This window comes from Patagioenas fasciata, chromosome 29 (genome assembly GCF_037038585.1).
Source record: "Patagioenas fasciata isolate bPatFas1 chromosome 29, bPatFas1.hap1, whole genome shotgun sequence".
Lineage (NCBI taxonomy): Eukaryota > Metazoa > Chordata > Aves > Columbiformes > Columbidae > Patagioenas > Patagioenas fasciata.
This window is the reverse complement of record NC_092548.1, coordinates 2,616,100-2,757,841: the sequence shown is the minus strand read 5'-3', so window position 1 is coordinate 2,757,841 and position 141,742 is coordinate 2,616,100. Positions and strand designations below refer to the sequence as shown.

The 141,742-nt window shown below is 51.0% G+C and overlaps 4 protein-coding genes, 1 non-coding gene and 1 pseudogene across 5 annotated transcripts in view; 4 read left to right on the top strand and 2 right to left on the bottom strand.

Moving 5' to 3' along the window:
* LOC139825875 (procollagen galactosyltransferase 2-like) overlaps nt 1–2,754 on the top strand; it is a 13,511-nt gene extending 10,757 nt beyond the window's left edge. The window contains 3 exon segments of the mRNA XM_071800276.1: nt 1–94; nt 574–780; nt 1,386–2,754. The exon segment at nt 1–94 is cut by the window's left edge and continues 16 nt beyond it. Coding sequence (XP_071656377.1) covers nt 1–94; nt 574–780; nt 1,386–1,980 — 896 coding nt within the window. The 3' untranslated portion in view covers nt 1,981–2,754.
* Nucleotides 2,755–5,876: 3,122 nt separating this feature from the next.
* On the bottom strand, nt 5,877–7,389 carry LOC139825808 (ral guanine nucleotide dissociation stimulator-like 1). Its single transcript, XM_071800106.1, has 2 exons — nt 7,192–7,389; nt 5,877–6,512 (listed from the first exon to the last, which is right to left on the bottom strand). The coding sequence occupies exons 1-2, from the start codon at nt 7,387–7,389 to the stop codon at nt 6,330–6,332; spliced, it is 381 nt and encodes a 126-aa protein (XP_071656207.1). The 3' UTR covers nt 5,877–6,329.
* Nucleotides 7,390–17,425: 10,036 nt separating this feature from the next.
* On the bottom strand, nt 17,426–17,510 carry LOC136113901 (small nucleolar RNA SNORD45). Its single transcript, XR_010653050.1, has one exon. It is a non-coding gene; the product is annotated as a small nucleolar RNA SNORD45 (small nucleolar RNA).
* Nucleotides 17,511–47,044: 29,534 nt separating this feature from the next.
* LOC136113844 (dynein axonemal heavy chain 9-like) lies at nt 47,045–67,239 on the top strand. Its single transcript, XM_071800105.1, has 8 exons — nt 47,045–47,784; nt 57,641–57,799; nt 59,282–59,412; nt 61,045–61,256; nt 61,450–61,683; nt 64,192–64,359; nt 66,240–66,356; nt 67,081–67,239. The coding sequence occupies exons 2-8, from the start codon at nt 57,642–57,644 to the stop codon at nt 67,237–67,239; spliced, it is 1,179 nt and encodes a 392-aa protein (XP_071656206.1). The 5' UTR covers nt 47,045–47,784; nt 57,641.
* A 579-nt stretch (nt 67,240–67,818) lies between these two features.
* LOC139825807 (dynein axonemal heavy chain 9-like) lies at nt 67,819–71,290 on the top strand (the record flags this gene model as incomplete). The annotated part of the gene is made up of 3 exons (XM_071800104.1): nt 67,819–68,324; nt 70,151–70,219; nt 71,167–71,290. Coding segments are annotated over exons 1-3 (384 nt in total), but the record flags the coding sequence as incomplete, so codon positions are not given.
* Nucleotides 71,291–72,749: 1,459 nt separating this feature from the next.
* On the top strand, nt 72,750–120,397 carry LOC136113862 (dynein axonemal heavy chain 9-like; annotated as a pseudogene).
* Nucleotides 120,398–141,742: the final 21,345 nt, after the last annotated feature.

Genomic DNA, 141,742 nt, shown 5'->3' with positions numbered 1-141,742 from the left:
TGGAGAAGACGCTTGTTATTGAGGACGAGTTCAAGAGGAAGCTCATGAAGCTGATGGATGTCATTGAACAAGCCCAGCTAGACTGGGAGCTGATGTAAGTCACTGGCCCTCGTGAAGCTCTGGGCACACAGGGGACATGAGCAGCAGAGATGGAGGGTGATGCTGGAGTGCAGGGAAAGGTGGCAGAGGCTTCTTGATGGCTCTTCCCATCAGGATAACTCTGCTTCTGGGCCAGGCTGGTGCTGGGGTGCCCCGGCTGTGTTGGGTACCACTGGTGCGCTTTGTGGGCAGTGTTGGTCGTCTGGGGACACTGCTGTGACAGAGGAACTGCCACAGCTCAGCGCTGAGGCTTGGACCGTGTCATCTCAGCTGCCTTATCAAGTCTTTCGCATCTGTACCACCCGCTGGGGTAAGATTTGAATGTCTGAGAGTGGTACAGGATAGAAATGTGTCAGGGATTGCTTCTTAGATCCACCCTTTGTCCTTCCCCGCTTGACATGGACAGTTGTGTGGTCCTAACTGCTGCAGATTCACATTTAGGTTCCGATTTCTGTGGTCTTTTCCCCCTTTAAGCTACATTGGCCGGAAAAGGATGCAGGTGCAGGAGCCTGAGAAAGCGGTTCCCAACGTCATGAACCTGGTGGAAGCCGATTACTCGTACTGGACCCTGGGCTACGCGATCTCCTTCCAGGGGGTTCAGAAGCTCATCGGAGCGGAGCCTTTCGGCAAGATGTTGCCGGTGGATGAATTTCTGCCAGTCATGTACAACAAGCACCCGGTGTGAGTAGGTCGGATGTCTTCGTTACTTGGGTTCACGTGAGCTTGGTCTTGCTGAATGATTAAGATCTGGTTGGTAGATTTGTGTAGTGTATATCATATGTGTTAATATCTATATATGCTTATGTATACCCTTGTTTATGTGTGCACACTTAGTGTGGTACATATAAATGATTAATTTTGGAGCTTGGAGTCCAAATTATTCACGTTACAGTTTTCAGCAGGTTGATGACTTGAGTGCTCTGTGGGGCACTTCAGAAAATGGAGCTCACTTCGTGCTCTTCAGCTTCATCTGCAAAAATGTTGATTTATCAACCAGTACTGAGACCTAAACCAACAAAAGATCAGGTTAATAATCATTCGGTTCTTTAGTGTTTTAATGCTGTTTGACTCAAGCTACGCAAAACCTCGCGGCGCTTAGTATGCAGCGTGTGATGTTGTGATGCTCACGTTTTATTTTTCTAAAGCTGAATGCAGTGGGTAGAAGGTCAGACCCCACCACAGCAACTACCTGTGCTGCTTGGGACACATTCACTCAGTGGATGGGCTTGTATCTCGCAGTTATAAGCATTTCACTCTGTCCCTGATGATTTTTCTCTCCTCTTTAGAGCAAAGTACATGGAGTACTACAAGTCCAGAGACTTGAAAGCCTTTTCAGCAGAACCCCTGCTCGTCTACCCCACGCACTACACAGGGCAGCCCGGCTACCTTAGCGACACAGAGACCTCCACCACCTGGGACAACGAGACCGTGTCGACGGACTGGGGCAGAACGCACTCCTGGAAATCCGGCAGCAGGGCACGATCCGCAGCGACGCCCAGAACAAGGACGCTCTGCCCTCGCAGTCGTCTCCGGACGCGCCGTCCTCCAGGGACGAGCTGTGACCGCCCGCGGCCCCGCGGCTCTGTCGGCGCTGAACCTGCCTCGCGCTCCAGCTTTTCACCCTTGGCAGTGGCGGAGCCGCTCTTCGTGTGGTCTCCATCCCGCTGCTTCGAGTGGCAGAGCACAGAGCCTGGACCTGATGTGACAGCTGACCGAGACGCGCAGGGCGAGGCGGGAGATGGAGGAGGAAAAAGAACGAGTGATGCAGACTGGCAGGGAAAAAAGCAGAGATCTGAACAAAAGCCCTCGCAAGCTTTTGTAAAAGAAAAACCAAAATGGTTTCCAAAACCATCCAGCTCCCTGGAGCAGCGCTCCATGTAGGGTCATCTCCTTCATCGCACGCTGATAGAAAAGGATCGCTGGCTTCCCCTCTGCAAATCACAAAACTTGCCGGATCTGAACGGGCCTCCCAGTCCGGAGCTGCCATCTTGGCGTGGCTAAAATCCTGGGAGCTGGCAGCAGAAGTGGAGGTTGCAAAAGGGAAGAGTTGGTCCATGCCATGTCCTGCTTCACCCCCTGTGCCTCCACTTATTCCTTCAGGAAAACGAAGCTTCACAGCCTGTTTGCAGGCCTGTTTAATTAGGCCATAAAACCAAGTGTTAGGACTTTCAGGAACTTTAAAATGTTTGGTTACGAACTGCTTGACATTATCCTTATCAAACCAAAGCAACTTACCAAGATGTTGGTGGTGTCATCCGTACTGTTCTCGACAGCCCCGACAGAATTATTGTGCGTTACAGGACGGAAAGGCAGCTTGGCTGGATATTTTTTCACGTGAGGAGCAAACTGGTCTCTTTTTTTGGATGGGTTCTGATGTACTTGCTGCAGAGTATGGTGATTATTTTTAAAAACAAACGATTCTCAGAGGGCAGGTGATACCGGCCTGCACTGCTTGGGTTGGCTGGGATGTTCTCCTGCGCTTCCCACCGAGAAACTCACCTGCTGGAGATCTGTACGGTTGGGTATGTGTGCCTGGGCTTTCATTTGTGTTTGTTTTTTAATAACTCCTGACGGATGTTGTGCTTTCTGCTCAAGAAGATGTGTTCTTACCTGTCAGCCGGTTTGATAATGCATAAAACCTGGTGCAAAATGGCAGCTGTGTGTGCTGTTTCATGGGGTGGGAGCAGGCCTGGCAGGGAAGGCCAGCGCAGGTCGTTCAGCTCTGTCGCTCTACCACGGAGTCCCTGCCCGTGGAAATGCGCCTGTTGTGCCGGGAAGCCGAGTTCCTTCTGCTCCGCAGGCTGGAGCAGCGTCCATGTTGCGTGGTGAGCGTGCGGAGCGGCTGCGCCGCGGGGGCGTCGCTCTCTGACAGCTCCTCTCCTTTCCTCCTCAGCTCTGGCTTCACGAGCGGCAGCCCGGCTCTGTGTGAAGCACGGTGCAGCACGGCGATGCTCCAGACGGCGGCAGACGCTTGGCGCGGCCCTCAGCAGCAGGACGTCTGCGAAGCGGAGCATCCAGCGCGGTGCCGCTGTCGGTGCGGGTAGGAGCAGCACGTGTGTCAGCACAGCTCTGGGTTCCCAGCCGTTCCTCTTCTGACCCGTTGTGATCCCACGGGAGCAGTTTCTCCATGAAACGGCCCTGGTGTTCCTCACAGTTCTCCCCGCTGGGGGCTGGAGACGGAAGGGACAGACACACTGCAGAGTTCTGTTTAACTTTGATTTCCCTAAGCAGAGCAGTAGCAATTTATTAAAAACTACTTGACACTGCAGCTGGGGTTTTTGCTTTTTTTATTTGTTTGTTTGTTTTGAGGTGCGTGGGTTTTTTTTTTTTAGTTGATTTAGGAAGCGAGTTATTAATAGTACAAGAGGTTTGAAGGTTTCACGGACGGGAGAGAAATAATTAAGGATCTAAATGTAATGAATTAGATGAATGTGTCCCTTTCATGGCCTCAGTGGAGCCGACTGTTCTTTCACCCGTACGTGTGCGTGTAGGTGCACTTTTCTATTTATTTCCATCTGCAAGACCCGGTGGCTGCCCAGCGGTTCCACAGCTCCGACAGGCGCTGGTTCTCTGCCTGTGCTTTCAGCTCCTGGGCTGGTGCTGTCCGGGCTTTCCCTGCTCAGCACTGACTGTGTTTTGGGAAGGCAGGAGCCAGTGCAAACCCTTCTCCGCTGTTCTGCTCTTTTTCTGCTCTTTTTCCCCTTTGCTGTGAAGCTCAGCTGCTCCATGAGTTATTGTGTTCTCCTGTGAGCGTGGGGTTTGTCCTCTGCTGTGGAGCACGAGAGCGAAGCCCCCGGAGCCCCGGCTGGTGCAGACCCCGCAGCGAGGGTGACAGACCCGGAGCCAGGAGCAGTTTCCCCAGGGTGAGGAGCAAGTGGAGCTGCTCACACCAAGGGCACAGGCAGGGTTGGTGCACGTCACCGGTTCTAAGGCTGTCACCAGAACCTGACAACCTGACAACAGTGTGCTGGCTCCCCGGGCAGTTGAAGTACAACCAGAACGCAAGAGGCAGCTTAAATTCGGGGTCGTCTTTTTGCCAGGAGCAACAAATGCCGTGATGGAGACAACGGGGAAAAGGTGGAAACTCTCAGACCGCGGTGCAGTCTCAGAGAGGAAAAGAGATGAACGAGACACTGATGAGCGGGAAGAGTTGACGTATTTATCATAGAAACATTAAAGGTTATAGAGAGATGGAATGTTACACGAGATCAAATATTTAAATACATTCGCTCCAGACACAAAATAGTGTTAAAAAGTTCATCTATTTATTATAGATACATTAAATATTATACAAAGCTCAAACATGATCTAAAGATCAAACATTAAAATCTACTAACTCCAGACAACGTTTGCATATTTATTATATAAGTATTAAATATTAACTAAAGATTAAATAGAATACAAAATCAAACATTAAAATATATTAACTCCAGACACAAATTAGTGGTCAAAAGTTAATCTATTTATTATAGAAACATTCAATATTATATGAAGATTAAATATCATATAAAGATCAAATATTATCTAGAGATCAAACACTAAAATCTACTAACTCCAGACGAGAATTGGTGGAATAAAGTTCAAGTATTTATTATATAAATATTAAATAAAGATTATGTGTTATATAAAGCTTAAATATTAATCCTAGTAACTCCAGATCAAAAAATACTGGAAAAATGTTTACGTATTTTTATAGAAACATTAAATAATATAGAGAGATTAAATATGATCTAAAGATCAAATATTAAACTATATTAACTCCAACAAAAATTAGTTGAAAAAAGTTACGTATTGATGATAGAAATGTTACATATCTATAAAAACTAAATACTACATAAGGATCAAATATTAAAATATTTTAACGCCAGACAAGAATTGGTGGGGGAAAAAAGTTCACAGTTTCTTATGTAAATAAAGATTATGTATTAAATAAAGATTATGCATGATATAAAAGCTCAAATCTTAATATATATTAACTCAAGAGAAGAATTAGTGGAAAAAAAGTGACGTATTTATGATAGAGATGTTACATCCATGTAAAGATTGAATATGACATAGGGATCAAATATTAGAATATTTTAATGCCAGACAAGAATTGGTGGAAAAAAGTTCAAGTATTTATTCTATAAATATTAAATAAAGATGATGTGTTCTATCAAGCTCAGTTATTAGTATCTATTAACTCCAGAAAAAAAGGGTGGAAAAAAGTTTCTCTATTTATTTTATATGCATCTCTAGATATGTGATATAAAGCTCAAACACTATCTACAGAAGAAACATTAAAATACATTAACTCCAGACAAAAATGGGTTGAAAAAAGTTGATATACTTATCATATCAATATTAAATATTATACAAGGATCAAATATTGTATAAAGATTTAATAATAAAATATATCAACTCCAGAAAATAATTATTGGGGAAGGTCTATGTACATAGTAAATAAATATTAAATATTAGTACATTAAATAAACATATTAAATAAATATTAAACATTAGTAATTAAATAAAAATATCACATAAATATTAAATATCAGTATGTTAAATAAAAAATATTAAATAAAGCTCAAATACTATATACAGCTAAACCATTTCAATATATTAACTCCAAGGAGAAATTAGTGGAAAAAGTTTACGTACTTATTCTATGAATACTAAATATTATACAAGCTAAAATATTCTATAAAGCTAAGCTATTTAAATATAGGAACTCCAAGCAGACATCAGTAGAAAAAAGATGATATAATATTGAAGGTTTCTGTAGAAGTATGGAAAGATTAAATATGATAAACACATCGAGTATTAAAATACATTAACTGCAGAGAAAAACTGGAAAAAAGTTAATATACTCGTTATAGAAATATTAAATATGATACAAAGCTCAAACATTATATACAGGTCACATATTAAAATACATGAACTCCAGACTAAAACTGGGGGGAAAAAAGTTTACATACTTATAATATAAACAGTAAATCCTATCCAGAGCTCAGCCATTACAACCCATGAAGTGCGGGCTCCTCCTGTGCTGCAGCTTTTCTTCTCAGGATGCAGTCGAAGTTGCCCTGGGTGCTCGTGGCGTAGAACACGTTCGCCTTGGGTGGGATCGCCAGCTCCGCAAGAGAGGGAGCAGAGCGAGCGTTCATGGGCGCCCCACTCAGCGCTGGGGGTTTATTCTCACCGGCAGCTGGGACAACGTGGCGATGGCGTTTCTGACGTCGCTCCGCATGTTACTCTGGCCGGCAAAATGCAGCAGAGCTCTTCAAGCAGCAGCAGCAGCAGAGTTCTGCTTCCCCACCTTTGTCCTCGGAGATGATCTGGACCAGCTCGTAATCCTCGGCCGAGCCAGACTGCAGGTTGTGCTTCTCCATGGCTCGCTGGGTGACAGCAGGAGCCTTCTCTTGGTTACTCAGCTGCAAAGAGGGAGTTGCAAGGAGTCGCTTGGTAACCAAGTCGCAGATTCTGCCAGACGCTAAAACACGCTCTTTGCGACACCTGGGGGTGGAGTTAGTTCAAGACAACAGACACTGCTCTAGAAATGCAGCAGGAAATCACAGCCTCTGCTCTCCTGAGCAACCGCTCGGAGAGGTGAGACCTTGTTCTCAGCAGCCATCGAATCCGCAGCAAAAGCTGCCCCAGCTGCTGTTTGCAGACATCCATTAATCCACAGTCTCCCCTGCTAAACACTTTCTGCGATGTCCTGCAAAGATTCTGGGCCTTGGAGCTGGGTTTGCTGGGGAAGGGGCACCTTGTGTCACAGCTCACACACCCCAGTGCTGAGCTGGACACACAACAGCCGGCGCTGGCAGAAGAGCAGGGGCAGCAAAGCCGGCACTGGCTCAGAGTGCTTCCCTTGGCATTGTTGATCAAATACAAGCTTCAATTTCAAGGCCAGAAACCTTGAGAGATGCTCTTTGCAAACCTCTCATTCATCCCCTGCTCCGCATGTTTTGATTTGTAACATCGGTCACGTTCCCTGTCAAGGAGGTCTGATCGGGGAATAGGTGTTTCCGAAACTAAAAGCACCATTCAAGTCACCTGGGGTGAAAACACCACCCACAGTAACAGCGCTTTGCTGTTCCCACCGCTCACCAGGATGCTCCTGTAGATGTTGCCGCTTCTGTCCTCTTCTACGCTGGTGCGGATGACGCAGCTCTCTCCGCTCTGCTGGCTGTAGACTGGCAGGACTGGCGGCACTTCTTTTGATGGAACGGGAGTCACGGGGCCGGGGCACTTCTTGGAGCACTTGTCATCAGATGGCAGCAAGGGGGGAGACGAGATCAAACACATTCATTACCATTGAATTTCAAAGATCCAAAAGCTAAAGATGACACTCTTCAGCACAACAGCCTTAACAAGGGCTTCGGCAACCCAGTTAAGGCAGCTTAGGTCAAGAGAGCAGAGTCTGCAGGACAAAGCTCCCTGGGAACGGAACCCAGCCCAGCCCAGGCTTGGTCTGGGCAGTTCCTGGCAGGTCAAACCACAGGGCTGGTGAGCTCTGACCTCACCTGCTTCTCACTTGCTCAGCTGCTCTGCCTGCCCCAGAATTAGGCTGGGCTGATGTACATGAGCCCTCCCCCCAAAATCGCCTTTCCCAGAGCTCAGGTCCCTCCATTCCACTGCCAGCAACGCTCCAGTCAAGATCCACAGGCTTGGGCAAGCGCCTGGGGCCGCCGGCAGCGTCAGCAGCCTCGCACAGGCTGTTTGTGCTGAACACAGGGCCCGGGCCCTACCTTGTGCTGAGGCTCCTCAGCAGTGTCGGTGGGAGGGACGATGGTGACGGTGCTGTCCCCAGAGCTCCCACCTGGAGCAGGTTTGGGCTGCGCGTTGACGGGGGTGCTGTGGGCGGTCACCCCCAAGCCCAGGAACGGCCTAGGGGAGAAAAGAAAGCACAACAGAGCTGGGATGAGGACAGCTGTCACTTCAACAATCTGACCTGCTGTTGTGTTTTCCTATCTCGAGTGGCCTATTGTTTGTGTGTGTATAGCAAATTAGACTCTATCCTTATTTGCTCTGTTTTGCTGCTGCAAATTTGAATTGAATTTATAATCCAGCACTAAAACTGTTCCTTTGTCTGACACCTTGGAGTTATTTCTGAAGTCTTTAGTCGATAACCCTCCTGGCTACTTACACCAATAGAAAGAGACAACAGCAATACGTATTTCTAGCTGGCGGTGTCTCCTCGCAGCACTGCAGTGCTCTGGATCCCCAGCCAGGTTTGTCAGCTGGTGTTTGATTTATTCCAGTTCATATTCACACACCAAACCCCCTCCCCGTTGTACTCACAGGCTGAATCTCTTCACCACGCTCTTCTGAGCTCTGCCCGCTGCGGTGCTCTGGTCAGGAGCTGCTCCTTCGATTTCACGTGACAGACGGAAACTGCAGAACAGGCAATACCGTTAGTTAAATATCTCAAAGTGGCCATATTTGAGAAGCCCTGGGTCACTCCCACGTCCCAGAGGGTTCATCCCCACGAGGAGGAGCGCAGCTCTGTGCGTGTGTATTTCCACTCTCCGGGAGCAGCTCCTGGCAGCGCAGAGCTCAAGGCTGAGAGAACCTGAACCTGCCTGCGGGGGAAGAAAAGCTGCTTCGCCAGCTGGGCTGAGACCCTACCTCTCCTCATCACTTCAATGCCGCTGCCTCCTAAACCACTGCACGAATTTCTCATCTCCTGTCATGCAATAGCTGTTACATGAGGACTGCAACAGCTTAATTTGTGCCATTACTTCAAACTCCTAAGAAAACAAATAATAAAATAGGAATTCTAATTAGAAAAATAAAGCCAGTCTCGTTAATACACTAAACATGCGCAGCAACAGATCCAGGACAAACTGCCCTCGGACAGAGGAAACCCCGGCACCTTCGCTCCTACTGATCTCTGACCAACAAGGCTCAGGCTGGAAGGCAACGCTCAGCCTTGATTTCTCGGTCCCAGGTACCCGCTTCGCTCTCTGCACCTTTGACCCACAACTATTTACTGCAGCACAAGGAAGATGGTCACAGACTGCATCTTGTGGCCAGCAAAGGTCTCACGCCAGCAGGTCTGATGCGCTCCCAGCACACAGAACACGCTCGTGTAACGTGTTCCCGTGAACACCAAACGGGGGGAACGTGCCCCAGACGTCACTCCCGCGGCAGCGAGTGCCCTGCGGCTCCTCTTCCCCTGCTGCCCGCATCTAAAAGGAATTTCTCTTCCCGCGCCGCCCCGCACAGCCCGGCAGAGGTTCACAGCGTGCCGGGGACTGTTCCTTCCTCACCCTCTGAGTAACGTGAGCGGCTGTTGGATACGCCCAGCAAAGACAACAGGCCTCGCCAAGAGAACGCTCTAGCAGAGAGCGTCAGGCACTAACGATCACAGAACAGTCACCGTTCCACTTACCCTTCGCCGCTTCTCAAAATTGATCAGGCCGCCCTGTTGGAAGGACAGAGAAGGGATCAGAGGAGAAGAGCACAGGCTCGGCTGGAGTTGATCACAAACAGGATGAACAGGATGAAGTAGCGACACCAAGGGACAGGCCAGAGCTGCCCTGACCAAAGGCCTCTACAAAGACCCGTTTCCAGCTCTAGGATAAGCCACAGCACTCGTGTACCTGAGTCTATTTGTTAAATACATTCCTCTCTTTTTAAGAACTGCACTAGCACCCAGTGGAAGATGCAGGAGCAGACACAGTGTCTGCAAGGGAGGGAGGAGATTTAGGATTCCAAAAATTGCCCCAAATTACCTCGAGATAGTCCTGAAGGGCTGTGTCCAGCATGACGAGGTCAGTGAGGAAGGTACCCAGGTAAGGTACCATGCCTTGTGTGACTCCCTGCAAACAGTCAGAGCAATGGTGGATTAACTGACTGAGAAGTAATAATTATACTAATTAGAATACTCCTGTGGAAGCAAACAAAACAGAACTAGTCTGCTTCACCAAACAGCGCTCTTGTAAATGGTGCTTTCACGACATCATCCTTGGTATCTCAGTCAGCGGTTCATGTCTGCACAGAGCGGTATATAAGCCAAAGTGCTCATGCGTAACTCCTCTGCGTCAAATCTCGCTGTGCGGCACCTCTCGCCCCAGCAGAAAAGCCGGGATTTACAGACCCGTCTTCCCCAAAGCACCGCATACGGGAGCTCATTGGTCAGGAACAGGGCTGAGCTCGGCTTTGGGTGAGATCACAACCTGGCAACTCAAGCTCATTCCCACCTTCAGCAGCAGCTCCCTGCTCGTCGCAAAGTTGTCACAGTCGGAGAAGATTTCGCAAAGCTCTTCGAACATCAGCATTGTGTCCCTGTACAGGAAAAGATTCAATGATTTAAGTTGTTTGTAAGCACTCTGAATCAGATCAGGGGACAATTTTTTTCTCAAGAATTGTTAACAGTTGGGCACAGAAAAGATAAAAGCACCAAAACACATCCAGTGACACACTGCACAGCCTTACTTTGGAACGCAGGCCCAGGTCTTCTTCAGGCGATAAACCGAGGTGGACTGCAAGGCGGAAATGATGGCCTTCAGAGACGAAAAGTTGTTCAGGATCCTACATTGCTGTGAAAGGAGCGGTTAGAAACACAGGAGCGTTAAACGTCAGCATCACCAATAGTCAGTGCTCTTCTGTCTGCCCCGTGTCCTGCTTGCTGCACATTCTCCCTGCTAAGCGGGCAGCTCTACAAATACTGAGCATCAAAAATATCACTCCCCCCTACAACCCCCCTGTCCCCTCCCAGCTCCACGGCACCCGCACAAGGAACGTTAAACAGTCGCGAATAAACGCTTTACACGTCCGATACGGATCCACTTCTCCAAGATCTTCGCTCTTGGCTGTGTCTTTAATTCTTTGCTCTCCAGGATGGTGCTGAGCACGCAGTTGGTGACGGCGTTGAACTGCGAGATGGTGGCTCTGATGCTCTGTGCCAGCTGTTTGTTCTCTTTCTTGTCCCTTCGGGACCAGATGCAGCCCAGGCAGTGGTGGGGCACAACGTTCTGGAAGAGTGTCTAGAGGGAAACAGAGGTGTCCAACTCAGCCTGGAGCGCTACTGCCCACAGCAAGAAATGCACGGTTACAGTACAAACTGCAGCTGAATCAGAGGCCTCGCTGCTCACAGGGGGGACAGCAGGCAGTGACAGGCCCGGGGATGACAGGCCCCCCCTCCCCTAGGGGGCGCTCGGCTGGGCCAAAGGACGTTTCCTTGCTTTATATTTTCTACCACATTCATCTTGAGACGAGGAGGAAAGCCATCAGACAGTACCCCTGTTCAAAAACAGGTACAGGCCTGGACTAAGATGTTTACAAAAGGTGTTTTTCCACTAATTGTTGTTAAAAACACACTAAACTCATGTGATGTTTGTCTCCCTTGTTTTTCCACTCGTTCACAGACCAGGCCCAAGGACGTTCACACATGCCATGCACTTGGGGGCGGTTATCCGGCCCGAGATACCATTCTCACGAGTCTGGGCTATAACTTTTTACAGTTATGAGAAACATAGTTCAAAGTAATCTGTCCAAGGCCCTTTATATATTATTATGTTAGTATTATGTCTTTGACCGTCCAGATGGTCACGTTAGTATTGATCTTCCTTTATCATCCAGGTGGCTGGAACCGCACATCTTGCTTTTCCACATTTACTTTCCAACATGAGTCCTCAAGACATTACCTTAGAATCTCTCCCATATGGCCAGTTGAACAGCTTGTCAGAGGAAACAAGGTGAAGTGGGTGCACTCTGATGAAAAGAAGGTTTCATACAAGTTAATCATTGTTTTACTTATCTAGTAATACTATATAACAGATTTAAAGCAGTGCAGAGAATGCCACGTTGTACACCTCGTGTTGCAAACATCGGCACTGAGCGTATTTCTGATATGAAATACAGGTGGATGCCTCTTGCAAAATTTTTGTTTCCTTATAGAATGTTTTTCCATTTTGTTTTCCATTGTCTGGACTGCTTTTCCTATTTCTCTTTTTTTTTTTCCATCCTAGGATGTGAATGTAACTTCCTACGATCGGCTCTTTGGGAAAGAGAGTGAAATGCAGGTGTTCACTTTGCTCTAGTTGGGAGGGGAGCAAACACAGCAGTTTTGACTATTGATGTGATTCAGAGCAGCACATCAGGCACATGCGCTGGGTGCAGCTTTTTAGTGCAATACTTGCAGAATCATGAGGGTAAAAACCTCCTCTGCTGAGGCCACGACATGAGGGGCAACGTGTCGGGCAGAGTGACAGAGAGGACCCAGGTGTCCGGGCACCGGCACAGCAGTGGGAGCATGGACACGGACACACATCCACACGCAGGCGTAGCTTTGCTGAAGGGATTTACTGATCATGAGAGGGAAATGGCCCAGGGCTCCCAGGGGATCAGACGGGGTCATCCAGGGATGATCATCTCCTCATGTCACTGGAGGGGGACAGGACACGGCTGTCACCATCAGTTTCAGTTCTGAAATCAGAGCCCAAAATGAGACCTCCAGTGTCAGCTGGGACATGAGGGGAGGCTTCTCCCCACCGTCTCTCTGCAGAGACCCAGGGAAGGAGAGAAGAGTTGGAGCCCTCAATCAGCCCAGGACAAGACTTGGTTCTCCTGAGATCCACGTGGCACCCAGAGCTCCTTGGCCAGTGTGTCATTAGCCCCGGATGCCCCTACATCTCCCAGAACCCTGCCCAGCCCTCAGGGTGATCCTTGGGGTCTGTAAGGCCCCAGAGCCCCAGCCTGGCCTGCACGGTGACCCTCTGGGTCCGTAGAGCCCCGCTGGGTGCAACAAAAGTCATGGGGGCAGCTCTGTCCAGCGTGGCCTGGGACACAGGGCATGGACAGTCTCCTCTGTTTGCTTCTAGATCCACGTTCTGCCCACCCAGGACCCTTTGTGGGGCTGGAGATGCCCTGATGCTGCTCACCAGCAATGGAGGAGATGGGTGCACTAGCACTTCAGCATCTGGAAGATCTGGAACCTGGTGTTTCTGCTGCAAAACATCATCCACCCTGACAGACAGAGGGAGCTGGGGAGAAAGGTTGGGTGAGGGACACACTTGGGTGCACTGGGAGACAGGGGAAAGCGATGGGGTCCTTGGGGAAGGTGACTCCAGGGAAAATGGGGTGCGTGAGCTTGTGTGGTGGGGCACAGAAAGCAGTGGAGGTCCTGGGGAAGGGGCTGTGTCCTGGGGTATCGTGGGGTGCACTGGGCTGTAGTGGGTTGTGATGGGATGGAAGGGAATGCAATGGGAGCCCTGGGCAATGGGGCATCCCTGGGAAAACACTGGGGAGCAGGGATGTTCTGTGGGGCTGCAGGGGGTGCATGGGAGTGTACTGGGGCACACTGGCATGTTCTGGGGCACACCGGGATGCCCTGGAGTTTCGTGGCCGTGGGAGGGAGGGTGTGGGGCAGCAGAACTTGTGACACCTACCGCAGCCCTCTTCACTCGCCCCAGTTTGAGTCCCTGCTGTAGAGAGACCATGAGACCTCACTGGTCACTGGGATGTCCCAGCCCCAGCAAGGGAGGGGAGGACCAAGGTGCCCTCCAGTTCCCAGACTGGATGTCCTCCAAGTCCGCCCCACTACTCACATGCAGGAGAGACCCTCCACTTGCTTCCAGCAATGTTCCTGGAAATGCCTATGAAAGAAGAGAAAGGGGTTGGAGACAAATGGGGCTGTGGGTGGGGCACAGGTGTCCCCAGCCCCACCAAGGCCCCTGGATTCTCCCTCATCTGAGCGTGAAAATCCCTTCTGCTCCCCCCAACCTCATTCCTCCAAGTTTCACCTGGGATACCTGTTCATGGCGGACCAGGGCTTGGGTTGGAGAAAAGGATAACATGGGAATTTGGGGCCTCCAAGGAGGACGGTGGCTGGGGGGGACCCAGAGGCAGGGCACTGTTGTGAACTCGCAGAACCCAAGGGACCGGGCTGGGGGTGCTGGAGGGACAGGACTGCATGGGATGCAAGTGAGGGGTAAAGAATTCAAGGGGAGGGGACACGGGGAATTCAAGTGAGGTTGTTGGTGGGGGCAGGAGGAAGAGGACAGCAGAGGAACAAAACGCGGGGATCGGGAAAGTGTTTGGGAGGGGGTGTTCAAGGAGGGGGATCTGGGGGCACTACCGCAGGGGACAGGGTGAAAGGCAAAGGGCGGAGTGGAAAGATGGAAAGAAAGGCGTTGGCATCCATCAAAGGGAGAGCATTTGGGGACCCTCTATAGGACACAGAGGAGATCCTGAGGAGGAGATACCTGAGGGGTCTTAAAGGATGGAATGGGGAGGCCCAAAGAAGAGGGGTGTGGGGGCACCAAGACAAGACACCGGTGGGGGCCCTCACTGGAGCCTCACCTGCGCATCCTCTGGGGTGCACAGCAGGATGGTGAAGAGCAGGGCCACGCTGAGCACTGCGACCTTCATCTTCCTCTGCGGTGCAGCGAGTCCTGGGTGATGCCAGAAAAGGTGAGGGCACCTTTATCCCTCCCAGGAGGACTCCCTGCCCCTCCCCATGCCTCCAGCCCCCAGGGCAAAGCTTGGCAGAGACACCCGCCCTGGCAACCCAGCCTTGGCACAGAGTCACTCCCGCCTTGAGCACTGATCCAGCTGCCTTCCCTGGCATCAGTGCCGCTTCCTGCATGGGGCAGCTGCACGGGGAAGGGCCCAGGCATCCACAGTGGTGAGGGGGGACAGCAGTGTGTCCCTGACAGCCAGACACCCTATGGTGATGACCCACTGCTCCAACTCAAAACCATCCTGCAACAACCCCAAAAGCCTGAACCCCCCACCTGCCAGTGCCCCCCACCTCCCAGCACCACCATCTCCCAGTGCCCCTCAACTCCCAGGCCAGTCTTTCCCTATGGAACCCCCCCTAGAGATGACACCAGCCTCAAATCTGGGGTCTCTAAGCACAATTATCTCTGAGCCCTTTCCAGCCCCTTAAATAAATGAGGGGCTGGGAGTCACTGCTCTTCTTGGGGCACCAGGGACGCCAGGATTAGGGAACTCTGGGAGGTGGGAGGACAGCTGGGGCAATGTGGACAGCTGGTGACTGGGATCCTCAGTCACTGGTGGCGCTGCCCATGGGGAGCACTGGTGAATCCTGGGCTCTGGGAGAGGAGGGCTGGGCTTGGGGGAAGTGCTGGGGTGGTGTCAGTGCCCAGCTCCAGCCCACCCCATTTCCCTTGCACCGCCAGCCCCCAACTGGTCCAGTCTGCAGCCACAGCTGAGAACAGAGCAGAGGGAACATCCCCTGCCCTGGCTCTCACCTGTCCCTGTCCGGGGTCATTGTGCCCTCCCAGACAACCTGGGTCCCACCCTGTAGAGCTGATCCCACATGGTGGGTCCCAGTGTCCCTGTCCCCAACAAGGCTCTGGCTCTAGCCCTGTCCCTTCCTGGGACTTGGCCACAGCTCACCAAAGGCCCTTGTCCCCACCGAGTGTCCCTTCAATGCCCCCATCCTCGGCCCAGGCCAGCGCTGTCCCTGAGCAGGACGTGGCCATCCAGAGGGACGTGATGAAGCGGGCGCTTGTTCCCAGGCAGCCGCTCGGAGCTCATTGCAGGACAGAGCTCCCCTGGCACGAGGAGGGATGTTTGCTCCCACAGCGGCTCTGATAAGCTCTGTTTGCCCGGGGCCCATGGCACAAGAAGCCCGTTCACCAAGATCAGTGCCTCACAGAGTGACCGATCAGGGGATCCAGGGCAGTTAAAGCAGCCTGGAAGCCTGGGCTCCCCCAGCCCTGGCAGCGGGCAGAGCCCACAGAGAAGGGCAGTGCTGGGGCAGCGGGGAGGAGCAGGTCCTGGGGCACCCGCACGCCTGGGGCTCCGTGGCTGCCCTGGGCACAGGCTGGAGCCCAGAGGCCGGGGGGTCCCAGGGGAGCAGCTGGACAGCCGGGAGGCCGCTCTGCTTCGGGACAGCCTGGGGAGTCCTGCCGGAGTGGGGCTCAGAGCAGCTGGGGGATGGAGCTGTGTCCCCAGGGGCACGGCCTCCCCTGCCCTCTCCCCCGCCCGCCTTGCAGCTCTCCCTGGCTTTTTGCGGGGCGCGGGGTTCCCTTCACTGCACCCCTGGCCCAAACATCCCCATCCTGGGGGCCCTGGTCAGCATCCTCTGGGCACTGTGGGGCAGTGTGACAGTGGGGGAATCAATGGGTTTATAACTCCAGTCTCAGTGGCTGCTGCCCGGGCGACCTGGATGTTGAGTGGTTTCCAGCACCAGTCTGTGCTCACTGACTGGAGCAGAAGAGGGATCTCAGATTCCCAAGACCCGATTTCTGTCCCTGCAGAGCTGGCAGCCCTTCAGGGACATACCTGTGTTTGCTTTGATATTCTTCAGTGGCTGACTCTGGGCTGTGTGAGCATCTCCATGATGTACTTTTACAACCATGTTCTCCGTACAGACAGCAACACCTTGCCACAGTTCAACAGCCTCTTGGAAAGTAAATGTGGAAAAGCAAGATGTGCAGTTCCAGCCACCTGGATGATAAAGGAAGATCAATACTAACATGACCATCTGGACAGTCAAAGACATAATACTAACATAATAACATAGAAAGGGCCTTGGACAGAGTACTTTGAAGTACGTTTCTCATAACTGTAAAAAGTTATAGCCCAGACTCGTGAGAATGGTATCTCGGGCCGGATAACCGCCCCCAAGTGCATGGGATGTGTGAATGTCCTTGGGCCTGGTCTGTGAACGAGTAGGAACGTAACTGAAATAAACATCACATGAGTTTAGTGTGTTTTTAATAACAATTACTGGAAAAACATCTTATGTACCATCTTAGTCCAGGCCCATATCTGTCCCCAAGGAATGTATTTTGGTGTTGGGGCAGGGGAGGAGCACAGACAGGCAGCCCGGACCCCTGGGTCCTCTGCCCTGCTCGGGGAGGGGAGGTCGTTCCCTGTATGATGGGCTCAGCACTCCTGGGCTCACAGGAGATGTCACCCCCTCCAGAAGCCATCTGCTGTTCACAAGGCCACCAGTGCAGCAAGTCAACATTCATTTGATGCAACCAGTCTGTTAGAGCCAGTAATCCTGTGTAAAATCGATGCAAAATTACCACTGTGCTTAACTACAATGTGCCATGGAACAACCAGGCACTGACAAATCTCTCTGTTTTCCCTGGGAAATCACATTGTGGCACTTTCACCCCCAAATCTCAGCAGCAGCGTCTGTTAACACCGGTTAACAGCTTTGGGTACCCAGAGCTGCCTTCAGCTCACGTGAAAACGTCTCCTCACGCTCAGTGTGAGCCCAAGAACGACGCCTCCCCAATGCCCAAACTGAGGAACCTCAAGCAGTGCCCCCTTCTCCAAGGGCTGCGTTACAATCTGTGACAGAAAGGGGCTTCCACAGCCTGGAAAAGCTCCACAAGGAACTGGAGATTCCTGGGTCTCAGAGTAATTCTAGAGCTCAAGTGGTGACAGCCATCAGCTCCAGCTCAGACAATACAGGCCAACGCCCATCACTGACCCAGGAAGGCAGCTCTTCCTGTCCTGCCCAACGCCTTCAAATCCAACACACTTTGTCCCTCCAACAGGAGGCAGCTGATTGATTTCTAACACCACTCTTCTCTGTCTACTTCGAGATGAACCAGACATACGTTATACAAGCAACCAAGTCCCCGCCTGGAAGCAGCGGAGCCTTTTGCCTTCTCCTTCCCACCCCACTTTGCAGGAGAAGGAAAACAAACGGCAGAAGAGACGCTGAGAAATTCAACCACCAAATGGAGAGGAAACCTTTGAGAGCGGGAAAACTTATCCGTACAATGGAGAGAGCCACGCTGAATGAATAACACTGAAAAGGAACCCTTCTTGCAGGGTAAAGTGCACAGCAATTCAAGACCTGCTGAACAGACCCCTGCCATTCTCAGCAATAAACAACCCCCAAGGCTCAACCAGCCAGCCAGGGTCACTGCTCTAAATCCAAGCGCAGCTGCACCGACCTGAGCCAACACGGACACAGCCGCCTCCCTTGGCCCACACGAAGCTGCACAGGCCACGCGCTGCTCCAACAGGAACGTGCTGGGGACACCCGGGTTTCCCATGGCGGCCTCTGCGCTGTCACCTGCACAAAGCACCAAGAGACCGGCAGCTGTGGGCTCAGCTCCGGGGGTTCCCGGGACCGGGGTCTCCAAGGGCCCGTTCGCACACGGATCCTTGTGCGCGCGCCCCGACCGCGGGCGCCTCTCCCGCCCCCATCCCGACCCGCCGCTCGCCCCCCCGGACCCGCCGCTCGCCCCCCCGGACCCGCCGCTCGCCCCCCCGGACCCGCCGCTCTCTCCCCCGGACCCGCCGCTCGCCCCCCCGGACCCGCCGCTCGCTCCCCCGGACCCGCTCAGCAGCCTCCGCTCGCCCCAGCCCTGTAGCCGGAAATTGCGTCACCGGGAGGGGCGAGCCGAGCGGCGCTGCCGGCAGGACCCCGACAGAGCTGTCCGATTATTCGCCTGACCCGCCAAATTTTTATACGAAATGTGAATGAGTTGAACAGTTATTAAAATAACAAAGTCTCTGGCAGCCGTGCCGTCATGGTGGCTCAGTGCAGTGGGAAACCCCCTGAACTGCAGGTCAGCCTCAGCTCTCAGATGAGCTCCTCCCCGCCCTCCGCACCGCTGACCCCGCAGCACAAAGCGCGACCGGCGCGTCCCGCGGGCGGACTCGGTGTCCGCGCTCGTTCGTCGCCTCCTCGCTGGCTGCAGCGGGACTGAGGGGCTGTGGGTTCCAAACCTGCGGTTTGCTGCCCTTGCACAGAGGAGAAGGCTCGGCTGCTGAGAACAGGTTCCGTGTTAAACTCGGCTGAAGAGAAGTTTCTCCTCCTGGGATCTCAGAACAGCAGCAGCTCCAAGGAACTGACAGAGCATGGGCCGCGGGCATTTCTCAGTGTCTGTGCTGAGAGGTTTGATCTGGGCGTTGTTAATGCCAGAAAGAGGTGGAAAGATAGAGAGATAAAGATGAGGGGTCGTGCTGCACAGAGTTACAGCATTTTTGCAAATGAGGAACTGAAATACGTAGCTTACGCTTTTTCTATGGATAAACAACGTTTAATCCAATTCCTTAACTGTATTCCTTGAACACGTGTTCGTTAGAGCACAAGCCAAACAGCGCTGGGTGCGCGGGCGATTCACTCTTAGTACTGGACATTCACATTAACAGTGCTGATAGTGGTTACATCACCAATCCCGTGTCCATTTCCATTTCAATTTCAATTCCCCTGGTCCTTGGGTTACTCCCCAGGTTCTTTCTCCCGTCCGTGGTCCTTTAACTCGAGAGCCGTGTGTCCACCCTTTCTCTGCAGTCCGAACGGCTGGTTCTGTAGTTAATAAGGCAAGAAAAGGTCCTTCCCATTGTGGGGTCAGAGTTTCCTCTTCCAGGTTTTAATTAGTACTTTATCCCCAGGTTGTATTTTATGAATCGGAAACCCTAAAGGCAGAGTCTGATTTAAAATCTCTTTCTCCCTTCATTTAGTTCCTGCGACTATAAACTTTATATGCAATTTCAATTAGCTGAGCAATAGTTACATCCCTCAGCTCCTCCCTTTTGTAGTTTCTTACACTAATTTCAGACCCAGATCAGTCTGTGCGCAGAACAACACTGACTGCAACACAGCTAACCCAGAATTTCACATTCACATCACTTCCCCCTCTCATTTACTCTCATGTGTACAGATGCATCTGAACGGGGAGCGCGGTGGCACTTTAATAATGGAACCGGTTCTCATTTTGTAATTATCTCCCCAAACAAAATTCTTTTGGTACCAAATATAAACGTGCGAAGTAAAAGGCTGAGCTCAGACACGCAAACCGCACGCCAAGCTCAAATATACAAACAGATCACAATTACATTCATTGAAGACAATATCTCGATTTTAGCCTTGCGCCTTTGGGCCGCTCGCTGCTCAGCCGGGTGGAGGCACCGCTGGGGCTCCTGACAAACAGGGCAGTGCGGCTGGAGCCCCATCGGCACCCGCCCCGCTGCTCCAGCGAGCTGGGCTGGGCAAGGCTTTGATTGGTGTCCATCTGGGTGATACAACTGTTATCCCAAAACCAGGGGTCTGTACTCGCTGTGCATACGGAAGAAAAGCCATATTTAGCACACCGAGATGAGACACAGCCGATCGCAGAGTTGCGCAAGTCTGGATGCTGGAATAAAGCTGGCGTGCTAGAAAGAAAAGTAACGGCTGTCACACACAAAACCTCATCGCCACATTCGCACAGTTAAGAGCTGAACTGCTCATCGTCACACAATGTACGTTTTGGGTCAATCTGTGATCTTACTGTACCGTTTAAACAGATACCTACAAGGAAAAGAAGTTAGTACTAAAAAGCATCTTGCAGGCTGTTCTGCAAGTCTCCTGTGATTCATTTGTTGTCAGTGATTCTCCCTCTGCTTGCTGAAGTTCAAACCATTACTCCTTCACTGCAGCTACTCAGATGTTTACCTTTACTCTTTGTTTCTCCTTGTCCCTATACCATACTATAGGATCGATAGCTTCTTCGTCCTCTTGCGTCAGAGTATATAATCTGACTTGCAAGGTATTCCCTTAACATGGTAGATATCTGAACACAGCACTTGAGCTTCCACGACTAAACGCTGTTCTAAAGGCTTTTTGGTTATTTCTTTGTCAGAGGGCTAATTTGCACTCTGAAGTGTCCGGACTGTCACTGTTGTTTCCTAGAAACTCAAGTACTGTGGATGGTACCCATTTGTAATACTTGGGATGTACGGATTGGCTAAAGGTGCCTTCCTGTTTTGGTGGCTGACTGTGTAAGAACACAAACCTGGAGTGCAGATTTCATGTTTCTGATGCTTAAGCAGCAGAGACAAAATATCTGATGAGTTCCTCTGGCACGGTTGTGTTCTAGATCTGTAACTCTGAATTTGTGACAAAGTAGGAATGTGATTTTGGCTTGGGGTTTTTTTAGTTGCCCTGAACGTACCGAGAGAGAACAGTTTATACAAATAAATTGCCACCTTCCCTAGCCTGTCAGAATATAAGGTTTTGATGTCCAGGCTTTACAATCTGTTTTCACTGCTTCATGTTGGGTTTTACTTGAAGTTCTGATCACCTTTATGTTTTCTTCTAGAAGTCGAAAGGAGCCAGTGAGTGGAACATCAAAAGCAGCACGAAAAACACACGTTCCCACTGTTTTCCCTCCACACTACACTGAATTCTAAACAATGTAGCCTTGTATTAACTTTCCAAACATTAACATAATGTGTTTTCCAGTAAGACATAGGCTGTGTTGTAAATCCAAAGTGAGCAATGCCGTGGTTTGCACAGTTCTGATGTGAATATTGGTGTTTGTGCCCAGCAACACATTGTATTTCATTGTGAATGTGCCGGAATATTTCCGGTCTGACTTTGTGTTGTACAGATAATGTCAGATTGGTTTTAGATCGTGTGGGTTCAAGGTTTGCACAGCTTAACGTGCTGCCGTGGTCTGCGTCTGTCTGTCCAGAGCCGGTAACGTGTGTGTTTGTACAGCTTGTGTGTGATTTCTGTTTCTTGCAATAACAATTGTTTGGAGTGTGGTTTTTGCCATTTTCACATTGTATCACTCAGCTCTTGTTTTTCAATGCTTTTTTTTTTGCCTAATGGTTTTTGGAAAAGTTCTCAAAAACCACTGAGAAACCGTTATTGCTAAACTTGGTGCTGTTTCTTTCTTGTGACTTGGGGCTTCAAAGAAATACCCAAACCAATACATTCCATACATTTGGAAGACAGTTCTGTGCAGCTAAATGATTCCTTTTCTTGTCCTTAAATACTTGGGCATTTGTGCTAGAACTGTGTAACAGGAGTGATATTGTTGGGGCACCTCTGAGTGCAAGTTTGTCTTGGATAGATTGCCATGAATGTAGACACTGCTGCTCCACAAAGTGATGTTCTGAAGTTCTGCATTTGATCTTTTCACTTCATCTGATGAAGCAGTGGAGTTTAATCGTTTGTCTGCAAATGAAACTCCCTAAAAGGCAGTGTACAGGGAACCTGCGTCAGGGAGCTCCTGATTCCCACCTGACTCCTCCAAAGGCCTCTCTTAAAAGTGAACAAAAGCCAACAAAAGCTGCGGCCCCTCCCTCCTGGGCCACTGCGGTGGGCGCCTCCCCTGAGACCACAGGAAGGTCCAGGCTCCTTGTCCTGAGTGGTCAGGGCATCGCTGGCAGGTGGCACCTGCTCGCCTGCTCAGGGCCACTCTTGGGTGCCTTCATGGCCCAAAATCCCCGGGGATGCCACAGGGCCACCCACTTTTTCCTCGCAGAGGGCACCAGTGCCCAGGAGGCCTGGACACAGAGGTGGGCAGGGAAATGGAGATAGGCTGGTGTCGAGGGTTAAGATTGCGGGGTGACAATCAAACCCTGGCAGATGTGTTGTCAACCTCCTCTCCCCCCCACTTCCCCCTTTTGCCCCTCCCTCTCCCCCCTTCCCACTCAGCACAGGTGATTGAGAGGGAAAGAAGGACAGAGAGAAGAGAGTTGGAAAAGTTAAAGATGTTTTACTAATGCTACTGATAAGAATAGAGAAAATAACACAAATATACAAAACCAATCTTGAAAGTCTCAGCAACTGCAGAGCCAGCACCCAAAGTCCTGGATCGGACTCTGTAGCCAACCGGAGCTGGATTCAGTCTCTCACTGGCCTCAGTTCGCAGGGACGACCAGCAAGGTCCTCTCCTAATGTCGGCCATAAGCAGAAGGGAAGGAAAAAGGCAAAAGGGAAGGAAAAGGGACGAGATCCTCGTGATCTCCCGCTTTTATATGAAGTATTCACGTGAATGGAATGTTATACACAGTTGGTCATCAGTTTCTCGTTGCCCCTCTCGTGAGATGTCCATCCGTGCTTATCAATAAGTTTTCATTCCATTGCTACGTTTATGTCCTGGTTTTGTTAAAAACAAGTTTCTCTTTTAGTGAATTTGCCTGTCAGCTAAAGCCTTCATGTCAACTGCATTTTCCTGGAGAACCCAACACATGTTTTGGTTAAACCCAGCAAGGGAATGGAAACTTATTGATAAGCACGGATGGACATCTCGCGAGGGGGGCAATGAGAAAACTGATGACTGAGCGACTGACCAATGGTGAATAACATTCTGTTCACGTGAATACTTCATATAAAAGTGGGAGATCACGAGGATCTCGCCCCTTTTCCCTTTTCCCTTTCTTTCCTCATGGCCTTTTTCTTGTTTTGTTAACTACAGAACCAGCTGTTTGGAGGGCAGAGAAAAGATGGACACACGTCTCTCAAGCTAAAGGACCCCTGACGGAAGAAAGAACCTTGAAAGTATCTCAACAACCGGGCAAACTGAAATTGAAGTTGACTCGGGGTTGTAAATGGACTGTGGTATAAGCATATCCACAAAGGGAACTTACCAACAGGATTGTATAAGAAATGTCTAAGAATAGAAGATCAGGAAACCAGAGCTCGGTTGAGGATTCCAGTTGCCACTGGAAGAATAGAAAAAAAATAGCCAAGAATGGTGGGAGGTATTTACTGAAGGGGTGAATGGGAATTCAGAGAGTCCACCAGTGATGAAAAGAATAGAGTGCAGACAGAGAAATCAAATTCCGTGTTGCTCCTGTTGTTCCTAGGAAGTGAAGGCCAAGAGTTGGGAAACGATAATCGCCACGCTAACGACAAAAACAGGAAAGGCGGGGACACGGCCCTCGCTGCCGAGAAGACGACGAACTCGGCTGCCGGCTGCAACCTGCTCGGCCAGAGAGCGTGGAAACCTGGACCTGATCCTCTTGCCAGGAGCGGTGACTTATTCTTCCCAACTTAGCCTGGCTAATCCCTGTACCAAGTGCTACGAGCGTGTGAGAATAGGAAGACTAACCCAGTATGTTCTACATTATCACACTCGTATTAATTCTGGATGTTATGATAGAACAAAATTGGAGAAGTGTGAAATCCAAGGGCAGAAATTATGGGTAGCAACTAACCTAGAGAAAGGTGGACTCGCTGTAGGCTCTGCCTCCTGCCCTAGGGGAGAACAGAGGATCTGTTTTACACAAGCTGGTAGGAGGGGCTATTCAGATGGAGGGGGAGTGCAAGACAAAACTTGAAACAGAGAGGAGTTTAATAAATGCCCCATAGGAGGAATGCAAACTTGGAAAGATGGTGAATGGCCTGCACAAAGAATATCTGAATACTATGATCCAGCCACATGGGCCCAAGATGGAAACTGGGGATCCCGTACCCCTATATATATGCTAAACCAAATTATTCGGTTGCAAGCAGTGGTTGAAATAATAAGCAACCAGACGGCTGAGGCACCGAATCTCATAGCGAGACAATTGTCTCAGACCAGAGCTGCAGTGTACCAAAATCAGGGAGCGTGAGATTGGCTTTTAGCTGAAGAGAGGGGGGCGTCTGTGGGAAACTGAATACTTCGGAGTGTTGTTTGGAAAGAGATAACGATGGGGAAGCCATAATGAAAATAGCAGAGGAGATAAAACGCGTTGCACATGTACCAGTACAGAAATGGAATTCTATACTTACTAGCCATTGGTGGGGTAACTTATTTGGGGGAGCCTGGTGGAAGAAAATAGGCTTCATGATAGTATGTGCATTTCTGGGTTTACTGTTTGTGCCACGTATGACCCCGTGCTTTGTTCGGTTAATACATTCAGTAGTCCAAGCCATGCAAATCTCAGGCACGCCTACAGATCCTGAAATGGCAGCAAAAGGAACGGGGTATAAACTAATGATTTTAAAAGATAACACCAAACTGGACCTGGCCATCGCACTGGGAAGAAGAAACCCAAAAGGAAAGCGCTAGGAACTGCAGTGAGCGGGGTCACCACGCCAAAGAGCGCGAGCTCCCGCTGCAGCCCAACAGATGCCATTGCTGCCGGGGCACCAGCCACCCGGTCATCAGCTGCCCCAGAAGAGCAACACGAATGTTTTGTTCAACATGAGAATTTGTTTGTTCTTTGAGGGAGAAAGATAAGTCTTCTCCTGTCGAAGCAGCCTTCTTACTTGTGGTCCGAGAAAAGGTTAAATAGGGAATCATCACGTTAGTACAAGAATTTACTAACCTTCCCGAAAAGGGGGGAACTGACAGAGGGAACTAACTAACTAACTAACCCATTATGTTAAGAAAAAACAGAACCTCGTCGAATGCCAAGGTAAGAGGTTTTACAGCACCTAGATGTAAACTTGAGAAGACGAGATAACGAAGATTTACAGCAAAAGGGGGGAACCAGTCTGATTTCAATCGACTTGGCAGCTTGGGTTCCAGTCCACTCAACATAATGAGCCAAAGGTAAAGAGGTCACTGTGACGAGGCTGAAGGAGCCTTCATCCAAAGACCCTCCTCAAGACCACCAGATGGCACTGCGCAGGTGCAAAAGGGAGGGGTCAAGGAGGAGACTACGGAAATGATCACCTGGGACTCATTTTAAGAAGAAGCGGGAAAGGTTATGGATATGTAGAGGCGTTCCTGGGGTCATTATGAATACGTAACACCTTACTGTATTAAACACACCTCATTCAGCTTCTTTGGGGAACTGAGAACTTGCTGAGCTGACACCAAGTCCGGCTGTGTCCCTGTCACCCGCAGAGTGCCCGCATCCTCCCCACGGTAGCGGGCATTGTGACAAAGGTTCTATGTCAGCTGGGTGTGGCAGCCGAGCGCCCCCTAGGGGAGGGGGAGCCTGTCAGCCCCGGGCCTGTCACTGCCTGCTGTCCCCCCTGTCAGCAGCGAGGCCTCGGAAAAGTTTCCAAAACATCCGCAGACTTGGGTCCAGCGTGGCCAAAAGTCTCCAAGAGACAAGTCGGAAAGAAGGATATGGAACAAAGGGAGAAAGCGAAGGGAGCAAGCCAAAGGGAGGGAAGAGGAAAATCTAGTGCCGGGCTGCAGGACTGAAATGGAGGAATGGAAAGACAAAAGCCAGGAAGCAGGAGAGTTTGAGAAAAGGAAAGAGGAAAGAAGAGACATGCAGCCAGATGAGGGGTCAGTGAGAGAGGCTGGGACAGAGAACAGGATGAGAAGGAAATAAGGCAAGGCAAAATACGCCAAAGGACGTTTCCTTGCTTTATATTTTCTACCACATTCATCTCGAGACGAGGAGGAAAGCCATCAGATCTGATGGATTAGGCCCAAGCAAAAACCCCGGCTACTTGAGACACTTAGACTAAGCCTAAAATGCAAAGATCTCTCCATAAGGATGGGTTTTATACTCTACTTCCACAATCTGCTGGCAGTACAAAAGAATAAGCGGCAGATCTACTTAGGCTGAGTCACGGTGGTTTTGTGCAGAAGGATATGGAACAAAGGGAGAAAGCAAAGGGAGCAGGACAAAGGGAGGGAAGAGGAAAAACCAGTGCTGAGCTGCAGGACTGAAATGGAGGAGGTTTTGCATTTTCTTATGATACAGTTGTATAGGTGGCTTCAAGCCTAGACAACACGATTTCACGTTTTTCTTCTGGAGTTATGCATTTGCTGTTCTTTCTTTCTTCTTGTTCTTTTAGCAGGATCATTTTATCTGAGCATGGCAGTGGCCCTAAAGGCACTTGCTTTGATAGAGCTGTCCAATAAGGTGTTGAACAAGTCCTCGCAGACACGCAATGATGTAGCATGCTATAGAAATCAGTGCTTCTGTTACTGAGATTAAAGAAGTAATTTCTCTCAATATTCCAAACCAAGATTCTAACAATCCCATGAGTGGACTATCTACACCTGAATTCTCAGCCAATTCTTCTGCTGAAGCTGTGGTTAGACATATATCACCTTTTTCTGCCAACATCCTATCTGGGACCATGTTATTTTCCCATGCCATTCTACTAGTAGCATCTAATTGCTTGGTGATTCATTTAACTGCTTGTCTAGTATAACTTATAAATAAATGTTATTTATCCCGTCTACATTCTTGTTTGTAGTTACCTACCAAAACAAAAAGGACTCAGAACCCACAGCTAACTTGACTTCTTGCTTTGTGTTCCTTGGGGACTCCTCTGGGGACCCCAATCTAATTGAAATAAACCCTGTCATCAGAGGAAAGCCCTCAACTCCTTTTTCTGTTGCCCTGATGGATCACAGTGTTCAAATGCCAGGGTAAAAGGAATTTCCAATTGTACGACGTCACAGGTACCTTCCCAGTGGGGGATAAAATGGAATGAAGTGTCATCTTCCCACAGTACCACCAAAGATCCACTCAAGAAGCATCTGAGGACATATGAGGACCAACTTCCCGTGTCTCTGCACACCTACTCATGTTCCTAGGAACTTGGTATCATTCCTGCCGCGTCGTGAGAGACAGGCAGTATGATTTCCAATTATTCCTGAAAATGCCAGGGGAATTTTGATATTTTTCCCTGCAAAGCTGGAAACAGTAGGGAGAGAGTATGACACGACTTATTTCTCCATGCCGTAGAGTCTTGGCATAAGGCTAAGACGCACTCCATCCCCTGTCAATCTTCGCTCCACCCCAGAGGGAAGGGTACCACTTGGGCCACAGGCCTTCCTGCCGCACAGGCATAGCAATTGCTCGTTTAGGCTTTGCACCATATATTTGATCCATTCTACCCAGGCATTTGTACCTCCATATATGTTGAACCTTCCCAGGGCATCTTTTCTACTAATGTCTATTTGTGATCCATAAACCCCACTTACTGAATCATCTGCTCTCTGCCTTGCAATTAGCAAAGGGTTGCACTGCAGAGACTCACATCCTGGGAGAGACTGTCCTTTAGATAGGGTCATTTTTCTTTTCAACTCTATAACCGTTCATTGCTCACTGTCCATCCCCTAAACTCTGTGCTCCAAATAACACTGTACCAGGAGGGGCAATGAGAGACAGTAACAAAAACTGTGCACTTATTTAAATCATCCTTAGACTCAGGCCCCTTGGACACGTTTCTTTTCATAACTCCATTCTCTTTAGCTCTGTACATCCCCACAGTTAAGGATGTGGCAATCATCTACTCAAATTGTTAGGGAACCTTCAGTTTCAGTGACGTTTGTTAAGTAACCCATTTGTAAATTCTACATACACAGGATTAACAATCCCCAAAGGTTTCATTTCATTTTCATCTCTGTATCTTTAGTCGAAGGGGGTCATCAGTTGTCAATACTTGCCACTCGTCATTGTCCTTTGGAGGTTCCATTGGCTCTTTAATCCGTGTCTAATGAGTCCACCCTTTCTCAGCTGGTCGTACCACTGTCTTGGTGAGCAGCAGAACTTGAAATGCTCCTTCCCAACCTGGCTGAAGCTTCCGTTTCTTTCCAGGATTTGACCAGGACCCAGTTTTCAGGCTGAAACTTGTGAGCTGCAAACTCTAAAGGCAGAGTTTGTGCCAGAAGGCCTTGTGCCTGAGAGAAGATAGGTAAGACAACCCGAGTATACAGTTTTTGAGAAATAAATCCTTAGTTTCAAACTGTGGAGGTCCACCTGTTCTTAAACTTTTGCTACCACTGCTGCTGCGGCAGTGCTCAGGAGGAAAGCTTCTCCCCAGCTGGCAAGGTGATCAACCAACACTAGTATGTATTTAATTCCACCAGCTACAGGCAAATCACCTTGAATATTTTGAGAGAGTTGTAAACTTGGACCCTGCCCTCCTGCAGGCTGCTTTTTAAGTGCCTTTTTATTTCTTCTTTTACAAACCACCCATCTTTCACAAATTTGCTTGGCTATAGTATAAATTCCCGTATTACGTCACACATTGCTTGTGTTCCCCAATAACTCTCCTGATGTAGAATCGCTGATACCTCCCTCATGATTTGCTTATTTAACATTTCTCTACCATCTGGGAGTACCCATTTCCCACTCTGTTCCCTGGCTCCTAATTCTTGGAGGACTTCTTCTTATTTTTCATCAAAAACTGGAATTTCCTGTGAGGCCAGGACCTCAAGCGTGAGATAACTTACAGTTATCACTTCAGGTTTTAAGGCTGCTTCTCAGGCCATTTCATCTGATAACCAATTTCCCCTGACACAAAAGGAGTTTCCCCTCTGATGTCCCAATGGACATCATGTACTACAGCCACTTCTATTGGTGACATCAGATTATGTAACACTTGTCCAACTGGTTCTTCACAAACCAATTCTTTCCCTTTGCTATTAATTAGACCCCATTCTTCCCAGATTTTCCCAAAGGTGTGCACTACTCCAAATGCATATCTAGAACCGTTACAGATGGTACCTTCTTTTCCATCTAACATTTGCAGTGCCTGATTGACAGCGTATAGCTGGCATGTTTGAGCTGACCAGTTCTTAGGTAACCTGCCCGTTTCTTATTTCACCACTCACACCTTCAACGATGGCACACCCATTGTGTCTTTTCCCCTGAATTATCCCTGAAGTCCCATCTATGAGGAGGTGCAGCCCATTGTCATCTCTCCTCAGGAAAGCAGCAGGGTTTAATTGCCTGCTTTCTTTCACCAGAAGAGCGGTGACTGCTGCAGTTTGCACACACTCAAGACACTGGCTCTAAGAGCTTAGATAAGTGTGCCACTGGCTGTCGCTTCCCCCCAGCCCACTTGCTGGTGGAGCAGTGTGGGAGGCAGAGCAGGCCACCCTGTGCAAGCATTGCTCAACAGTACCAAAAACATCTCTGTATTATCAACACTGGTTTTAGCACGAATCAAAAAACATAGTCCCATACTAGGTACCACAAAGAACATTAACTCCACCCTGGCCAAAACCAACACAAACTTCCAGGTAATAGAATAGCTCTCAAATTTTCTCCTTATCACCCCCCCAGGCAGTAACTGTGCTTCCACACCCAGAGCCTGTAAAACGTTTGTCTCTAATAAATAAGCTGGGGAATCTTCCACTAATATATTCCTTCCCCACACACTTTTAATTCTTATTATCACAGATAGGAATTTATTCATAATTGTCTCTCCTTCCTCCCTGCTACCCCATTTATTACAACTCTTTCTTCAGTTTTAGATCTTTTTAGGGTAGAATTTAGAAGGGATAGGGTAGCTTCTGTTTTTACTAAAAACTAGACCTCATTACCTCCTACTTTACCAATTACATGCCCCTTTGCGATTTAAACAAGTTGCCCCACAAAAAAGAAACACCACAAATATTTTCAGCCCCTCTGATTTTCCAAAGTGTATTGAGTTTTCCTCCTTTAGTCATTTCTAACAGTTGCCGTCCTCGGGGTAAATATCCCACATTTCCACAATAATAGCATTCCATTTTCTCTCACTCTCTCACTGTACCAAATGCTACGAGCGTGTGAGAATAGGAAGACTAACCCAGTATGTTCTACATTATCACACTCGTATTAATTCTGGATGTTATGATAGAACAAAATTGGAGAAGTGTGAAATCCAAGGGCAGAAATTATGGGTAGCAACTAACCTAGAGAAAGGTGGACTCGCTGTAGGCTCTGCCTCCTGCCCTAGGGGACAACAGAGCATCTGTTTTACACAAGCTGGTAGGAGGGGCTATTCAGATGGAGGGGGAGTGCAAGACAAAACTTGAAACAGAGAGGAGTTTAATAAATGCCCCATAGGAGGAATGCAAACTTGGAAAGATGGTGAATGGCCTGCACAAAGAATATTTGAATACTATGATCCAGCCACATGGGCCCAAGATGGAAACTGGGGATCCCGTACCCCTATACATATATGCTAAACCAAATTATTCGGTTGCAAGCAGTGGTTGAAATAATAAGCAGCCAGACGGCTGAGGCACCGAATCTCATAGCGAGACAATTGTCTCAGACCAGAGCTGCAGTGTACCAAAATCAGGGAGCGTGAGATTGGCTTTTAGCTGAAGAGAGGGGGGCGTCTGTGGGAAACTGAATACTTCGGAGTGTTGTTTGGAAAGAGATAACGATGGGGAAGCCATAATGAAAATAGCAGAGGAGATAAAACGCGTTGCACATGTACCAGTACAGAAATGGAATTCTATACTTACTAGCCATTGGTGGGGTAACTTATTTGGGGGAGCCTGGTAGAAGAAAATAGGCTTCATGATAGTATGTGCATTTCTGGGTTTACTGTTTCTGCCACGTATGACCCCGTGCTTTGTTCAGTTAATACATTCAGTAGTCCAAGCCATGCAAATCTCAGGCATGCCTATAGATCCTGAAATGGCAGCAAAAGGAACGGGGTATAAACTAATGATTTTAAAAGATAACACCAAACTGGACCTGGCCATCGCACTGGGAAGAAGAAACCCAAAAGGAAAGCGCTAGGAACTGCAGTGAGCGGGGTCACCACGCCAAAGAGCACGAGCTCCCGCTGCAGCCCAACAGATGCCATTGCTGCCGGGGCACCAGCCACCCGGTCATCAGCTGCCCCAGAAGAGCAACACGAATGTTTTGTTCAACATGAGAATTTGTTTGTTCTTTGAGGGAGAAAGATAAGTCTTCTCCTGTCGAAGCAGCCTTCTTACTTGTGGTCTGAGAAAAGGTTAAATAGGGAATCATCACGTTAGTACAAGAATTTACTAACCTTCCCGAAAAGGGGGGAACTGACAGAGGGAACTAACTAACTAACTAACCCATTATGTTAAGAAAAAACAGAACCTCGTCGAATGCCAAGGTAAGAGGTTTTACAGCACCTAGATGTAAACTTGAGAAGACGAGATAACGAAGATTTACAGCAAAAGGGGGGAACCAGTCTGATTTCAATCGACTTGGCAGCTTGGGTTCCAGTCCACTCAACATAATGAGCCAAAGGTAAAGAGGTCACTGTGACGAGGCTGAAGGAGCCTTCATCCAAAGACCCTCCTCAAGACCACCAGATGGCACTGCGCAGGTGCAACAGGGAGGGGTCAAGGAGGAGACTATGGAAATGATCACCTGGGACTCATTTTAAGAAGCGGGAAAGGTTATGAATATGTAGAGGCGTTCCTGGGGTCATTATGAATACGTAACACCTTACTGTATTAAACACACCTCATTCAGCTTCTTTGGGGAACTGAGAACTTGCTGAGCTGACACCAAGTCCTGCTGTGTCCCTGTCACCCGCAGAGTGCCCGCATCCTCCCCACGGTAGCGGGCATTGTGACAAAGGTTCTATGTCAGCTGGGTGTGGCAGCCGAGCGCCCCCTAGGGGAGGGGGAGCCTGTCAGCCCCGGGCCTGTCACTGCCTGCTGTCCCCCCTGTCAGCAGCGCGGCCTCGGAAAAGTTTCCAAAACATCCCCAGACTTGGGTCCAGCGTGGCCAAAAGTCTCCAAGAGACAAGTCGGAAAGAAGGATATGGAACAAAGGGAGAAAGCGAAGGGAGCAAGCCAAAGGGAGGGAAGAGGAAAATCTAGTGCCGGGCTGCAGGACTGAAATGGAGGAATGGAAAGACAAAAGCCAGGAAGCAGGAGAGTTTGAGAAAAGGAGAGAGGAAAGAAGAGACATGCAGCCAGATGAGGGGTCAGTGAGAGAGGCTGGGACAGAGAACAGGATGAGAAGGAAATAAGGCAAGGCTGGGCCAAAGGACGTTTCCTTGCTTTGTATTTTTTACCACATACATCTGGAGACGAGCAGGGAAGCCATCAGACCTGATGGATTAGGCCCAATCAAAAACCCCGGCTACTTGAGACACTTAGACTAAGCCTAAAATGCAAAGATCTCTCCATAAGGATGGGTTTTATACTCTACTTCCACAATCTGCTGGCACTACAAAAGAATAAGCGGCAGATCTACTTAGGCTGAGTCACGGTGGTTTTGTGCAGAAGGATATGGAACAAAGGGAGAAAGCAAAGGGAGCAGGACAAAGGGAGGGAAGAGGAAAAACTAGTGCTGAGCTGCAGGACTGAAATGGAGGAGGTTTTGCATTTTCTTATGATACAGTTGTATAGGTGGCTTCAAGCCTAGACAACACGATTTCACGTTTTTCTTCTGGAGTTATGCATTTGCTGTTCTTTCTTTCTTCTTGTTCTTTTAGCAGGATCATTTTATCTGAGCATGGCAGTGGCCCTAAAGGCACTTGCTTTGATAGAGCTGTCCAATAAGGTGTTGAACAAGTCCTCGCAGACACGCAATGATGTAGCATGCTATAGAAATCAGTGCTTCTGTTACTTCGATTAAAGAAGTAATTTCTCTCAATATTCCAAACCAAGATTCTAACAATCCCATGAGTGGACTATCTACGCCTGAATTCTCAGCCAATTCTTCTGCTGAAGCTGTGGTTAGACATATATCACCTTTTTCTGCCAACATCCTATCTGGGACCATGTTATTTTCCCATGCCATTCTACTAGTAGCATCTAATTGCTTGGTGATTCATTTAACTGCTTGTCTAGTATAACTTATAAATAAATGTTATTTATCCCGTCTACATTCTTGTTTGTAGTTACCTACCAAAACAAAAAGGACTCAGAACCCGCAGCTAACTTGACTTCTTGCTTTGTGTTCCTTGGGGACTCCTCTGGGGACCCCAATCTAATTGAAATAAACCCTGTCATCAGAGGAAAGCCCTCAACTCCTTTTTCTGTTGCCCTGATGGATCACAGTGTTCAAATGCCAGGGTAAAAGGAATTTCCAATTGTACGACGTCACAGGTACCTTCCCAGTGGGGGATAAAATGGAATGAAGTGTCATCTTCCCACAGTACCACCAAAGATCCACTCAAGAAGCATTTGAGGACATATGAGGACCAACTTCCCGTGTCTCTGCACACCTACTCATGTTCCTAGGAACTTGGTATCATTCCTGCCGCGTCGTGAGAGACAGGCAGTATGATTTCCAATTATTCCTGAAAATGCCAGGGGGATTTTGATATTTTCCCCTGCAAAGCTGGAAACAGTAGGGAGAGAGTATGACACGACTTATTTCTCCATGCCGTAGAGTCTTGGCATAAGGCTAAGACGCACTCCATCCCCTGTCAATCTTCGCTCCACCCCAGAGGGAAGGGTACCACTTGGGCCACAGGCCTTCCTGCCGCACAGGCATAGCAATTGCTCGTTTAGGCTTTGCACCATATATTTGATCCATTCTACCCAGGCATTTGTACCTCCATATATGTTGAACCTTCCCAGGGCATCTTTTCTACTAATGTCTATTTGTGATCCATAAACCCCACTTACTGAATCATCTGCTCTCTGCCTTGCAATTAGCAAAGGGTTGCACTGCAGAGACTCACATCCTGGGAGAGACTGTCCTTTAGATAGGGTCATTTTTCTTTTCAACTCTATAACCGTTCATTGCTCACTGTCCATCCCCTAAACTCTGTGCTCCAAATAACACTGTACCAGGAGGGGCAATGAGAGACAGTAACAAAAACTGTGCACTTATTTAAATCATCCTTAGACTCAGGCCCCTTGGACACGTTTCTTTTCATAACTCCATTCTCTTTAGCTCTGTACATCCCCACAGTTAAGGATGTGGCAATCATCTACTCAAATTGTTAGGGAACCTTCAGTTTCAGTGACGTTTGTTAAGTAACCCATTTGTAAATTCTACATACACAGGATTAACAATCCCCAAAGGTTTCATTTCATTTTCATCTCTGTATCTTTAGTCGAAGGGGGTCATCAGTTGTCAATACTTGCCACTCGTCATTGTCCTTTGGAGGTTCCATTGGCTCTTTAATCCGTGTCTAATGAGTCCACCCTTTCTCAGCTGGTCGTACCACTGTCTCGGTGAGCAGCAGAACTTGAAATGCTCCTTCCCAACCTGGCTGAAGCTTCCGTTTCTTTCCAGGATTTGACCAGGACCCAGTTTTCAGGCTGAAACTTGTGAGCTGCAAACTCTAAAGGCAGAGTTTGTGCCAGAAGGCCTTGTGCCTGAGAGAAGATAGGTAAGACAACCCGAGTATACAGTTTTTGAGAAATAAATCCTTAGTTTCAAACTGTGGAGGTCCACCTGTTATTAAACTTTTGCTACCACTGCTGCTGCGGCAGTGCTCAGGAGGAAAGCTTCTCCCCAGCTGGCAAGGTGATCAACCAACACTAGTATGTATTTAATTCCACCAGCTACAGGCAAATCACCTTGAATATTTTGAGAGAGTTGTAAACTTGGACCCTGCCCTCCTGCAGGCTGCTTTTTAAGTGCCTTTTTATTTCTTCTTTTACAAACCACCCATCTTTCACAAATTTGCTTGGCTATAGTATAAATTCCCGTATTACGTCACACATTGCTTGTGTTCCCCAATAACTCTCCTGATGTAGAATCGCTGATACCTCCCTCATGATTTGCTTATTTAACATTTCTCTACCATCTGGGAGTACCCATTTCCCACTCTGTTCCCTGGCTCCTAATTCTTGGAGGACTTCTTCTTATTTTTCATCAAAAACTGGAATTTCCTGTGAGGCCAGGACCTCAAGCGTGAGATAACTTACAGTTATCACTTCAGGTTTTAAGGCTGCTTCTCAGGCCATTTCATCTGATAACCAATTTCCCCTGACACAAAAGGAGTTTCCCCTCTGATGTCCCAATGGACATCATGCACTACAGCCACTTCTATTGGTGACATCAGATTATGTAACACTTGTCCAACTGGTTCTTCACAAACCAATTCTTTCCCTTTGCTATTAATTAGACCCCATTCTTCCCAGATTTTCCCAAATGCATATCTAGAACCGTTACAGATGGTACCTTCTTTTCCATCTAACATTTGCAGTGCCTGATTGACAGCGTATAGCTGGCATGTTTGAGCTGACCAGTTCTTAGGTAACCTGCCCGTTTCTTATTTCACCACTCACACCTTCAACGATGGCACACCCATTGTGTCTTTTCCCCTGAATTATCCCTGAAGTCCCATCTATGAGGAGGTGCAGCCCATTGTCATCTCTCCTCAGGAAAGCAGCAGGGTTTAATTGCCTGCTTTCTTTCACCAGAAGAGCGGTGACTGCTGCAGTTTGCACACACTCAAGACACTGGCTCTAAGAGCTTAGATAAGTGTGCCACTGGCTGTCGCTTCCCCCCAGCCCACTTGCTGGTGGAGCAGTGTGGGAGGCAGAGCAGGCCACCCTGTGCAAGCATTGCTCAACAGTACCAAAAACATCTCTGTATTATCAACACTGGTTTTAGCACGAATCAAAAAACATAGTCCCATACTAGGTACCACAAAGAACATTAACTCCACCCTGGCCAAAACCAACACAAACTTCCAGGTAATAGAATAGCTCTCAAATTTTCTCCTTATCACCCCCCCAGGCAGTAACTGTGCTTCCACACCCAGAGCCTGTAAAACGTTTGTCTCTAATAAATAAGCTGGGGAATCTTCCACTAATATATTCCTTCCCCACACACTTTTAATTCTTATTATCACAGATAGGAATTTATTCATAATTGTCTCTCCTTCCTCCCTGCTACCCCATTTATTACAACTCTTTCTTCAGTTTTAGATCTTTTTAGGGTAGAATTTAGAAGGGATAGGGTAGCTTCTGTTTTTACTAAAAACTAGACCTCATTACCTCCTACTTTACCAATTACATGCCCCTTTGCGATTTAAACAAGTTGCCCCACAAAAAAGAAACACCACAAATATTTTCAGCCCCTCTGATTTTCCAAAGTGTATTGAGTTTTCCTCCTTTAGTCATTTCTAACAGTTGCCGTCCTCGGGGTAAATATCCCACATTTCCACAATAATAGCATTCCATTTTCTCTCACTCTCTCACTGTACCAAATGCTACGAGCGTGTGAGAATAGGAAGACTAACCCAGTATGTTCTACATTATCACACTCGTATTAATTCTGGATGTTATGATAGAACAAAATTGGAGAAGTGTGAAATCCAAGGGCAGAAATTATGGGTAGCAACTAACCTAGAGAAAGGTGGACTCGCTGTAGGCTCTGCCTCCTGCCCTAGGGGAGAACAGAGCATCTGTTTTACACAAGGTGGTGAGTGGGGCTATTCAGATGGAGGGGGAGTGCAAGACAAAACTTGAAACAGAGAGGAGTTTAATAAATGCCCCATAGGAGGAATGCAAACTTGGAAAGATGGTGAATGGCCTGCACAAAGAATATCTGAATACTATGATCCAGCCACATGGGCCCAAGATGGAAACTGGGGATCCCGTACCCCTATATATATGCTAAACCAAATGATTCGGTTGCAAGCAGTGGTTGAAATAATAAGCAGCCAGACGGCTGAGGCACCGAATCTCATAGCGAGACAATTGTCTCAGACCAGAGCTGCAGTGTACCAAAATCAGGGAGCGTGAGATTGGCTTTTAGCTGAAGAGAGGGGGGCGTCTGTGGGAAACTGAATACTTCGGAGTGTTGTTTGGAAAGAGATAACGATGGGGAAGCCATAATGAAAATAGCAGAGGAGATAAAACGCGTTGCACATGTACCAGTACAGAAATGGAATTCTATACTTACTAGCCATTGGTGGGGTAACTTATTTGGGGGAGCCTGGTAGAAGAAAATAGGCTTCATGATAGTATGTGCATTTCTGGGTTTACTGTTTCTGCCACGTATGACCCCGTGCTTTGTTCAGTTAATACATTCAGTAGTCCAAGCCATGCAAATCTCAGGCATGCCTATAGATCCTGAAATGGCAGCAAAAGGAACGGGGTATAAACTAATGATTTTAAAAGATAACACCAAACTGGACCTGGCCATCGCACTGGGAAGAAGAAACCCAAAAGGAAAGCGCTAGGAACTGCAGTGAGCGGGGTCACCACGCCAAAGAGCGCGAGCTCCCGCTGCAGCCCAACAGATGCCATTGCTGCCGGGGCACCAGCCACCCGGTCATCAGCTGCCCCAGAAGAGCAACACGAATGTTTTGTTCAACATGAGAATTTGTTTGTTCTTTGAGGGAGAAAGATAAGTCTTCTCCTGTCGAAGCAGCCTTCTTACTTGTGGTCTGAGAAAAGGTTAAATAGGGAATCATCACATTAGCACAAGAATTTACTAACCTTCCCGAAAAGGGGGGAACTGACAGAGGGAACTAACTAACTAACTAACCCATTATGTTAAGAAGAAACAGAACCTCGTCGAATGCCAAGGTAAGAGGTTTTACAGCACCTAGATGTAAACTTGAGAAGACGAGATAACGAAGATTTACAGCAAAAGGGGGAACCAGTCTGATTTCAATCGACTTGGCAGCTTGGGTTCCAGTCCACTCAACATAATGAGCCAAAGGTAAAGAGGTCACTGTGACGAGGCTGAAGGAGCCTTCATCCAAAGACCCTCCTCAAGACCACCAGATGGCACTGCGCAGGTGCAACAGGGAGGGGTCAAGGGGGAGACTACGGAAATGATCACCTGGGACTCATTTCAAGAAGAAGCGGGAAAGGTTATGAATATGTAGAGGCGTTCCTGGGGTCATTATGAATACGTAACACCTTCCTGTATTTAAACACACCTCATATTGTTACAAGTTGCGCATGAACGGTGGAACAATCCCCCTTGCGCCCAACGTCGAAATGAACATACCTGCTTTATAACCTTGTGAGTTGGGAAGTTTTAGGACTTTACAGGTTGTAAAGGTGTTTCCGCTCACCATCACGGCCAGAGAGTCCTGCAGCCCCGGCGCAGCTCTGAAGCGAGAAACAACAGATGTACAAGGCAACCCCAGCTCCTGCAGCATCCTTTTCTTACTCCTGCAGTATCCTTTTCTTACTCCTGCAGTGATTACCGCCCCTTAAGGGGTGGGGAGGAGGAGGAGATCCCTTCGGTACCTGCAGTCTGCTGGTTCACTGCTGGGGCGCAGTGCTAGGGGCGGGAAATATGAAAATAAACCGGAGCAGCAGCGCTCCTGGGGCGGGGGGTGTTCCCTGCAGAGCATCCCCCCGGGAGCCGGGCCTCGGCTCAGCCCGACCCAAACCCGCCCCACGCCCACCCGGCGGAACCTCAGGAACCAGGGGACAAGTGACCCCACGATGGGGGGGGCCGGGCAGAGAACGGGTTCCCTCTGGCTGGGAAAGGGGGGGTTGAGCTGAGGGGGAACGGGAGGTTTGGAAAAGGGAAGGGGGTTCCCTGGCAGGCAGCGAGGCTGCAGGGGGGGTCCCGTCCCCTCACCCAACCACCCGAGCTCCGCCAGGGGCTGGAGCGCCGCTCCCCGCGGCCGCCGTCCTGTCCGCGCCAGAGACCGCCCCGCCGCCATCTCTAGTGAGGGCACAGCGGCCGCGCTCTCCCCGCCCCGCCACAGACACCTCATCAGCCACCGCCCGAACGGCGCCGGTACCCGAGGAGGAGGACTCGAAGGACGTTAACTCCCCCTCCTCGGCGGGGTGCGCCGCCCGCTTCCCAAGAGCGGCTCCCAGAGCGACCAGCTCCCCTCCTCCCCGGCGGCACGGGGCACGGCCTCAGTGCGGCGGCTTCACTGCCCGCGCCCAAGATGGCGGCGCGACGGGAGCGGGAAAGCGTGAGGCGCTGCAGGCGTCAGGCCCGGCCCGGGAGCCCCCAGCCGCTCCTGCTCCCACGCACCCCCCCCGTTTGCTTTACATTTGTGTATCGTATATAAATGCAGGGACAAGGAGCAGCGGCACGGAGCAGGCTGCTGGGTACGAGGTGTTCCCTCAGCACACACACCCACACCCCCCCGTCCCGGGCCGGGCCGCTCCGCGCGAAAGGGAAGGTGAGGGAAAAACAAAAACTAAAGGCACAGAGGCGTCCTGGCTGAAGCCGAGCTGTGCTCATCTACCCTTTGAATGACAATTCCAAAGGCACATCCCCACTCACGAAAGCTGGCGGCTCCGCAGGGTCCCCAGCAGACACAACCACCGGCCGGCGGGGCGGGGGGCGCTCTGCCCGGGGAGCTCCCGCAGGGTCCGCAGTCTGAGGACAACGCTCCGCCCGCAGCCCCGCACCGAAACCGCCGGAAGGCCCCACAGCCTCCTTGTCAAGCCCAAGGGAATCCGAGCTGGGCCCGTATACGGTCAGTGCTCCAGAAGCTTCCCTGCTCCCAGGCGTTTCACTAAACGAGGTCGCCGTCTGTCAGCCGAGGGCTGTGGGCGTGACCAGAGCGCCCATCAACCGGAAGTGCCGGGCGCTTTCCTGCGGCTGCAAAGTGCTGCGACACGGGGCTGTGGGCTCCCCGGGGCGGGGCGCGGAGCTGCTGCGTCCCCCCAGTTCTGGGTCCCCCGACCCAGAGCAAAGCGCTCCCCTCCTCCGGCTGCCGACAGTCAGCCCGGCTTCTTGCACAGCCCCCTGGTTACCCCCTCACCCCCTCCCCCCAGTTAGTCCCAGGGGGTGTTTCTGAAGCCCATGGACACCTCAGCCCCACCCGGGGTGCAGGATGGGCCTTTGCTGGCTCTGCCCTGGTGCCCACCGGTTTGCTGCCAGTGCTCCCTCTGGGGGGCCCTGGGTACCACCGGATCCACCTGGGCACCCCCAAAGTGCCTTTTTAGCGCTTATTTTTCTCCTGAAAAGCAAACACAGCGGGGCTTTCTGCCATCCTGCCCCAGGGACCCCCACTCAGACCACACCGGCTCTTGGTTGCCCATCGCCATTTATTGCAGCCGCTGCATCCCCCTCCCCACCTCCGTCATCCCTACCTTGTTGGGGCTGCGGGCGCCGGATGGGGACGGCCGTGGGGTGCTGGGCGGTGGGGCTGGAAGCGCGGGGGCGTGAGGGTGTGTGGGCCCCCGCAGCTCCGCGGAACAGTGGGGTACCTGCACTCGCCCGTCCGCTCCCTGTGGGAGAGGACACGGGGTGCTCAGTGCCCGGCAGGTGGCACCCCATGTGTCACTCGACGCCAGGGAGGGGTCGGGGGCAGTTACTCACGGTCCAGGCGCCAGCGTGTGGAGGGGCCGGTCGCAGGACAGGCAGCAGCTGCCTGGAGAGGGGAGAAAAGGGCTGGGGAGCTCCTGGGGGGCACAGCCCCACCTGCACACCGTCCCCTGCCACAAAAAGCCTCTGCACCCACCCCCCAAGATTGGTTCGGGAGGGCTCCTCCCACACGTGCCCCCTCATTGTGCCCCCTCCATCGCTGGGAAGCTGCAGCTGGCAGGAGCACAAGGCACAGCCACTTGCTCAGCATCCCCAGGGGCGCTGCCCACTCGGCTCCCACGCCAGGGTACCACAGCGGCACGAGCTGGGACAGCCAGCAGGAACAGGGCCGGCACTGCGGGTTACAGCCACCCACCTTGATGTCCTTCTGCTCCTGCCGGCCATCCTGCTGGAGGTTTGCAAGGGCCGAGCTGAACTTCTCATAGTCCTTTTGGAGCTGCATGATGCTGGCCTGGAGGCACTTGAGCTGCTCGTCCTGCTGCAGGGACTCAGAGGACAAGGCGGTGCTGAGCCAGGGGGTGGCTGCCCCGCGGGGACAGACCCAGGGTATTTTGGCTGGTGCCCGCGGGCTCTCAGTGCAAGCAGGACATTTGCTCCAAGGCTTTAACTCCCTTCCACGCTGCTGACTCCAACGAGCCAATTAGGGGGGCAGCGAGGGGCTCCCCCACGTTACAGCAAAGCAGAAATGTTGCTTTTTCCATGCGAGCCACGGAACCTGACACACCAATGGGATGTTCACAGAGTTCGCTTTATTGTCGGACCGGGCTAGCTTTATAGCAAGGCTGCCCTGTCCACGCGCCTTACAACAACGTGATTGGTTGTAACTCGTGCTATACAATAACATGCTAGGCTGCATGTACTGGCCAGCACTCTGCACGCATGTGTTCAGCGATTGCTCACTCATTATTACCTTCTAATGGTGCTCCTTCAGTTTCTTTTGCCTCTGGCTTCACCTCTCAGCCAGGCTGGGGACAACCCCATCCCCCCGGGGCAGGGGGGGGCTCTGCCACTACAAATGTCTGTTGGAAGCTTGGCTCCTGGATGATTTCTGCACCTCTGACCTTTGCAGAGAGATGTCTCAGGCTGTGTCACAGCAGGGTGGTTGAAGTGGAACAGAAACAAGATCCTTTGGAGTTCTCTGGTATTGCAAGAGTACAGAGCAGCGAGACATCCAGCCCTTCCATTTCTGGCTCTTGACCTAATGTTTCTCTTTTGGGCCAGGCTGAGAAATCTTTGGAAAGGCAAGAAACTGCCTCCCCAGGTTAATCTCCTTTAATGCTCGAAGCCCTGAAATCTTGATATATTTGTTCACTGATAGCAGCCTTCTGTTCTCAGACTTTCCTGGAGGATGCATTAGCCGAATCCACTGCTCTGGGCTCAGGACAGGAAAAACCACTGGAGAGAAGGGAGCAAGTATGTGATCAATGGTCTCTTTGATGCACAAACCTGTAAGCTTATGTCATTGGGTCTTTGGTGCATTCAAATGTCCTCCCTAACAGACTCTGAGCCCAGCCTGAACTCCACAGTGGGACTCCAGAGCCATTTTTAGGCCTCTTGTTTTGCATTCGTCATGTCAGCCCTCGCCATGAACAGCCAAATGCTCGGTGCAACCGCCCTGGCTGGTTCATCCTTCACCTCTATCCATTCTCCACACCTTCCCAACATCTTGAGGGGGAAGGTGAGTTTTAGTACGCAGCACATGGCTGTGCAGCAAAACCCACATCTGTAGATGTGCTGGGTGGGGTGGTGGAAAATCTCTGAAGCTCTTCCAAAGCACCGGCCCCCCTGCTGTGACGTCCCTCTTCAACATCTCAGAGCTCAGTCTGGCTGGAAGGTCCCAATGTGAACACCAGTACTAATCCTTATTTGAAGCTCCACTCCTGTCCCGGCCTGCTCTCCCTATTTTGCCTGCTTTGCTGGGACACCGTCTCCTGCAACCAGAATCCCACCTGCCAGAAAAGGCACCCCACGGCCCCTGGGGTGAAGATGCTCTGATGCTTCCAACCCTCCCAGGAAACGGAGGGACACTTCAAAATCTTTGGTTATTTTAATAGTATGAAAGGGACTCAACAACTGGGCAGGACAAAACAGCTAGAAAGGTTCTGAAACTTCACTGACGTAACACAACATCCCTAGGGCTCTCTGTCCTCCTCTTGCCCTTAATGCTCGCGCTTAGCTGCTCGCCGGTGGCTCTCCATGCCCTTCCGTTTCACCTCCGTAACGATGCCTTTGAGGTCCGGGATAGACTGCTGAATCTAAGGTAGGGAAGAGAGATGGTAGAGGTCACAGCAGGGCTGGGAACAGGAGGCAGAGAGGAGCCCATTGGCCCTTCTGGAGTGCAAATTTCACCAAGCAAAGTGAGCAGGAGGATGAAGGCAATTGCCCTGCTGGATCTGCACCAGCACAATGGGCTTTTACAGGTGACTCAGAGGGGTGAATGAAGCCAGACTATAGCCATGGGTGTGTATGGGGATATAGGGGAAGATTTGGGGAGGAGGTTAGTTAAATGTAAATACGCTCAAGTGACTTGCACCTGTCTGTAGAAAAAGCACACACATCACACTAATTGTCTGACTGACCTTGTGTGCTGGATGAGTAGAAGCTCTGTGTTAGATAACACAGGCCTGGGAGAAACTCTGGGCACCTTATCACTGTGTCTGAGATTCCTGCTTTGTTGTGAGAAAGAGCGGGAGGCTGCGCCTGCCTGAAGCCTTGAAATACAGGCGAGCTCAGCAGGCCCAGCGATCTTCCAGCAGGGCTGAACTGACCAGCGCCTGCGTCCCCGTTTGTGTCACCTCTGCCTGGGAGCTCAGGTGTGGCTTCGGAGATCCCCCAGTAGAGAGGGAACTAAAATAAAACTTGCTCTTTGCAAATGCATCCGTGGCCTCTGGCTCTTCTTGTGATGTGCCTGCGTATGTGCACACATTTGGCGTAGTCGGCAGTCGCTAGAACCAGCCATGCTGTGGTTTGCAAAAAAAACGGGGACAGGGGAGGCCTCGAGGGTGACTCCCCAAATTCCGGGATGGCCCAGTACGGAGCGCTGGGCTCCCGTGGCTGCTCTCCTGTCTGAATTCACTCCACCGGAGTCATGGCCTCGGTTTGATGATGGGGCGGTGATTACCCCCCAGGTAATTCAAGCAGCTATGCTTAAGCTTCCATGGAGGGCAGCATCAACTTCTTCTCGCAAATTAGCGGGAAGATTGGGATGGTTATTTGTTACCGGTCTTAATGCTCTTGATCGTGATGTTGTTGCGTTGAAGAGTAAAATAAGAGAATTGGAAAAGGAGGTTGAGATTTTGCAGGATGCAAAGGCGATCGCACAAGAAGTAATTACTGTTCAAGCAGAGCGGTGCTATGAGCTGCAAGATAATGTAGACCGGTTGCTAGCATGTATTGCTAAGGAACAAAAGGAAAAACATGCCAAAAGTGAGTTTTTGTGTTCTCAGGTTTGTACTCTTACCACAAAACACTCTTGGAATCCCAAGGAATGGGATGGAAATATTTGGAGTGAATCCTCAGACTCCAATATTGAGTCTGAATTTGACCCTGACTTAAATGGCAGGGAAGCGGTGGGAGCACAACCCCCCATACAAATGGTGCTGCAGCAGGAACAAGCAGATGAGGGGGGGCAGGTAGCACATACTCACTCTCCGAAGGAGTTAACGGCATTTTCAGAGATCTCTCAGCAAACGAGTGGGGAAGGAATTCCGGCACAGATTTTGCCAGCTTGGGATAGTGGAGCTGTGTCTATCCATTTATTAGCAGATGAACAAGTTTTCTTAAGCCCTATAGCCTATGATGATCAGATACAACAACAATATGCTCAGCTGCAAACTGTCGGAGGTCCGGACAGGCAAGATATTATTGCACCTGTGCTGTATCAATGTTTGTGTGCAGCAGTTTTAACGGCATATGCTGAACCTGTTGAATCTGTGTTGTCCCGTGGAAATTGGTGCACATTGGAGGAAAGTATTGATTTAGTGCAGCAGATGGGGGTGGTGTATGCATTGATTATGGGATCCGATTCGGACAGGGTAGCAGTGACAAGTGCTATAGGTAATGCAGGCACTCCAACAAATGCCTTGAGCGGAATTGGGGCTGTAATTTCAGGACCCTCTGTTTGGGTGGTGGATAATGGAAATATGGCAAAACTGAGAAGAGTTACAGCACAGGTGATGAGAACACTAATGTGGAATGATTTAGTACAAGCTGGTATCCCACAATCAGAAATAAGCGGGATCATGCCATCACAAATTTTTTGCTGCTTGCAAAAGTTAATGCTTATGCAGAAAAGCCAACCAGCCCCAGCCCCCCCGCCCACACTGCACCCACCCTGCACCCCAACTGCCACCTCAGGGCGAGACCAGTTTGCCTTTACCTGGCAACAAAAGCAATATACTTGCCGAGTATTGTCTCAGAGATACAAACACAGTCCCTCCGTCTGCCACCAAATCATAGTAGCTGATAGAGCACTATGGTCGGGTACTGTTACTGGTTGCCATGATATTGATAATCTGTTGATCATGGCAGTGTCACAACAAGAAACTGAAGCAGCTGCTGAATTTTTGAAGGCGCATTTGCAGGACCAGGGCTGGGCAATTACTCTGATGAAAATACAGGGCCCTTGTGCTACTGTACTATTTTTAGAAATAGTTTGGCATAGGCAGCTTAGAGAAACACCAGTTAAAGTACAGCACACAGTCCAGCAGTTTTCTGTACCAGCTGCAGTAAAACAATTACATGCCTTTTTAGGATTTTTAGGGCCTTGGAGAATTTCCATCCCTACATCTTCTGTGGAGGAGGGTTCCCCTTGTAAAGAGTTAATAGCAGAGCACAATAAAGTTGATTCATTTGAGTCTCAAAACAGTAAGAAAGCAGATAATATGATCTCTGCTGAGCTGCATGCTCAAGCTCTAAATGTGCATATAGCTTGTGGACATGGATCAGCTTATGCTGCACACACATGGGACATTGGTCACAATCAAACCCCTTTGCTGTTATATACTTGTAAAACATGCTCACATCATTGTGCTGCTTGTACACAGCTACATTTAAGAGCACAGGGAAAGGTAAAACGGGGTCAGTGGGCCTCAAATACCTGTCAGGTTGATTATATTGGCCCCGTATCCCCATCTAGGGGGTGGCAATATGTATACACTGCTGTGGATATAGTGTCACCACTAACTACAGGGGAAATGAAATTATTCACACCAACGGATTGTGAAGTGGGACTGCAGCCTATTGATCGAGATGTGAAAATTTATATGACTCCAGAGAATGCTGTATGGTTTTGTACCCTGACTTCTCCTCTTATGTTACATCCTTTACTAATATCAGATTCTCGAGTTCTTGTATTTCAGGTATCTTCAGTGAACACCTGTGTTTTATCTAGAGGAGACAGCACTGGAACAATGTTATTGGTGTCACAGACTCAACATCCAACTGAATTCCAATCTGAAAAAGTGCAGGCCACGACTTTCCAGTGTGTGTAAGCAATTAGCCCACAACAGGTTGTTAAACCCAGTGATACCAGCTGAAGGAGCTGGAGCAGCAGCGTATGTATTACTGGAAGGTGACAACCCCCATAGCTGTGTTACAGAATTGTGCTATGCTAAGCGATTTTAACACTAATCTTTCTTACTGTTGTTTCTCTGAGTAGGCAGTAGCTGCAAATGCTGCTTTGATTTTGAAGTCATGTGTTCTTTCAACACAGATGATGAACTAGCCAGCATGGAAGACAACATCTTGCATCTTTGGAACTAAGGCCTGGCTGAATGACTCGTTTAATTCCCTGACAAGATGAATGGGACACCTGATTATTGTAGAAATATGCTTTTTCCTTTTTCTGTATGTGTTTATTGTGTGCCCCTGTAAATTGCTCTGTGCTACACCTCACAAGCCCAAATGAACAATTCTGGCTTCTTTGACCCCAGGAGAAGCAAGTCACGTGAGCGAGGGGGTGGAATGTATGGGGATATAGGGGAAGATGTGGCGAGGAGGTTAGTTAAATGTAAATACGCTCAAGTGACTTGCACCTGTCTGTAGAAAAAGCACACACATCACACTAATTGTCTGACTGACCTTGTGTGCTGGATGAGTAGAAGCTCTGTGTTAGATAACACAGGCCTGGGAGAAACTCTGGGCACCTTATCACTGTGTCTGAGATTCCTGCTTTGTTGTGAGAAAGAGCGGGAGGCTGCGCCTGCCTGAAGCCTTGAAATACAGGCGAGCTCAGCAGGCCCAGCGATCTTCCAGCAGGGCTGAACTGACCAGCGCCTGCGTCCCCGTTTGTGTCACCTCTGCCTGGGAGCTCAGGTGTGGCTTCGGAGATCCCCCAGTAGAGAGGGAACTAAAATAAAACTTGCTCTTTGCAAATGCATCCGTGGCCTCTGGCTCTTCTTGCGATGTGCCTGCGTATGTGCACACAGCAACCAAGCGCCGGTGCGGTCTGAGTGGGGGTCCCTGGGGCAGGATGGCAGAAAGCCCCGCTGTGTTTGCTTTTCAGGAGAAAAATAAGCGCTAAAAAGGCACTTTGGGGGTGCCCAGGTGGATCCGGTGGTACCCAGGGCCCCCCCAGAGGGAGCACTGGCAGCAAACCGGTGGGCACCAGGGCAGAGCCAGCAAAGGCCCATCCTGCACCCCGGGTGGGGCTGAGGTGTCCATGGGCTTCAGAAACACCCCCTGGGACTAACTGGGGGGACGGGGTGAGGGGGTAACCAGGGGGCTGTGCAAGAAGCCGGGCTGACTGTCGGCAGCCGGAGGAGGGGAGCGCTTTGCTCTGGGTCGGGGGACCCAGAACTGGGGGGACGCAGCAGCTCCGCGCCCCGCCCCGGGGGGCCCACAGCCCCATGTCGCAGCACTTTGCAGCCGCAGGAAAGCGCCCGGCACTTCCGTTTGATGGGCGCTCTGGTCACGCCCACAGCCCTCGGCTGACAGACGGGGCCCTCGTTTAGTGAAACGCCTGGGAGCAGGGAAGCTTCTGGAGCACTGACCGTATACGGGCCCAGCTCGGATTCCCTTGGGCTTGACAAGGAGGCTGTGGGGCCTTCCGGCGGTTTCGGTGCGGGGCTGCGGGCGGAGCGTTGTCCTCAGACTGCGGACCCTGCAGAGCCCCCCCCGCCCCGCCGGCTGGTGGTTGTGTCTGCTGGGGACCCTGTGGAGCCGCCAGCTTTCGTAAGTGGGGATGTGCCTTTGGAATTGTCATTCAAAGGGTAGATGAGCACAGCTCGGCTTCAGCCAGGACGCCTCTGTGCCTTTAGTTTTTGTTTTTCCCTCACCTTCCCTTTCGTGCGGAGCGGCCCGGCCCGGGACGGGGGGGGTGTGGGTGTGTGTGCTGAGGGAACACCTCGTACCCAGCAGCCTGCTCCGTGCCGCTGCTCCTTGTTTCTCCATTTATATACGATACACAAATGTAAAGCAAACGGGGGGGGTGCGTGGGAGCAGGAGCGGCTGGGGGCTCCCGGGCCGGGCCTGCCGCCTGCAGCGCCTCACGCTTTCCCGCTCCCGTCGCGCCGCCATCTTCGGCGCGGGCAGTGAAGCCGCCGCACTGAGGCCGTGCCCCGTGCCGCCGGGGAGGAGGGGAGCTGGTCGCTCTGGGAGCCGCTCTTGGGAAGCGGGCGGCGCACCCCGCCGAGGAGGGGGAGTTAACGTCCTTCGAGTCCTCCTCCTCGGGTACCGGCGCCGTTCGGGCGGTGGCTGATGAGGTGTCTGTGGCGGGGCGGGGAGAGCGCGGCCGCTGTGCCCTCACTAGAGATGGCGGCGGGGCGGTCTCTCGCGCGGACAGGACGGCGGCCGCGGGGAGCGGCGCCGCAGCCCTATCTGTGATAATAAGAATTAAAAGTGTGTGGGGAAGGAATATATTAGTGGAAGATTCCCCAGCTTATTTATTAGAGACAAACGTTTTACAGGCTCTGGGTGTGGAAGCACAGTTACTGCCTGGGGGGGTGATAAGGAGAAAATTTGAGAGCTATTCTATTACCTGGAAGTTTGTGTTGGTTTTGGCCAGGGTGGAGTTAATGTTCTTTGTGGTACCTAGTATGGGACTATGTTTTTTGATTCGTGCTAAAAGCAGTGTTGATAATACAGAGATGTTTTTGGTACTGTTGAGCAATGCTTGCACAGGGTGGCCTGTTCTGCCTCCCACACTGCTCCACCAGCAAGTGGGCTGGGGGGAAGCGACAGCCAGTGGCACACTTATCTAAGCTCTTAGAGCCAGTGTCTTGAGTGTGTGCAAACTGCAGCAGTCACCGCTCTTCTGGTGAAAGAAAGCAGGAAATTAAACCCTGCTGCTTTCCTGAGGAGAGATGACAATGGGCTGCACCTCCTCATAGATGGGACTTCAGGGATAATTCAGGGGAAAAGACACAATGGGTGTGCCATCGTTGAAGGTGTGAGTGGTGAAATAAGAAACGGGCAGGTTACCTAAGAACTGGTCAGCTCAAACATGCCAGCTATACGCTGTCAATCAGGCACTGCAAATGTTAGATGGAAAAGAAGGTACCATCTGTAACGGTTCTAGATATGCATTTGGAGTAGTGCACACCTTTGGGAAAATCTGGGAAGAATGGGGTCTAATTAATAGCAAAGGGAAAGAATTGGTTTGTGAAGAACCAGTTGGACAAGTGTTACATAATCTGATGTCACCAATAGAAGTGGCTGTAGTACATGATGTCCATTGGGACATCAGAGGGGAAACTCCTTTTGTGTCAGGGGAAATTGGTTATCAGATGAAATGGCCTGAGAAGCAGCCTTAAAACCTGAAGTGATAACTGTAAGTTATCTCACGCTTGAGGTCCTGGCCTCACAGGAAATTCCAGTTTTTGATGAAAAATAAGAAGTAGTCCTCCAAGAATTAGGAGCCAGGGAACAGAGTGGGAAATGGGTACTCCCAGATGGTGGAGAAATGTTAAATAAGCAAATCATGAGGGAGGTATTAGCGATTCTACATCAGGAGAGTTATTGGGGAACACCAGCAATGTGTGACGTAATACGGGAATTTATACTATAGCCAAGCAAATTTGTGAAAGATGGGTGGTTTGTAAAAGACTAAATAAAAAGGCACTTAAAAAGCAGCCTGCAGGAGGGCAGGGTCCAAGTTTACAACTCTCTCAAAATATTCAAGGTGATTTGCCTGTAGCTGGTCGAATTAAATACATACTAGTGTTGGTTGATCACCTTGCCAGCTGGGGAGAAGCTTTCCTCCTGAGCACTGCCGCAGCAGCAGTGGTAGCAAAAGTTTAATAACAGGTGGACCTCCACAGTTTGAAACTAAGGATTTATTTCTCAAAAACTGTATACTCGGGTTGTCTTGCCTATCTTCTCTCAGGCACAAGGCCTTCTGGCACAAACTCTGCCTTTAGAGTTTGCAGCTCACAAGTTTCAGCCTGAAAACTGGGTCCTGGTCAAATCCTGGAGAGAAACGGAAGCTTCAGCCAGATTGGGAAGGAGCATTTCAAGTTCTGCTGCTCACCGAGACAGTGGTACGACCAGCTGAGAAAGGGTGGACTCATTAGACACGGATTAAAGAGCCAATGGAACCTCCAAAGGACAATGACGAGTGGCAAGTATTGACAACTGATGACCCCCTTCGACTAAAGATACAGAGATGAAAATGAAATGAAACCTTTGGGGATTGTTAGTCCTGTGTATGTAGAATTTACAAATGGGTTACTTAACAAACGTCACTGAAACTGAAGGTTCCCTAACAATTTGAGTAGATGATTGCCACATCCTTAACTGTGGGGATGTACAGAGCTAAAGAGAATGGAGTTATGAAAAGAAACGTGTCCAAGGGGACTGAGTCTAAGGATGATTTAAATAAGTGCACAGTTTTTGTTACTGTCTCTCATTGCCCCTCCTGGTACAGTGTTATTTGGAGCACAGAGTTTAGGGGATGGACAGTGAGCAATGAACGGTTATAGAGTCTCCCCCTTGACCCCTCCCTGTTGCACCTGCGCAGTGCCATCTGGTGGTCTTGAGGAGGGTCTTTGGATGAAGGCTCCTTCAGCCTCGTCACAGTGACCTCTTTACCTTTGGCTCATTATGTTGAGTGGACTGGAACCCAAGCTGCCAAGTCGATTGAAATCAGACTGGTTCCCCCTTTTGCTGTAAATCTTCGTTATCTCGTCTTCTCAAGTTTTCATCTAGGTGCTGTAAAACCTCTTACCTTGGCATTCGACGAGGTTCTGTTTTTTCTTAACATAATGGGTTAGTTAGTTAGTTAGTTCCCTCTGTCAGTTCCCCCCTTTTCGGGAAGGTTAGTAAATTCTTGTACTAACATGATGATTCCCTATTTAACCTTTTCTCAGACCACAAGTAAGAAGGCTGCTTCGACAGGAGAAGACTTATCTTTCTCCCTCAAAGAACAAACAAATTCTCATGTTGAACAAAACATTCGTGTTGCTCTTCTGGGGCAGCTGATGACCGGGTGGCTGGTGCCCCGGCAGCAATGGCATCTGTTGGGCTGCAGCGGGAGCTCGCGCTCTTTGGCGTGGTGACCCCGCTCACTGCAGTTCCTAGCGCTTTCCTTTTGGGTTTCTTCTTCCCAGTGCGATGGCCAGGTCCAGTTTGGTGTTATCTTTTAAAATCATTAGTTTATACCCCGTTCCTTTTGCTGCCATTTCAGGATCTATAGGCGTGCCTGAGATTTGCATGGCTTGGACTACTGAATGTATTAACCGAACAAAGCAGGGGGTCATACGTGGCTCAAACAGTAAACCCAGAAATGCACATACTATCATGAAGCCTATTTTCTTCCACCAGGCTCCCCCAAATAAGTTACCCCACCAATGGCTAGTAAGTATAGAATTCCATTTCTGTACTGGTACATGTGCAACGCGTTTTATCTCCTCTGCTATTTTCATTATGGCTTCCCCATCGTTATCTCTTTCCAAACAACACTCCGAAGTATTCAGTTTCCCACAGACGCCCCCCTCTCTTCAGCTAAAAGCCAATCTCACGCTCCCTGATTTTGGTACACTGCAGCTCTGGTCTGAGACAATTGTCTCGCTATGAGATTCGGTGCCTCAGCCGTCTGGTTGCTTATTATTTCAACCACTGCTTGCAACCGAATAATTTGGTTTAGCATATATATAGGGCTACGGGATCCCCAGTTTCCATCTTGGGCCCATGTGGCTGGATCATAGTATTCAAATATTCTTTGTGCAGGCCATTCACCATCTTTCCAAGTTTGCATTCCTCCTATGGGGCATTTATTAAACTCCTCTCTGTTTCAAGTTTTGTCTTGCACTCCCCCTCCATCTGAATAGCCCCTCCTACCAGCTTGTGTAAAACAGATGCTCTGTTCTCCCCTAGGGCAGGAGGCAGAGCCTACAGCGAGTCCACCTTTCTCTAGGTGAGTTGCTACCCATAATTTCTGCCCTTGGATTTCACGCTTCTCCAATTTTGTTCTATCATAACATCCAGAATTAATACGAGTGTGATAATGTAGAACATACTGGGTTAGTCTTCCTATTCTCACACGCTCGTAGCACTTGGTACAGGGATTAGCCAGGCTAAGTTGGGAAGAATAAGTCACCGCTCCTGGCAAGAGGATCAGGTCCAGGTTTCCACGCTCTCTGGCCGAGCAGGTTGCAGCCGGCAGCCGAGTTCGTCGTCTTCTCGGCAGCGAGGGCCGTGTCCCCGCCTTTCCTGTTTTTGTCGTTAGCGTGGCGATTATCGTTTCCCAGCTCTTGGCCTTCACTTCCTAGGAACAACAGGAGCAACACGGAATTTGATTTCTCTGTCTGCACTCTATTCTTTTCATCACTGGTGGACTCTCTGAATTCCCATTCACCCCTTCAGTAAATACCTCCCACCATTCTTGGCTATTTTTTTTCTATTCTTCCAGTGGCAACTGGAATCCTCAACCGAGCTCTGGTTTCCTGATCTTCTATTCTTAGACATTTCTTACACAATCCTGTTGGTAAGTTCCCTTTGTGGATATGCTTATACCACAGTCCATTTACAACCCCGAGTCAACTTCAATTTCAGTTCGCCCGGTTCTTGAGATACTTTCAAGGTTCTTTCTTCCGTCAGGGGTCCTTTAGCTTGAGAGACGTGTGTCCATCTTTTCTCTGCTTCCAAACAGCTGGTTCTGTAGTTAACAAAACAAGAAAAAGGCCCCTCCCGTCATGGGGTTGAAGTTTCTTCTGTCCAGGTTTTCATTAGTGTTGCCCCCATATCTACCAGAAATTCTACTTGTTTGTTCTTTTGGGTTTCTTCTTCCCAATGCGGGAAGCACCACCCAGGCTGGTCCCCCAGAAGGACCAAAAGGTGACTGTGAAAAACAGAGTTTTCCAGGTTGCGCCCGGGTTACCCTCCGTGGTGTTTCGCAGGCTTTCTTCACTCTAGAATGGCGAATCCAGGCATTCTGTTCTCTGATATTGGTAGCAGTCAGGGGGTCTTGAAATGGACCTTCCTGTTATGGTTTCAAAGTTTTCTGCAAAAGACTTCACATACTCGTCAGTAAAATGTGGCCCTCAATCAGAGGATCTAACAGCTGGGCCTCCAAGCCTTGGTATTATTTTGTGTATCAGTGTTGTAGTCACCTCCTAAGCTTTTGCTGTCCTGGTAGGGAACGCTTCTGGCCAACCTGAAAAAACATCAGTTAATACCAACAAATATCGGTACCCCCCTTTTCCTGGGAGTTCTGAACAATCAGTTTGCCGTTGTGGTCCAGGACCATTCCCGTTCCCCATTTGACCCATTTCTAGCTTGGGCATATTTTTGGGATTAGTCTGGAGGCAAAGATCACACCGCTGTCACCTCTTCCACAGTGACAGACAAATCTCTAGCTCCTGTCTCCCTAATCAAATGTTTGCGTAGTGGTTCTAGTCTCCAAGGCCCCTTCTTCTGCTCTTCCCTTCCTAAAGGCCAAACCAGGTTGGAGAAAGCCCCACTGTGTTTGCTTTTTCAGGAGAAAAATAAGTGCTAAAAAGCCACTTTGGGGGTGCCCAGGTGGATCCAGTGGTATCCAGACCCCCCGCAGAGGGAGCATCCCCCAGCACCCCCAAGTCCTTCGCAGGGCTGCTCTCAGGCCCTCCATCCCCAGCTTGTGTTGATAGCCGTGGTTGCCCGGGGCAGCTGCGTCTCCCAGGCGAGCTGGGTCCCGCCCCGGCCCGCCCCCGGCTCCTCGCAGTGTCCCTTCCCCCGGGCAACGCGGCTCTTCCCCGCAAACGCCCGCCGGTGCCGGCCGGATGGAGCAGGCGGTGGAGCCGGTGCCCGGCGCCGAGCGGCTGTGCCGGTGCGCGGCGCGGGGGCTGGGGGTGCCGGCGGAGCGCTGGGAGCGCTGGGCAGGCGGGGAGGCGGCGGGGCCGCTGCTGCGGAGCTTCCTGGCGGGGACGGCGGGGCCGGCGCTGCTGCTCTGGCGGGGCCCGGCCGGGGAGCTGGAGCTGGGGCCGCCCCCGCCGCCCCCCGCCGCCCGCCGCAAGGGGCTGTTCTTCCTGCGGGCCCCCGGCGCCGGCCCCGGGGAGCTGCTCTGCGGGGACCTGCCCGCCGATGCCCTGCGGCACTTTGCCGCCCTCGTGGAGGAGGTGAGGATGAGGGGCCACGGGGGCAGGCTCAACATGAGGAGAAATTTGTTTGCTGGGAGATGGCAGAGCCTGGCCCAGGCTGCCCAGGGCGGGTGTGGAGTCTCCTTCTCTGAGACATTGAAACCCGCCTGGACCCACCTGTGTGATCTGCTCTGTGACCCTGCGTGAGCAGGGCTTGGACTGGGGGATCTGCAGAGATCCCTTCAACCTAACCAGGCTGGGATCCTGTGAGGCCTGGGCAGCCCCGGAGGTGCAGAGGGAGCCCTGGCACCCATGAGTACCGGGTGCCCCTCGCACATGGCAGCGGGGAAGGTGTCCCCTCCTACAGACAGGCTCCTTGGCCTCCCTCCCTTCTCTGCTGATGCACTTGTACCCTTAACTCTGCCCTTTGCAGTACCATGGACGGCTTTAGAACTCATATAAACCACCTGAATGCTGATCCACATCAGCTCTGTCTATCAGTGGGGTCCTTGTGGGACTGATGTACCCACAGGTGCTGGAGGGGACATCTGCAGGTCACCTACTCCAAACCCCTGCTCAAGCAGGGCCATCCAGAGCCAGTTGCCCAGGGCCATGTCCAGGTAGCTCTTCATTATCTCTAAGGATGGAGACTTCACAACCTCTTTGAGCAACCTGGGCCAGTGCTCGATTACTCTCATAGTGAAAAAGTGTTTTGTGATGTTCAGGAGCCTCCTGTAGCTCAGTGTCGGGTTATCTCAGGTGGGCTGATGTTTTCTTAAAGAGATCGTCAAGAGGTTCGAGTGCTTTTGCTTTGCTGTGTTATTAGCCTGAACTAGACAATGTTGTTTCGGTTTATTCCTGATGGCTCCTCACCTGGAGAAGTCTCAGGAATGAGGCTGTAATGGGAAAGCAGAGGAGCTGCTGGATTTGAGAAGCTCTGATCATGATGTTTGGTATATTAAGATGGTGACTGATAGATTGGATTCCCAAGAGCAGGCTGCCAGACTGGTTATCCTGGTTTTGTGAGAAAACACATGATTTATACGGGGAGCTTTTGTTTTGATGAGCCCCGTGGTCTTGCGAAGTCTGCACAAACAGTGGTTTTGCATCACGGCTGGCCAATAGCATTGCAAGCACCGTCTGCTATGGGTAGATGGTGGGGTAGGAACACTTTGGCAGATCCTGTTAAATCCTGTTTTCTGAATGCCTTTGGGAGCCGGGATTGTGCGTCCCAGCTGCGTGTTTGCAGGCTTTGCTCTCCCCTGTGCAGACATGCAGTATTTCTGCAGGGAGCAGATTGTGCCTGGTTTTCATCCTATTTTCCTCTCAAGCTTCACTTGAAGGCAAAAGCAGCGGTGGTGCTGGGTCAGGCAGATGGGGTGGGTCTGCGTGAAGGTGAAAAAGGTCTTGAATTTCCTGGGGTTGGGGTCGTGTGTTCCTCTGCCCACACTTTGTCTTTATTCGGTGAGGGGTCACAGCTGGTGACCTTGTCCACTTGTTGCTTCACTCCTGCGGTGCCGAAGGGAACACACCTGCTCTGTGGGCTGGGGCTTCGTCCTGAGTCCAGTTATCATTTTAACAGTCAGAAAGAAAATGAACGGCTATCATTTGCCTGGTTACAACATCACTGGCATTAGCAGTCCACATGCTTTAAGTAATAGAGACACATCTTGCTAATAATGCAGCTAAAACTGCTGAAGGTGAACTCGTCAGCACCTGCCCGTGTGTTCCCTGGGGTTGTGCTCCCCCTTCCCACGGCTCCCTGGGCACGAAGGTGGCTGGTCGGGTCTTCTTCGGGTCTACAGAGCCAGCCACAGTTCCAAAGAGTCTTCAGCATCCTGGGACAGCACCATGGAGGTGCTGAGCTGCTTTATTCCGTTTCAATTTTATGTCCATTTGCAGCTATTTTTATGCCTTTAGTCACCTCCCCCCCCTCCCCTACCCCCACCCTGAGTCCAGTAACACAAAGGGCTGTTGTTTGTCACTAGGGACAACCTGGCTTTGTTAGGCTGTTGCCACAGGCTGGTCCCAGTGCAGAGCCAGCCAGGATAGGTGACAGACACGGTGTTGCTGTCACAGCTCAAACAAGCCAAAAGCAGCTCAAATCTGGGCAAACCCCGACCAGCCCCACAACCCCATGCTGCCGGGTCAGTAAAAGTGCTGATAAAGGCAAAGCTCCTGTTTGGTGGGCTGCAGCTGGGACCTGGGGGACCCTCACCACCAGTGTATCCCAGGGGGTACCAGCAGACCTTCCCTTGCAGCACACTGAGCTCAGCCCAGCCCTGGCAGGCTCAAAGGGCAGCCTGACGGCTGTGCCCATGGGCAGGGACATGGGGACCAAGCACCGGGGACAGTTGTGAGGGCAAGGGACAGCAGCCCATGGGGCCATCTCCAGTTGCGGGCTTGAAAGGCTGGGAGAGCCTGGGGATGGGGCTGCTCACTTTGCCTACTGGCTTCCACCCTCCTTGGCTGCTTGGATTTGGGGAAAAGGGTGTTCTGCTGTATAAAGTGGGCCTGTAGAGATGCCCATTCATCATCAGCTGCCTCTATTTCACATGGGAACTGCTTGAGACAGCAATGAATATGGGTCTCCAGGCTTGGCCAAGCACAGACCTCAGAGCCTGGTGGCCCGTCCGTCTCCTGCTGCACTTTTTTCTCCATTGGTCTTCCGTGACTCCCGCTGTAGGTGATCGTGCCCATCCTAACGAATAAGAAGAACCATCAGGGCTGGCCACAAGTGGTGTCACAAGACATCGTGCGTCATGTCCACAACCTCAAAAGTACCATTTTCACAGTTGTTGGCCAAGTAGACGGCAAGACCTTGCTGCCTCTCCCAGCTGGCTCAGAGGGAATTGAGGACATTGATCTGGAAAATGAGAAATCGTGAGTACCACCCCAAAATAACAGGTTCTGGAAGGTCCAGAGAAGCAGATGCGTTTGTACATCAAGTTGTCATCGTGTCTGGGCTGCGTGCGTGCCCCTGTGGAACCCCAGGAGATGTGTGGGTGCAGTGGAATGAATCACTCCTCAGACAGGACGTGGTGCGGGTGGGATTTTGTGAGAAGTTACTGCTTCCAAGGCAGTGGGGTGACCTGTCCTCAGCTTCCCAGCCCACTTGGTGGTGTTTCTTGCTGAATTAAGTGAGTTAATGACTGCAGGGATGTAGAATATTTTGAGGGAGAATGGTATGGGGAGAGAGAATCTTGCTGGATGTGTGAGTCTCCAGGTCAGATCCTGAACCTGAATGGATCTGATGTGACAATGACTGGCTGTGCAGAGAGGTGGCGACTGGCTCTTCATTTCCACCATTCACTTTATGAACAGTGTTGTTGCCCACACTGCTGCAGACATTCAGCCGTTTTCTCCAGAGAGTAATTCCTATATTAAACCAGTGACAAAATCTTATGGGGTTTGATTGTTTTGTGGTTTTGAAATGTGAAACCCTGTAAAATCCAGCTGCCCACACGGCCATTGGAAGTAGATCCAACTGAGCAATGCACATCAACAAAGTTAATCACGTACTCTGTTTACTACAGCATGGAACGGATAGATAAATCTCTGGTGTATGCCATGGAGTCGGCCATCGTAGACTGGAGCCACCAGATCCAGGAGGCACTGAAGAAAGAGTCTTCAGAGCCTCTCCTGCAAGGCAGCAATCCGAACCCGAAGGTGGAGCTGGAGTTCTGGAAGAACAGGTACCCAGAGCAGCCTGGCCAGTGCATGGTGCCCTGTGGTGCTGGTTTTGTGTAGAGGGAGAGTGCTGGTGGTGGAGCTGCTAATTCCATGAGTTGAGAAGAACAGGCCACTTGGGGTTCATGTAGGCTTCAACTAAGGAAAATTGCTCCCGCACAGAAAATCATCATGATCTGCAAAGTGCCTGGGAGGTCACTGGGCAGCTGGCTGTGTTTTAACTTAGCCCCACCACAGGGGCTACACCTCAAGGGACTTTTTTCAGAAATGCCCTTTACAGAATCCCAGGCTGGTTGGGCTGAAGGGACCTCTGCAGATCCCCCAGTCCAAGCCCTGCTCACGCAGGGTCACAGAGCAGATCACACAGGTGGGTCCAGGCGGGTTCGAATGTCTCAGAGAAGGAGACTCCACACCCGCTCTGGGCACTCTTTGGTCACTGTTCACTAGGAGCCATCCACAGGAGTAATTGCTGATGGACACCTGCTGGGGGCTGTCTGGAAATGGTGCATCTCAGCTGGCTGCTGTTCATCTGTCAGGGCCAGAGGGGCTTTAGATGCTCAGGAGCCTGGGAGTGGTATTTCCTCCTGCCCTTTGAAAACCTTTGTGCTGTACTGGTTCAGGCTGACTCGGGGCAAAGCCCTGCTGGCTGGAGAGCTGTTGCTAATGCCTGCAGAAACACGATGGCTTTTTTTCAGCGATGTTCTGTCAGTAGCAGAGCTGCTGTCATGCTGAACTCAGCACTTTCTGTCCTGTAGGGTTTGTCTGTGCCTCATGCAGCTTTCTCCCATTTCCACAGTCCATGTGTAGCTGGAGGAAGCCCTGAATCAGGCCCAGGGGAAACAGATGATGTTGGGGGACAGCTGATGGCCCAGTGTAGGTGGGTAACATGGCCACCAGCATCCTGGTGTGCATCAAGAACAGTGTGGCCAGCAGGCCCAGGGCAATGACTGTCCCACTGTACTCAGCGCTGGGGAAGCCAAACCTCAAATCAGTTTTGGGCCCCTCAGGCCAAGAAAGACCTTGAGGTAGTGGAGTGAGTTGAGAGAAGGGAATAGAGCTGGTGAGGGGCTGGAGCACAAGTGTGATGGGAGTGGCTGAGGGACCTGGGGGGTTCAGCTGGAGAACAGGAGCTGAGGGGAGACCTTCTGATCTCTGCACTGCCTGAAAGGAGCTTGGAGCCAGGGGGGGTCGGGCTCTGCTCCCCAGGAACAAGCGCCAGGAGCAGAGGAAACGGCCTCAAGTTGCGCCAGGGGAGGCTGAGGTTGGATATTAGGAAACATTTCTTCCCAGAAGGGGTTGTGAAGCATTGGAACAGGCTGCCCAGGGCAGTGGTGGAGTCACCATTCCTGGAGGGGTTGAACAGTCACAGAGATGACACTCTCAGGGACACGGGGCAGTGCCAGGGGTTAGGTTATGGTTGGACTCGATGATCTTGAGGGTCTCTTCCAACCAACTGATTCTGTGATTCTGTGTCTCGGTTGCTGTAGGTGTGATGACCTGGAATGCATTTACAACCAGCTGACAACGAGGAAGGTCAGGAACATGATGGAGCTGCTGGAGAGAGTTGAGAGCAGCTACATCCCAGCCTTCAAAACCATGCTAATGGATGTTGAGGCAGGTGAGATGCTGGGGCAACTTTACCACAGTGCTGGCTTCTGGCCTTTCTTCATGGCCTGGTGTGACTGATTTCAAGCCAAATCTTTCTAGTTTGTGAATTGAGACTGGGCTGCTTGTGCTTGAGTCTAGGCTTTTGTTTCCAGGCTGGGACAAGCTCCATCGCTGGTCTGTTGAGCCAGACTCTTGCCAAAGTTCAGGGTGAATGGGTTTGGGAATTTATTCTGCTGTAATAAAGTGTTTGCATTACTCTAACAGGACTCACCTCAACTTCCACCAGCTCCTCTGGTGTTATTATGCAGGAATGGGAGTTCAGACTAAGAGGACAGATCTTGTACCTAAGACTGCTTTGTTAGAGCGCTGCTTCTCAGGCTTTGGCCACTGCAGCCCGAATTTCCTTGCTTTGCTTTGCTTAGGGGAGTTGAGCGCAGCCCAAGGAAATGTTGCAAATCCCTGTCTGTAGTGAAAAACAGTGTAGTCCTGCTGGTCTGTCCCTGCAGACCAACACAGCTGGACATCCATGTCCAACCCAGCTGCTCTCTGGCACAATGAAACCATCCAGACTGTGTTAGCTGTGCACGTGCTGGCAGAAAACACTGTTCTTCACCACTTCACGTGCAAACATTGAATCTCTTAAGGATCTGTGTCACACTCTGCATTGTGCAGTTTAAATGGGCTGGAGAAACACCCCTTATATAAGGAGCCAAGGGTTCATTGTTGAACTAATTAATACTTTAAGGGTTTAATCAAAATACAACAAATATTTGGTTTTAATCCGGCTACAGCGATACTAACCCTAACTGGATAATTTGGACTATAATTGTTAATTTCCATTACAGCGCAGTTCAGATTTGTGTGCACCTGCTTTTAAGTCTCTGCCCCTTTCCCTGGCATTGTACTGGTGTGGCTGCTGTTGGTGGATTTGCTGGGAGGGTGATGCTGATAGTGGGAGTCTCTTCTTCCTTGGTCTTGGGCCTTAGGGGTTATTTTTGCATGCATTCAAGCACTTCTGTCACTTCTTGTTGGTCCACAGGTTTAATTGCACAACGATCTGGTTTTATTAATGCTTGCGCTCTGGGGTAATTCTTCAGGGTAAAACCACACAGCTGTACAGAGCTAAGCTAAAGCTTTCGACGAGTCAGACATCAGTTGCTTTACTGTTGACAGGTTTTCTATTACAGTCAGGACTAGTGGGGCCGTCGTCATCTGCCCACTGGACAAGGAGTTGCTTGAGCCAAAACTGAGCTAAAAAGGGCTCAGGCCAAGGCTGTACAGCCTGTCGTGCTGTACAGCAAGGCCATGGCTCACAGCCATGGCAGCACTGTATTTTTGGTGCTGTTGGGCAAATTCCGTGTGACTTTTTAGCAGTTGTGGACTCAGGCTCTCCACGAAGCCCTGTCCCAGCTCCCTGTCCCCTGCCATCACATCAGCTTATTTCTGTTCTGGTTACTGCCGCAGGTGAGTGATGTTCACGAGTGAGTGACCTGCAGCACACAGGTGGCTGAGGGTGCTCAGTGCTTGTCAGGACAGTTTCTTTTCCCAGGCACTTTTCCATGTGGTGAGGCCAGCACCTAGCTGGGAACCCAGCACACCGCAGCTGGGTGGTTCTTACCGCTTCTCACGTCTCTCAACACAGCTTTGACTGAAGCTCAGGACGTTCACCTGCACCTGACACCCCTCAAGCGCCGCTTGGAAGACGTAGAGAGGGTTGAGTTCAGCGAGGTGAAGCCTTTCCTGCTCCCCCTGCTCCACGTGGTGTGTTTGATCTGGGTCACCTCCAAGCACTACAACATGCCCGTGCGGATAGTGGTGCTGCTCCAGGAGATCTGCAACCTTCTCATTGAGCAGGTCTGTGGCTGTGATGCCTGTGTTTGCAGTCCCCTGTGTCCCCTCTCCCCTTCGTCCTATTGTCCTTCCCTGGAAAAGTGATTCTTTAGGCAACATTTAACTTAATAAACAGGTTCAAATGTGTTCAACACAAGAAGTCCTTGTTTTCCATGATGGCAGAAGTGACCTCTCAGGTGTGATTTTGCTCTTCCAGGCCCTGGTGTACCTGTCTCCAGAAGACCTTCTGAAAGGGGACATGGAGGAGAGCCTGGGCAAGGTGCGAATGGTGCTCGGTATCCTGAACATGTTCAAAGAGGCATTTGAGGAGAGAAGGGAAAAACTGCACATGTATTATGAACCAGGCCAAGAAGTGAGGGAGTGGGACTTCAGCTCCACGATGGTGTTTGCGAGGCTGGACACCTTCCTGAAGAGACTGGAGATGGTGGAGGTGAGACTCTGGTCTTGAAAAACATTGCAAACCGTCAGGAGAACTCTGTAGCCAGGAGATCACTTGCTGGCATCTTTCCTTTCTATAGCTTCACCTGATACCAGGGAATGGGGCCACTCTTTTGCTGTTAGGTCTCCTGTTACAGCGAGTCTAAGACTGTGTTTTACTATGTCCTGCTCAGTGCATATGTAAGCTGGTCAGGTTGATAGGTGTGTTTTTTGCTCTCAGGAGTCCCGTTGGACTCCTTGCTCCTGTTGGGGCAAGAAAAGGAGGATTACTGGAGGTGTGGTTTGCACAGCTGTAAATAAAGCAATGTAATCTCCCAGGTCTCCTGGTGCCATCAGAGACAGATTTAGGTTATGGTTGGACTCAATGATCTTAAGGGTCTCTTCCAACTGAAATGGTTCTATGATTCTATGACACCCTAGAGCTGGGTCCTGCCTGTCTTGGAGAGGCCAGATGGCAGGATCCCCTTGGCTGTGCCACGTGGGCCTGGGGAGGAGCAGGGACACGTTCCTCACCAGGTTGTCCCTTCGCATCCTCATAGTCCATCAAACTGGGGTGCTGTGGCTCAGGGGTGTCCCTGTTTGCCAGATCTGTCACCTGAGGCAGGGACATTGGGGTGTCATCCCTGAGCTCCCAGTGTGGCCAAGGGCTCCTTGAGCCACAGGAGATGTTCTGCAGAGAGCAGGTCTGAGTGTGAATGTGGGAGCTCCCTATGCTCTCCTTACCACATGGCTGTGTCTGGAGACCACAGACATACAGACACCATATGTACCTGTTATACAGACACTGTATATACCTCTCATACAGATACTGTATGTACCTCTTGTACAGACCTTGCATGTACCTGTTCTCTCTCACGTGGCTAACCACACACATTCATCTGCTCTCCACACACATCCCAAATGAATTTCTTTGTTGATTGTTGCTGCGTTCTCAGTGTGTAGGGTTGGATGGCCAGTGTACAGGTTGCTGGTGTTTGCAGTTTTACTGCTTTAAATGTGCCATATACTTTCATGTGTTCCTTAATTAACTATGTTGAAAACTGTCATGACTGGTGCCTATTTTAAAAGTATTCATAATGATGGTTTCCAGTAGGGTTTGATGTGAAATAAACCAAATTATGCTGGTCAGTGTAGAGAGGAATATAAATAGACACAGGAATAACTGCAGGTTATCATGAGGACAGTGTTGGTGACAGGTTTACTGGGACCCTGTAAAGGCTCTGGGGCACTGACTGCTGGGATTCCATGGATGCCGTGGGCACACTGTGGATATGGGCTGCAGACAAAAGCCAGTGGGGAGGTTTTGAGCTGGGGCACTGTGCGTTTTGACCAGTGTCTGTTTCCTCCTTCCGTGGCTGTCCCACACTCCAGGGACAGTAGAAGCTGCAGTATCTGGAGTCAGAGGGAGAGCCTGCGGAGTGAGCTGTAAAACAATAATTAAAAGCATAGTGCACACCAGCCTGTTAATGAGGAAAACTGCTGCATCTCTCTCCGTCTCAATTTCCCCTCATCACTTCATTTCAAGCAACCTTGCAAGACAAAGCAAGGGACAACTGGTATTTCCACATTATTTTTTTGCCTTACTAGGTATTTGTTCAAGCGGATGTGCTGGTGTGTCGAAGTGAATATGAATGCATATGTGCATTTGTTTTCGAATTTTCATAAAAGCTGCAGTTACACTGGTGCATGGGTAGCCCATGAGCACGTGAAGAGGGAAGGATCCCTTTCCTTTGGTTCGTTGCACTGTTTCATATTACGTGTCTGTGGTAAAACCTGCTGCCCTGCTCGGGTGGCCCCAGGACAAGCGCAAGCAGAGAGTGCCCACCAGTACATTCCTGTGCACATTTCTCCTGGTCCTCTGAGACAATGGACGTTCAACCAGCCCTTACTTGGCCCTACCTAGGGAGACAGATGAGGTGGGATGGCAGCAGAGCTGCCCAGTGCTGCCACCACCACTGGGGGAGCGGGACATTTTCCCAAGAGGTGACACTGCCAGGCTGCAGAGGATGGGAAGGGAAGGGAAGGACCCGTGTGCCACCTCAGCAGAGAGGGCCAGCGGGGCAGGTGCTGCAACACCCACTTGGACACGTGGAGGTTTGACTGCGCAGGAGCTTTGGACAGTTTGGGTACCTGTAAATATTAGAAATCTGTCCTTGGTTAATACCTATAAAATTGGGATTCTTAGCTATGCTGGATGACATATAAGAGTCTCGTATCCTGCTTTGGATCTGTCCTTTAAATACACTTAAAAGCGATTTTACAGTTGTCATGGTATTTCTAGTGGCTGCAGCAGGTCTCACTGGGCAGGGACGTGTTATGAGCAGCCACTGATGCTCAGGACAGGCAGATCAGGCTCCCCCCTTCCCATCCCTGCCACCCAGCCTGAGCACCAGCGCTGTGCTTGGGAAGGTCCCTCAGCAAGTGCAACTCTGTCGTGACAACTGTTGTCATCTTCTTTTGTCAACATCATGACCTGTGTCTCCCTCCGTTGACTTTGAAGGATCTCCTGGCAACTTCCTTGGACTTGATGAAGCTGGAGAAAATTGAATTCAGTGGGATTAAAGGGAAGACCCTGGGCCAGCAGGTCCTGGACATGTATGAGGAATTCCAGGAGGCATACAAGGTGTTTTCAGAGCGAACCTATGACTGTCTTGACCTGACCAACACGGTAGGTGGGACCAGTTTGCGGGAACATCAGGAACATGTGCATGTTTCCAAAGCAGCAGTTTCCTGCTGTCTTCTTCCCAGCTCTTTCCTCCTTTCATTATGATCTGATCTGGTACTGGAGGGAACAGGGAGCCGCTGGCCTTTCCTGCAGAGATTTGGGACTTCTTGCACGTCTATATCTAACATATCTTGCTAGATCAGCACCTTAGATCAGTGCAGCTGGGAAACTGGGATTTCCATGAGTTATGCACAAGCTTTTGCTGTACATGGTGCTTGCTGAGGTATAAGAGCTATACCAACACCCACATCTCTTTGCTTTCCTGCTCTTGGTATTTACCATGTTTCCCCAAAAATAAGACCTACCCCAAAAACAAGCTATAGCATGATTTTTCAGGATGCTTGAAATATGAACCCTATTCAAAAAATTAGCCCTAGTTACAGTTCATAAAAAAGTCAATTTAAATAGGGTCCAGGCAGCTATACATGTAAAAAAGTAAGCATCTTTTGCAGCAAAAATTAATATAAGACTCTGTCTTAGTTTTGGAAAAACAAGGTAGTTTGCCTGATGAGGGCCAACTCAGATCATCTCTGGGATGTGTTCGCTCCTGCCTAGATGAACACATGGCATCTGGGGCTCTCAGAATTCAAGGATGCTCTATTTTATTATCAGTAGTGCTTTAATTAAAGGAATATTCCCAGCCCTCTGGGACCTGCCTGGTGTGGGGATGGGTGGCTCGTGCTTTGCTTCCTGCAGCTCCCAGTACATCTCTGCAGGGGGTGGCACGTCCCCAGTGTTTCTTGCTGGAAAGCTGCTTGCTCCATAGCACCCCTCCTTCAGCAGGGCAGGCACAGAGGAGAGGTGACAGTGGCTCTGCAGGAGGTGGCTTGGGTTTGGTGACCCCATGGCCATTTGTGTGACTCTGAGTCATGTTTGTTCTTTCAGTGCTCTGGTTTTGCACCCTCTGCCACTGCTGGAGCCGTTTTTTTTAGCTAAAACATGGCATCTGGATCTGCTGGAGCTCAGCAGTAGCAATAGTAAAAGCTATTTCCTTGCACTTTGTCCTTTGGAAAAGAGACACATGACCTCGTTTTTAGTGGTTTTGTCCAAGCTAGAACAGAAGGACTGTCACGGACTGTCAAGTTCAGTCTTTGATTTGGACTCTTTTACGTGTAGGAAAACAAATATAGATGTTACTCTTGAAGTTCAAAGGATTTATTACAATTGAAGCAAGAAAAGCAGTGCAAGAAGATGATGGAAATTACAGAAACCCAGTACTGTTGAGTTTGAAAAGGACCTCTGGAGATCACCCAGTCCACCTTCCCTGCTCAAAGCAGGCTCAGCTAGAGCAGGACTGTGACTGGTCAGGTGAAATATCTCCAAGATTACCTATGTCCAAGTGTGGAGACTCCACAGCCTCTCTGGGCAACCTGTGCGAGTGTTTTGAAACTGCCTCACTCACAACCAGCTCACCATGGAACCACAGGCTTGTTTTGACTTGAAAGTAGGTTGGATTTGGGACTCAGCAGGTGCATCCGTGGGTTTTCTGGATGATGGTGTGGTCTTCAGGCCAAGTGGTGGGGGAGAGGGTGTGGAAATAGTCCATCTTGCCTGTAGGCTGAAGATAGTGCCATGTGGGCTGTGGAAAGCCCTCAGGACCAAAGGGTCCCTCCCAGAGAAAGGGCCAACATCTCAGCCATGGGACAGCACAGAAATGTTCTCGAGCTTCGTGAGGACTTTGCCACGTTGCGATGGCTGAAGATTGGCCAGAGGAGTGGCTTAGTTCACGGTGAATAAGAGAGGGCATCTCTGGATCGAGGAGTTACAGGTACCTTCCTAGTGCCATCTTGCAGCCTCACAGCTTGTGTTTTGCCTTTGTGCAGGACTTTGAGCAGGATGCCTTTGGTTTCCAGCAGAAAGTAGAAGACATGGACCGTCGGCTGGGCACCATTTTCATCCAGGCTTTTGATGACGCCTCCAACTTGGACCACGCCTTCAAGGTTTGTTTATCGCTCCCTTGCTCTTCCCTAAAAGGGAAATCAGGGCACCCGGCTCGGTGAGAATCACGCTGAGGAGACCAGGCAGTGCTGGAGCCACAGGCACATGGGGCTGGTGTTTGCTGGTGGGACAGTGGGACTTGTAGCTTTTGGGCTGCTCTTGGTTTGGGATGCTCAGGCTGGTGGGTCCCTCACAAAGCTTTTGGATGCCAGGAGATATATTTGTGTCTCTCTCTGCAAGTCGGGGGAAATCATGCTTTTTCTAGGATTTCCTGGTGAGAATTGATATTGTTAGTATCAATTTGTTAATATTATTAATACATGGATCTGTTTCAGTTTTGGAAACAGGTTTTCTAGAAACAAAGCTGGTTTATTTATCAATTAATCTATCTTGCAGAAATAATAAATGGTAGTTTTTTAAAAAAATCAATATAAGCATTTGTAGAAAAGACTTTAGCAAGTGACAGTGTTTATCTTTGTAAGTTTTTTGAAAAAAATAGAAAATCTTGAAGCATTTGAAGAACAACAGTTGGAATGTGGTCCAACCCCAGAGAAAGTCTGAGAGGCCCCGTAACAAAGGGAGCAAATTTCCTTTTTCCAAAGTGCCCATCGGTGCGGACAGTGTTGAAGCCTCTGGGCTGGGGAGGAAGGTCCCAGCTGATCTCTCTGCAGGAGTCGGGGTTGTAAATTTTTCCCCTCTTCTTTTCCTGCGTGTTCACCCCAACAGCTGCTGGACATGTTCGGGAGCCTTTTGGAGCGACCGGTAGTCGCTGCAGATGCTGCTGGCAAATACTCCGTCCTCATCAGCATGTTCAGCAGGGCCCTGGACCACGCCAGGCTGATCTACTCCCGGCACATCCAGGCAGAGCTGAAGCTCGGTAGGTAGAACGTGCTGAGTAAAATGGGTTTTACAGGGAGTTTGATTGAGATTAATTTGGGGGGGAAATGATTTATTTTTCTAAGGAACCCAAAACTTTACAAATTGCAGATGTTTTCAGCCTCTGTAGCTCCTAGTGGCAATGGAAATGCCTGGGAAAGCTCTGTTCTTAGTATTAAAGCAAATAATTGGTTAGGAGTAAAAATACCCTTTTTCAAATGTGTATGCATGATATGTGACTGGGAATGGAGACACATGCTGAGCTTTTCTCCCAGCGAGGCTGTGACAGGAGGTTTCTCTCCACATTTGTGTGCTGCCTCCAACACCCCATGGGACCTGCAAACCCACTCATGTGCTCCTCAGAATGAATTTATTTTGTTTCCCTTACAATGCTTAAAATGCAAAGTATGCGAGTGGGACTTTGTAACCAAGGGTTTAATCAGCCTTTTCCAAGTTTATTATTCCCCGTGACTGTTGGCACAGGGGGGAATGGGTGGATTTCTATCAGATTATGAGGATTCAAGTGTGTCATTTTGAACAATAACCTATTTACTTGCCTCAGAAAGATCATACTGGAACGAGGCAAGTCCTGGACTGGAGAGAATCATGGAGAGAATCATTTGCTGTGAATTTGTGGTTATTGTTCTGTGGCTGTTAGATAAGGCGGACAGAAGTAACTCCTGGTCAGAAATCCCTATGTCAGTGTTTGTGAGGGGCGGGGAATGTGTCCCAGGCAAGGGACACCTCACATCAGCTCAGGTTTGGACATAGTCTGGGCTTCTCGTTCGATCTCAGCTCCTTATTCAAGATCCAGAGGCACTCGCCTTGGTCACAGACCTACATCAGTGTGGCAGATGTTGGATTTAAGGAAGGAAGCTGGGAAATCAGAGCAGTTTTCTGCAAATGAGGTTCTGTTGTTGCATCTTTGGGGTTACAAGTGCAGTGTTCAGTCAAACGCTGTTCCAATGTGCCCTCCCCAGGATCCCCCCTGTGCACAAGAACATGCCGCCGGTGGCTGGAGCGCTGCGCTGGGCGCAGGAGCTGCGAGCGCGAATCCAGGTGCCGTTTGATCACTTCAGGCACATCCCACATCTGTGCGTGTCTGTTCCAGCTAAGTTGCTTTATGACCACCTTGCTATCTTCTCTGTAATCAATCTGATTTTCTTTCTGTGGTGAACATTATCCCATGGTTATAGCTGAAATAATTCTTAGTCAAAGAGGTGTGAAGTGGTTGCACTGGTGCTTTTCAGCTTCCTTGTGATCATTATTTTTTTTAAGAAACTCATTAACTGGATTTGTTTTGAAGCGATTAAGAGGCACAGTGGGCTATTCAGCTTTCAGACATAGTTCCCGGGTTGCAATTGAAAGAGGTATCAGAACCTTTCCTGCTGCAATCCCACTCAGCATGTTCTCCAGGACCTCCTCAGCTGCAAGTCCTGGTTCTGGCATCATCCAAACTGTGAATAGCAGAGAAGTGCTGGGCTGGACTCAGCTGAGATGGGTCGATGGAGCTGGGTTTGCATGTTGGGGAGCAGACGAGCATTTTGCGGGCAGAAGAAAACTTTCTCAGCGTTAAACAAAGGAGCCATCTCCCAAGATCAAGGAAAGAAACCAATGCTGGTATATTTATCACCCAAATGCTTGTTATAACGGATGGTGTCAGGGAAGTATGGCCTCATACTCACAGCTGGCACCACATGAGACAACATTTAAGAGCTCTGTAAGCAAGGCAGTGTTGGACTTATGACAACTGCGGATGTTCTAGGGACTGCACCTGGTAGCTCACAGGAATGGCTTCACGTGTGCTGGTCAGGATTCTGTGTAAATGGATCCACTTTTTTAATGTACTTGACCAAAATAACTTGACCGTCACTGTACCATGTTTGTAACCTTCTCTCACTGTATCTTGCCATTAAGTGTCTTTAAGTGCACAGTTATTCTGCAGCAGCAAAGACATTGGTGCAATGAAACAAACTCTTGGGCTGTTCCCAGCACAGAGCCCAAGTTATCATGTCTGATATGAACCTAAATGGCAAATTTTTGTCCAGCATGAAGGACCCAGATCTGCATTTCACACTGATTTTCTGTCCTCTGTTTAGAGTAGTTAACAACATGCTCTGCAACGGTGGTGACATGATGCTGTTGAAAGGGAAAAAGGATTAAAAAGGAGAAACAAAAGTGGTTTTGCTGGGATTTACTTGGATTTGCTCAGAGGACTTGTTTACTTCCAGCAGGTTTCTCAGCACTTGCCCAGCGGTGACTGCTCAGGCGCTCCTTTTTTCCAGCTTTTGGTTAAGTTAATTCAAGTTTTGTCAATATGTCCTCCAAAATCAACAACCATCTTGAGGAAAACTTGGATATTGTAGATGAAACAGTGGGGAAAAGACAGCATGATAAGAATTCCTCTGGCCTGCTGTTCCCTGGGCTGTACAGCCCTGGCAGCGTGGCCAGGGCTCTGCCTCCCGCACTCTGGGACACCTTTGCTCTTCGGTTTGAGGGGCATGAATTGGGCACCGCCAAGAGCTTCATCTGCCGGGAGCCACACTCTGCTTCTTTCTGTGCCTCTTTGACCTCAGAAAGTGGTGGCTGGTGAGCAGAGGTTGCCCTGCTCTGTGCAAACACCGGAGCATTGAGTATGTTACGGAGACCAGTGTTCCTCCAGCAGCTCTGGGCCCTTGTTCTTCCCCCAGGACGTGGTTCTCATTTGCCAGTTGCCATGCAAACACCCGCAAAAGGGCGCACTGGGGCTTGGAGAGCTTTTGTGCAGTGAAATGGTTTTGGGCGATATGGTGGGGTTGGAATGTAAGATCCCCAGCCAGGCTCTGCCTGCAAGGTGGTGGGTGGTTTTGGGAAGGGGTAAATAGAGACTGCAGCCTCACAGGGCTAAATGTAACGCTGAGCTTGTCTGTTGTGCCACCAGCTGCTTGGACTCTGCTGAAGGAAGAAGGGTGATAGAGAAGTATGAAGAAATGATCCAGCTGCTCGACAGGTAAGTGGTGGCTCAGGCATGACTGTAACTATATGAAAAAAAGCCAAACCTTATAGAATCATAGAATTGTTTTGGTTGGAAGAGACCCTCATGTCCATCCATTAACACAACCCTGGCACTGCCCCGTGTCCCTGAGAACCTCGTCTCCACGTCTGTCCACCCCTCCAGGGATGATGACTCCACCACTGCCCTCGCAGCCTGTTCCAATGCCCGACAGCCCTTTGGGGAAGAAATGTTTCCTAATATCCAGTCTGAACCTCCCCTGGTGCAACTTGAGGCCATTTCCTTCTCCTTCTCTAAACCACCTTTCAGCACATTTGCAAGCCCAGGGCCTGAGAATGTCTCTTTCTAAGCCAGAAGGAATTTTGTGATGAGAGAGGAGGAGGAATCCTTTGCTACACACCACAGTCTTTCTGTGATATCTTGAAATGAGAAGTTTGCATGGGAGGGACAGGGGCTGTGCAGCCCAGCAGAAATGTTGGAACGAGATTCTTTTGGATGTAGGAGATGCTGTGGTAGAAAACCTGAGCTGACCAGAAGTCTCAATCCACTTGTGCCCATTCACAGTGTACTTACCGTGGCTGTAATGTGTGTATTCCACAAGTGGGAGTGGGATTCGTTGCACCTCACTTAATATCTTAATGTTTGATGCTAAAACTGAACTGATTGCTCTGAGCTTTTGAATGTTTGTCCCCAAATTTGAATCCTCTGCTAAGAATGGTACTTGGGGGATCTTTGTTTTCCTGACTTGATGCTGTCACTGGTTTTCAGGTGTTTGTCTTTGAAGCCAAGATCTTTATGGAGGTGGTGTGGGTGGGTTTTAAATATTCCTTGATGTTCTTCAGCCCTCAGAAGTGGACTTGGCTTTTATTTGGTTCTATGTCTTGGTGTGCGGGCTTGGCAGCTCCGTGGTGGATGTTTTAATTTGTTTGTTTGTTTTCCGGCAGGTATCAGGAGAAGCTCTATGCAGACTGGTCCCAGACAGTCTCTGAAAAATCACAGTACAACCTTACTCAACCGCTTATCCGGCGAGATCCAGAAACCAAACTGATCACAGTTAATTTTGATCCCCAGGTAAGAACTAGCTTTCCTGTCTGCTGGAGGGCACGTCTCCAAGCTGTGCCCCAGCGTGCATGGCAAGTCTGGTGGGATCGCTACTAGATCTGTTCTGCTGAGGTCCCTGGAGCATCTGTTATGGGTGACATGAATTAACCATCCCCTTTGTGGGCTCTGTCTCCTGGTAAAATATCAGGATTACAGTTTAAGCAGCGCAGATTGTAATTAAAGCCAGAAAGTCTGTGAGTAGCCAGAGGTTAACTGGTGTCAACATCTCCAGAGCAGGTTGGTTTGACGCTGGTGTGGGGAGCGTAGGAGCATCATCCTACAGACGTGGGTTCGTGTTATGTTTACCTGAAATCTGAGCTTCCTGAAAGGGTATAAAAATCCCAGGAAAGGTTTGTTTTGTTACTTCAGTGTTGTGGCTGTTGGATTTCCTTAATTGTGGTGCAGGAGGCTTCCAGTAGGTCTCTGTTCCCTAGGGCTGCCCTCTCCAGCACAGGGAGGCCTGACCATCCCCCTGCCCAAAGCAGAGGCAGGGTCCAAGCCAGCAGAGTGCAGAGGTGGATTCAAAGGTGCTGGGGCCTGATGAGAGCTGGGGCCTCTCAAATGTGAAATGCCATTTGCTGCGGAGGTGCTGAATCTCAGGGGCCTGGGAAAACATCAAACACTTCCCCCTTTCCCTGGGACTTGCTGCTGTTAGAGAAAAGTGTTGAGGTTCCAGAGCTCATTCCAGCTTGGCTCTCAGACAAAGGATTTGTCCAGCTCCTTGGAATCTCCTTGCTAAGGTGGGAAGCAAATGGCCCCAGGGGATGTTTTCCACCCTTCACCCTGGTGCCAGGGTTTGGAGCCTGTGACGTGCTGAGCATGTTCTCAGCTCCAGTCTCTGAGTGCTTCTGCGCTGCTCTCAGCTTTCCGTACTGAGGACTGCCTCATGTCCTCAGGTGCCTGCTTAGCAGCCCCTTCATGCCCTTCAGAGCAGATAGGAGCACCTCATTTTGCCTAAAGGGAGGATGTATTTGCAACCCTTCAACATTAAAGAATCTTCCAGAGCTCACCTTCCATGGAGGAGAGGGAAAGAGGGTAAGACATCCTTGACACCATGGTGGGGATGTCTCAGACATTCCAGTGCATAAAAGGGAGGGGAGTTTGGTTCTATCTCACTTGGCCTCCTGCTCCCTCAGTCCCCTGCTTTTCCCTTCCTCCCATCCCATCCTCTTCCATCCACCTCCTCAAACTGCTCCCTTCACCCTTCTGCGCTCCGTCTTTCTTTCCTCTTCTTGTCATTGTGGACATAGTCACTTTAGTATTGTAGATACTCCTCACCCCTGCCATTGCCCATACAATATACTGAATTTCTGTCACCCAGCCAAAATGTGCAGTTTCAGGAGCATTTTCCCTCTCACAAGCCACTAAACTGAGCAAAGATTTTTTTTTTTTGTCTTAGAAGTGATATATTGCGTTGGAAGACCTTGCTGCTCCGTTTGTTGCAGGGACTCACTTCTACTTGGGTTTATAGTTTAATAACCCACTCAATCCCGTTCCATCACAACTCAAAGATGCTTTTGGTTGTGCCTCCTCCTGCAGGCACAGTATTGCTGAAAGACTGTATTGATGAGGATAGCTGAGAAGACCAGAGATCATCATGGCTTTTAGAGGCTGCACAGGGTTTGCTGGCTGGGTAGTTAACAGAGCTAGATGTCTTTGATTGGGAAGCAAATCAGAGGCAAAGATCAATGGGAGGGAGATGGTCTGGACTAGGAGGTGTCCAGGCCCTTCTCAGAGCGTACTGCTTTGTGAATAAAACAGCAGGAACCCCCTAAGATCCCCAGAATTGACGGGAGGGTGTCTGCCAGGTGAATGGGGAGGATTGTCTCACATTCAGCTCTCTGCCTTGTTTCTGCAGCTGGTGTCGGTGCTGAGGGAGCTGAGCTACCTGTCTGGCAGCCGGCTGGGAGCCATCCCACCCACGGCAGCAGAAATCTATTCCTCCAAGGAGTCATACCGGCAGCTGGCGGCCAACTTGGAGCTGATGGTGAACAGATACAACAAGGTCCTGAAGACAGTCCTGGAGGTCGAATACCCTCTCATACAGGAGCAGCTGTGGGATATTAACTTGAAGCTGAAGAAGGCAGAAGAAACACTCAACTGGAAGATGGAGGGTGAGCTAGCTCTGTGTTAGGGCAAAAGAGGCCGTACAGGATTTCACAGAATCCCAGACTGGTGAGGGCTGAAGAGACCTCTGGAGATCTCCCAGTCCAACCCCCCTGCTCACGCAGGGTCACAGAGCAGATCACACAGGTGGGTCCAGGCGGGTTTCAATGTCTCAGAGAAGGAGACTCCACACCCGCTCTGGGCAGCCTGGGCCAGGCTCTGGCACCTCCCAGCAAACAAGTTTCTGCTCATGTTCAGATGGAGCCTCCTGTGTTTCAGTCTGTACCCGTTGCCCCTCACCCTGGTGCTGGGCACCACTGAACAGAGTCTGGTCCATCCTCTGACAGCCACCCTGAGATATTGATCCCATTGATCAGATCCCTCTCAGCTTCTCTTCTCCAGCTCAACAGCCCCAGCTCTCTCAGCCTTTCCTCAGAAGAAAAATGCTCTAGACCCCTCAGCATCTTGGTAGCCACCGCTGGGCTCTCCCCAGTAATTCCTTGTCCTTCTTAAACTGGGGTGCCCAGAACTGGACACACCACTCAGATGGGGCCTCACGAGTGCAGAGCAGAGGGGGAGGATTCACCTCCCTCGACCTGCTGGCCACACTCCTACTCACGCAGCCCAGGTACCATCAACCTTCTTGGCCACAGGGCACATTGCTCATGGTTAACCTGCTCACTTGGGTCTCATCAGATTCCTCCCATGTCCCCAGCCTCCATCACCTGGTTCCCAGTGACAGTTCACAGCAGGGCAGGGGACTCTCCAGCAGAGCCAGCACTGGGGAGACAAAGGGCAGCCCCCAGCCTGCCTGCTCCTTCCCATCTTACCTTGATCTGCTTGGGCTGGGGACAGGATCCTGATCCCTTCAGCTTCCCTCTGGGCTTTTGGGGAAGAGAGGCTGCCCTGTAAGCAGTGATGCTGAGGAAACGGCAAGATTGGGGTTTGTGAGAGCTGGCAAGGCTGGGGTTGAAGAGTCTGCTCCCTGCCCGTGCCAGCCCAAGTGACCCACTGTGTGGTCATGTCCCTGTGTCCCCAAGGCACTGCTTTCTCCCTGAGTTGTGCAGGGACTGGGACCCCTTGGCCCAGCCATCTGGCTTGGGACAGACTTCTCCCGGTGGGGGCCAGGGCCACCTCGTTATCCTTTCCAGCCGGATGAAATACTGTGGTTAGTGGTGAGGTTTGTGCACCGTGACTTTGGGATGATTTAACCAGTGTTCTTGCTTGATCAGTTTTAACTGCAAAGCAGAATGGAGGAAGACAATTTGTTTCCTCTTGGTGAAAGCAAACTGCTCGCTGTTGGAATATATATTTCTGTCATCAGGCTTGTGGTATGAACAGGAACAAGTGTCCTCCCTTGGGAACTTGCAAAGCAGAATTCCTCATGCTGAAAAACTCTTTCTCCATTGCACAACAAAGATGAAGGGACTTTCCTGCAGATGAAGTTCCCTGAATCTAAATGCAGCCCTCGCTGGTACCTTGGGCTGTCACAGCCTGTGTTTGTGGGGCTGTGGGTCCCTGCTCTAGTGACAGTGGCAGGAACACTCAGCCTGTTGTCCTTGTTCTCTCTCTGGTAGCAGATTAAATCTGGGTACGGGAAAGGGGGAAGTGTCAGACGTCCCCACGGTGCTGGTGCTCCTGGCAGAAAACAGAGGCTGCAGCTGTACCATGGATTGTTGGGGTAGGAGGGAGCTAGAAGTGACTCTTTTGGTTGAGGTGGTAAGTCTCTTGTGTTAATGATGGGTGAGAAATACATGAAACCGTGGGGGAAAAGTCTTATGGAGAGTGCACAAGAGCTTGGCCATGCAGCTCTGAAAAAAAGTAGTCAATCATCTCATTTTTTACCAGGTGTCTGGGATCACATCTCCATGGTGATGGATGATGTCCATGACCTCGAGCAGAGGATACAGAAAGCCAAAAACAATGTTGAGGAGATCCAGACCATCGTGGGATCGTGGGCGTCGCCCATATTTGTGAGAAGAGATTGTAAAAGAGAATCGCTGCTGAGCCTGGAGGACTGTCAGGACCGCCTGGAACGGCGTTACAGCCTTGTCCGAGAGTCAGGGCAGAGGATTCATCTGCTGGTGAAGGTGAGGGGGGACCTTCTCCAGGGGTTTGTTGACTCTTCATAGGCTCTGGGTGTCTCTCCGCTCTGGTGAAAATGTCCAGAGCTGCTTCACCTTAAAATTAACTCCCTTAACTCATTTGAAAAACTTACCTGTTGTTGATTAAGGAATACTTTGATGGGTGAGCTGGTACAGCTGAGTGTGCGGGGCTGCTGACCAGGCACCGAGTTTGGAGCAGGAGTGGGAGCCGATGCAGCCCAGTCTGGCTCCCAGTCCTGGTTCTTGTGAAGCCACTAGAGGGGAGTCGTGCATCAGGCTTTGGGATCCTGCTCAGAGGAAAAACTCCTCCGAAATATTCACCTTAAAATGGAGAGGCAGCTGGCTGTGGCTGACCTTTCTGCTTTAGGCTTGTTGTTCCTCTGTGGGAGCAGGAGGTGACGCTGTCAGTCCAGGGAGAAGCTGAGTAACAAGAAAAAAGCTGCTGTCTGAACCCTGGGTTTTTTCCAGTGGCTTTGCCAGAGCTGAGAGTCCTCTTTGCAGAGCAGGAGAAAGCCCAAATCTCTGCGCCTCACCTGCCCAGAGGTTTTAGCGTGTCAGGGACAGCACCTTGGCTGGAAGGCAGATGGATTTTAGGTCCAGCCCACTCCTGAGGGTCACCATCTGGCCTTGGACTCTGGAGAGACTGGGCTGACCCTCTCTGGGACGCTGAGCCCTTGTTGCTCACCTTACTTCACTGTCTGCACTCAGCCTTGGGCTTCTGACCCACTTCTGTACCCTCTGAACCCACGGCGAGGATTTTACTATGCCCACGTTGTCCTGCTGCTACAGCTGTGACAGGCTCAACCACCTCCAGCTACACCCAAAAGATGGGAACACTTCCTAAATTGACCGGAGAGAACATGGGGCTGTGGCCAAGGCAGAAGGGCTGGCACCGCTGCTCTGGTGGCTCACAGGGCAGGACCAACTGCAAAGCAGCATGAAGGTCCTGGGGAGGGAAAGGCACCGTGGCCCAAAATAGGATGTCCCCATGCCTCTGTCCTGCTGTGCTGGTCAAACCTGGAGGAACAGCAGCAAAGGGGCCAAGAGCTGGTCTGCTGTGTTTCCCTTGGGTGTTCAGGTCTTCTTTTGAGCAGGGGAGTCTTGAGGCTGCTGAGAGAAGAGCACAGAGAGTTTGGGTACGTGCACCCACAAGCACAGGCAGGACAGTGAGATGCTGGCTTGCATTGCCCTTTTGCACCAGGATGAGGCCTCTGGAGTAAAGGTTCAGTAGAACACCAGTGACAAGGGGGCATTGTCAAATACAAGGGCATGGGACGGTGAAGAGGGGGTGGTGCTTTCAAATGGGCATTCCCATAGTGTTCAGTCCTGTGAAGTTCCCCTTTCTCTTGTGTCAGCAAAATGTGGAGGTGAGTCTGCAAGGCACCAGAGCCCTGGCTTGCTCTGTTAACAGTTTAATCACTCAGCGTTGATGTGTAAAGTTGGGGAGCAGCAACTCTGGGTTGACTCAAGCCCAATTGGCAATGCCACTCTATCTTGAGGAGGCTGAGGCCAGACCTTCTTGCTCTCTGCAACTGTCTGAAAGGAGGTTGGAGCATGGAGGGGGTTGGTCTCTTCTCCCAAGTAGTAAGAGATAGGATGAGAGGAAGTGGCCTCAAGTTGCACCAAGGAAAGTTCAGATTGGATATTAGGAAAAAATAATTCACAGAGAGGATTGTGAAGCTTTGGAATAGGCTGCCCAGAGCAGTGGTGGAGTCACATCCCTGGAGGTGTTAACAAATGTACAGATGGGGTTCTTAGGGACATGGGTTAGTGGTGGAGTTAGGTTATGGTTGGATTCGATGATCTTGAGGGTCTCTTCCAACCAGAATGATTCTATGATCTCATGTGTGCCAAGCTGCCATGCCACTGGGAATGGCACCCTCTCCTGTGTCCCCAGAGATGAAATACAGCCAGCTTTGAACCCCTGGCAGCAGACTGCAAGCTGGACCTTACGTTTTTTTTGAGCCCGTGCCTGTGTTGAGAGCCCCTGGCAGGCTTAGGAGAAAGAGCCCTCAGAGGGCATAGCAAGGCCGGAACAGGATCACGGCAGAGCCTGGGAGGTGCAGGGGATGGATACCCAGGCTGGTCTTGTGGGTGTGGAAGAGGAGACGCAAGAAGGATGGGGCCATTCTGTGGCCTAGAAAACCGTGAATTTCCTGACTGTGAACTTGCCTGGAGGTAAGGAACGCAATAAGCTGAGAAGGGAGGCTGTAAGCCAACCCTTTGTCTTCTGATCCCAATCTTTAACTATTTTCACTTGGTTTATTTAAAAACCCTTTTCTGAATTTTAAAGTTCTCTTGTTTTGAGATGACCATTTGTAGGGCAGAGGTGTAAGCAGTCCACTTGGAAGGACTCATCCACCCGAGGTAACATTATACAGGCCACAAGGACTGAGGCTTCATGCATTGGGATGAGCCTTTGGCCCAGGTCTGCAAAGCACCCTTGAGCCCTTTGGCCTCAGAGAAGAGGGAGGAGAAGGTTGCAGGGCTGCTAAGTCTCTCACGCACTCCATTTTTACCTTGTGATTATTTTGAGTTGCTTCAGATGACAAAGCAGCCCTTGACAGAAGGAGAAAATTGTGGCCATGCTACCAGCAGCAACATCCGTCTGTCTGGTTTCTCTCCCCCCGCAGGGCTGGTACCTGTGTGCTCATTGCCATGAGTCCTCAGCTGTGGGCAGCTCTTGTAGGACAGACTCAGCCCCGCTGTATTTCAAAGTGTCGTCTTTTTCTTCCAGGAAAACCAGAGCCTCTTACTTGCAGACCCAGCATCTGACATCTGGAAGGCCTATGTGGATTACGTGGATGAGATAGTTCTGGATGGATTCTTCACTGCCATTGAGTGCTCACTCAAGTACCTCCTCGAAAACACAGGTAACTGCTGGTTCCTCAGCTCTGGCCGTGATACCATCTTCAGTCTCACCAAAAGGAAGTTTCTGTTTTGTGCTTTGACTTGTGGTGGTCTTTCTACTCTGCCTCTTGCATTGTCTACAGCAAGTGCTGGAGGAGCCTCCAGACTCAGAGGGTAACTCTGTCCCCTGGTCACTGGAGCAAAGCCTTGCTCAAGGGAAGGGACAGAGATGACTGTGCACCATTTGCTGGGATTTGTGAACAGACAAAATTGAGGCATCATTCCAAGTCTGTTCTTGGGCATCAGCCATCTCCTGACCTCCCATGCACAAAGCATCAAGGTGACACAACCTTTCGTTTGTGGAGAGTCTCAAGAGTTGGTTCTGTGGATGAAAGACATGAAAGAAAAACCTCCATCACTGAGGAGTGAGGAGAGGGGTCACCAAAGCAGAGCTCCTGCCTAAGGCTGCCACGGAGGGTCACTCTGCTGAGAGCAGCTGTGTCCAGCTAAAGCACATCTTCAGAACGCTTCCCTCCTGGATGTGGAGGCACACTGAGCTGGAGAATTGCATCCAGTTCCTCACCATCTTGTTAAAAACAAGCACATAATTTCACATTTGTGAAACCAGTTGGTGTTTTATTTTTTCATGCCTTTCTCCACTAAATTAAAGAGCCTCTTGGTTCCTGTTGTTTTTCTCCTCTTTAAGTACTTATGCGCTGTAATTGTTCAGCTCTCAGACTCCCTTTTGATTAGCTGAAGAGCCTGGTCTCTTTAAGGCTTCCCTCCACAGCATTTTTCCGGTCCTTAAATCACTTGTGTCTCATCTGTTCTCCAGTATCTCCTGTGGGTACCGGAACACCAGCTGGTTTGGCAGCCTCCCCTCTGCGTTGTATGCAGACACAATGTCACTGGACCCAGCGAGTGGGTGTCCCACCTGCCTGGTGTCCCTGTGGGGCATGTGTGTGTCTTGTGGTGGGATGTTAGTGGTGGCTCTAGATCACTTTTCTCCCCTTCAAAAATAACCTGGCACCTCTGTTCTTCCCTACCAGATCCCAAGGCAGGGCTTCCTCCCCTGTTTGAGGTGCAGCTGGATTTGGTGATCCCAGATTTGATATTTCAACCCTCCTTGGACCCTGGCACAAACGATGGCTTCTACGACGTGGTGGAAGGTCTTCTCAACGACATCTACCGGATCTCATCGCTGGTGCCCAGGCTGGCTGAGCACAGCGGCTTCCTCCACTACCAGGTCCGTGGCTGTGGAGCTCCCTCACGCTGTGTGGCAGTGAGGAGGTGCCACGCTGCCCCCGCATCACTGCGAGCTCCTCTCCTCTTCTCTCCAGGCTGACACGGAGGACATGGCTGACCTGGCCGACATGCGCCATGAGCTGATGGGGCGTGTGCAGGCCGTGATGGCGGCCTGCTGTGATTACCGCAGTGCCTTCGACCACTACTCCTACCTGTACGGGGAGGACAGAAAGGAGTTCTTCCGCCAGTTCCTCCTCTACGGGCACATTCTCACTGCGGCAGAAATCGAGGCCCATGCAGAGAACGGGGTCCCTGAGTCACCTCCCACGCTGCAGCAGTTCCGAGAGCAGATTGACTCCTACGAGAAGATCTATGAGGAGGTGAATCGCATCGAGCCCATCAGCATTTTCCAGAGTTGGATGAAAGTTGATGCTCGGCCTTTCAAAGCGTCTCTGCTGAATGTGATTAAACGGTGGAGCTTGCTGTTCAAGCAGCATCTCATGGACCACGTCATGCACAGGTAGGAACCGTTCTACCTCTTCTTCCCAGAACCAAAGTGGGTTTCTCTTGTGTTGGCTGGGCTTTATCATTTCACACTGATAAGCAAAAGGCTAATACAGGAGCAAGAGGAGGGGGCACACACCCCCTGCCAGCTCCATCGCATCTCTGCTAACTTTCATCCCCTCGTCTCTGCTGGGAGCAGCTGGTCCAGCTGAGTGTGTAAAGTGCAAACAGTTCCACGAACTCGGTACCATCGACATCCTGCGAGCTGATGCTCCTACGACCTACTGTGTGGTGTTGGACAGGATGTCTGTTTGTCTGTTCATCCTGGTCCAACTAATCTAATCTCTTCTAGGGCTCTATGCTTATTTTGTTGAATTTGCCATCAGTAAAGCTGCATTAATGCCATGAGATACTTGCTCCGTTTCTAAATGCAGTGCTCTTTTGAGTGCACTCTTTGTAAAAAAAGTAATTTGGGTTGCCTGGCATGAGCAGTCATGGGGAGGCAGTTTCAAGGTTACAAAAAGGAGGAGCTTTGGATGTAAGTTTTGAATTAACATGTGTTCCCTGCTCTGAATAGCTGCTCAGCCGCCTGGTCTCTGCAGGATGATGTGTTAGGTGATTTATTTGAGTAGTAGCAGCTGAAGGATGCCACAGGGCTTGGATGCTTACGAAGAAATATTTACAGACATATGTACTAGTGAAGGCTGCTGCGTGTGGTGGCTGCTGTGATCTCTTGTGTTCTTTTCAGCACGATAATTCCTGTGCAAAGAGGTTTTTGCATAGGTTAGAACAGGCATTTAGGAGTTCTTCTTAAGAGCTCCTGACTCAGCAGTTTAGTCTTTAATAGGTGAAGTGTTTAGGGCTATGTTTTGGTCCAGCAGCATCCACAGAATTTAAGCGGGCACTTCAAAAGTAAGCGTTTTGAGAAGGGAAGAATGGAAAGGACCAAAGATCCAGGAGCCCATCAAGCTCTGCTAACAGTGTCCAGCAGCTGGTGAGATCAAGAAGCAGGTAGGGAAACTTCCCCCAAATAGTCTCCTTGTCTCTAACCATTCATACCTGAGGACTTTGAGAGTCATGGGTTGTACCTTTGTATCTAAAGACCTGGATGGATTTTTTTTTCTCCCACAAATGTTCGGTTGCTTTTCTGAACCGCTGTGAATTTTTAACATCTGCATCCTTCTGCAGCAGAGACTTACCCTCTGAAATAAGGCAGCGTGCGAAGAAGAATCCCTGTTTGTTGTAGCTTTACAACCTACCAGGTTCATTTGTTGAATTCTTGTATTGGAAGAGATGACATGAAAACTGTCCTTTCAAATTCACTCTCTTCAGACCACAGACCCGAGCTCACAGGTCTCCCTTATAGAATCATAGGATAGAGTCATAGAATCTGTTTGGTTGGAAGAGACCATCAAGATCACAGAGTCCAACCATAACCTAACTCTGGCACTACCCCATGTCCCTGAGAACCTCATCTATATGTCTATCCAACCCCTCCAGGGATGGTGACTCCACCACTGCCCAGGGCAGCCTGTTCCAAGGCCCGACAGCCATTTCTGTGAATATTTTTTTTCCTAATACCCAATCTGAACCTCCCCTGGAGAAATTTGAGGCCATTTTATCTTATCACTTGCTACCTGAGAGAAGAGACCAACCCCCTCCATGCTCCAACCTCCTTTCAGACAGTTGCAGAGATCAGGTCTCCCCTCATCTCCTGTTCTCCAGGCTGAACAGCCCCAGCTCCCTCAGCTGCTCCTCGTAAGACTTGTGCTCCTCAAATGCCTTTTCTCCAACCTGTGAAGTCCCAACCCATTTATCCGTTCCTCACAGGAAGCTGTACCACATCTATGGATCCCTGTGAGCATGAACTGTGGTTCTGATGCCCTCAGCATGTTGCCATGTGATGGGCAGAGTTAGCCAGGCCTTTCCCTCTCCGTGCCAGTCCAGCTGCCTGGATGATTCCGGTAGGAACTGCTCTCATTTGGTGCTTTCCTGTTTTGTGTTCTACAGCTTGTCTGACCTGGACGAGTTCATAAAAACTGCTGACAAAGGTTTGAGCAAAAAGGTTGAAAAAGGCGATTATGATGGTTTGGTGGAGATCATGGGGCATCTCCTGGCCGTTAAGGAAAGGCACAGTGTCACCGATGCCATGTTCGAGCCCCTGAAGCAAACCGTCGAACTGCTGAAGACGTATGAGCAAGAGCTGCCGGAGGAAGTCTATGAGCAACTGGAGGTGGGTGAAAAGCTGCGGTGGGCACGGCGGTTTGCCGAGTAGCCAGCGTCAAAGAGTATGAGCTTAAGAGCATTGCAGGAATATTTAAAGCCCCACTCCCTGTCATTAGAGGGCCTCAGTGGATAGTATTTTACTATTGTGGGATGTGCCTTAATAGCTCTAAATTTTGGAGTTATATTGAGGTTTTTCTTTTAAAGCAGAGATTAAGCCTTTTGCTATGTATGAAAAACATAGAATTGCCTGCTCCAACTCTCAGCGATTACTCTTGAAAAAAATTAATGCATTTTCAAATACATCTGTTAATTAGTTTGAATTATAATTATTTTTAAATAAGCCAGTTCTTGGCAACTGTGGAGATGGGAAGGATAATGTTGGCAGAGGAGTCGCCTTCTCATAGGACTTCAGTCCTCCACTAGGTCTATAACACCCAATCTGCTTGACCCAAAGGACATCACTGGGAGCACGTTATGAAAGTATTTCAGCACCTTTCCACATCTGGCCCTGATGAATCAATTTTTCTTTGGGGAATTCTTCTCATTTCTGGACAGGGGACCATGAGGTGAAGGTTGGAAAAGCCTGTGGGATGCCCAGCCAGCCTTGGGGAACTGGCAGCAGTCACCATGTTACGGTGGAGGAGCGTGTGGCTGCATGCTGATGGATACCCCTTAGTCACGGGGCGTTGTGTGCAGAGGGCTCTGTGTAGGACACCAGGTTTAAGGCAGAGCTTTTTGGGGAGAAGTTCCTCCCTCTGCTGCAGGCTTGGATGGGACCTGAGCAGGGTTTAGCAATCCCCCAGTTTTCTGCTGGTGCAGCCGTGATCCACGGATGGTTGTATCACCAAATCTGACATGGGTAAGGGTCCTAAAGATAACTGGATTCCTACAGACACCCTGAAAAACAGAAGAGCTGCATTAAATGAATGTTTTGGCTGCTACAGCAGCTTCAGTTCAGCATAAAAAATGGTGCTATGGGGAACCCAGCTCTGCTGATTCCTCTGCCCAAGAGCTGCTTGCTTGGTGCCTGTTTGTGCGTGTAGATTTGAACAACTGATTTATTTTTCTGACAGAAGAAATGAGGTATGCAGGGCAGCCATTCAGATGGAGGAGATAACAAAACAGTTTCGTTCTTTCTGGCAAGTGACAGCAACACATAGTTGAATAATTCATTCACTGCTGTGCACAGTAGGAAAACCAAAGTAAGTTCCTCCAGGTACCGCTCCCTCCATGGCCATGAAGATGGATGGGCTGGAGCTGATAGTTTGTATGAGAAGGACAAGGAAGCAGCTCCATGTGTGCCCTGCTATGGTCATGGATAGTGATTTCTACAGAGACTGGAACATGAAGTGCCAGAAAGAGACCCCTCAGGAGGGACTGGCCCTGCTCTGGCCGCCTCTGCTGCCTCCAGGTTATTTCGCTTCTTTGCATAGTGTTGGTGCATCTCCATTAGTCTTCTCAACTGTGTGCACTGGGATGAAAAGAAGCCCAAAGTCTTTCCTGTAGGCTGGCACAGTACCTGGGGAAGTGGGAGAGCAGAGCTGTGGGACTTGAGGACAGCAGAGCCCTGGCTGGTGTCACTGTCTGGGGTGAGGATTTGGCTCGAGAAGTCTAGTGAGAAGAGAAGAAATCAAATCTCTTTCTAAATAAAATCCCAGGTGCAAAGGGTGGATTGTTAGCAGTGCTGTGCACCAGCAGCTTGGATGCAGTCCTGAGAAAGAAACTGTCTTATTTAGTACTAATATTATACAGGCAGGCTGGAGGGATTTGCCCCAGAAAGCTCTGTAGAAGTCCTTCTGGCATAATATCTTCTGCTCTAAGAGCTGGCTGGAAATTTCCCGGGCTCTGTTTCTTAATTAGCTCTGGGAAGCCGGACGATCTGATGAACTTGCATCCTCAGCCCACCCTCCTGCCTCCAGCCAGCTCTGGGTCCCGCTGGGCTCGGTGTCAGGAGAACTGTGCTCTCTCAACCACCGAGCCATCCTGGGAGCCCAGGATCTGGTCTGGGACCCTTCTTCTGAAGTTATTTAACATGTTTTTGCAATCAGAGCAGTCAGTTTTAAAGTCTCAGTCTTCATTCGTCTTCAAAATTGTGGATAACTGATAAGTTTTATCCCAAATTGTGTTTAGCTTTTGCATCACAACAAAACTTCCTTGCAGTTTTAGGCATGGAATCTGTTGCTTTTCCTGTTCTGTGATTGTCCATAAACAGATCAGTCACATCTTACATCAAATAGCAAATACTGCCTACCGTCATTTAAATTTTGCTTGCAGGAGCTGCCAGAAAAATGGAACAATATAAAGAAGCTGGCGATAGCTGTGAAGCAGCATGTGGCTCCTCTGCAGGCGAACGAAATGACAGTTGTGCGCAAGAGCTGTGCGGCGTTTGATGTTGAGCAACACAGATTCAGAGAGCGATTTCGGAAAGAAGCACCATTCAGGTACAGTGAAATTATAACATCAGAGAAGCCCTGAGGAAGAAAAGCTTCATGGGATCATCTTGGAGTGTCCTGAGGATGTGTTCTTGAACCCTTGCATACATTTCCTACCTGCTCACGGTGTTGTATCTGTTATGCCCTGGGTGTTTTGTCCCTGCAAACACTGTAAGGTGTTAGCAAGAGATTCAATCTGGATGCTGAGTGCACAATATTGCTTAAAGGGGTTGTCAGCAGTGCCATGTGGCTGCACCATCAATGGGTACTATAGATGTATCATGTCTGCTTTGTGTCTCAGAGGCACCATTTGTTTTATGTTTTCTTTAGAAGTTGTTACAATATCACTTATGAAGAATAAACATTTCTTTCTAGGTTTGACACCAAAAAGCCTTATCAACTGCTGGATACAAAGCACATTGAGATTAAACAAATGGAGTCAGCCATGACCTCGATTTATGAATCAGCTGGTCTGTTTGAAGTCATAGTGCCAGACTATAAACAACTGAAGCAGTGCCGAAAGGAGCTGTGTCTTCTCAAAGAGCTCTGGGATATGATCTCCCTTGTGGGCACTTGCCTTGATGACTGGCAGACCACCAAATGGGCGGATATTAACGTGGAAAACATGGATCTGGAGTGTAAAAAGTTTGCAAGAGAGATTCGGAATTTGGATAAGGAGGTGAGGGCGTGGGATGCTTTCACTGGGCTGGACAGCAAGGTGAAGAACATGCTGACGGCCCTGAAAGCTGTGGCAGAACTTCAAAATCCCGCCATTAGGGAAAGGCACTGGAATCAGCTGATGCAGGTGACGGGTGTGAGGTTTGTGATGGACTCGGACACCACGCTGGCTGACCTCCTGAAGCTCAACCTCCATAACTTTGAGGATGAGGTTCGTGGCATTGTGGACAAAGCGGTACGAGAAATGAGTATGGAGAAAGTCCTGAAGGAGCTAAAAATGACTTGGAGCACCATGGAGTTTCAGTATGAGCCTCACCCCCGGACGAACATCCCGTTGCTGAAGTCAGACGAGGAACTCATAGAAACTTTAGAAGACAACCAGGTGCAGCTGCAGAATTTAATGACATCCAAATGTATTGCTTTCTTCTTGGAGGAAGTGTCCATATGGCAGAGGAAGCTGTCCACAACAGATTCCGTCATTTCTCTCTGGTTCGAAGTGCAGCGTACGTGGTCTCACTTGGAGAGCATATTCATAGGCTCAGAAGATATACGGGCACAGCTTCCTAAGGTATGAAATCCCAAATCCTATTTTTCCTGTGTGGAAAGCGTTGAAGAAGAGCCTCCATTACACAGAAGAAGGTTGTCTATACTGCCGTGTTCCCCCAAGCAGGACTGTTCTCTTGCTGCATTGCTTTCTTGGAGGCTCCCTTAATGCTACAGCAGTTTCCCCAGTGTTGCCCCAGGATGTTTTTGTACTGTTGGTTGTGCCTGAACCCTGCTGAGAAACTGTTTTTCCTCCCCTCCACCATTGCACAGCAGATGCAGAGTTCCTGGAGGCTGAGCAGGAGGCTGCTGGCTTCCTTCAGTGATACAGGCATGTTCCCTCTTTCCTTGGAGGGGAGAAGACGGAGATAATTACTCAGATGGTGCAAACTGTCAAATCAGAGCTGGACCAGGCAGCTTTGCAGTATCCGCTTCCCTGCCTCCAGTGCTGGTGCAGCAGGAGAGCAGCTCTTCTCCCACTTCAGCTTCAGAAAATTGAGCAGAGTTGTCATTGATGCCCTCCTCAGGGTTGTGACCTCCTCAGGGCTGTCTTTGAGTCCAGCTTCCAGTCTTATTCCCTATTCTCTTGATTATTTAGAAAATCTTCCAAGCTTGTTCCTGGCCCCGCTGGACCACTCGCAGCCCTGTGGAGGAACCTGCCTTTCACTCACGAGTGACCCACGGTTGGCTGTGTGACCCCCGTCCCTGTTCACGAGCAGCATCGCTGACAGCACCACTGTGGGACGAACACCCACGAGGGGATGTGCGCAGCCCATTGACCCCTGGACAACACACTGTTCTGTCTCCAACCCTGCACTCTGCTCTGCTTGGACTGTTCCTCCATCTGCTTCAGAGAGCACGCTGTGCTGAGTGTCCTGGGGGCAGATTTTGGTCCCTCACACCAAGAAAGCCCTTGTGGTGCTGGAGCAAGTTGAGAGAAGGGAATGGAGCTGGTGAGGGGCTGGAGCACAAGTGTGATGGGAGCGGCTGAGGGACCTGGGGGGTTCAGCTGGAGAACAGGAGGTGAGGGGAGACCTTCTGATCTCTGAACTGCCTGAAAGGAGCTTGGAGCCAGGGGGGTCGGGCTCTGCTCCCCAGGAACAAGCGCCAGGAGCAGAGGAAACGGCCTCAAGTTGCGCCAGGGGAGGCTGAGGTTGGATGTGGGAACAATTTCTTCCCCAAAGGGCTGTGGGGCATTGGAACAGGCTGCCCAGGGCAGTGCTGGAGTCACCAGCCCTGGAAGATGTATAGATGAGGAACATGGTTTAGTACTAGATTTAGGTTATGGTTGGACTCAGTGATCTCAATGGTCTCCTCCAGCTAAATGATTCTATGATTCTGGGCACACCTCGCTCACTGGGCAGTATATACAGGTGCTGATAACCAGTGCCCTGAGGCTGTACCATGTGCCAGCAAGCTCTTAATATCCAGGAGCTATCTAATGTCATGTATGAAATTGCATCATGATTTACATTTGCATCCTGCTGGGCAGCTGTCTGCATCTCAGTAGCTGTCTGGCAGTGGTATGAACCATAGAACCATAGGATGTCCTGACTTGGAAGGACCCATCAGGATTGTCAAGTCCAACTCCTGTCCCTGCACAGGACACCCCACAATTCACCCCATGTGTCTGAGGACGGTGTCCAGTCTCTCCTTGAACACTGTCAGGTTGGGGCTGTGACCCCTCCCTGGGAGCCTGTTCAGTGTCCAGCACCTCTGGGTGAAGAACCTTTTCCTCATGTCCCGCTGCCCTCCCTGGCACATCTTCTGCCATTCCCTGGGTTCTGTCACTGTCACAGAGAAGAGCTCAGCCCTGCCCCTCCTGCTCCTGCTGAGGAACCTGCAGCCCCATGAGCTCTGCCCTCAGTCTCCTCTGCTCCAGCTGAGCAAACCCAGGGACTTCAGCCGCTCCTCATACGGTTTCCCCTCCGAACCCTTCACCAAGTTCATGTCCCTCCTCTGGACACCCTCCAGTAGCTTTATCTCCTTTTCTCCTGTGTCCCCAGCCCTGCACACAGTGAATGCTCCAGGTGAGGCCGCCCCAGCACAGAGCAGAGCAGGACAATCCCCTCCCTGCCCGGCTGGCCGTGCCGTGCTGGATGCACCAGGACACGGGGCCCTCTTGGCTCCAGGGACACAGGTGGCTCAGTCAGCAGCTTCTCTTCCGTAAAAGAAAGACTGAAGCTCAAAGTCTCTGTAGCTGAGCACCCTCAGGATGCATCCAGGGCTGGGGGGATGTGCTGACAGGCTGTGGGATGCTCACCTGGAGCTGGATCTGTGGCGTGAGTGTAGGGAGGGCTCAACCTTCCAGATGGAGCCTTGCTCCTGGGGCTGAACACAGGGTAGCGTGGAAGTGTTACCTGGACTGCTTGGAACACTTGTTCAGTGTCCCGCCTCACTTAGGAGGCCTGACCTGGGAAGAAGGGAGGAGCAGAGATGTTTTGAACATAGCTTGCTTTATTCTTCAGTGTTTAGCTCCAGAAATTCAGAGTCCCTGTTAGATATGGAGCATAATTGTTGATGTGGGCCTCCGGTGCTGACATGGGGTTTCCATACCCTCATTGAAGGCAAGGAAGGGCTCTCCTCTACAAGAGTCATCGTACCCGTTTTGTGGATGGGTGTTGGGATTCCTGTGCTGTAGCAGGAGGGGAGGAGTGCACTCACATGAGGCTGGGAGCCTTTCCACGGTGTGGGAGCATCTCCTGCTGCTGCAGCCAGGGAAACTTGGTACTTCACCTGGACATGGGAGAGAGAGATTTATGAGGTTTTCCAAGGGGAATTAAATCCCATGAAAATGGTTGGTCCTAGACATTGCCTCCTGCATGGAGCGCTTTATCCACAACCCCTTTGGGATACAGTGACAAGAAGGCAAGTGCCTGTTTGCAGACTAGTTTCAGGCAAGTCAGTGGAAGAGCCATTCTGGAATGGTGGAGGGGTCCCTGTCTGCACTGGACAGAAGGTTTTCCCCTCAACCCAAAGACAGCACCCAGAGGATGGAGACCTTTAGCACAAAATCCATGTTTTACCATGAACATGTTTGTGTTGCTTTTTAGGACTCCAAACGCTTTGAAGGGATTGATGTGGACTTTAAAGAACTGGCCTATGAAACTCAGAAAACCCCAAATGTGGTTGAGGCCACCAATAAACCAGGTCTGTCCCAACAACTGGAGGACATTCAGAGTAGGTAGGTACAACTTCAGTCCCAGGATTTTGTCAGAGACTGGGATCAGCTCTAATAAGTTGGTTTAACCTGTGCTCCAAGGCTTTCCTTCTGGACTGTGTGTTCTTTGCATTCACACATTGAGTCTTTTTATTCATGATCCATCACCCTGAAGCCCCCAAGGTGGATTCTGGCTTTGCGTATGTGCAAACTCTTATCTTGAATATTGATTTGCACACATACAAAGCTAGGCACTCAGTTGGTTTTAATAACATGTGGCCTCACTGCCACCCCAAATTTGGTGTCTTAAATATCTATTTAGCAGTCCAAGCAGGGATATCTGCAGCAGAGCTGATCCCATGTGCTTTAATTAACAAAATTATCTTTGTGTGTGTACCCTTCACAGATGGTATAACTAAACTCCCTGAGAAAGACCTTAATGTCCAGAGATGGATACAGTTCTCACCTAACATATGAGCTACTCTACCTGGAACACACCTAACAAGTTAACGTGAGAGCTGTTGTGTCAGTAATAACTATCCATTTAAAATAGAGATCTAATTTTACTTCCTAAACAGATAAGGCCCGTGTTCCCCACAGAGGACTAACTGCATGTTATTTATGAACTTTGAAAGCTCAGCAGCAGTTTAACATGTAAACACTGAGAGATTCATTTTAGAACGGAGCAAACAAGTTTCTTTTCAGGCTTCACAAGCACAAAAAGCTGAGTAGGTTTGAATCAGACTTTAAAATGTGCTCATTAGAATAAAAGCAGTTTTGGAAACTTTCATCCTAGTGTGAAATCACCTGTGGCAGTTGAGAGCTTGTCTAAAACAGTAAGTCAGACTGCAAAGCCTTTCTAGCCTCTTCTTCCACCTGTGTTTCTGCTTTTTGGTGAGGATTCTCTGACTCTTTGTCTGTTTGACCCTTGGGAGTGGAGAGAGATCTATGAGTTACTATGTGCTTTGTTATCTATTTGGAAAATGCTGTAAAGGACCAGCCTGCAGGCTCAGCTCATGTCTGGCATTTCCCCATGGGAGGGGAGAATCTGCTCGATAACCCAAACTGTAGCACGACACATTAAAGGATATTCACCCGCCTGTCCTGGGCTCTATTTTTCTGCTCTTCTCCCCAGGTTGTCCCTGTGTGAGAAGGCTTTGGCTGAATATTTGGACATGAAAAGATTGGCCTTTCCCAGATTTTACTTTGTTTCTTCAGCAGATTTATTGGATATTCTTTCCAATGGCACCAACCCACAGCTGGTAAGCCTTGCACTATGTCACCTTCACATTTTCCAGCTGTCAGTAATGTCAGGGTGGAAGATGCTGTCTAGGGACTCAGCTGTAGCTTATCCTTTCTTGAGTGCCTTTTCTCCCACCCTCACTTGGATTAACAATAACTCTTTCACTGCTGGCCTTCATCTGTCGTCTCTGAAAGGCAATGCGCACACTGTATGTTGTCCCATCTGTCCCTGGTGATGCTTGCAGATGGTTCTGAAAGCACTGCACAGAGCAGAGCTATGTTCTTGATACCATAAAAACAGTGGGTTTGTTTCTGCTGGGATACAGTGAGGTTGGGGGAAACCATTTCTTGAGGATCTCAGCCAAAACTTGTTGCTGAGCTTGGTTCCCCAAGCTGGGATGCCAGCAAACAGCATCTGTTGTTGAAAGAGCCACAGACCGATCATTCAAATGTGGCAGTGTTGACAACCGAGGGCTTGGAGACGTCTCTGTTTTTAGGCAGAGGAGACATCTGCTAGTCAGCCACTTCTTCCTTCCCCCATGCAAAGGTCTTTGGGATGGCCTGTGTACAGGGGAAGAGCAGAACACAGCCTGGAAGAGGTAAGACAGCTGGTGGTCAGACAGTGGCTGTGGCCAAGGCAGGACTTCCTTGGGTTGCCACCCACCCCTGCACAGCTCTGCTTGGCCTTGTTTGGGACGCATCTTTTATTCAGAGGTTGGTGCATAAAACCAGTCAAAACGTTCACAGCAAAAGGCGAGTGTTGGATGATGAACAAGGTCCTAATTCTGTCTTTTGGTAGCGAGTATTTTCACTTTCTTCAGGCTTTCCACCATTTTCAGTATTGATGTGAGCACAGGAATGGAGCAGGTTTGCATGTGTATTTGGAAATGCTGTTGTTTACCTCTAACCTTTAACGCTGCTTCTATCTGTGTCTGCTGCTGGGTGATTTCAGCCCACAGAGTATCATAAATACATAGTTGATTGATATTTAAAATGAAGAGGAAAAAAAAACCACAGGAAGCAAAGATACTGTGTTGAAATGCTCTGTTGAGTAAGAAGAAATTCCTGGTGTTTTCTCTTATTCAAAAGTATTTGCAGTAAAATCAAAGTAAATGTCAAGCAGTATCATACATAGATACACTCTCAGCCTTCCCAATGTAGTTTCAAAGTCTGATGATTCCTAAAGGAGGATTAAATACACAATGACATTATCCTCGTGAACTGGGTGCTGAACTTGTGCAGATTCAGGCGCGTTCGGGCTCTGGCAGCAGGATCGCAGCAAGTGCTGGGGTTGTGTCCGAACCCTCCAGACTGGACAGGGTCTGGGAAGGGGCAGCTGGGGATTTGTGACCAGAAGCTTCTACATGTAAGAAAAAGTTTCTACGGTTTACTTACGGTTTGAAAAGAGATAAGCTTATGGCCTCAAGATACGCTTAATGGCCTCAAGTTGTGCCAGGGGAGGTTCAGATTGGATATTGTAAAAAAATTCTTCCCAGAAAGGGCTGTGGGGCATGGGAACAGGCTGCCCAGGGCAGTGCTGGAGTCACCATCCCTGGAGGGGTTTAAAAGACATTTAGACGAGGTTCTTAGGGACATGGATTAGTGCCAGAGCTAGGGTATGGCTGGACTTGATCCTGAGGGTTTCTTCCACCCAAAATGATTCTGTGATCTGGGGGGATGCTGAGTGCCCTGTGCTTCTCAGAGTCACTTAGCACCTCCCAGGGTTTGGCCCTGCTTGTATGTGTGTGAGAAGCTGCGTCCACTTGCAGCACAGCTCATGAGAGGGAGGGTTGTAGTTCTTTGTGAGTCAGTGAGTCAGAATTAGATGGACAAATCCACCTCCACCCTTCCTTCTCTGAAAGCATCAGAGCATTGGGCATCTCACGCAGAATCCCAGAATGTCAGGGTTGGAAGGGACCTGGAAAGCTCATCCAGTGCAATCCCCCATGGAGCAGGAACACCCAGCTGAGGTTCCACAGGAAGGGGTCCAGGGGGTTTGAATGTCTGCAGAGAAGGAGACTCCACAGCCTCCCTGGGCAGCCTGGGCCAGGCTCTGACACCCTCACTGAGAAGAAGTTTCTTCTCAAATTTAAGTGAAACCTCCTGTGTTCCAGTTTGAACCCATTCCCCCTTGTCCTATCACTGGTTGTCACCGAGAAGAGCCTGGCTCCATTCTCCTGACACTCCCCCTTTATATATCTGTAAACATGAATGAGTCCCCCCTCAGTCTCCTCTTCTCCAGCTCCAGAGCCCCAGCTCCCTCAGCCTTTCCTCACACGGGAGATGCTCCACTCCCTTCAGCATCTTGGTGGCTGCGCTGGACTCTCTCCAGCAGTTCCCTGTCCTTCTGGAACTGAGGGGCCACAACTGGACACAATGTTCCAGGTGTGGTCTCCCCAGGGCAGAGCAGAGGGGCAGGAGAACCTCTCTGACCTACTGACCACCCCCTTCTAACCCACCCCAGGTACCATTGGCCTTCCTGGCCACAAGGGCCCAGTGCTGGCTCATGGTCACCCTGCTGTCCCCAGGACCCCCAGGTCCCTTTCCCTCATTTCTCATCTCCCCTATGGGAGTTTTTCTACCTCTCTGCTGTAATTGAGAGAGGCAGCTCCTGTCTGGGACTGCTTTGGGAGCTTCCCCTTTCTGTGGGGACGTCAATCCTAGGAGAATCTCACCTTCATTGGCGTGGGGCGCGCAGTGATGCAGTTGTGTGTTACGCAGTGGTCTGGAAGAAGTGCTGGTGACCTGCTCAGCTCCCAGCAGGCAGATGCTGATGTTGAGAGCCCACAGCATCTCCCTGTTGGCTTTGCAGACTCAGATGGAGGTGAACAGGAAAGAACTGAATTATTCTTTTCCTTCTGGAAGAGTGCTTTTGGTGAACATGGTTGTTCTATAGGAGGTCTGGGCTGTTTATCATAGGTCTTAGGCAGAAATAAAGATCTTTCTTCTCCATGAAAGAGAATTTAGGATATTTCACTAGCACAAAATCAGTTTCTAGTAGTGGAAAAACAGGAAAGTTCATAGTGAAGAAAACTCCACGTTGTGCTGAGAATAGGATGAGGTGGAGAAATGGCTACAGACTTCTCATCACTACATGTAGGGAAATTTGGGGTAGGAGTCATGAGGTGTTTCAATGTTTTCTATGCTTTTGCTCTGTATGGAAGATTTCCCAATGGAGAAACATGATTTATTAAGGCATGTCTGTTTTCTAAATTACGTAGAAATAGGTGGAAGTATTACAAGAGACAGCAAGAGGCTTTTGTTGGCAGTATGTTGGCCACATTTGAGAAGATGTGGTGCTACCTAAATATCCAAGATATTTTGTTAACATGATTTTGCTTGTGACATGTATAGTGATCTTCATTCCGCTCGTCCTATCTCGGTTGCTTTATTTATACAACCCGTTTTGCAGGTGCAACGTCATCTTTCCAGACTCTTTGACAGCTTGGCCAGGATGAAATTCCAGCTGGACTCTGAGCAAAAGCCAACCAAGGTTGGCCTGGGAATGTACAGTAGAGAGGAGGAGTACGTCAGCTTCAGCGAGCCCTGTGACTGCAGTGGGCAGGTGAGAGGGAAGTCCTTGTCTATCAGAACTGTCCGGTGGAGTCTGCTCCCCTGCCCCTCGTGTGAGATCCCTTGCCAAGACGTCATAGAGCTTCACTGCTCTCCCCTGGTGCATGAGAAAAGCTGGAAGAGGTGGTGATTTAGTACCTCCTTACACCGCAACCTTTCGTGTCACTCTGGATAGGTCCTCACTAAGGGGGGACGTGGATGTCGCAGTCCACTGTGAGAGAAAGAGCTGTGCCATTTTTCTGACTAGGTTTTTAATTTGATTTTTTCTAAGACCTTTTGAAGGTTAGTCTTAAAGCTTGCTACAAATATCCTTGGTGAGGGAGGGGATGCAGACTGAAAAGAGACTAAGCTATTCCATAGTACCTCTGCACGGGTGTGTTTGGCAGGAGAAGGCCTTTTACCTGTTTCTCAAGTCTTCGTTATTTCATACCACGAGTGAAAGTATGAAATGTAAGAATCAAGCTACTGCTCAGCTTATCTATCCTGGTAGTTTCACCTTTCTGCATGGTCTATTACAGGAAGCTAAAGTACGTAATACCGGCCACTGAGCTCCCCAGCAATGGAGCTTGCTGCGTTCAGTCTGTCTTCTTGTTGAGGGCTTTGCCTGTGAAATATGAAATTCAGCAGGAATTGTGTTCCCAAGTTTGGCAGCATCTTTCTTCTGCTGCTGGCAGACTGCCCACGTCCCACCAGGGATTCTGTCATGGCCTGGAGGTGGAACACACCTGACCAAATTATTCATTGACGGAGTTCATTTTGGTTCCTCCTGTAGCTAGAGTTCAAGGAAAAAATCTGTCTTCTGTTCTTGGTGTCTGGAAGTAGATGCTAATCCTACAGTACCAGAATTAGCCCAATCTACCCAGTCTGAAGGAGGCTGTGAGGTTTGGTTAACTCATAGAATGTCCTGAGCTGGAAGGGACCCACCAGGATCATGGAGTCCAAGTCCTGTCCCTGCAGTGACAACCCCACAGGTCACCCCGTGTGTCTGAGGACGTTGTCCAGTCTCTCCTTGAACACTGTCAGGTTGGGGCTGTGACACCTCCCTGGGAGCCTGTTCAGTGTCCAGCACCTCTGGGTGAAGAACCTTTCCCTCATGTCCAGTCTAAAGAGAACTGAGATGCTTGCCTCATTTCCTATCTTCACTAATTACCAAAGGCACTTAAGAAGAGCAAATGTGTTACTGGGATTTAATCTCTTTTCCAGGTTGAAGTCTGGCTCAGTCATGTACTAGACAGCATGAGGGCTACTGTGAGAGATGAGATGACAGAAGCCGTCATGGCTTATGAGGAAAAACCAAGGGAACAATGGCTCTTTGACTATCCTGCCCAGGTATCTGCCACTGCTTCTTATCACCACTCAGGCTGGCTCGTGGAAAGGTAGCTCTTGGGTTCCCCATCAGTCCTGCCCTTCCCTTCTTTCAGCAGCTGTGGACAGGCATGTTTCTGGCCTCCACCTTGCTATCCAGGAGAGAGGGAGGATGAGTTGTCCTTTATCCTGGCGGTCTCCTGATGGAGTTTTCAGGCTGAGCTCCATGCTCTGGTTGGGGCTCTTGGTTGGGTGACAGAGCCCAGGGGCTTGGGCAGTGCAGTCTGTACAGCCAGAGCAGTGAGAGGTGCAGCAGGAAGGCAAAGTGGTGAGGCCTGATAAGAGTGAAGAGCCCCTCAGATGCACCTCTGACAACCTCGTGGTCTCCAACTCTTCCTCCTCTGCTGTGTCAGGCATGTGAAAGGTGCTGATTTACTTATAACTAGCTGCTAAATGTGTCTATCACTGATATGGTGTTTTAAATGAATGTCATGGAGCAGATCCTTGTTGTACTGTCTGCTGTGACTACTGTATGAAAAAATACTTAATTTCATGTCACGGATGTTTCATCCTTGATCTCCCTGTGGATCCGACACTCTTGAACATAAGGAAGCTTTGGTATTTTCCCTGATACTGAACCAGCCTATTTCCCTAGGTGGCGCTTTGCTGCACCCAGATCTGGTGGACAACCGAGGTTGGGATTGCCTTTGCCAGGGTGGAGGAAGGCTACAAGAATGCGATGAAGGAATAGCACAAGAAGCAAGTGACCCAGCTGAACACCCTCGTTACCATGCTGATCGGGCAGCCCTCCAAGGGCGACAGACAGAAAATCATGACCATTTGCACCATCGACGTGCATGCTCGGGATGTGGTGGCAAAGATGATAGCACAGAAGGTTGGTGTTGGCAGTTCAGCACAGTTCTGTGGGTGCTGGAGAGGGGGCTTCAGGGGGCCCAACCACTGGCCATTCAGATCACTGCCGGTCTCAGTGGGAGACGTATGACTAAATTTATTTCTACAATGCTTGTAGTAAGTGTGCAGAAAGCCCCTGTAAGCCTGCAGAGCTGTGCTGTGTCATGGCCCTGCAACACCAACTTGTAGTTGCTGCAGATTCACACCAGGAGTGAGAGCGCGGCACTGCGTCCTGGTGCCAAGACATGTGCTGGTGGATGATGGTGGTGTGTTGGGAGGCTGCTGGACTCAGTCTCAGTTTTGACTTCAGAAAGTAAGAAAAAGCATTCAAGCTTTGTTCTTTGTAGCGTCCTTTGTCTGGTGTGGGGCCACAGGGACTTATGTGGGACTCCCTTCTCCTGCAACACCTCTCCCACACTACTCCCCTGTCCCTGACACCATGCCAAGTGTTTAGCCTTGCAGGTGGGTGGGAAGATGCCCTGAATGTATTGGGTTGTGGCTCTTCCCTCATCTGTGTCATCTCAGAGGCAGCCAGGCTGCTCACAGGGTTTCTGTCTTCAAGGCTCAGCTGGGCTCAGTGGTGCCTCGGTCCAGCCTGGGGTGAAGTGATGCATCTGGACCTGCCTGCTGGTTGTGCAGAGAGCGCTGGCCATGCCTGTCTTTGTCCACCTGTCCCCAGTCTGTTTCCTTGGTGCTGTCTGCAACCTCTTCCTTGTCTAGATGGCCTCTGCTCCTTCTCTCACTCTGGTTGCGTTATGAGACCTTCTTCATGACTTGCTGCTTCTTAAATCTATTCAGGAGTCTTTTTGTAAGGCTCTTTCTCTTGGCCATTAATTTTTTCCTCTCCCACCAATGTGGTCACTAATTTGGTTCCTCCCCTTTACTGATGGGAGATGGGGAGGTGACATTTCTCACCGCATTGCAAGGAGGCGGCCTTCCTCACCACACCTGCCTTGCAGTGAGGACCAGTCATCCCCCATGAAAATTTTATAGCAGTCGCTATTTTGGCCCCCGAGCTGCATGTGTCTGGCATCCCCGGCCTTCCTGTGATGGTGTTTGTGGGTGTGTTGCAGGTGGACAATGCCCAGGCCTTCATTTGGCTGTCACAGCTCCGGCACAGATGGTCAGATGAGGAACGGCACTGCTTTGCCAACATCTGTGACGCCCAGTTCCTGTACTCCTATGAATACCTTGGCAATACCCCTCGGCTTGTGATCACTCCGCTGACCGACAGGTAAGTCCCTGGGACACAATGTCATAGCTGGGCTTTGCCACACAGGTAGAGAGAGAGATGCCAACCAAAGATGGATTTAGTTCAGACACCTGTATCCCTCTTGTTCTGTCTCCATGTCCCAGCACTCCAGTGGTCGAGCTCTAACTCTTATCTGGTTTTTGGTGGTACCCTCTGGGGAATTTGTACATCAGATCCCTGGGTGGGATTCAGCTCACACATTAAAACACTTGTGGGTGTCTTCCTGTGCACAAGATGTCCACAGTCCATAAAGCTGGTGAGTCTAGAGAGCTTTCATCCCATCTTGAAGCAGACATCTACCTGGTTGCCTCAGTGGGGACACCTAGGGTTACTTGAGATACTCTGTGTTGTCCCACCTGGCTTCCAGCTGCCAATCCAGAAGTGTAAAAGTCTCCTATGGACCCCTTGTCATATCTCTCCACCCTATGTGACATTTCAGCAACCAAGAGCATCTCAGGTGGCTCTAGTCACCTGTGTTAGTCAGCTGCGTCAAGCCCCCAGGTATCATCAGGTTTTGTTGGCTATATTGACTACACCTCTGTGGCTTATACAGGTAGTATAGATACTCACATGTGGACACCACCCCAGTGTCCATCATCAACATGATGGAGAAACTTTGGGACTTGCTGCAGCTTTGAGTTGGGTTCACTCATAGGCCACCTGAGCAGGTTTCTGTCAGTGACAGGTCTTCCAGAAAAGCTGTCCTTTTCTCATACTGCCTGAGATGTGCCCAATATCCATGAGTTGTATGAGGATCCAGAGAGAACACAAGCTGGACATGAAGAGGTTTGGGCAGACCTTGGTGGAAGATGAGTATCTCTTGGAGAAAACAGAGCTGAGCAGAGGTGGTAATTAATGCCAAGAAGGCTTTCAGCTCAGACATGACCCCTGCTCACGTACAGCTTTTCAGAGGAGAGGCTCTGCTGAGTGCAATGCTCTAGTGCTATTGCCCTGCAGCCCACAGTTGACCTATTGGACATATTTCCTTTTTTCATTCATCATTCACTGTGAAAGATGTTACATCACCCTGACCCAGTCACTGCACCTGACCATGAGCGGAGCACCTGCAGGCCCTGCGGGCACTGGCAAGACGGAGACTACGAAAGATTTGGGGCGAGCCCTGGGCATCATGGTGTACGTGTTTAACTGCTCCGAGCAGATGGACTACAAGGTATGGCTCCCACCTCGGCTGCAGTGCGGTCACATGGGGCTGGGGATGCTCAGGGCCCGAGCAAACCTGAAGGATGAGAGTAATCCAATGGTACCTGGGGTGCATTAGGAGAGGTATGACCAGCAGGTCAAGGGAGGTTGTTCCTTCCGCTCTGCTCTGCCCTGGTGATGCCACATCTGGAGTTGTGTCCAGTTCTGGGCTCCCCAGTTTAAGAAGGAATAACTGCACAGAGTCCAGCAGTGGGCTACAAAGATGCTGAGGGGTCTGGAGCTTCTTTCTTGTGAGGAGAGACTGAGAGAGCTGGAGCTGTTGAGCTGGAGAAGAGAAGCTGAGAGGGATCTGATCAATGGGATCAATATCTCAGGGTGGGTGTCAGAGGATGGACCAGACTCTGTTCAGTGGTGCCCAACGCCAGGGTGAGGGACAACGGGCACAGACTGAAACACAGGAGGCTCCATGTGAACATGAGCAGAAACTTGTTTGCTGGGAGGTGCCAGAGCCTGGCCCAGGCTGCCCAGAGCGGGTGTGGAGTCTCCTTCTGTGAGACATTGAAACCCGCCTGGACCCACCTGTGTGATCTGCTCTGTGACCCTGCGTGAGCAGGGCTTGGACTGGGGGATCTGCAGAGGTCCCTTCAGCCCCACCAGGCTGGGATTCTGTGATCACCTCTCTCCAAATCCCTGCTACACTCCTTTAAGCTGAATGCCTTTTCCTTCTCCTCCCGTTCCTTCTCTAAGATTTGCACAAGGTTCTTCAGGAGGCAGAGACCCGAACTATCTTCTCTGCCTCATTATGCATTTCCCTTCCTTTCTGGAGTTAGATTTCATGTGTAATTCTTCAAAAATGTTGGTCTGTTCAGTTGAGACCAAGGCTGTGCTGATAGTTGGACCCTGGTCGTTTCTTCTCGGCGTGCTCGCGACCTGGCAGCCCCTGGCACGGGGAGGGACCTGTCCTGGTTTTCTCAGGATCCTCTCCCAGAATAAACCCAAAACATAGTGAACCTTCAGCCGCTACAGAGCACTGAATCATTAGGCTGAGTCTTGCTCTCTGCCAGTCTGGCACGGTACAGTGATTTTGGTAGCCTCGGATCATATTTCATTTAGCTTATGGGCTCTCCCAGGAAACGGGACCATCAGTAATTCAGCACAAGTGACCTTTAAATGAAACTGGTGCACAGATATATCGAGAAAGTGCAATTAGCAGATAAAGTGGCAAGCTGCGCAGAGCTATAAATATTATAATTGAGTTGTGCCTGCTGTTTCCATGCACTTTTCTAAATACCCACAATAGACTGTAAATTGCTATAAATAAACAGGCTGGGAAATAAAATCAATTTTTTGCTGGAGTTGATTCCATTTATGATTTCACTCTTGTAATCTTTGTTTTTGTTTTGTTTTTCCAGTCTTGTGGGAATATTTACAAAGGCCTTTCCCAGACGGGAGCCTGGGGCTGTTTTGATGAATTTAACAGGATCTCAGTTGAGGTCCTTTCTGTGGTTGCTGTACAGGTGAGTGGAGAAACACTCATAAATAAATACAAACAGAGCAGAGCCATTCTGCAGTCTTTGGAGCAAGGGTAAAAATGGCAATTGCATATTGCCGGTTTCAGTTCTGTGTATAGGCAGGTGTGGGATTAGATCTCAAGATTAATCACATGAATATCACAGCACTGCCAAGATGTCGCAGTTACGTGCTGCAAAGCTATTTGTCACTTTTCTTGCCCCAGTTACAGCATTTGTGCCAAGACAATTCTTTGTAGCATCTTTTCCCAGACCACTACGCACCATGGCTCTGTACCTGTTCCTCCTCAGGAAAGCACTCGTGTCATTAATCTGCTGTGAGATAATTGCAGCACATCGTTTCAAGACAGAGAAGCTGCCTTGACTTGCGGCTGCTCAGTCTGCAATGTAGGGAATAATTTTCACAGAGGGGAAGAGGGGTGTTTGGGGCAGATCCGCTGGACTTCTGGGGGTTCCTTATCACCCCTGGTCAGGCACAGGTTGTGTGTCATACTCAGGAAATGGGAATACATTCAGGATTAATTTTCTTAACCTGTCTCCAAAACTATATGGCTGTGGATTTAGTTCTGGTGTCTGTAACGACAGCTCTGCCGAGTGGCTTTGGAAGGTATTCCTGGCCAACTGGCACCATTCCTTGGAGGAATGTGTGCAGCCCCGTGGTGCTCCCAAAAGCCAGTGTCAGCTGGTGACACTCGGGAGCTGGAATCTGGGGCAGATCTGCGGCCCTTGCTGACGCGCTTGCCCAGGGTACCCTGACACCGTGGGATTAAACCTGGGACAGAGCTATTGGAGCGGTGCCCAGCTGGGCATGGGTGTTTCCCCTGGCGAATGGTTTCCCATCTCCTCTGTAGTTTAGCTGCTCAGTGCATTGTGTTGGTGAGTCTCGTGTGAAGCGCAGCAGCATCCCTGGAGAAGGGCTGGAAGGGAGACTGGCCTCCCCATCGTGCCAGAAAGTCCTGTGCTCTCGTGCTTATATATATAATCTGTCACTTCGCGTCCTCCTTCCCCTCCTCTTACCAGCCCATGAGGAAACCTGGCATTATTTTATACAGGGGAAGCCTTGGGGGGCTTCAGTGCAGAAAACTGAGGTGCCAAAGTGCCCAAGTTCTTCAGGATCCAACTGTCAGCTGAGTGCGTGTTTTAGGATCCTAATATCTGATTGAGGTGCTGAATTGTTCCTGGACTCCCTTTTGGGCTCAGTGTTGTAGAAAGATATAAAGCTCAGAAGTTTCTACACTTCTGTAAATGTTTCGGTCAAAGACATTGTTCTTAACCCCTCCATGAACTCCTCATTCTTCTCATCTGTTTCACTCATAATTGGTACCTTATGTGGCATCCCAGAGAAGCCCCAGGCAGGTACAAGAGTTTATGTATCATTCCCTCTCAATTTCTCTTCCGTCAGGTCCTAGTTTAAAGTTGTCATTGAAAAAAAGTCTTTGAGGATCTTGAAATAAAAAGGGAAGCTGAACAAAAGAAGCCCAGGAATGACTCAACTGCTGATGGTTCCCTCGCTCCTGGCTGGAGCGTGGCAGCTGAAGAAAGCGGCACGGCCGTCATTCCATCATGGTGTCTCCTGGCTGCTATTAGGAGTGTTACCATGGCGATGTTTAATTGGCTGTCTTACTCATGCAGCTGATGTCGATATGGTTCCTTACAGGGAAAAATTCGATTAATTGCTTTACTTTGAGATGGCAAACAGTAGTGAGGTTAGAGCGGTGAATAGAGAGAGATTTGCCCCTCGCTGAGGTGCTGTTTGCAGAGAGGTGAACTCTTCGGAAGGAGAGGAATGAGCAGAACAAAGCTGCAATCAGGCAAATATAAAAAACAATATAATATTAGTGAGTGAAGGTGTTAGGAGAGGTTTTACAGCTTCTGCCTTCTGGTTTTGGTTTTAAATCAAACATCTGATGTCCCAAAATCTTTAAAAGTGATATCAAGTGGTCAGTTTACAACTGAGCTGAGGCCAAGCTTATTGGGAGGTGCTACCCCTTCTCTGGGCCTGGTCAGGGAACGGAGCAGGCACAGGAGGGTTTTGGGATGTCCTGAAGAGCAACGCTGTGTGGGGAGAGGTGAGATGGGTAAAGGGAATAATGGGCCCATATTGTGATAGACTTTGGGGAGTGCGTTTGGGTGTTGGCTATGTTGTGGATACCTGTACTGCCCTGTGTCTCGCTCACACATCAGACCTCTGCTGGGCTGGCTGGTTCAGAGATGGTGGAGCCTTTGGTGGTGTTTTTGCTGTGAGATGTGCTGAGCAGTGTCCCACAGGTGATGTCAAAAGCCAAGGTGAATGCAGGCAGTGCTGGGGACATTTCCCGCTCCTGAGTTGCTCTTCCTGACCCACGTTCATCATTGTCTCATGGAGCAAAGGTGTGAAGTCTTGCAACTCCTTTGCATTTTGACTTTCCACTCTCTTCAGCTCTTTTTTCTGCTTTGCCAGAGTTTGACTGAGATGGGAAATTGATATTGCCATGCTGATGTACTCCAAACAGTGTATAAAGCTTTATGCTGCCGGTAAAAAATAAAACAGTGATTAGCCCCATTTGTCACGAGGCCAAGAGTAACGAAGGAAGCACCGTTGTCTGATGTGTTTTTCATAAGTGAACGCTGATACTATAGTACTGTATTGATTTCTAGGTGAAGAGCGTGCAGGATGCAATACGGGAGAAGAAGAAATCCTTCAATTTTCTTGGAGAAGACATCAACTTAGTACCATCAGTAGGCATTTTCATCACCATGAACCCTGGTTACGCAGGGTGAACAGAGCTACCTGAGAATTTAAAAGCTCTCTTCAGGTGAGTCCAGGTCAGGGTTTGTGACCTGGCAGAAACTGTCTTTTGGAACATCCAGGCTCGACCTCATGTCCTTGGGGAATTCACTTGCATAGGGCATTCGCAGGTAGTTTAAGCCTTGCACAACAGGCCTGGGTCTGGGCACGCACAGGCAGGGCAAAGGAGCTCTGTCCCTTGTCGTGGGGAAGGCAGAGGGTGACCTGGCTCGTAAAAGAAGGCCTAGAAGATGAAGCTGCAAATGCGCTGCCTGTAAGACCTGTAGTCAAGAAATACTTGTTCTGCAATGCCTCCTCACCTGTCATTTTAGGCCGTGTGCGATGGTTGTGCCAGACTTTGAGCTGATCTGTGAAATTATGTTGGTGGCTGAGGGATTCATCGAGGCCCGGGTGTTAGCCAGGAAGTTCATTACTCTCTACCAACTCTGCAAAGAGCTCCTGTCCAAGCAGGTGAGCCTGATTCTGTGGCTGAGTGGTATGATGAATCTCCAAAATCAGCAGAAACATGGCACTGTGCTGCTCAGCTCCATGGCTAACGTTTCACAGCTTTTATTTAATGGCTGCATTTGCACTGGCTGCTGGGGGAGGAGAGGGTTGGTGATCATCGGAGCAATAAAATTTTCAGACTGCTTTACTGGAGCATCTGCAGGGACAAAAGCATTTGACCAGCTGCATTAATGGGAGACCTTTCAGTGAGTTTAAATGACACCATGTTTGGGGTAGTATTCAGTGACCTTTTGCTTTCCAGTCTCTTCCTATTGATTCTCCTGCCTGCAAAGGGTTTATGGTGTCCCTCTCTGAGTTCAGCCTTAGGCTGGTTCCAGGTCTTGTTAGAGTTACTGTCAGTGCAAAGCAAATCAGATTTTTCCGTGTCATTATTTGTGTAGATCGAAGCTGGGTCCAGAGGAGACCTGAATCAGGATTCCTGATGATACAAACCTGATCTTGGCTGTGCCAGCATGAGGCTGGGTGGGATATGCTCTGTCGCAGAAACTTGGTGCTGTGCCTTGAGGGGCCTGGTGGAAGCCATGGCCTCCCACACAGAGCAGTCAGCTGTCGAGCTGTGCTCTGGAGGGTGTTAACAGGACAGAAATATGAACAGTTGTTTGTTGGCTTGAGAGTTCTTCTCATGCCGTTTTGTGGTACTTTTTCAGCAATGTCTTTACTGACCCCTTATTCCTGGACCTCCTCTGAGACCAAACAGGCTTGTCATCTTGTGATGGGCAGGGTGGAGAAACTTGGGTCTTTGGGGCCTCATAATGGACTCACAAGCCTTTCACCTTGGTGGCTCCTGCAGATGCAGGGGGCTGGCTGGCCTTGCTATAGGTGCTTTATGATTTAGGTGAAACAAATTGCTTTGGTCTCTGGAGTGCAAATCCTGCTGCTGTCTTACTGCCAACTGTGAGCCCATGTGATGGTCTGAACAGCTGAATTATTTGACTCTTTAATACTGTCCCTGACGGGAATCTCACCTACTGAGATGGAAACCAGGTCGCTCAGGCTGGAGAAGGTCTCTGGCCACAATGCAAATAACAGATTTAGATGTATTTTCATTGCTTACTAGTCTGGCAGTTTGGGAATGGTGGTTCTTCACCCTACATGGTACTGTCTAAGCATAAACTCATGCCTCTTTTTTTTCCTTCCTCTGGTGTAGGATCACTACGACTGGGGCTTGCGTGCCATTAAGTCAGTGCTGGTTGTTGCTGGCTCCCTCAAGCGAGATGACCCAGAGCGACCCGAAGACCAGGTTCTGATGCGCTCTCTTCGTGACTTCAACATCCCCAAGATTGTGACGGATGATGTGCCGGTGTTTATGGGGCTGATTGGGGATCTATTCCCTGCACTGGATGTGCCTCGGAAGCGTGACCTGAATTTTGAGTCGTTTGTGAGGCAGGCTGTGCTGGACCTCCGGCTGCAGGCTGAGGACAACTTTGTGCTCAAAGTAAGACCAAGAGATCTTCTGCTACACCCACATCGCCATCAAATCATTTGGGTTTTCTCAAACAGCTTTGCTTCTACAAAGAGAGCTCTGCACAGCATTGTCCTTGCAGGCAGATCTCGCTGGAGGGCAGTCAGCTGTGCTGGGTCTGAGGCAGTTGCACCTGCTCCTGAAGTCAGCACTGGATCAGTCTCTGGGCTTCCAAAGGGGCCAACTTTTGTAGGCTCATGAAAGTGTAGCCCCTGGAGAGCAGGGCCTCATCAGGTGGTGGTTGTCAAGTATAAACAGCGCTGAAAGTTTATCTGCAGGCTGAGGATTTCACCCATTGTGATTAGAGTGGCTGGACCAAACTCAATTGTCAAATCTGCTTGTGTCTCAGGGTCACGTCTTTCTAAAGAGGTGGCCCAGTGGGACCTATTTTATAGACCTGAACTTCAGTTTGGCATCTTTGTCTAAAATTTGGGAGTGTTTTTCTCAGGTGGTGCAGCTGGAGGAGTTGCTGACGGTCCGGCACTCTGTCTGCGTGGTGGGTAACGCGGGCACGGGCAAGTCTCAGGTGATGAGATCCCTGAACAGGACTTACCAGATAATGAAGCGACGTCCTGTCTGGACAGACCTCAACCCCAAGGCAGTCACCAATGATGAGCTCTTTGGCATCATTAACCCAGCAACAAGAGAATGGAAAGACGGTAAATGTCATTTCATGTCTGAAATATGTAGATAAAGACGGGTGTTTTTAATGAATTTCCCGAGCAGCAGCAGGGTGACTGGTTCTTCATGTGCAGGTCTGAGAGCCCAGGTGCTTGTCTGCTGCCTACAGCCACATGACAGTTTGTTGTTGAAAGGATACACAGGATGTTTTAGCTCTTTGATCTTCAAATGGGAAATATAGCATAAGCCTACTTGATCCTATTGCCCTAAGAATAATTTTAATGCCCGTTAATACCAACACTTACCAGTTCCTAAGTGGGGCAGGCAGTTTTTGGGAGTTGGCTGGACCAGTGATGGAAGAGATGTCCCTCCTGCACTGTGGTGTGCACTGGGACCCCAAAAAATGTCCCATCCCCAGGTTTTCATTGCTGATAGCACGCACAGCAGCCTTAACGTCAGTTTTTCCACTCAGTATGGCTGCCCGATCTCTGTAGCACACCAGCGTTTGCCAAGCTGTTGATCCTGCTTACTCCTGAGGAACATTTCAAACTTGCTGGAAGATTACAGAAAATCTGGAGTGGAAATGTTGGGTTGTGACTGATACATAAAGGCAGCTTCGATTTACGTGTGCGGCGGGTTTGGGAGGTGTGGGGGAGGTGAGGGAAGACATTACCATGAATCATCCACAGCAGCAGATGAGCTGCCACCCACCTCCCCTGGCCCCGCCATGGACCCTTCCCGACCCCCTGCTTTGCTCCAATGCCAGGTTAATTTCTTTCTAATTGTAATTAGGGAGCCTAAATCAAAGTGGCAGAGGGACGTGCAGGGTACAGCCTGAACTGTGCAGACTGGCTGCAGCAGTGGCTGCAGATCGAGGGCAGCGGTGACACCGAACAGCAGGAGGGACATTTTACAGGTGACTGTCCAGTGGTTTCTGGCCTGCGATGGTTTAAATGAAATAGCGGCACTCCTCCCTGAGCTTTCAAGGCAGATATTTTCTGCAGTAACCATTCCTGAAAATGTTGTTTCATGTTGTCAAAGACCAGCAAGGCGATCTTCACCACAGCCTAGCAAGAGGTGACCTGTTCCCTTACAGATCAGCCCCTGCTTTTCCGCTCCCCAGTTTTATCCTGTCACATTATCAGAAGTTGAAAAGGTCCTACATGTTAGGTGGTAAAAGGTCCCATATGGGAATCCCAAAAGTGTTCTTTGCAGAACAAAACTCTTCTTTTAAACCCCAAGAGAGCCGTGTGCTGTGGATGCACAAGGTCAGGACAGAGGCGCTTTCCTCTCCCCGCTGCCGCGGTGTATCCGAGGGAAGCCCTGATGCCCTGAGACAGCAACTGTTTCTGATGCTAATAATGTCGGAGTGGTTCCCAAGGCGTGTGTCCAACACGTAAGGAACTGGCTGGAGGCAGAGGCGCTGAAGCGTTATTTTTGTTGACCCAGTCTCGGGATCACACACCTGTTCCAGGTGAGCCGTTCTGCATTTGCTGAGCACAAGCTTTGTCTTCAGTCAGATGGTGCCACCAGCTGTTCCTGATCTGGATCACAAAGAAATAGCTTGTCCTGGAGAAAAAAAGAAAAAAAAAAAGAGTTCTTGTCACAATTCACTGGAAGAGAGGCTTTTTTTTAATGTTTGCCTGATGTTTTCTCATGAAGACCAGCATCTCCCGAGGTATTTTCACATGTAGAGGAGAGCAATAGTTTTGTGGAGTTTTCATTTGCTCTGCAGTGCTGCTGCTCTATTCCCAGCCTTCGTGGTCTTCTTAACATTCATTATTTACTCCCCTTGAGACTCTGTATCCTCTCTCTCCTTGATTTTACCAACATTTTGTTCTGTCATTCAATGTCATTCTGTGCTTGTTCTCCCCTCAGTCTCACTAAAGCCATGACCCAGCGTTTAATGCATCTTGATTGCCCTGATATACTTTGAGCCACAAAAAAATATTTATAAGGATTTCCTAGGCATATTCAGGTGGTTTTCTCTGCATTGTATAATTCATGCCGCCTTTTGCCTTTGAGTAGCTACTCTACATTTTTCTTATCCCTTATGATTCTCGGTGGGAATGAAGCTCGTGCGTAGGTCTGCAATCATTTTCAGTAGTGATAACTGATAACCCTTTTTTCACTTTAAAGCAAACTAGAACCGTATTGTGATATAGTAATATTTACGTATAGGCACATAGAGTTTTGCATGTTTGAGAGGAAAGCATTAATTAGAGTAATTTTTACTGTGTTGCTGGAGAAAACCGTTAGAGCAGGTGTCAAGTTCAGTGTTCATCACCATCTTCCTGTCACCCTCCCAGGCCTGTTTTCATCAATCATGCGAGAGCTGGCCAACATCACGCATGACGGTCCCAAGTGGATGGTACTAGATGGAGATATTGATCCAATGTGGATTGAGTCTCTTAATACTGTGATGGATGATAATAAGGTAATGAATATAAGTTAAAGAAGGAGATATTCTTTGACTGCATGGCATGGTTCAGCCTAAAAATGCAGATGCTGAAATAACACCTCCTAGAATAATGCGGTTGTGTTTCTTCAGATACACCAAACAATATCACATATAGAAAATGGTGCATGAGGGGAAATAGCTCAAATCATGGTTTCATTGTAATTTCCCTTCCTGGAACTGGGCTCATGGATAATCACAGATGTCCTGATTGTAACTCCAGGCCCTTCAAAAATAGGGTGGGGTCATAATTCCACACCTTTTTCTGCCGCTCGAAGGGAGCGCTGTTCCTTTGAGTCATGGAAGACAGTTCTACTACCTGCTGGAAATCAGCTGCATTCCCTCAAGGAACTGTGCTGGCAGCAACCAAGCTTTTTAGTGCAAAGTGCTGAATGCTTTTCATTCCTGTTCCTGGGGAAGATGTCATTCTGTCTGTCTGTCTGCCCAATGCAGGTGCTGACCCTGGCGAGCAATGAGAGAATCCCTCTGAACCCAACGATGCGGTTGGTGTTTGAGATCAGCCACCTGCGCACAGCCACCCCAGCAACCGTGTCCCGAGCGGGTGAGTCCTGGCCTGAGCTCCGCACTGGGATTTGCCGTGAACCCAGGAGGATCTAGTGCCATTAACCAGTCTGCTGTTGGCCAACTTGACTCCTGTTGCAAGTACCCAACCTGAGATCACAGCGGCCGTGGGTGGACAGGGCAGGTTTCTGACAGACAAACTGAGGATCCTGACCCCAAATGCACATGTGGAGCTGTCATCATCCTGGAGATTTACCCAGAGCACTCTGACTGTTGGTGGGTGATCATGGCTTCAGCGTTGCTGAGTGCTCCTGTTGTGCAAAGCCCTTTGGATGGACTTTATGAGGAGAAGGACAGTATCTGTCCCAAAGAGTTCTTGATCTTCTGAAGAAGTGCATGAAGTATGGGAGAAGGGAATGGAGGTGTCCCCTAGTTTTACACATGGGGAAATGGGGCCCAGAGCAATGAAACTGCTCAGACAAGACAATGTTCTGAATTTAGGGCAAGGTCATGAAAAGCGCCGTGGTTTCAAGGGTGAAGTTTCTTCACTGTTCATGTTTCTACTCTGCAGTGGGGCAGGAAAAGGGGGCAGGTAATGGGACGTCCCGTCATATTTGATAGGGTTTTAGTTGTGTGAAAGTACCTGGTAAACTCTGCTGGAAGAAAGGAACAGTTTCTGCTATGTCTTTACTATATGTTCTCTCTTACCCTGGGCCTAAAGGGATCCTGTACATCAGCCCGTCGGATCTGGGCTGGAATCCTCCAGTGAGCAGCTGGATCGACAGGCGAGAGATCCAGTCCGAAAGAGCCAACCTGACCGTTTTGTTTGATAAGTACCTGCCCATTTGCCTGGACACCCTCAGAACAAGGTACCATCTGATGAGTGATTGTGTCACCCGTGGTGAGGGCATGGGGACACCTGCCACTGTCCAGCCCAGCTGTGCTGCGCTGGGTTGTGCTGCACATGATCCTCCTTGCCCCTGGAAGCCCTGAGCATCATTGGCTTAAGCTCAGAGAACCAGCAGGGCGAGGTGGGCAAAGTGACGCTCCTGCCTGTATCGTGTTGGTCAGATCTGGTTTTCATCTGATTTTGATTTGATTTTTATTGTATTTCCTGTATCAACTCTCTATCTCTTGGAAAATAATTCCGGCAGATCCCAAAGAGAAAGCTTTTCAGCCTCCTGATGTGTCAGGCTAGACCTGAGCCCACTCCACAAGTTATTTTTCATTAAGAACTTGGGTATTTGGAAGGGTCCTAGTGCTTCTTGGCTTGATTTGGCTTTAAAGCAGTGTCCACAGGGAAGTCATGTGGTTCTTGCTTATCATCATGTGAAACCATTCTCTTTCTCATACTGTGGTGAGGACTGGCCAAAGTAGAGTCCCAGAAAACTTAAGGGAGCATCTCCCATCCTCTACTTGCTTCCTATAGTTGCACTTTCCTTTAAAAACAAAAGAAAAATCAGTGAGCATGGGAGATGTCAGCCAAAAGGGGGATGTGTCAGAAGGGTCTGGAATCAGGACTTAAACATTGTGCTAGGGAACTTCTCTCTGTGGGACCAAGTTGGTTTTGACTGTTGGTAGCAAAGTCAATCGGACGTTTCCCATTCTGTTTGCTGAACATTGTCTCAGAGCGTGAAATCCACGGGATTAGCTGCAGGCAACCCTGAGCTGAGTGTTTTGGTAGCTTGCTTAATTCAGAAATCGTAGAACCAACCTTTCAAATAGCTATAATTACTTTATGGAGGACTTCAGTGCAGCTACAATATTAGTTTGGAATTCTGTAAGTGTAGCTTAAATGAATGTAAAATGGCAAGATGAAAGGGTTTATTTTATTACTCCTCTATTTGACCGCTTTTGAACTCATCGTGCTCGCAGGAAATCATTGCCTTTAGCAAGTCTTCCATTCTGCTTCTTTCAAGAAGATCACAGTTTTAAAATGCTTGAAACTTCTGATTATTGTTATTACTTGTATATGTGCCGGTGCCAGCGGGTCTGAGTGTGAGAATGGGTGTTCTCTTTATTGTACCTGGGAATAGGACACGTACCGCTGACAAGCAGAATGCCAGTATTCTGAAAGAGCATTTCTAGTCTTCCTGGGTTGTGATGGACGTATTGCTTTCTAATTTCCATCCCTTAGATTTAAGAAGATTATTCCCATTCCTGAACAGAGTATGGTTCAGATGTTGTGCTACCTCCTTGAATGTCTCCTGGCAGAGGAGCACACACCTCCTGACTGTCCCAAGGAGCTTTATGAACTTTACTTTGTCTTTGCTGCCGTCTGGGCCTTTGGTGGATCAATGTTTCGAGATCAGGTAAGACGGAAGATGCCTCTTCAGCATCTTTCACACAGTTTGTTTGTGTGGTTTTGTGTTGTTTTGATTTCTTCATACTTTCTGAAACATAGTGCTATGCCAGTAATGCTGTTTTCCTGGGGCTCTCATATAGGTGATAATAAACTAGAAACACAACAATTCCTTTTACGAAAGGCCTCGTTATCCAGGGTGTAACACCACCGGAGAACAGCTGAGGGGTCAGTGGTAAAGGTGGAGGGATGTTTGCTTATGCAGATGCATTTCACTGGGGAGAAACATAAGGTTAACTTATGGAAGCCTGTGGATGTGCATAATGTGATCAAATTAAGACTGATTTATCAGATGGATGTATCAGTGGAGCAGTCTTTCAGCCTTCTGACTGCACAGGTAGACGTGCTACATAACACAAACCAGCCGGTGTTTTGTCACCAGGGCAGAGCAGAGCCGGAGGAACAACCTCCCTTGACCTGCTGGTCATACTTTTCCTAAGGCACCCCAGGTGCCATTGACTTTCGTGGCCACAGGGGCACACCTACTCTTGGGTGGTTGCATCCCCTAGTCAGAGGACGCCTTATCCTCAGATCTAAAGTGTGTAGTCCTGATGTCTGGGTCTGCCCACACTGCACTGCTGTCAAGGGCTTGGAGATCCACGTCTGATCTCCGCTGGGCTTGTGTCAAACTCTGTGTTGTCTGGACTATGCGGGAGGTCTCTCCACGAATGTAACACCAGACACCCCTCCCCAGCTCGGGTGGAGGCACTGCCGTTCTTGATGGCTGCTCAAGTGCTCCCAGGGGTCTCTTTGTGTGTTTTCCTGTACCTTAACGCCAGACCTAGAGTGTCTGCTGGTCTCTTCAGATTTGCTCCATGCCAAGGATCAGATGCTTCAGGAAGTGCTGAACAACACAGCTCAAGCTCAGCTGGGTGCTCACTTGGTGCCATCACACCTTGTGACCATTGAATGACCTGTGCGAGACCAGCTTCCTTGGTCCTTGTGGAGCCTCCATTTCCCATGTGCCAGCTGGGAAATACTCAGCCTTAGTGTTGCCAGTCTAGGATGACTTAAAGAAACAAAACAAAGCACAATAAAGCCTGGGAAGCACTACTTGTCTTTGCTTCAGCAGTACAAGCGCAAGTATGCTGGTGTGCGGTGCTGTGGCAGCTGGCCGCTGTGTTCCCCATGCCGCACAGTCAGTCTCGGGTGCATCAGGCCGGGCTCCTGCCTGCGGTAGTGGCTCTGGGTGGGCTGCAGGAGCAGCTGCAGGCACAGCGACCCTCCGGGAGGCTCCGCCGGGAGCCTGGCTGTGCGTTCCTGCCCGCGATGCTCTGTAAATGTCAGAGCTGAGAGTGCGAGGATACAGCAGTCCGAGCAACGGGGAGCCTGATGAAAAATGATCCAATATAAAATCTGTTTATTGCTTTCCACCGAAGGTGCCCTTCGCGCTGACCTTTCGCGGCCGAAATGTCAGGAGAAACAGTCTGGGAGGCTTCCCACTACTCGGTGCTTGTTGGTGGGTAGCGGGGCCCCTGTATAAAAACAGATGATAGATTTGCCATTTCCTGGCTCTGAAATTAGCGGTAATCCATATGGGGTTTTTATTAAGGAAGTGGTTTGAATTCCACACCGTTCTGGCAATAGAGCTGGGGCTGGAGTGGCTCCATTGAACCGCGGGGTCAGGGAGGGCGGGCAGCGCGGCACAGCGCGCTTGCAGGCGGTTTGGCTGTGGGGGTAAGGGCACCCTTGTGGGAAAGCTTTTAGCAGCCACGCACGTCCCGCTCCACTGCGGGCTACTCTGCTGCCGCTGCCGAGGAGTTATAACAACAGGAGAATGGAGAATTACAGGGATTCTGCCTCTCTGAATAGCATGAGTCTGCAAAATCGTGGATACTATTAATGTGTTTTTCAAATCCACTGGTCTTTTGAGGGACTGTGGCTCAGGAGGCTTTATGGAGGACACTTGGTTCAGTTCAGCAACAAACCCAGGTTTCCTTATGGAGGCCGAGCAGCCTATGGACAATGTGTTGGTGACCCCACATTGTATGGCTTTGGGGAGGAGAGACCCGCAGACACCCCAGGAACAAACTGTGCTGTTAAAACGGGCTAAATGATGCGTCCGGTATTTCACAAACATCTTTCTCACAGCAATTTTCCTCTCCTCCTCCCCTCCACCTCTCTCCAGTTCCCATTGTCCACATGGGAAGGTGTTTGGGCAGAATGGCTGGCCCAATGTCATACAGGAGACCTAGGGCAGAGGAGGGGACTAAGCACATTTTGTGAGTCCTGACCCAGCATCTAAAGCAAAACTGTCACCCCAGTTGAAAAAATTCAGATGCTCCAAAATCTCCATGTGTAGAAAGATACAATGGGGAAAAGCAAGGAAACGGGTGCTTTGAGGGGAATGTGGCAGCGCAGAATCACGGCGGGGTCAAAGGGGCAGACCCTCGCTGCTGCTTTGGTACGCTGGTGTCTGCAGTCCTGCTTGTCTGAAACGTTGTGGCTTGAAAAGAAGCCAGAAGACAACAACTCACTCTGAATAGAGTGGTGTGATTGATGAGGAAAGGCTTTGGTATGCATGCTGTGACTGACCATGAGCACAGATGTAGACGGATGTTGTGTCCTTGTCTGTTGGAAGAAGTAGGCACCAAGAATCAATCAAGTGGTCTGTTTAGTCATAGGCACGTATTTCTCTTTTTCAAATTGATCCATCTATCTAGTCTCAGACATACCAAGAGTGATCAACACAGAGGATGAATTATTTAGATGAATAAATAGGACTGATGAGCAGAAATGAAGAAAATGAAAAATTAGGCTTAATAGCAGGAAAAATGATAAGAACTTTCTGCTGTGGAATATATTTTAAGGACTAATCCCGCTCTGGTGGACTGGGATAGATAACATTCTCCATTACTAATTAATTGATCCAGATTAGTGTATTTTCTCCACTTTTTGTCTTATAGCTTGTGGACTACAGAGTGGAGTTCAGCAAGTGGTGGGTGGCAGAATTCAAGACTATCAAGTTTCCCTCTCAGGGCACAGTCTTTGACTTCTACATTGATCCAGAAACGAAGAAGTTTGAACCTTGGTCTAAACTTATTCCTCAGTTTGAATTTGATCCAGAAATGCCCTTACAGGTATGTGAACCTTGCACGTGTTTTGTCTGGGAAGAGCACATGCATTTTAGTGACTGTATGCAGGCATTTCAATTGAAGTCTCATTCGAGGTCAAGCACTTCATAATAAGAATGGCATTCCGTCCTGGTTTTGTTAAAAACAAGTTTCTCTTTTAGTGAATTTGCCTGTCAGGTAAAACCTTCATATCAGCTGCGTTTTCCTGGAGAACCAGATCCATGTTTTGGTAAACATAGCAATGGAATGTGAGGTTATTGATAAGGACAGATTCGCATCTCGCGAGAGGGGCAATGAGAAACAGGTGACCAAGAAACTGACAAACAGAGTATAACATCCCATTCACGTGAATACTTCATATAAAAGTGGGAGATCACGAGGATCTCGTCCATTTTGCTTATGGCCGAGATTAGGAGAGGACCTTGCTGGTCGTCCCTGCGAACTGAGGCCTCATGACAGACTGAATCCAGCTCCGGTTGGCTGCATAGTCCAGTCCAGGACTTCAGGTGCCAGCTCTGCAGTTGCTGGGGCTTTCAAGATTGGTTTTGTATATTTTGTATTATTTTCTCTATTCTTATTAGTAGCATTAGTAAAACATCTTTAATTTTTCCAATTCTCTTCTATCTATCCTTCTTTCCCTCCCAATCACCTGTCCTGAGTGGGAATGGGGGAGAGAGAGGGGCTGAAGGTGGGGGAGAGGGGGCTAACAACACATCTGCCATGGTTGTATTGTCACCCCACAATCAAAACCCTTGACACATTCTTTATGAAGTACAACTCAATTACCCATCTTTCTTTACTGTACTTTGACTGTGAAGACTCATCCTCCATCCATCTTCCAGAGCTGAGTGATGTACATGAGGCGCAGGCTCAGAGACACCTATGAGCCAGGGCTGGTGTGCCCAGGGTGCGGGATGGAGGTGCGTTTGGCCTGCAGAGAGAAGCAGGATGTGGGACAACGTAGTGACAAAGTCCCTGAGACACCATCTCGTCATTCTGCGTGGCTGAAAATAGGGTTGTTTATATGATTTGGACGAAAAATGAGAGTTGCTGCAGGTAGTGAATTGCGTTTGCCAGCTATGCCTTTCTTTCCTTTTAGAGGTGCCACAGTGAGCAGATGACTTGTAAAAGTTGTTACCATTTTAGCAAAATGTGTGTTTGCGGGGAGATCCAGATGTTGCTCTCAGCATCCCGCTGTCATTGTTTCGTCTGTACAGATAGTTTGACTTGAATGGTTGGTAGCAGTGTATTGTTCCCTTCCTAGCGCCATCTAGAAACTCAGGTCACCGCACTCATTCCTGGCTCTCCCAGTTTGATGTCTCCTCAGAACATGGCAGTGGGGTGGTGCCACAGATGGGTACACTTACCTGCTCGTTTTGCCCCTCTCAGGCTTGCCTGGTGCCCACCACCGAGACGGTCCGTGTGCGGTACTTCATGGACAGGCTCCTGGAGCGCCGGCGCCCCGTGATGCTGGTGGGCAACGCCGGCACGGGGAAGTCTGTGCTGGTGGGGGACAAGCTCTGCTCACTGGATACAGACGCCTATGTGGTGAAGAAGGTCCCCTTTAACTACTACACCACCTCTGCCATGCTGCAAGGTAAGACAATGGCTGAGATGTGGGACTTCTGCCTGGCAGGTCACCAAATTCCTGGGGTGTCCGTCGGGGTTTGGAGCTGGGTGTGCACTGTGGGCACTGCACTGGCACCCACTGACTCTTAAATCCCACTGTGAAACTCACTGGTCCGCAGACTCCTGGTTTTATGGAAAATGGCATTTCCCAACATGAGGGATTGAATTCTGAACACCACGACTCTGGTTCAGGGCTGTGCAAAGCACACACTTAAATCTGCTGCTGTTCTCTACAGCACACAGCTCGTACTTGACTTGAGGTGTGTCTTTAATACGCTTGAATTTAAGCCCGTGCTGAATAGAACGGGTTGCTTGGCTGGGATCTAAGCTGTCCTCAGAGTGCAATGATGGGAATTGCATCCCAGTTGTCAGTGAGGACAGTGCTAATGGGGATGTGCAGGTGCTGCTGGTTCCTGGGCTGTCCCCCGCATCCTGATGCAGCCCCGTGTGCTCCCACGGAGCGGGTGCCACATCCCACCGCCCCAGGGGACACAGCTGCTGACCCTGGGAGGCTCTGACCTGGGGAAGCCCATGAGAATATCTTTGATGAGGATTTTGGCACATCAGTGAAAGATGAAGTTTGAGACCAGGATAAGGTCAGTTCTGCTGTGTAGTCTTTTCACAGATGAAGAGAAAGAGGGAATTGTTGAAAAGTGACTCATTTTGGAATGGTATTTTCACTTTCAGTTGACCTAAAGAGAGAGGATAATTTTCTACATGTATTTATTAATCAGGAATGAAACAACCTTGCTTGTTTTGAGTTGAACAACAGCTGTGGGTCACTGTAAACCAAAATTACTTCCTTTATGGAGTTTGGTCTGACCCAAGTGTCCTGAAATCCCTTTACTCCCTCTACAGGACCAGCACCAGTGAGACCAAGGTTTTAACCTTCACCATGTGGGTTTTTCCTGGCCAGGTGGCCCTGGGGCGAACACGCTCACGGCCATGAGCATCACAGCCCCTGTCTGTGCTCTGCTGGGCTCCCGACACTGCAGATGTTTTAAGGAAGGTGTCAGAGTTTAAAGTTGCCCTGTGGGACTGATCCACTCGCAGAGGTGACAGCACAGGCTCAGCCCACGCTGTGTCACCTGGGGCTGTGTCGTGGAGTCACGGCAGCTTTCTGGGGCAGGTCTGAAGGGTTTTGGGTCTTGCTAGTGTGTGATGGCTGCAGTCTCCCTCCTCCCTCCCAGGTGCCCCTTTGCTTTTTTCCCTGTGTTGGGGTCTCTGCAAAATGCCCTTGAGCTGCTAAATGGGCTGAGCTGTCTGTCTGTCTGGCTGTCTGTCTGTCTGTCTCTCTGTCCAGCTGCCTGGGTGGGGGACAAAGATGCTGAGGGACCTAGAGATTCTTTCTTATGGGGAGAGACTGAGAGCTCTGGGGCTGTTGAGCTGGAGAAGAGAAGCTGAGAGGGATCTGATCAATGGGATCAATATGTCAGGGTGGCTGTCGGAGGATGGACCAGACTCTGTTCAGTGGTGCCCAGCACCAGGGTGAGGGGCAGCGGGCACAGACTGAAACACAGGAGGCTCCATCTGAACATGAGCAGAAACTTGTTTGCTGGGAGGTGCCAGAGCCTGGCCCAGGCTGCCCAGAGCGGGTGTGGAGTCTCCTGCTCTGAGACATTGAAACCCGCCTGGACCCACCTGTGTGATCTGCTCTGTGACCCTGCGTGAGCAGGGCTTGGACTGGGGGATCTGCAGAGGTCCCTTCAGCCCAACCAGCCTGGGATCCTGTGATTCTGTGAATGTGCAGCCGTTTGTCTCCAGCTGGATGGGCGAGTGTGTGCAGGTGTTATTTGTACAGGCAGACCTGGCACCGTGTCCCTGGTCATGAGCTGTGGGCTGAGTCAGTGATTTTCTTCCCCTGCACAGAGGAGCAAGTTGTCTTGTGTGTGGATGAAGATGTGGTGGTGAGATTTGCATTGAGAAGCATGATTTATACTGCTTGGCCTGGATCCCTGCTGCTCATTTTTTAGAGTTAATTTGTCCCTTTTTGTGTAGTTTGTCACTTGGCTGCTTTATTCTTTTCCCCAGCAGGCACATCTTTAAATTTGTAAAACATGGGCACAAAGTAATTTTGGATTTTTTCTTACTTAAAAAAGATCCTAACCTGAGTTCCAGTAGTTCCTTAGACAAGGTGCCTGTTGCTGCAGAGATGTATAAGATGCAGCCCTTAGGGGAAGCAGAGTTGTTGTTCAACCCATCCCTGCATCCTGTGGCTTCCAGAAGCGCCATGTGCACAGGGGTTAAAAGGAGCCCAACACTCTCTCTGCCTGAACCTGGGGCCAGTTTGGGGATTTTCTGTAGTTTATTGTGACTAAATACCACATTCTGTGGCATTTGCCCTGGGCCTCGCTCTGCTTCGTGCCCTCTTGGGCCTCTGCCCCTCCATCAGATGTAGCCCTGACTTCTGTCATTCAGAGAAATTGCAATAAATCTTGTGGTTTTTTTGTTTGGGTTCTTTTTTTCCCTCTCCCTTGCTCACCAACCAGAAGGTACGAGGGGTCCAGACTGTTTCTTTGAGGTGCTGGTTTGAGTATGTGTCAGGATCTCACACAGACACACCGCCCCTTATTATTATTGTGAGATACGGCTTTGAATTAAAATACCACTTCCACGAACATGTCACTTGATCCCCAGTAATTGCATTTCAGTGTGATGAATCTCTTGCGTACTTGTTTAACCTCAAAAAGGGCTGATTTTATATGTTAATTAGGGACTAATTAAATTTAAATTAAATGCTTATTTGAAACACTTAATTTAACTTGCTACCAGAAATTTCAAATATTGTGGTTTTATTGAACGGGGAGAGAGGCTCCGCTGAGGAAAGATTCATCATTTTTCGTAGCACAATCCATTCCTTTGTGCAGCAACTGTCTGTGACAAGAAATCAGCTGCGTTTTGAGTGGTGAGCAAGGCGAGCTGTCTGCAGTGCACCCAAGCAGGAAAAACCCAGCGTTTTGAAAGGTCTGTGATCTGAAACAAACCAACGGAATATAAATCTTCCTTAACAACTTTTGCACGTGATAATAAATGGCTTAAAAAAACTCCCAGTCCCGTTTACATTTGCCAGTCTTCCCTAATTACAAAGAATTGCTACTTACCGTGTGCTGCTTTATAGCACCTTATAGGTCTGTTGCCAACCCAAAACTGCTAATGAAACAAATTCTTCGAGTAAGCACAGGGCAGAAAACCCACCCGGGGTCTGGGCAGAGGAGCGTTGCTTCCGTTTGCTTTTCCACTTACTGAGACAGTAAAGGTTGCCTGGGCTGCAATCAGAGGAATCAATAACCTATAGAACATGATGTGCAGCGACGTGGGGTGATTTTTATTAAATATCAGCCCAGGATTATAAATATTCCCCACGTTTTATGAGCTAGAGCAACATATGACCCCAGCCTTCTGCTAAAACAAATTAAAGTCTTCCAAGGCTTTGAAATGCGAAACTGTTCTCTCCGTGCTTTCCTTTGCGTGTGCGTGACCCTACTTGAAACTAGGTGGTAATTTGACAGCTCGTGTTGGAATTAAGTCTTGTCACATTATCTGGAGGGTTGGGTAACGCTGGTGAGAAGATCAGGGAACTTATGATTATTTGATGCATTTAAATAAAAGTGTCATGTTGGTTGTTCTGAAGATGTCCAGGAATTTGGCCCTGAGATCGCCTATTTTTGTCTAACAGGGTAAAAGATGCATATATTCACAAAACCAGCAGCTTTGCTCGTGGGCTTCTGTGCCCACAGCATCCATCTCCCTTTCTCCATCGCAGCGCCCAGTGCCTGCTGCCCTGGCCACGCTGCAGTTGCCGCATCGCCGGGGCAGGCAGCAGGGGATGCTCACTGCTCTGGCACAGCCACCTCTGCAAGCAAGATTTCGTTTAAAAAATTATGCAGAAGAGATTCAAAAGGCTTTATCTTGCATGAAAAGCTCTTGTTTGCTCTGAGGTAGACATGTTTTGTAGCAGACGAAGTTTGTTGTATTTTTGTTTGGAAGGAAGAGTTGAGAGCTTTCTGATTTAAGTCAAACCAAAGTGCTGACCAAGGGTCCCTGCAGGGCTCCCAGCTGCACTGTAGAATCATAGAATCAGTTTGGTTGGAAGAGACCTTCAGGATCATCGAGTCCAACCGTAACCCAGCTCTAGCACTCTAGTCCCTGAGAACCTCATCTCCACGTCTGTCCAACCCTCCAGGGCTGGTGACTCCAGCACTGCCCTGGGCAGCCTGTTCCAATGCCCCACAGCCCTTTGGGGAAGAAATTGTTCCCCAGATCCAGCCTCAGCCTCCCCTGGTGCAACTTGAGACCATTTCCTCTGCTCCTGGCGCTTGTTCCTGGGGAGCAGAGCCCGACCCCCCTGGCTCCAAGCTCCTTTCAGGCAGTTCAGAGATCAGAAGGTCTCCCCTCAGCTCCTGTTCTCCAGCTGAACCCCCAGGCCCCTCAGCTGCTCCTCATACAGCTGCAGCTGGGGGACATCTCAGCTCCTTGAGGGGCCGCTGTAGCTACACACAGCACAGCATTGAGCTGGGCTGAGAAATCATTTTTATTTTGCAGCAGTTGCTCTCCCAGTAGATGAGCTTTGCACCTCTGCCTCCCTACAGGTATGCTTGAGAAACCTCTGGAGAAAAAGGCTGGTAGGAATTATGGCCCTCCAGGTACCAAGAAGCTCGTGTACTTCATTGATGATCTCAACATGCCCGAGGTGGACGCTTACGGGACAGTGCAGCCCCATACGCTGATCCGGCAGCACCTGGACTACGGCCACTGGTAGGAGCCTGCTTGGGCTTGGTTGTCGGAGACCTTTTTGTTCAGCTCCAGTGCTGGGGAGTGGGTTTGAGAGAATCTCAAAGCGTGGGTCCCTCTTCCCATTGCATACTGCTGGGCTAGAGCTGGTTGGGAGGCTCTGGGTGAACTGAGAGTTGAGCACCCTCAGGGCTTCCCCTGTCCCCAGCAAACAAATTCACTTAGAATCACAAAACGTCCTGAGCTGGAAGGGACCCGCAAGGATCATCGAGTCCAGCTCCTGTCCCTGCACAGGACAACCCCACAGTTCACACCGTGTGTCCGAGGACGTTGTCCATCGCTTCTTTAATACCGCTTGATTGCTTACTCATAGCTGGGTTGAGAGGAGCTTTGCTCTGCTCTTGCTGTGGCTTGTGACTGTGGTCCCAGTGCAAAGCCTGCGAGGGGAGCGCGATGCTCGGCCTTGCTGCCCCGCGACGCTGAGAGCAGAGGCGGCTGTGGATTTGGCCTCAGCTGGGGTGAACCCCCCTGCTGTGAGCACCTAACATTGTCTTCTGTCAGGCAGCAGCAAACAACCATTATCTAGGCAGAGGTGATTTGAAGGAAAAGCAGTGACTGTTTTGGAAGGAGATTGGTGTGTTTTACACTTTAGCCAGCAGCTCTGTGTGGGACATGAATATTTGCATCTCTCCACAGGGAATACAGGGCAGGGACGCATTGCAATTTCCACTCTCCTCAGCTGTGTGCATGCCTGAGCTCTGCCAAAAGCTTCCGAGGAACAGAGACAGTGGAGCGGAGGCAGAAATCTTGGGCTGTGGGTGTCAGGGAAGTCAGGCAGATAGAGGGTGAGGGAGCTGCGAGGGAGCGTTGGAGGCACAAGGGGCTGCAGCGAGGAGTAGGGGGATGCAGTGAGGCGCAGAGGGATGCAACGAGGTGTGGGGGATGGAGTGAGGCATGGGGGATGCAGCGAGGTGCGGTGGGATGCAGCAACGTACAGGGGATGCAGCGAGGTGCGGTGGGATGCAGCAACGTACAGGGGATGCAGCGAGGTGCGGTGGGATGCAGCAACGTACAGGGGATGCAGCGAGGTGCGGGGGGATGCAGCAACGTACAGGGGATGCAGCGAGGTGCGGTGGGATGCAGCAACGTACAGGGGATGCAGCGAGGTGCGGGCGGATGCAGCAACGTACAGGGGATGCAGCGAGGTGCGGGGGGATGCAGCAACGTACAGGGGATGCAGCGAGGTGCGGTGGGATGCAGCAACGTACAGGGGATGCAGCGAGGTGCGGGGGGATGCAGCAACGTACAGGGGATGCAGCGAGGTGCGGTGGGATGCAGCAACGTACAGGGGATGCAGCGAGGTGCGGGCGGATGCAGCAACGTACAGGGGATGCAGCGAGGTGCGGGGGGATGCAGCAACGTACAGGGGATGCAGCGAGGTGCGGGCGGATGCAGCAACGTACAGGGGATGCAGCGAGGTGCGGGGGGATGCAGCAACGTGCGGGGGGATGCAGCAACGTACAGGGGATGCAGCGAGGTGCGGGCGGATGCAGCAACGTACAGGGGATGCAGCGAGGTGCGGGGGGATGCAGCAACGTACAGGGGATGCAGCGAGGTGCGGGCGGATGCAGCAACGTACAGGGGATGCAGCGAGGTGCGGGGGGATGCAGCAACGTACAGGGGATGCAGCGAGGTGCGGGGGGATGCAGCAACGTACAGGGGATGCAGCGAGGTGCGGGCGGATGCAGCAACGTACAGGGGATGCAGCGAGGTGCGGGCGGATGCAGCAACGTACAGGGGATGCAGCGAGGTGCGGGGGGATGCAGCAACGTACAGGGGATGCAGCGAGGTGCGGGCGGATGCAGCAACGTACAGGGGATGCAGCGAGGTGCGGGGGGATGCAGCAACGTACAGGGGATGCAGCGAGGTGCGGGGGGATGCAGCAACGTACAGGGGATGCAGCGAGGTGCGGGGGGATGCAGCAACGTACAGGGGATGCAGCGAGGTGCGGGCGGATGCAGCAACGTACAGGGGATGCAGCGAGGTGCGGGCGGATGCAGCAACGTACAGGGGATGCAGCGAGGTGCGGGGGGATGCAGCAACGTACAGGGGATGCAGCGAGGTGCGGGCGGATGCAGCAACGTACAGGGGATGCAGCGAGGTGCGGGCGGATGCAGCAACGTACAGGGGATGCAGCGAGGTGCGGGCGGATGCAGCAACGTACAGGGGATGCAGCGAGGTGCGGGGGGATGCAGCAACGTACAGGGGATGCAGCGAGGTGCGGGCGGATGCAGCAACGTACAGGGGATGCAGCGAGGTGCGGGCGGATGCAGCAACGTACAGGGGATGCAGCGAGGTGCGGGCGGATGCAGCAACGTACAGGGGATGCAGCGAGGTGCGGGCGGATGCAGCAACGTACAGGGGATGCAGCGAGGTGCGGGCGGATGCAGCAACGTACAGGGGATGCAGCGAGGTGCGGGCGGATGCAGCAACGTACAGGGGATGCAGCGAGGTGCGGGGGGATGCAGCAACGTACAGGGGATGCAGCGAGGTGCGGGGGGATGCAGCAACGTACAGGGGATGCAGCGAGGTGCGGGGGGATGCAGCAACGTACAGGGGATGCAGCGAGGTGCGGGGGGATGCAGCAACGTACAGGGGATGCAGCGAGGTGCGGGGGGATGCAGCATGCCATGGGTCCCCTCCCAGACACATCGAGGCCTTCTGCCCATGTGCTCAGCAGTGCCCACTGGGCACTGTATTGCATGCAGGAAGTTATCATCTCACCAATATAATAGGCTCAGGTAGGATCTCTCAGCAAAGCATATTTTATTAACGATTTTGCAAGGTCGGGTGTTCCACCTAAAGGTAGGCACACAAAACAGGGCAAAAAGCCACTGCTTATATCCACCCCTAATCCCAACTGCAAATTCCCTCCCCAGTTCCCCGTTGGTTGGGTACGGCAGGGTTTACAGACTACCTGACACTTCCTAGCTGCCAAGGCTCAGTTTACCTGTCTCACGACTCCATTCTAATAACCCTTCCCATTATTTCTTTATTTTCATTGAAGGTGTGTTTTCTTGACTGTCTGAATTTTAACCACTGGAATGGTTTTCAATTCCTCCACACCCGCTCTGGGCAGCCTGGGCCAGGCTCTGGCACCTCCCAGCAAACAAGTTTCTGCTCATGTTCAGATGGAGCCTCCTGTGTTTCAGTCTGTGCCCGTTGCCCCTCGCCCTGGCGTTGGGCACCACTGAACAGAGTCTGCTCCATCCTCTGACAGCCACCCTGAGATATTGATCCCATTGATCAGATCCCTCTCAGCTTCTCTTCTCCAGCTCAACAGCCCCAGCTCTCTCAGTTTCTTGTCACAAGAAAGGTGCTCCAGATCCCTTAGCATCTTTGTAGCCACCGCTGGACTCTCTCCAGTAATTCCTTGTCCTTCTTAAACCAGGGAGCCCAGGACTCCCTGTCCTCCCCCGGCAGCAGCAGCCTGCTGACCCTTGTCATGTCCCACCTGGCGCTATGGTTGGGGGAAGTGTGACTGAGATTTGTCAGTCCCCTGGGTTGGAAAAAAGTACATACAATCCTGAAGGTCCACAGACAAAAGACCTTTATTTTTTGTAGCTTGGTCCAATTGGCAAATGACTCAGTGGCAGAAGGATTTATGTTACTTAAGCTCAATCGATAAACAGTTTAGCAGCGAAAAGATTCACATGAAAGAGTTTTGTGGCACAAGTGGGGCTCTAAACCTTATGTTACTGTATTACTCACAAAAAGGAAGGCAAAGAAATAGGAATAGGAAGGAAAGAGACGTTGGGTGCCAATTATCTGTCGAGGGTTAGGATTGCGGGGTGACAATCAAACCCTGGCAGATGTGTTGTCAACCTCCTCTCCCCCCCACTTCCCCCTTTTGCCCCTCCCTCTCCCCCCTTCCCACTCAGCACAGGCGATCGGGAGGGGAAGAAGCACAGAGGGGAGAGAGCTGGAAAAGTTCAAGATGTTTTACTGATGCTACTGATGAGAACAGAGAAAATGATACAAATATACAAAACCCATCTTGTAAGGATCAGCAACTGCAGAGCCAGCACCCAAAGTCCTGGGTCAGACTCTGCAGCCAACCGGAGCTGGATTCAGTCTCTCACTGGCCTCCGTTCGCAGGGACGACCAGCAAGGTCCTCTCCTAATGTCGGTCATGAGGAAAAAAGGGAAAAGGCAAAGGGGACGAGATCCTCGTGATCTCCCACTTTTATATGAAGTATTCACGTGAATGGAATGTTATTCACCGTTGGTCAGTCTCTCGGACATCAGTTTTCTCATTGCCCCTCTCGCGAGATGTCCATCCGTGCTTATCAATAAGTTTCCATTCCATTGCTGGGTTTAACCAAAACATGTGTCTGGTTCTCCAGGAAAATGCAGCTGACATGAAGGCTTTGGCTGACAGGCAAATTCACTAAAAGAGAAACTTGTTTTTAACAAAACCAGGACACACCCCCACACACTGCACCCCAAATCCTGCACCCCCAAATCCTCCAGCCCCATGTCCCAAACCCCCAAACCCTGCACCCTCAAGTCTTGCACCCTAATTCTGCCTCCCCAAGACCTGCACCCCCAAACCCTGCACCACTAAACCCTGCACCCCCAAACCCTGTACCCCAAATCCTGACCCCCACAAGCTGCACCCTAAAAACCTGCACCCCAAATCCTGTCCTACCCAACCCTTCACCCCAAACCCCTTCACCCCAAGATCCTGCTGCCCTAAACCCTGCACCCCAAAATCATCCCTCCCAACCCTGCCCCCCAAACCCTGTCCCCCTAAAGCCTGACCCCGAAACCCTGCTCCCCAAAACCCTGCTACCCCCAATCTTGCACCCCCCAACTCTGCACCCCCAGATTCTGCTGCTCCAAACCCTGCACCCCCAAATCCTCCAGCCCCACGTACCGATCTCCCAAACCCTGCACCCCACAACCCTGCACCCCACAACCCCTTCACCCCCAAATCCTGCACCCCCAGCCCTACCCAATAAAATTTCCACCCCCAAACCCTGCCCTACCGAGCCCCCCACCCCAAACCCCTGCACCCCAAGATCCTGCTCTCCTATACCCTGCACCCCCATATCCTCCTTCCCCAAACCCTGCACCCCAAAACACTGCACTCCAAACCACTGCACCCCTAAATCCTGCAACCCCAAATCCTGGCCCCCAAACCCGGCACCCCAAACTCCTGCACCCAAAGATCCTACTGCCCTAAACCCTGAACCCCCAAATCCTGCACCCCTGGAACCTGCAACCCCAGACTCTGCAGCCACAAATCAGGCCCCGCAAAATCCTTGCACCCCCAAATCCTGCACCACCTAATCCTCCAACCCCCTAACACAACCCCCTAAACCCTTCTCCCCAGGGTCCATTGTGACACCCTGGGGATCCCCCTTGTCCCCAGGGCCCATTGTGACACCATGGGGGACCCCCTTCTCACTGAGGACCCATTGTGACACCATGGGGACCTCCCCTTGTCCTCAGGGCCCACTGTGACATCCTGGGGACTCCCCTTTGTCCCCAGGGCCCATTGTGGCACCATGGGGACCCCCTTTGTCCCCAGGGCCAATTGTGACATCCCAGGACCCCCCTTTGTCCCCAGGGCCCATTGTGACAGGGTGGAGATCCCCCTTGTCCCCAGGCCTGTTGTGATGTCCCAGGACTCCCCATTGTCCCCAGGGCCCATTGTGACACCTTGGGGACCCCCCTTGTCCTAAGGGCCCATTGTGACATCCTGGGGACCCCCTTGTCCCCAGGGCCCATAGTGAAGTCCCAGGACCCCCTTTGTCCCCAGGGCCCATAGTGACATCCTGGGGACCACCCTTGTCACTGGGGACCCATTGTAACACTATGGGGACCCCCCCTTGTCCCCAGAGCCCATTGTGACATCCTGGGGACCCCCCCTTGTCCCCAGAGCCCATTGTGACATCCTGGGCACCCCCTTTTTCCCCAGGACCCATTGTGGCACCATTGGGACCCCCTTTGTCACTGGGGCCCATTGTGACGTCCTGGGGACCCCCTTTGTCCCCAGGGCCCATTGTGACGTCCCCGGATCCCCCATTGTCCCCAGAGCCCATTGTGACATCCTGGGGACCCCCATTGTCCACAGGGCCCATTGTGACATTCAGGGGACAGCCTTTGTCCCTAGGGCCCATTGTGACACCGTCGGGACCCCCGTTGTCCCCAGGGCCCATTGTGACATCCCAGGACCCCTCATTGTCTCCAGGGCCCATTGTGACATACTGGGGACTCCCCTTTGTCCCCAGAGCCCATTGTGACACCGTGGGGACCCCCTTTGTCCACAGGGCCCATTGTGGTATCTAAGGACCCCCCAATTGTGCCCAGGGTTCATTGTAACATATCAGGACGTCCCATTGTCCCCAGGGCCCATTGTGACGTCCCAGGACCCCCCGTCATCCCCAGGGCCCATTGTGTCATCCTGGGGACCTCCTTTGTCCCCAGAGCCCATTGTGACATCCTGGGGAACCCTTTGTCCCCAGGGCCCATTGTGACGTCCCAGGACCCCCCTTTGTCCCCAGGGTCCATTGTGAAATCCTGGGGACCCCTCTTTGTCCCCACGGCCCAATGTGACATCCTGAGGACCCCCTTGTCCCCAGGGCCCATTGTGACAACCTGGGGACCCCCTTTGTCCTCAGGGCCCATTGTGACACCGTGGGGACCCCCTTTGTCCCCAGGGCCCATTGTGACAACCTGGGGACCCCCTTTGTCCCCAGGGCCCATTGTGACATCCCAGGACCCCCTTTGTCCCCAGCCCCATTGTGACATCCAAGGGACCCCCCTTTGTCCCTAGGGACCATTGTGACATTCCAGGACCCCCAATTGTCCCCAGAGCCCATTGTGATATCCAGGGCACCATCCTTGATCCGCAGGGCCCATTGTGACGTCCCAGGACCCCCCTTTGTCCCCAGGGCCCATTGTGACATCCCAGGACCCCACTTTATACTGAAGGCCCATTGTGACATCCTGGGGACCCCCTTTGTCCCCAGGGCCCATTGTGACGTCCCCGGACCCCCCATTGTCCCCAGGGTCCATTGTGACATCCTGGGGACCCCCATTGTCCCCAGGGCCCATTGTGACATTCAGGGGACAGCCTTTGTCCCAAGGGCCCATTGTGACACCGTCGGGACCCCTGTTGTCCCCAGAGCCCATTGTGACATCCTGGAAACCCTCTTTGTGCCCAGGGCACACTGTGACCTCCCAGGACCCCACTTTGTCCCCAGGGCCCATTGTGACATCCTCGGGACGCCCCTGGTCCCCAGAGCCCGTTGTGACATCCTGGGGACTCCCCTCTGTCCCCTGGGCCCATTGTGACACCGTGGGGACCCCCTTTGTCCCCAGGGCCCATTGTGACATTTAGGGACCTCCCAGTTGTGCCCAGGGCTCATTGTGACATCCCAAGACCCCCCATTGTCCCCAGGGCCCATTGTGACGTCCCAGGACCCCCCGTGATCCCCAGGGCCCATTGTGACATCCTGGGGACCCCCTTGTCCCCAGGGCCCATTGTGACATTCCAGGACACCCCTTGTCCCCATGGCCCATTGTGAAATCCTGGGGACTTCCTTTGTCCCCAGGGCCCATTGTGACGTCCCAGGACTCCCCTTTGTCCCCAGGGCCCATTGTGACAGGGTGGGGACTCCCTTTGTCCCCAGGGGCCATTGTGATGTCCCAGGATCCCCCTTTGTCCCCAGGGCCCATTGCGACATCTCAGGACACCCCAATTGTTTCCAGGGCCCATTGTGACATCCTGGGGATTGCCCAGTTGTCCCCAGGGCCCATTGTGGCATCCTGGGTACCCCTTTTATCCCCGGGGCCCATTGTGACATCCTGGGGACTCCCCTTGTCACTGGGGACCCATTGTGACACCATGGGGACCACCCCTTTCTCCCCAGTGCCCATTGTGACATCCTGGGGACCCCTTTGTCCCCAGAGCCCATTGTGACATCCTGGTGAACCCCCTTTGTCCCCAGGGCCCATTGTGACATCCTGGTGAACCCCCTTTGTCCCCAGGGCCCATTGTGACATCCCAGGACCCCCCTTTGTCACCAGGGCCCATTGTGACGTCCCAGGACCCCTCTTTGTCCCCAGGGCCCATTGTGACATCCCCGGACCCCCCATTGTCCCCAGAGCCCATTGTGACATCCTTGGGACCCCCATTGTCCCCAGGGCCCATTGTGACATTCAGGGGACAGCCTTTTTCCCAAGGGCCCATTGTGACACCATCGGGACCCCCGTTGTCCCCAGGGCCAATTGTGACACCATGGGGACCCTCCTCGTCACTGCGGACCCATTGTGACACCATGGGGACCTGCCCTTGTCCTCAGGGCCAATTGTGACATCCAGGGGACCCTCTTGTCCCCAGGGCCCATTGTGACATCCTGGGGACCCTCTTGTCCCCAGGGCCCATAGTTGCACCCTGGGGACCCCCTCTTTATTCCCAGTGCCCATTGTGACATCCCAGGACCCCCCTATGTCCCCAGGGCCCATTGTGACACCATGGGGACACCCCTTTGACTCCAGGGCCCATTGTCACATCCCAGGACCTCCCAATTGTCCCCAGGGCCCATTGTGACATCCTGGGGACCCACCCTTGTCCGCAGGGCCCATTGTGAAGTCCCAGGACCCCCTTTGTCCCCAGGGCCCATTGTGACATCCTGGGGACCCCCCTTGTCACTGGGGACCCATTGTATACACCATGGGGACCCCCATTGTCCCCAGGGCCCATTGTGACATCCTGGGGACCCCCCCTTGTCACTGGTGACCCATTGTGACACCATGGGGACCCCCGTTTGTCCCCAGGGCTCATTGTGACATCCCAGGACCCCCCATTGTCCCAAGGACCCATTGTGACATCTCAGGACCCCACTTGTCACTGGGGACCCATTGTGACACCATAGGGACCCCCGTTTGTCCCCAGTGCTCATTGTGACATCCCAGGACCTCCCATTGTCCCCAGGGCCCATTGTGACATCATGGGGACCGCCTTGTCCCTCTGGCCCGTTGTGGCACCGTGGGGACCTCCTTTGTCCCCAGGGCCCATTGTGACACCATGGGGACCCCTTTTGTCACTGTGGTCCAATGTGACATCCCAGGACCCCACTTTGTACCCAAGGCCCATTGTGACACCGTGGGGACCCCCGTTGTCTCCAGGGCCCACCGTGGCACCGTGGGGACCACCGTTGTCACTGGGACCCATTGTAACACTATGGGGATCCCCCCTTGTCCCCAGAGCCCATTGTGACATCCTGGGGACCCCCTTGTTCCCCAGGGCCCACTGTGATGTCCCAGGACCCCCCCTTGTCCCCAGGGCCCATTGTGACATCCTGGGGACGCCCTTTGTCCCCAGGGCCCATTGTGACGTCCCAGGACCCCCCTTTGTCCCCAGGGTCCATTGTGAAATCCTGGGGACCCCTCTTTGTCCCCACGGCCCAATGTGACATCCTGAGGACCCCCTTGTCCCCAGGGCCCATTGTGACAACCTGGGGACCCCCTTTGTCCTCAGGGCCCATTGTGACACCGTGGGGACCCCCTTTGTCCCCAGGGCCCATTGTGACAACCTGGGGACCCCCTTTGTCCCCAGGGCCCATTGTGACATCCCAGGACCCCCTTTGTCCCCAGCCCCATTGTGACATCCAAGGGACCCCCCTTTGTCCCTAGGGACCATTGTGACATTCCAGGACCCCCAATTGTCCCCAGAGCCCATTGTGATATCCAGGGCACCATCCTTGATCCGCAGGGCCCATTGTGACGTCCCAGGACCCCCCTTTGTCCCCAGGGCCCATTGTGACATCCCAGGACCCCACTTTATACTGAAGGCCCATTGTGACATCCTGGGGACCCCCTTTGTCCCCAGGGCCCATTGTGACGTCCCCGGACCCCCCATTGTCCCCAGGGTCCATTGTGACATCCTGGGGACCCCCATTGTCCCCAGGGCCCATTGTGACATTCAGGGGACAGCCTTTGTCCCAAGGGCCCATTGTGACACCGTCGGGACCCCTGTTGTCCCCAGAGCCCATTGTGACATCCTGGAAACCCTCTTTGTGCCCAGGGCACACTGTGACCTCCCAGGACCCCACTTTGTCCCCAGGGCCCATTGTGACATCCTCGGGACGCCCCTGGTCCCCAGAGCCCGTTGTGACATCCTGGGGACTCCCCTCTGTCCCCTGGGCCCATTGTGACACCGTGGGGACCCCCTTTGTCCCCAGGGCCCATTGTGACATTTAGGGACCTCCCAGTTGTGCCCAGGGCTCATTGTGACATCCCAAGACCCCCCATTGTCCCCAGGGCCCATTGTGACGTCCCAGGACCCCCCGTGATCCCCAGGGCCCATTGTGACATCCTGGGGACCCCCTTGTCCCCAGGGCCCATTGTGACATTCCAGGACACCCCTTGTCCCCATGGCCCATTGTGAAATCCTGGGGACTTCCTTTGTCCCCAGGGCCCATTGTGACGTCCCAGGACTCCCCTTTGTCCCCAGGGCCCATTGTGACAGGGTGGGGACTCCCTTTGTCCCCAGGGGCCATTGTGATGTCCCAGGATCCCCCTTTGTCCCCAGGGCCCATTGCGACATCTCAGGACACCCCAATTGTTTCCAGGGCCCATTGTGACATCCTGGGGATTGCCCAGTTGTCCCCAGGGCCCATTGTGGCATCCTGGGTACCCCTTTTATCCCCGGGGCCCATTGTGACATCCTGGGGACTCCCCTTGTCACTGGGGACCCATTGTGACACCATGGGGACCACCCCTTTCTCCCCAGTGCCCATTGTGACATCCTGGGGACCCCTTTGTCCCCAGAGCCCATTGTGACATCCTGGTGAACCCCCTTTGTCCCCAGGGCCCATTGTGACATCCTGGTGAACCCCCTTTGTCCCCAGGGCCCATTGTGACATCCCAGGACCCCCCTTTGTCACCAGGGCCCATTGTGACGTCCCAGGACCCCTCTTTGTCCCCAGGGCCCATTGTGACATCCCCGGACCCCCCATTGTCCCCAGAGCCCATTGTGACATCCTTGGGACCCCCATTGTCCCCAGGGCCCATTGTGACATTCAGGGGACAGCCTTTTTCCCAAGGGCCCATTGTGACACCATCGGGACCCCCGTTGTCCCCAGGGCCAATTGTGACACCATGGGGACCCTCCTCGTCACTGCGGACCCATTGTGACACCATGGGGACCTGCCCTTGTCCTCAGGGCCAATTGTGACATCCAGGGGACCCTCTTGTCCCCAGGGCCCATTGTGACATCCTGGGGACCCTCTTGTCCCCAGGGCCCATAGTTGCACCCTGGGGACCCCCTCTTTATTCCCAGTGCCCATTGTGACATCCCAGGACCCCCCTATGTCCCCAGGGCCCATTGTGACACCATGGGGACACCCCTTTGACTCCAGGGCCCATTGTCACATCCCAGGACCTCCCAATTGTCCCCAGGGCCCATTGTGACATCCTGGGGACCCCCCTTGTCACTGGGGACCCATTGTGACTTCCCAGGACCTCACTTTGTCCCCAGGGCCCATTGTGACGTCCCAGGACCCCCCATTGTCCCCAGGGTGCATTGTGACACCGTGGGGACCCCCTGTGTCCCCAGAGCCCATTGTGACATCCTGGGGAGCCCCCTTTGTCCCCAGGGCCCATTGTGACATTTCTGGACCCCCCACTGTCTCCAGGGCCCATTGTGAACATCCTGGGGACCCCTCTTTGTCCCCAGGGCCCATTGTGACATCCTGGGCTGCCTCGTATGTCACCAGGGCCCATTTTGACACCGTGGGGACCCCCTGTTGTCCTCAGGGCCCATTGTGACATCCCAGGACCCCCAATTGTCCCCAGGGCCCATTGTGACACCATGGGGAACCCTCTTGTCACTGGGGACGCATTGTGACACAATGGGGACCCCACCTTTGTCTCAAGTGCCCATTGTGACATCCTGGGGACCCCCTTTATCCCCAGGACCCATTGTGACGTCCCAGGACCCCATTTGTCCCCAGGGCCCATTGTGACATCCCAGGGCCCCACTTTGTCCCCAGGGCCCATTGTTACAGGGTGGGACCCCCCTTGTCCCCAGGGCCCATTGTGACATCCTGGTGACTCCCTTTGTCCCCAGGGCCCATTGTGGCACCATGGGGACCCTCTTTGTCACTGGGGCCCATTGTGACATCCCAGGACCCCACTTTGTCTTAGAAGGTCACTGATCGGACTACTGGTACATCCTGACTCTGCTTTCTCAATAAACATTGAAGAACACCTGGGGTTTGTTTGCTCCAAGGGAAAACTTCCCTGCCACGGTTCCTGGTTCCCGGTCCTGTTTCCCGGTCCGGTTTGGCTTCGCTATCAGAACAGCTGCTGCCTCCACAGCCGCGCTCGAAGTCCCCGTTGTGACACCGGGATGGCGGGAGAAGGGGGGTGGCGGGGGCGGCAGCGGCGGCGATGGGGGGGGGCAGTCGGGGCTGGGCGGACAAGCGGCGGCTGCTGCGGCTCCTCAGGCAGCGACAGCAGCAGCGATCGGGGGGACGTGGGGGGCGGACAAGCGGCGGCTGCTGCGGCTCCTCAGGCAGCGACAGCAGCAGCGATCGGGGGGACGTGGGGGGGCGGACAAGCGGCGGCTGCTGCGGCTCCTCAGGCAGCGACAGCAGCAGCGATCGGGGGGACGTGGGGGGCGGACAAGCGGCGGCTGCTGCGGCTCCTCAGGCAGCGACAGCAGCAGCGATCGGGGGGACGTGGGGGGCGGACAAGCGGCGGCTCCTCCGGCCGCGGCCAGGACGTGGCTTCGCCGGCACCGGGGCCCAAGACCGCGCGCTGTGGGGCTGCGGGGCGGGTGTGGGGCCGGGGGTCTCCGGGGGTCCCGCAGCGGCCGCTGTGGGGCGGGATGGGGCGGCTGTGGAATTACCTGTGGGGCACTCATGGGGCTGCTGTAGGGGTCTTAAGAGGCATGTCTGGAGCACTTATGGGGCGACTATGGGGCAGGTGCTGGGCTGCTACAGCGGGACCTGTGGGGCACCCAGGTATGTGCACCCAGCACCGCGTGCACGCACACGCAGCTACACACTGATGTGTAAGCAAACACGTGGCCACACACACGCACACTTCCACAAGCGTGCCCAGTCCCATCTATTGACAGAAAGACGTACGTGAAATGTACTGACATGCTTGAGGGTAAACACGTGCGTGGATGTTTGGCACACTGCACACACGCACACGTCTGAACGATAATGCTCCAGCTTTAGCATAAATGGAGCTGACATCAAGGCACTCACATGTGGACAGACCAACGTTTATGGGCACTAAGGCTTTCGCGCACAGGTTCGTCCAAGAACAGGCACATACCTGCAGGCACCCTCCGAATGTGTGTTCTGTGCATTCTCTTAAGGGACGCTAGATGGCAGCAAAGACCATGAAATTATTAACCTCAGTCTAACCCTAGGTTTATGACATTTTTTCTTACTATAGATGCGTTTGATGCTAAAAATTCCCCCAAATTGTAATGAATATGCGATAATTGTGTGAATACAAGCATCGCAAGAGCATCCAGTTTTTGGAGCACTTATGGAACATGATAAAGCCAGGCAGAGCCTGACAAAGCGCGACAGAGCCCAACAGGGCTTGACAGAGCCTGATAGAACTCAACAGGGGCCGACAAATCCCGACAGCGCCTGACAGCGAACAGTGGAGTCTGGCAGGGCCTGACAGAGGCTGTCACAGCACGACAGAGCCAGAGGAGCCTGACAGAGCCCAGCAAACCCGGCAGGAATAGACAAGGCCTGGGTGCACAGACCTGGGTGCGTGTGGAAAGGTTTCTGCCTGTTTTCCAGTGAGGAATGGTGTGTGTGCACGTGGACAAACAGAAGGCGAAGCAGCTCGGTTCCAACACTGAAGAAGGCTGTACAGTCACGTAGACACGGGGGCTGCTCCACTCCTGCTCTCCTGCTCTCTTGCAGGACACAGAGGCCTCAGAGCCCTGTTCAGTTCAGTTCAGTTCCATACAATGTTCACTGACTGCAAGAAAATCCCTCAAATCCCCCACAATGTGGGGCTCAAAAGGGAGTCCCCCTGAAAAGAGGGGGTCACAGTCCAAAAATGCCTGAAAATTCCTGGGGGAGGATAAAACTTATTAAACCCTGTAAATATGAGCGTGAGAATTTCAAACAGAGAGAAGTCTGTCGTTTGTATTTATATATTGCAGAATGGTATTCATGTAGATATAAAATGATTTTAAAATAAAACCCCTTTTCTACTCTGTTATATAAAGGATTTTAGAATGTAAAAAATTTCTGTTGATGGTTTTAAGAATACAAACATCTTATCTATTTGTAGATTAAAAAGTGAAGGACTTGAAAAAGAAAAAAATATCTAGATAGGAACTTAAAATAGAAAAAAGTGTGAGTAGGCAGAGCTCTGTATAATTACTACGTGTTACATAGTCTAAATAGGTAATAAATATCATCTATTTATATCCACTCACACCCGTATACATACCTGTAATTTATTAATAGATGTAAATCGATATCCCAGTCTAAATATATATAATTGTAAATATGTCAAAATCTGTAAATTTGAAAAGATACCTGAGTGTTAAAATGGAAGTTTAAATGTATTTAAGTGTAAATAGACACTGGATCAGAGCGCAGCGCGGGACAAACGGGGACGGGTGATGATAGGCGGAGACAATGGAAATTGACGTGCTTAGCTGGCCAATCAGATTGCGGAGAGGGAAGAGAAGGGGCGGGCCGCGGGGGAAGGGTTGTCTCGAGGGCTTCCCAATGCGCATGCGCAGAAATGGGCGCTGCGAGGTGCACGGGGCGCTCTCGGCGGCCACGTGCGCGCACCGTTGGAGCCCGGAGCGGACTCGCTGCGCCGCTGTTTCTGCGAGGCCCCGGGGAGTGCCCGGCCCGGCCCCGCCCGGCCCGCTCCGCTCCGTCTCAGAGCCGCCTGGAGAGCCGGGTCGGGCAGCCCCTTCTCGGCTCCACCTCTTCCCGAGCTAAGCCACGCCCCCTTGGGGCCGTGCCATGTTGACCGCACCCTCTCCCTACCCCAAGAGGCTCCTCCCATGGGGGCGTGCCCCAGAGAATGCCCACCCCCAGACCACCTCCCATGGGGCGTGACACAGAGGCTCCGCCCCCCCGAGGGGCTCCCCGTGGGCGTGCCCTCTCAGTACCCGCCCCTCGGCACTGACCCCACCCCATGTAGGCGGGGCCACACCCAGCTGCCCCCTCCCATCTGTGACCCATAACCAACCCCATAGCAGCCCTATGGCTGCCCCACAGGTCCCGCTGTAGCAGCCCAGCACCTGCCCCATAGTCGCCCCATAAGTGCTCCAGACATGCCTCTTAAGAGCCCTACAGCAGCCCCATGAGTGCCCCACAGGTAATTCCACAGCCGCCCCATCCCGCCCCACAGCGGCCGCTGCGGGACCCCCGGAGACCCCCGGCCCCACAGCCGCCCCGCAGCCCCACAGCGCGCGGTCTCGGGCCCCGGTGCCGGCGAAGCCACGTCCTGGCCGCGGCCGGAGGAGCCGCCGCTTGTCCGCCCCCCACGTCCCCCCGATCGCTGCTGCTGTCGCTGCCTGAGGAGCCGCAGCAGCCGCCGCTTGTCCGCCCCCCACGTCCCCCCGATCGCTGCTGCTGTCGCTGCCTGAGGAGCCGCAGCAGCCGCCGCTTGTCCGCCCCCTACGTCCCCCCGATCGCTGCTGCTGTCGCTGCCTGAGGAGCCGCAGCAGCCGCCGCTTGTCCGCCCCCCCACGTCCCCCCGATCGCTGCTGCTGTCGCTGCCTGAGGAGCCACAGCAGCCGCCGCTTGTCCGCCCCCCCACGTCCCCCCGATCGCTGCTGCTGTCGCTGCCTGAGGAGCCGCAGCAGCCGCCGCTTGTCCGCCCAGCCCCGACTGCCCCCCCCAATCGCCGCCGCTGCCGTCCCCGCCACCCCCCTTCTCCCGCCATCCCGGTGTCACAACGGGGACTTTGAGCGCGGCTGTGGAGGCAGCAGCTGTTCTGATAGCGAAGCCAAACCGGACCGGGAAACAGGACCGGGAACCAGGAACCGTGGCAGGGAAGTTTTCCCTTGGAGCAAACAAACCCCAGGTGTTCTTCAATGTTTATTGAGAAAGCAGAGTCAGGATGGACCAGTAGTCCGATCAGTGACCTTCTAAGACAAAGTGGGGTCATGGGATGTCACAACGGGCCCCAGTGACAAAGAGGGTCCCCATGGTGCCACAATGGGCCCTGGGGACAAAGGGAGTCACCAGGATGTCACAATGGGCCCTGGGGACAAGGGGGGTCCCACCCTGTAACAATGGGCCCTGGGGACAAAGTGGGGCCCTGGGATGTCACAATGGGCCCTGGGGACAAATGGGGTCCTGGGACGTCACAATGGGTCCTGGGGATAAAGGGGGTCCCCAGGATGTCACAATGGGCACTTGAGACAAAGGTGGGGTCCCCATTGTGTCACAATGCGTCCCCAGTGACAAGAGGGTTCCCCATGGTGTCACAATGGGCCCTGGGGACAATTGGGGGTCCTGGGATGTCACAATGGGCCCTGAGGACAACAGGGGGTCCACACGGTGTCAAAATGGGCCCTGGTGACATACGGGGCAGCCCAGGATGTTCACAATGGGCCCTGGAGACAGTGGGGGGTCCAGAAATGTCACAATGGGCCCTGGGGACAAAGGGGGCTCCCCAGGATGTCACAATGGGCTTTGGGGACAGAGGGGGTCCCCACGGTGTCACAATGGGCCCTGGGGACAAATGGGGGTCCCCTGAATGTCACAATGCACCCTGAGGACAATGGGGGGTCCTGGGATGTCACAATGGGCCCTGGGGACACAGGGGTCCCCAGGATGTGATAATGGGTTCTGGGGACAAGTGGGGTCCCCAGGATGTTACAATGGGCACTGGGGGGAAAGGGGTGGTCCCCATGGTGTCACAATGGGCCCAAGTGACAAGGAGGGTCCCCACGGTTCCACGATGGGCCCTGGGGACAACGGGGTCCACTGGATGTCACAATGGGCCCTGGGGACATAGGGAGGTCCTAGGATGTCACAGTGGGCCCTGGGGACAAAGTGGGGTGCCCTGAATGTCAGAATGGGACCTGGGGACAAAGGGGGTCCTGGGATGTCACAATGGGCCCCAGTGACAAAGGGGGTCCCCATGGCGTCACAATGGGCCCTGGGGACAAAGGGGGTTCCCCAAGATGTCTCAATGGGCCCTAGAGACAATGGGGAGTCCTGGAACATCACAATGGGCCCTGGGGACAAAGTGGGGTCCTGGGACATAACAATGTGCCCTGGGGAAAAGGGAGGGTCCCCAGGATGCAACAATGGGCCCTGGGGACAAAGTGGGGTCTCCTGAATGTCAAAATGGGCCCTGGGGACAAAGTGGGGTACCCTGAATGTCAGAATGGGACCTGGGGACAAAGGGGGTCCTGGGATGTCAGAATGGGCTCCAATGACAAAGGGGGTCCCCATGGTGCCAAAATGGGCCCTCAGGACAAAGTGGGTCCCCAGGATGTCACAATGGGCCCTGGGGACAAAGGGGGTCCTGAAACGTCACAATAGGCCCTGGCGACAAAGGCGGTCCCCATGGTGTCACAATGGGCCCTGGGGACAAAGAGGGGTTGCCTGAATGTCACAATGGCCCCTGGGGACAAAGGAGGGTCCCCAGGATCTCAAAATGGGCCCTGGGGACAAGGGGGGACCTGCAATGTCACAATAGGTTCTGGGGACTAAGGGGGTCCCCAGGATGTCACAATGGGCCCTGGGGATAATGGGGTGTCCTGGGACGTCACAATGGCCCCTGGGGATAATGGGGGTACCCACAGTGTCAGAATGGGCCCTGGGGAAAAAGTGGAATCCTGCAATGTCACAATGGACCCTCAGGACAAGGGGGGGTCCCCATGGTGTCACAATGGCTCCCTAGTGACAAGGGGTTCCCCATGATGTCTTGATGGGCCCTGGGGACAATTGGGGGGTTCTGAGATGTCACAATGGCCCCTGGGGACAATTGGGGGGTCCGGAGATGTTGCAATGGGCCCTGGGGACAAAGGGGGCCCCCAGGATCTCACAATGGGCCGTGGGGCAAAGAGGGGTCCCCAGGATGTCACAATGGACCCTGGGGACAATGGGGGGTCCTGGGACGTCACAATGGGCCCTGGGGACAAAGGGTTCCCCAGGATGTCACAATGGGCCCTGGGGACAACGGGGGTCCCGACGGTGTCACAATGGGCCCTTGGGCCAAAGGCTGTCCCCTGAATGTCAAAATGGGCCCTGGGGACAATGGGGGTCCCCAGGATGTCACAATGGGCTCTGGGGACCATGGGGGGTCCGGGAACGTCACAATGGGCCCTGGGGACAAAGGGGGGTCCTGGGACGTCACAATGGGCCCCAGTGACAAAGGGGGTCCCAATGGTGCCACAATGGGTCCTGGGGAAAAAGGGCGTCCCCAGGATGTCACAATGGGCTCTGGGGACAAGGGGGGTCCCCACGGTGTCACAATGGGTCTTGGGTACAAAGTGGGGTCCTGGGATGTCACACTGGGCCACAGTGACAAAAGGGGTCCCCATGGTGCCCCAATGGGCCCTGGGGACAAAGGGGTCCCCATGGTGCCACAGTGGGCCCCAGTGACAAAGGGGGTCCCCACGGTGTCACAATGGGCCTTGGGTACAAACTGGGGTCCTGGGGTGTCACACTGGGCCACAGTGACAAAAGGGGGCCCCATGGTGCCACAATGGGCCCTGGGGACAAAGGGGGTCCCCATGATGTCACAATGGGCCCTGGGGACAATGAGGTGTGCCCAGGATGTCACAATGGGCCCTGAGGACAAGGGGGGGTCCCCATGCTGTCACAATGGGTTACCAGTGACAAGGGGGGTCCACATGGTGTCACGATGGGCCCTGGGGACAAAGGTGGGTCCCCATGGTGTCACAATGGACCCTGGGGACAAACGGGGGTCCCTATGGTGTCACAATGGGTCCCCAGTGACAAGTGGGGTCCTGAGATGTCACAATGGGTCTTTGGGACAAAGGGGGGTCCCCAGGATGTCACAATGGGCCCTGGGGACAAAGGGGGTCCTGGGACTTCACAATGGGCCCTGCGTACAAGGGCGGGTCCCCAGGAGGTCACAATGGGCCCTGGGGGCAAAGGGGGCTCCTGGGATGTGACAATGGGCCCTCGAGTCAAAGGGGTGTCCCCATGGTGTCACAATGGGCCCTGAGGACAATGGGGGGTCCTGGGATGTCACAATGGGCACTGGGAAGAAAGAGGGGGTCCCCAGGGTGCTACTATGGGCCCTGGGGACAAGAGGGTCTCCAGGATATCACAATGGGCCCTGGGGACAACGAGGGTTCCGACGGTGTCACAATGGGCCCTTGGGAAAAAGGCTGTCCCCTGAATGTCACAATGGGCCCTGAGGACAATGGGGGTCCCCAGGATGTCACAATGGGCTCTGGGGAGAAAGGGGTGGTCCCCATGGTGTCACAATGGGCCCAAGTGACAAGGAGGGTCCCCATGGTTCCACGATGGGCCCTGCGGACAACGGGGTCCACCGGATGTCACAATGGGCCCTGGGGACAAAGGGAGGTCCTAGGATGTCACAGTGGGCCCTGGGGACAAAGTGGGGTCCCCTGACTGTCACAATGGGAGCTGGGGACAAAGGGGGTCCTGGGATGTCACAATGGGCCCCAGTGACAAAGGGGGTCCCCATGGTGTCACAATGGGCCATGGGGACAAAGGGGGGTCCTCGGATGCCACAATGGGCCCTCGGGACAACTGGGGGGTCCTGAGATGTCGCAATGGGCCCTGGGGACAATGGGGGGTCCCCACGGTGCCACAATGGGTCCCCAGTGACAAGGGGAGTCCCCAGGATGCCATAATGGGCCCTGGGGAACAAGGGGGGCCCTGGGATGTCACAATGGGCCCTTGGGAAAAAGGCTGTCCCCTGAATGTCACAATGGGCCCTGGGGACAATGGGGGTCCCCAGGATGTCACAATGGGCTCTGGGGACAATGGGGGGTCCTGGAATGTCACAATGGGCCCTAGGGACAAAGGTTGGTCCCCAGGTTGTCACAATAGGTCCTGGGGACAACTGGGGGTCCCCAGGATGTCACAATGGGCCCTGGGGACAAGGGGGATACCCACGGTGTCAAAATGGGCCCTGGGGACAAAGGGAGGTCCCCAGGATGTCACAATGGGCCCTGGGGATGACGGGGGGTCCTGGGACGTCACAATGGGCCCTGGGGACAATGGGGCGTCCTGATATGTTAGAATGAGCCCTGGGCACAACTGGGGGGTCCTTAGATGGGGGGTCCTTATGTGGGGGGTGATGGTTAAAGTGTAAGTATGGAGAAGCTTGGCAGATTGATTATATTACACTTCCACAAACACGTCAAGGTAAGCGTTATGTACTTACAATGGTGGAAGCAACCACTGGATGGTTGGAAACATCTGCCGTACCTCCTGCTACAGCCCGAAATACCATCTTGGGCCTTGAGAAGCAAGTCCTTTGGTGGCCGGGTACGCCAGAAAGAATTGAATCAGACTATGGTACTCATTTCAAAACCAGTATTATAGACAATTGGGCCAAAGAACATGGTATTGAGTGGGTATATCATATTCCATATCATGCACCAGCCTCTGGGAAAACTGAAAGGTACAATGGTTTGTTAAAAACTACACTAAAGGCACTGGGTGGTGGAGCCTTTAAAAACTGGGATTCACATTTAGCAAAAGCCACTTGGTTGGTCAACACCAGGGGATCAACCAATCGAGCCGGGCCTGCCCAATCAGAAATTCTATGGACTGTGGAAGGAGATAAAGTCCCTGTAGTACACATGAAAAATATGTTAGGAAAGGCAGTCTGGGTTCCTCCTGCCTCAGGCACAGGCAAACCTATTCGTGGGATTGTTTTTGCCCAGGGACCTGGCAGCACCTGGTGGGTGATGCTTAAGGATGGAGAAGTTCGGTGTGCACCTCAAGGGGATTTGATTTTAGGTGAAAATATGCAATGCTGAACTGTACGATGTGAATTGCCGCACTAACAATGTTTAATAAGTGTCTTTCAGATCAAGACAATGGTGATGAAACCAGCGCTGGCTCCTTCGAGTGGCGCCCGACACCTTCTTGGAAGTTGGTGTCCTTAACCCACCAACAGGGGTCATGAGATGCACTTGGACCATTTTCCCTGCCCTGGGAGACTGTGGTGACAAAATGAACTTAATGAACTTTTCAAAGGATGGTCCACTGATTAATTACTCCTGTGTATACATGTACATATGTATATATATATAGTAGTAGTGATTAATTAGATTGTATTGATAGATTGTATTGATAAGGTTTAAGTATTCAGTGAATGTCATATGATAAGGGGTGGAATGTCCTGGTTTTGTTAAAAACAAGTTTCTCTTTTAGTGAATTTGCCT

Bases quoted from the DNA above. Each gene is read 5' to 3' on its own strand.
- LOC139825808 (XM_071800106.1), bottom strand. From the start codon at position 7,389: ATGTGTTTGATCTCGTCTCCCCCCTTGCTGCCATCTGATGACAAGTGC. The intron at 6,513-7,191 runs GTGAGCGGTGGG...CCCTCTTTGCAG, and splicing joins ACATCTACAGGAGCATCCTG to CTGAGTAACCAAGAGAAGGC.
- LOC136113844 (XM_071800105.1), top strand. From the start codon at position 57,642: ATGGAACGGATAGATAAATCTCTGGTGTATGCCATGGAGTCGGCCATC. The intron at 59,413-61,044 runs GTGAGATGCTGG...CTCTCAACACAG, and splicing joins GCTAATGGATGTTGAGGCAG to CTTTGACTGAAGCTCAGGAC. The intron at 61,684-64,191 runs GTGAGACTCTGG...TTGACTTTGAAG, and splicing joins AGAGACTGGAGATGGTGGAG to GATCTCCTGGCAACTTCCTT.